The sequence below is a fragment of the Stomoxys calcitrans genome, chromosome 4 (assembly GCF_963082655.1).
Source record: "Stomoxys calcitrans chromosome 4, idStoCalc2.1, whole genome shotgun sequence".
Taxonomy (NCBI): domain Eukaryota; kingdom Metazoa; phylum Arthropoda; class Insecta; order Diptera; family Muscidae; genus Stomoxys; species Stomoxys calcitrans.
The window spans coordinates 52,796,554-52,940,732 of record NC_081555.1 but is presented as its reverse complement, the minus strand read 5'-3'; the positions used below and the strand labels follow the sequence as shown (position 1 = coordinate 52,940,732).

Here is a 144,179-nt window from a genome sequence, read left to right as displayed (position 1 = left end):
ACTCAGAATAGATTTTCAAGCACCTCGGTCTTCTATGGCCCTTGTTAAATTTCTGACACCTAGATTCGATATGTCTTTATCCACACGATGAAGAATTATAGAGCCAACAATTTTGCCAGACCAGGAACAACCACACATATAGTAACTATTTCGGTACATCGCATTTATTTGAAATTTCATGGGAAATAAAAACTGTTCTAGTAATTTGCCCAATGTATCTACATTCATGTTTAGTATGTTTGCAAGTGAATTACAAAAATTGCTATCCATTTTCCAACTACAGAATATCCCAACAAATCCTCCATTCAAGCATGCTATATCTAAATTAATTAACGCAAACCAACAAAATATTTAATAATAATTCTACCAAGTTCATGGGCAGATTAGTGTTGGGCTGCTTCCAATTTTATTCGTGCGATGTTCCCCTTGAATTGGCTTTGTCAATTTGCATAAATTTCTTCTGGAAGAAAACAATTTATGTATATCCGCGTTTAATATCCAGCCATAAAATGGACATTGTCCATCTGCTTAGCCAGAAGTAAGGGAATCTTTTGCCATTGGCTGACCCACTCCATTCACGAGTCATGGTGTATGGTGTTGGCTGACTTCACATACTTAGCAGAGCACAAATAACTCCCAATTTTGGTAATTCCCATTTGTACTACTCGACGATGACAACGGAATTAATTTATGGTATTTAGTATTAACTACGTGAGTGTATGTAACTGCCGTATTTATGTATGACCATTGGAGCGTGACCTCGACTTCAAATCCAGTTGTTAATTTTGACATCCTGGATTATGACTGTGGAAACGTGCAAAATCTTCAGGAACATGCGAAGCAATGCACACACGTCTGTTGACACTTTTTCAGAGCTTAACTTTATGCTGCTTGTATTTTTACTTCACAATTCGGGCTGCGTATTTTGTTTTATTGTTTAATAAGTATTAATTAACCACGACAACTAACAACGCACAGTGGGATGGGGAAAATATTAGTGAAAATAAGTCGGCCACTTTCGAAACGAAAAATATACACGCCTTCGTGAAATTGGAAATATAAAGAGCGGGGGTGTTTTTTTGGAAGATATGAAAAAATTTCAGGGCTCTAGAGAGCCTGGTGCCTAATCGTGGGTCCTCTGATGAAGTCATCCTCTACCAATTTTTGATTGCACTGCGAAATGTTCAATGAGCTTCTCCAGCCCTATAAAAACTGGCTTTTCCGTACGAAATATCTTTTATTATTTATATACCACTAACAAAATTAGTGGTTTGATTCTTTACCAAAGCTACCCTCGTATTTGGTGATTAAAAATTGTGAAAATTAAGTGGTGCTATGGCCATTGCCATTGTTGTGTGTTCAATGATTTGCACTTTCTTTGGACAACGAAAGCTAACAGATCTTTATAATTTCTTGATTAAAATTGAAAATTCGTTAAAATATGCGGCCAGCCTCTGCGAAATTTCCAAAAAAAAAATGTTAGCCTAATTTCTTGCACACTATAAATGAAATTTTAAATCTCACCAATGGGACACCGAGCCTTTTAGTACCCTAAAATGTCGCAAAAAATCTGGCTAGGTTAGGTTAGGTTGAAAAGAGGGTGCAGATATTAATCCGCCCCACGCCACTATGGACATACACCTAAGCCAGTAATTGGCTTGTTGTGCGATCCAAAAACTATAAAGTAACCTCTAACAAGTAAAAAGACGTTAAGTTCGGCCGGGCCGAACTTTGGATACCCACCACCTCGGCAATATACGTAAACCACCTTTCATCAAAATCCAGTGAAAATTTTATACCTTTTGTCCCATAGCAGTTATAATAAAATATGTTCCGATTTGGACCAAATACGTATAAGTACAAGTCATTGTTCAATTGTGTATAACAAAATATTGGTCTTTAAAGTAGCTTTATCTAAAAATAAACCGATCTGAGCTACATACGACACGGATTATAAATGCACTTTTTATGGGACCAAAACTTTAAATCGAGATATCGGTCTATATAGCAGCTGTATCCAATTCTGAACCGATTTGGGCCACGTTTCAGAAAAATGTCGAAGGGCCTAACTCAACTCACTGTCCCAAATTTCGGCGACATCGAACAATAAATGCACTTTTTATATAGCTGCCATATAGATCGGTCTATATGACAGCTATATCCAAATCTTAGCCGATCAGTGTCATATTGCAGAATTATGTCGATGCGCTCTAAAAACTATAGAGTAACCTCTAAAAAGCAAATTTTAAGTTAGGAATTCCGTGCTACTTACAAAATCCTTAATTGTTTTCAATGCCACTCCCCTAAGTTGGTTTATGTCTGATATTGTGTCTCCACCTATAGCGCGATGGTATGAGCTACTCCCATCCTCAATCCATTCTCCCATCGCCTTAAGTCTCATAGCCGCAGTGGGTGCCTTACACTTAATCTGTATGTCAATGGGTCGGTTATCTAGAATAGTCTCCAGTGCCCTAGCGGGCATGGTCCTCATCGCTCCGCCTATGCCAAGACAACATGTTCTTTGAACCCATTGTATGGTCCTTATATGTTGCACTTTTTCTCCCTAGTAGTCCCCCAAACTACTAAGGCGTAAGTAAGTATTGGTCTAATCACGCTCCTGTAGAGCCAGTGGACTATCCTTAGATTCAGGCCCCATTTCGAGGTCTACTTAGTGCCCAACATCTGTGAGCCTTCTCAATACGCTCCTGAATATGACACTTCCAATTCCTGTCCAAGATCACTCCTAAGTATTTGACCTTGTCAGATATCGAAATCGTGTTATTGAGGAAACGTGGTGCATTAAATTGAGCCACCTTCGTCTTCCTCGTGAAAATGCATATTTCAGTCTTCTCTGGGTTTACATTGAGATCTCTAGGTCTAGCCCAGTTATATTCCATATACAAGACTCTTTCGGCCCTTCTGCATAACTGATTCGGATCCTTACCTTACTGCATAGCTTGTTCGGATCCTTATCCACCTGTTCCTTAGCATATGGTTTATCCAGTCTGTAAGGACCGTGTCCACCCCGTACTGGTCTAAGGATTGCATCAGTGTGTCGGTCCGCACATTGTTAAAAGCCCCCTCGATGTCAATGCTTACCGCCAGTGTATACTTTTTGGCATCGAAGGATTCTTCTATTTTATGCACAAGCTCGTGCAGGGCATCCTCCACCGACCTTCCCTTGACATAGGCATACTGTTTGTATTTGAGCAGTTCGCTGGATGTCCTACTCTTTATTATGGTATCCACAATGCGTTCCATTGTTTTTAGTAGAAAAGACGTAAGGCTTATGGGTCTGTAGGCCTTGCTAATTTCGTCAAAATATCGTTATCCGTTCGAATATGAGAGACTTATTTCCAACAAAGTTTTTTCCCAACCCAATGTGCAACGGTTAAGCAGAAGCTCGTTCGATAATTCACTTTGTTTAAAACTTTCTTAAATGGGAATGTAAGACACCTCATGCTAAATATTATTGTTGTTGTCATTATTACAGCACTAAAAGTTCGCTCGATGTATGTGTGACATTTAACAAAAGTCAGACTGTGCTACAACACAATTATATTGTGTGTGTGTGTTAAAGAAAATTAAACAAGTAAAAGCCTGCTATGTTCAGCCGGGCCGAATCTTATATGCCCTCCACCAGAGATCGCATTTGTCAAGTTCTCTGCCCGATATCTCTTTATAGGCAAACAAAGGACAAAGATAACAAGTAAAAGCGTGCTAAGCTCGGCCAGGCCGATTCTTATATACCCTCCACCATGAATCGCATTTGTCGAGTTCTTTTCCCGGCATCTCTTCTTAGGCAAAAAAAGAATATAAGAAAGGATTTGTTCTGCTTTTAGAGCGATAACAAGATATGGTCCTGTTTGGACCACAATTACATTATATGTTGGAGACCTGTGTTAAATTTCAGCCAATTCGAATAAGAATTGCACCCTTTGGGGGCTCAAGAAGTAAAATAGAGAGATCGATTTATGTGGGAGCTGTATCGGGCTATTCAAACCATAATAAACACGTATGTTGATGGTCATGAGAGAATCCGTCGTACAAAATTTCAGGCAAATCGGATAATAATTGCGACCTCTAGAGACTCAAGAAGTCAAGATCCCAGATCGGTTTATATGACAGCTATATCAGGTTATGAACCGATTTGAACCTTATTTGACGCAGTTGTTGATAGTAAGAATAAAATACGTCTTGCAAAATTTCAGCCAAATCGAATAGAAATTGCGCCCTCTAGAAGCTCAAGAAGTCAAGACCCCAGATCTGTTTATATGACAGCTATATCAGGTTATGGACCGATTTGAACCATACTTGGCACAGTTGTTGGATATCATAACAAAACAAGTCGTGCAAAATTTCATCCCAATCGGATAAGAATTGCGCACTCTAAAGGCTCAAGAAGTCAAGACCCAAGATCGGATTTTATGACAGGTATATCAGGTTATGGACCGATTTGAACCCTACTTGGCACAGTTGTTGGATATCATAACAAAACAAGTCGTGCAAAATTTCATCCCAATCGGATAAGAATTGCGCACTCTAAAGGCTCAAGAAGTCAAGACCCAAGATCGGATTTTATGACAGGTATATCAGGTTATGGACCGATTTGAACCATGCTTGGCACAGTTATTGAATATCATATCAAAACACGTCGTGCAAAATTTCATTCCAATCGGATACGAATTGTGCACTCTAGAGACTCAAGAAGTCAAGACCCAAGATAGGTTTCTATGGCAGCTATATTAGGTTATGGACCGATTTGAACCGTACTTGGCACAGTTGTTGAATATCATAACAAAACACGTCATGCAAAATTGCATCTCAATCGGATAAGAATTGCGCACTCTAGAGGCTCTAGAAATCAAGACCCACGATCGGTTTATATGGTAGCTATATCAAAACATGGACCGATATGGCCCATTTACAATACCAACCGACCTACACTAATAAGAAGTATTTGTGAAAAATTTCAAACGGGTAGCGTTACTCCTTCGGAAGTAGACAGACGGACGGACATGGCTAGATACAAACAGAATGACGAAATTAGTATACCCCCATCCTATGGTGGAGGGTATAAAAATTGCTTAGCTATTGGAGCTACACCAGGGTAGAAGCCGATTCGAATCATACTTGGTCTAGGTGTGGTGGAGACCATTGTAAAAATTATTGTGCAAAATTTCAACCGAATCGGATAAGACTTGTGCCCTATAGGGCCTCAAGAAGTAAAATCGGGAGATCGGTTTATACGAGAGCAATTGTATATCAGGTTATGGACGTATGTTTAAGGCCATAGAAAAAGTTGTGCCAAATTTCAGCCATATTGGATAAGAATTGCGCCCTCTATGGATTTTTTGAGGTATGGGCGGCTCCCTAGGTACTTCGACACAACTTTTTATCCCATACTCGTGTTTTACTTCCTAATACCTTTCAATTGATACCCATATTGTGCCGATCGGTCCTTTTTTGAATTGTGTTTTTGGGAAAGGGTGATTTTCCGCTTACCTTCAGATATCAAACAATGAAGTACCCTATTTTCACCAAGAAAATCGATTTGGCCTCTTTTAAGTCTATACGGAAAATACAAGCAAACACAAAATGATTTTATACCCTCCACCATATGATGGGAGTATACTAATTTCGTCATTCCGATTGTAATACCTAGAAATATTCGTCTAAGGTCCATATATATTATTAATCGTCATGACATTTTAAGTCGATTTAGCCATGTCCGTCCGCCTGTCTATCGGAAGCACTCTAACATTCAAAGGCGTGCAGCTTATAGCTTCAATTTTTGCACAAATACTTATTGGTATTTTAAACAGTTCAAATCGGTCCAGAACCCATATAACTTCCATATAAACCGATCACTTCTTTATATGTGAGCCTCTAAAGGGCGCAATTTTTATCGAACTCGACTGAATTGTGTTCATTTATCTTTGCATATATGAATGGAAATCGATTTCGTTCATATGGCACGTTTGCATTTGCTTATACCTTGTACCTAGTGTTCGATTACTAGGCCGCACATTTCGGCAGAAACACATTTCGGCACATTTCGGCAGAAAGTTCCCGCTCAATGTTGGATCTGAGCTCTTCCAACGTTGCACAGTGGGAGAAATCGAAAAAACTAGCACAAAATATACCGTATGAAAGCGGGTAGAGTTATGTCTTTGAAATTTAAAATGTTTAGAACTGAGGAGTTGGCAAGATCGTGTGCAAAATTTCAAGGCACGAGGTTGTCCGGAAGACTTTTGGCATAGTACCTCACAAATGTTGCCAGCATTAGGAGGGGAAAACCACCGCTGAAAATTTTTTCCGATGGTCTCGCCAGAATTCGAACCCAGGCGTTCAGCGTCATAGGCGGACATGCTAACCTCTATGCTATTGTGGCCTGCGTTCGTGTACTTTACCATGATGAAAATATTGAGTTTACTGAATAAATTGGCAGCCAAAGTTCGATGATTAGTGTAAGATTGCGTTCAGAAATTAAATTCAAATACGTTCAGAGATAAAAATATAACATCTGCTGTGTGTGACCCGCACTGGCAGTCACAATGAGCTCAACTTTAGGTTTTCATTTCTTTGAGAACTTGTCTGATTTTGTGAATGTTAACATTCGTAAGTTGTTGGGCTTTTTAAAGCGATCTAGATGGGTCAACGGTAGGAACTAGAAGGAATCTTCCTGTGGTATCACAATAGACGATAACGTCTAGTGAGTCTAATGGCAGACTGCCACTAATTTAAAAAACAAAAAATGTTATCGAAAAAACCAAGGACCAAATTTGCTCATTTTCCTGCAACAATTTATTATACCCTCCACCATAGGATGGGGGTATACTAATTTCGTCATTCTGTTTGTAACTACTCGAAATATTCGTCTGAGACCCCATGATATATATATATTCTTGATCATCGTGACATTTTATGTCGACCGCCCGTCTGTCTGTCGAAAGCACGCTAACTTCCCAAGAAGTAAAGCTACCCGCTTGAAATTTTGCACAAATACTTCTTATTAGTGTAGGTCGGTTGGTATTGTAAATGGACCATATCGGTCCATAACCTGATTTAGCTGCCATATAAACCGATCTTGGGTCTTGACTTCTTGAGCCTCTAGAGTGCGCAATTCTTATCCGATTGGAATGAAATTTTGCACGACGTGTTTTGTTATGATATCCAACAACTGTGCCAAGTATTGTTTAAATCGGTCCATAACCTGATATAGCCGTCATATAAACCGATATTGGGTCTTGATTTCTTGAGCCTCTAGAGGGCGTAATTCTCATCCGATTTGACTGAAATTTTTCACATTGTGTTTTGATATTACTTCCACCGATGGTTCATATCGGTCCATAACCTGGAAGAGCTGGCATATAAGCCGATCTTGGGTCTTGACTTCTTGAACTTTTAGAAGGCGGAATTCTTATCCGATTTGACTGATGTTTTACGCAATGTGTTTTAATCTAACTAAAAGCAACTATGCGAAGTATGGTTCAAATCGGTCCATAACCTGATGTAGCTGCCATATAAACCGATCTTGGGTCTTGACATCTTAAGCCTCTAGAGGGCGCAATTCTCATCCAATTTGACTGATATTTTGCACATAGTGTTTTGATATCACTTCCAACAACTATGCGAAGTATGGTTCAAATCGGTCCATAACCTGATATAGCTGCTATATAAACCGATCTTGTCACAGATTTTATACAACGGCTTCTCCCATGGCCTTCAACATGTGCAATATGGTATGAATCGATCTATAGCTTGACACAGCTCCCATATAAACCGATCTCCCGATTTTGCTTTTTGAGCCCCGAATTGGACTATAATTTGGTAAAGCTCCACCTCCTCCTTCGCCCATATTCATTATTCTTTGTTTGCCTAAAATGAGATACTGCACAAAGTACTCGACAGATGCGATCCACGGTGGAGGGTATATAAGATTCGGCCCGGCCGAACTTAGCACGCTCTTACTTGTTTTGAATCTCATCGACCCAAAGTAAAATTGCTTGCTCTCGATTTTTTCTCTGCCACTCTCTGTACTATCGATTACCTTAAAAATCATTTTATTAAGTTTGTCATGTTTGGTAGTTTTCCGCGCATCCTCTAGCCTACCGACATCATTTTCTTTGTAATGAAATATGGCAATAAGTATTACGGCGTAGTAATAAGTTTCTCAATTATATTAAATTAAAACCAGTAAGGAAATGCAAAAATTGGGCGGAGCCGACTATAAAATACCCTACAATTATAAATTCGGGCAATACATGAAGCTAAATCTAAAACCGACTTTCAAACAGATTGTTTGGAAATTGTTGTTACTACGGCCATATAAGTGCAAATCAGGTCATACATATATATGGGAGCTATATCCAAATCTAAACCGATTTTTTGAAATCTTGCAGATATGTTAAGATCAGTAACAAAACTGTCCGTGCCCAATTTTGAGCAGATCGGTTGAAAATTTTAGCTACTACGGCAATTTAAGTAAAAATCGGGCGATACATATATATGGGAGCTATATGTAAATTTTAACCGATTTTTAACAAAATCAACGGCGTTCGTCCTTGAGTGATATGTGCAAAATTTCGTGATGATTGGACAACAAATACGACCTGCACTTTGATTACAAGAATACATGGACTCACAGACGGACATCGCTAAATCGAATCAGAAGGGGATTCTGAGTCGATCGGCATACATATCAATGGGTCTAGCTCTTCTCCTTCTTAGTGTTGCGACCAAATGCACAACCTTATAATACCATGTAACTCAGTGGTGGTGTAGGGTATAAAAAATGGGAAATAACTTTAAAAAAATGTTTTTTATTCAAAAGGCATATTTTTATACCCTCCACCATAGGATTGGGGTATACTAATTTCGTCATTTTATTTGTAAAACCTCGAAGTATTCGTCTAAGACCTCATAAAGAATATATATTCTCGATCGTCATGTCATTTGAAGACGAACTAGCCACGTCCGTCCGTCTGTCCGTCCGTCTGTCAATCGAAAGCAAGCTAACTTTCGAAGGATTAAAGCTAGGCTTTAAATTTTGCACAAAAACTTTTTATTAGTGTAGGTCGGTTGGGATTGTAAATGATCCGATCTTGGGTCTTGACTTCTTAAGCTTCTAGAGGGCGCAATTCTAGCCCGATATGACTGAAAATTTTCACCTGGTGTTTCGGTATCACTTCCAACAACTGTTTTAAGTATGGTTCATATCAGTTCATAACCTGATATAACTGCCATATAAACTGATATTGGGTCTTGACTTCTTTAGCTTTTAGAGGGCGCAATTCTTATCCCATTTGGATGTAATTTTGCACGTAGTGTTTTGGTATCACTTTCAACAACAGTGCTAGGTTAGGTTAGGTTGAAAAGAGGGTGCAGATATTAATCCGCCCCATGCCACTATGGGCATTCACCTAAGCCAGTAATCGGCTTGTTGTGCGCTCTAAAAACTATAAAGTAAGCTCTAAAAAAAAATTTTAAGTTGGGAATTCCGTGCTACTTACAAAATCCTTAATTGTTTTCAATGCCACTCCCCTAAGTCGGTTCATGTCTGATATTGGGTCTCCACCTAAGTACTGGTATCTGTTGGACGCGAAAGCCGTCCAGCAGTTATTGTCCAATTTGGCTGAAATTTTGTACAAAGGCTTCTCTCACGACCTTCAACATACATGTGAAATGTGGATTTGAATCGATCCATTGCTTGATACAGCTCCCTGATCTCCCAATTTTGCTATTTGAGCCCCTACAAGGCGCAATTCCTATCCGAATGAACTGAAATATTACACAATAACTTCTACAATGTTCAGCATGCAATTCATTTATGGTCCGATTCAAACTGTAACTGGATATAGCTCCAATAGCATAAAATTTGTATTAATTATTCTTCGTTTGCCAAAAAAGAGATATCGCGCAAAGAACTCGGAAAATGCGATCCATGGTGGAGGGTATATAAGATTTGGCCCGGCCGAACTTAGCACGCTCTTACTTGTTTTTAAATCGAATTTTTAAAAATAAGTTTAAATTCGAACCTGGGATTGCACATCATGAATGCGATGGGAGTTTGGTGTTTTACATGGTAGTACCCGTATTTAACGAAAAACACCATAAAAGTGTTTGTTGAAAATCCACAAAATTTCAATAATTTTGTCTCCAACAATTAATGTCTCCAATTAAATGCTGAAATTCAATCGTTTTCTGTGTACGTATGTGTGAAATTAAAGATTTTTACCCGGTGTCTGATCTGTATTCAAACATGTATTCCCTTTTTTGTAGAATATACAAAGAATTTTCCCGTAAAAAAGGCTTACTGTATAAACCATTAAATTATTCCCTTTAAGGGTATACAAATCCAATTAGAAATATTGCAAATATTATGTTTCGTGTTTATTGATTGATTGTTTTGAAAACATAGCAAAGCAGCTCTCAAACTTTGTGATCCATTTTCGCATACATATTCAGCTAACTACACAGAATCACTAACACTTTTATTTCTGTACAATTTCTAAATCCTATAATCCGATATCCTTAATTCTGTTCACTGCCGTTAAGGTGCAATGTGGGAATACACTCAACAAAAAACTATATCAAAAATATAACCATTTTATTCTTCCACAAAAAAGCCAAATGGCAGACTGGATTTTTTATAGTTAAAGAAAGCATATTTCTTTGGAGTTCTCATTAGGTGCTATTGGGTTTGATTTCCGCTATAGACTTTGGTCTGTCGCTATTGTGGTATCACAATAACTAAAAATTTCCTGAGAAGGTGTGCTAAAAGATTGCCACTCTTACTCAAGCCACCTATGCATATAGCTGCCATATAAACCGATCTTGGGTCTTGACTTCTTGAGCCTCTAGAGGGCGCAATTCTCATCCGATTGGAATGAAATTTTGCATGACGTGTTTCGCTATGACTTCCAACAACTGTGCTAGGTATGGTTCAAATTGGTCCATAACCTGATATAGCTTGGGGACTTGACTTCTTAAGCTTCTGGAATGCGCAATTCCTATCCGATTTGGATAAAATTTCCCATGACGTATTTTATTATGACTTTCAACAACTGTGCCAAATAAGGTTGAAATCGGTTTATAACCTGATATTGCTGCCATATAAACCGATCTGGGATCTTGCTTTCTTGAGCCCCTAGGGGTCGCAATTATTATACTATTTGTCTGAAATTTTTTACGACAGATCCTCACATGACCATCAACATACGTGTTTATTATGGTCTGAATCGGTCTATAGCCTGATGCAGCTTCCATATAAATCGATTTCTCTATTTTACTTCTTGAGCCCCCAAGGGGTGCAATTTTTATTCGAATTGGCTGACATTTTACCCAGCTCTCCAACATATAATTTAATTGTTGTCCGAACCGAACCATATCTTAATATCGCTAGAATAGCAAAGCAAATCTTTTCTTATATCCTTTTTTGCCTAAGAAGAGATTCCGGGAAAAGAACTCGACAAATGTGATCAATGGTGGGGGGTATATAAGATTCGACCCGGCCGAAATTAGCATGCTTTTACTTGTTTGTAATCATGCTACAGTTATCAAAATTAAATTATCGAAGTAAAACTTGGTGCCAATACTTTTTTGTCAATAAGCACATTAAGTTCGAAGACTTATCATGTATAGCACCAATTTTACTATTTCAAAGCGCAGAAATCATACTTTTATCCGATTCTTGTTGAATTTTGAATGGTGACTTATGATAGCTCCTTCTCAATCCTTAGAGACAGCCCTTCCGATTTTTCTTAGTAAGGGAACATATAATATATGTTTCATTAAAAGTTTTGATGAAATTTCGCATGGTGAGCTCTATTAACAATAGACCTTTGCCGATTTCCCTATGTTCCTTCTTTAGGATTGCCCGCACCGAGGGCACAGAGGTTCTACACTTTATCCGATATAAGTAAGAATTCGGAAAATAGTTCGACATATCTACCGAACCTCCGTTTGAGCTTTTTGAATAGCAAGAAACTTCCATTTTTGCCGATTTCACTGTTATTTGTTATCTCAAGTATACTTTGACCTCCAACAACCATACTGAATACGGTCCTGCAAATCCATAAACCAACCCTTAGAAGTTTAATTTTTTTGTCCGATTTTGCATAAAAATACTTCTGCATAAAAATACTTTTGACCTTCAACAACTACTCCAAGTACGGTCAAATTGACCCTTAAATTGATTGATGATATAGAGATACGAGATGTTGCTCTCATTTAACTCCTTGAGCTTACAAGTGCATCAATTGTTGTACCTCTGAAATAATTCATTTATAACCTAAGTTAAGTTATGTAAAAAAGAATTCACCATAGCGCCCATGTTGAAAAGTGGGAAACTTGTCTTCCCATCTATTTGAACAGAGTCACAAATTTTGTTCGAGTGTAAAGTCAATCATGCTGAAAAAAGGACAGCTCCATTGACGCACAATAGACACATTATACTCGTAATGGTATTATGTAAACAAAATTTAAAATAAATAGGATTTGCATAAATAAATGATAAGATAAGGCTTACAAACATATGTATGTTTCTGCCTACGAGTATTTGTTTGTACATATGTATGTATGTATGCGATTGTAAGTTGAAATCTCTGTCTGTGTGTGAGTATGTGTGTGTGTTTGCCTGAGAAGTGAATTTTTCTATTAATGAAATTCCAATTTGTTATCCACACATCAATTTTGGTCATTTTATATTTAAATTGCATTTTAGTATCACTTCCATTTGATCTCGGGCTGTCTAAAATTAAATAATGCCCTCGCAGCATTACAATGGGAAATTCGATTAAATTGGATGTACATACTCGCATGTGCATGTGTATTTATGTATATTTATGCGAGTATTAGAATTTGAATGTTTATGTTTTTATTGGCTTTTGTGTGTCTGTGATAAACGCACAGCATCGTTTATGTGATAAGCATTCGAAAGGACACAAAGTAATACGAAAACAAATAGGACAAATGTATTTGTACTTTTTTATACCCTCCACCATAGGATATAAGGGTATACTGATTTTGTCATTGTGTTTGTAAATGCAAATTTTACCCATGAACATTCCACTAAGGCACAGGGGCAAACTTCTCACATATCAATGAGTGCAGTCCGATTCACGTTTAAGCTCAATGATAAGGGGCCTCCGATTTGGCTATGATTTTGTATGAACTGTTTTGTTATGATTTCCTACAACTGTGCTGAGTATAGTTAAAATCGGCTCATAACTTGATATAGCTGTGATATTAAGTGGCTCAAGAAGTTAAGATCCCAGATCGGTTTATATGATAGCTATATCAGGTTATGTACCGATTTGCACCATACTAAGCACAGTTATTGCAAGTCATAACAAAACACCTCATGCAAAATTTCAACCGAATCGGATGAGAATTGCACGCTGTGTTGGCTCAAGAAGTAAAGATCCAAGATCGGTTTATATGACAGCTATACCAGATTATGAACCGATTTGAATCATACCTAAAACAGTTGTTGGAAGTGATACCAAAACACTACGTACAAAATTTCAGTCCAAAATTTGCGCCCTCTAGAGGCTCAAGAAGTCAAGACCCAAGATCGGTTTATATGGTAGCTATATCAAAACATGGACCGATTTGGCCCATTTACAATCCCAACCGACCGACACTAATAAAAAGTATTTGTGCAAGATTTCAAACGGCTAGATTGACTCCTTCGAAAGTTAGCGTGCTTTCGACAAACAGACGGACGGGCATGGCTAGATGGACTTAAAATGACATGACGATCAAGAATATATATACTTTATGGGGTCTCAGACGCATATTTCGAGGTGTTTCAAACAGAATGACGAAATTAGAATACCCCCATCCTATTGTGGAGGGTATAAAAATGCACGAAATCTTTATTTGATCGATAGAACGGTCCATATAATTTAATGTTTGAAGATTATTTCATGCAAATGATGACCGTGACTGCGCCTCAAATGGTTCATCTGCTTAGTCCAATTTTGGCACACTCTTTCTAACATTTCGGCCGGTGTCTCACGAATAAATGCTTCAATGTTGTCTTCCAATGTGAGAAGTTTACCCCTGTTCCTTAGTGGAATGTTCATGGGCAAAATTTGCATATTTTTTGTCTTCCAATGCGTCAATTGATGCGGGTATGTCTGTATGGACATGAGCTTTAACAAAACCCCACAAAAAATAGTCTAAAGGCATTAAATCTCACTATCTAGGAGGCCATTTGACCGGTTCCGAATGTGAAATAAAATGTTCACGGAACTCGCCTCTCAAAAAGTCCATTGTTACGCGTGCTGAGTGGCATGTGTCATCGTCTTGTTGAAACCACATGTCATTCAAGTCGAGCTCTTGCATTTTGGAAAAAAAAGTTTGATATCATCTCACGATAGCGCTCACCGTTCATAGTTACGTTACGATTCGCATCATCTTTGAAGAAGTACGTCCCAATGATGCCACCAGCCCATAAACCGCACCAAGCTGTGCTTTTTTCTGGATGCATTTGTAGCTCTGGCAATGCTTCTGGCTGATCTTCATTCTAAAATAGACAATTCTGTTTATTTACGTACCCATTGAGCCAAAAATTAGCTTCGACGCTGAGCACAATGAAGTGCGCGATGAACTTTCTTAACAGATCACGCATTTTGATAATAAAATTCAATAATTCGCAAGCCTTGTTCTTTCATAAGACGATTCATGGTTAAGTTATAGACCAACCTGAGGATGTTTGACAGTGAAACAAAACACGAAACGTGCGTGAGCTGTTTAAACCAGTGTTGCCAAATACATAATAGCAAAAAAATCACCCTTTATAAAGTCGATCTAGCCATGTCCGTTCATCCTTATACTTTTTATTAGCGTAGGTCATATGGGATTGTAAATGGGTCAAATATATATCAATGTTTTTAAATAGCTGCCATATAAACCGATCTTGGTTCTTGACTTCTTGAGCCTCTAGATGGCGCAATTCTTATCCGATTTGGCTAAATTTTTCATAGGGTGTTTTAGTATCACTTTCAACAACCGGTTCAAATCGATACATGACCTGATATAGCTGTCATAGAAACCGATCATCCGCTAAGACTTCTTGAGCTTCTTATCCGATTTGGATGACATTTTGCACTTATCGTTGAGGAATGGCTTCCAACAACTGAGCCTAGTATGGTCTTAATCGGTTGATAACCTGATATAGCTGCATATAAGCTGATCTCCCAATTAAACTCTCTGAGCTACTGGAGGGAGCAATTTTTACTCGATTTGCCTTACTTTTTGGAGGTGGTATTTTTATTCTTTGACTTCTAACAGCCAAGACAACAGACAAGTACGGTCCATATTGGTCAATAACTTGATGCAACTCATATATTTATATATTAAAAAGTCATTAAAAAAACTTGACAAATCCGATCAATGGTGGAGGGTATGTAGGATTCGGCCCGGCCGAACTTAGCAGGCCTTTACTTGTTAAACCCTTGATATTAGCCCCAATCGCACTTAAGTGGATAGTTGTATTCACTCGAAGTGGATAGTTGTGTTTACTGTCAAATGTCTAATGTACATATCGACCCATAATATATATCTCTCAACGAGATGGCTGAACAGTTCAAAATTCACTGTCTAATCGGAAAACATGCTGACAGACTGAATGTTGCCAGTAACGACTTTTGCTAAAGCTGTAAGGGTATCGAAGAAGAAAAGACTTTATAGAGACTGTGTGTGTCCCACATTAGCAGTCGGAGGAGTTCTACTTTAGGTTCTCATTTCTTGGAGAACATGTCGGATTTAGCGAATGTGAACGTTTGCAAGTTGTTGGAGTTTTTAACGCGATCTGGATGATTCAAAGGTAGGAACTAAAAGGCATTTTCCTTCTTCTGTTCCTGTGGTATCACAATGGACGAAAACTTCTAAATGAGTCTGATGGCAGACTGCCACTCAAGCCTAACCGTACCATATTAAAACTATCGACCCATTTTTACCATCCATTCACCATTCTCACAAGTAAATGTATTGCTTGTATATCTTGCTGAATGCTGTTTAGAATGAAGATCCTTTTTTAGGAAATCCAAATGTGGATTTCAATCCAAGAGAATCCAAATTTAAACAACTGTGTTTTAAGTGAACTCAATTATGGGCCTTAACCAAAATTCTACTTTCGTTTCAATCCATTGGGCAACAGATTCCTGTTAACCATACTTGGCCATCCTCTGCTGATTGACGACATTATCCTGAAAAAGTTTGTTGAATCAAAAAATTAAACCAGTTTTCACCCGCATGCATGACCTTGAGTGTTATACAAAAAAAAAAAAAAAAAAAAACATGTCATTAGCACCATGAGCAGGCACTTTCTGGTGCTGAATTTAATATCATCTTCCATGGCCGTATTGCATGAAATGGCCTTGTCGTTTTCTCCAGTATTGCATATCCGCTTGATTGCTTTTTCGAAGCTATAACCAAAATTGCATTATTCGCCAGTCTTTTCCACAGCCCAGAGACAAAACAGTGCTATGCAGCTCACAGCAAAACGAACATGTGACTAATCCTCCACTTCAAACAAATATCTCCTTAGTGCCTTGTTTTTGTTTTTGTCGTTTCGTTTGCCCTTGTTTCGTTCGTTAAGAAAAATCTGAAAAGAGGAGAAAAAAAAACAAACCCATCAATGCCAACAATTTGAACGGGATCCGACAACGAAAGTGTCCCAGATATTGAATGCAGTCACTTTAGCATTTCACTCACCCCCAATCTAGACGTTTGGGGATATGGGAATTAAGATTAGGTTGAAAATTTTACAGGTATCTGTATTGTCTGTTCTCCTCCATACAGATGGCGAAAAATTGGCGTAGCAAATAAGGAAACAAAATTAACATGTGTGTGGGAACACCCATACCCAGATACTCGTGTCAAATGAACACTAGTAGATGTGGCCTTACTTTAAGCAGCACTGAAACGAAAGAGGAAACAAATAACATAACTGAATAAATGACAGTTTAATAATGTTGAATGTCAGCAAATTGTCACAGTATTTGTGATATCCGTAAAGTTGATTTTATTGTTATCTTCTCATATTTTCGCATAATGGCATTCGCAGTTTTTTTTCTATTAACATTATTCGATGTCAAGCAGATTGAAAATATAAGATAAAGGGGCATTATTTAAATATCCTTGAAAACCATTTACTCCAATGGGTGGGATTGAAGGAGAAGTAGAATATTTATTTGACTTTTTTGAATCCAACTTCCTAAAAATATTTTTCAACTTCGTTGTGGGAAAGTACGATTATGGCTCATTTACAATTCCAGCCGATCTACATTAATAGGAAGTATTTGTTAAAAAATTTCAAGCGCCTAGCTTCATTCCTTCAAAATTTAGCGTGTATTCTAACTAAATCGACTTGGAATGTTAAGACGATTAAGAATATAAATACTTTGTAGGGTCTCAGACCAATATTTCGATGTGTTACAAACAAAATGATGAAATTAGTATACCCCCTTCTTATGGTGGAAGGTATAAAAATTACTTATGGAAGTTGTTTGAAATACCAACTTTGGAATATATATTTATTTATCGCGTAAATACTACCAAACAATGTAAGTGCCTTAGAAATTTTTGTTGTGTTATCTTGTAGATGGCAACCATTTGTCTGCTGCTCTAAGGATTTTTGTCATTGTATATACCAACCTTTTTATACCCTCCACCAAAGGATGGGGGTATATTAATTTCGTCATTCCATTTGTAGCACCTCGAAATATGCGTCTAAGATCCTACAAAAAATATATATTTTTGATCGTCATGACATTTTAAGTCGATCTAGCCATGTCCGTCTGTCGAAAGTATGCTAACTTTCGAAGGAGTAAACCTACACGCTTGAAATTTTGTATGAAGTTGTTTGTTATGACTTCCAATAACTGTGCTGCGCATGGTTCAAATCGGTTTATAACCTGCTATAGCTGCCATGTTAACCCATCTTAGGTCTTGGCTTCTTGAGCCTCTAGAGGGCGCAATTCTCTTCCAATTTGGCTGCAATTTTGCATGAAGTGTTTTATTACGACTTCCAACAAATGCGATAAATATGGTTCAAATCGGTACATAACCTGATATAGCTTCCATTTAACCGATCTGGGATCTTGACTTCTTAAGCCTCTAGAGGCCGCAATTCTTATCCGATTTTGCTGAAATTTTGTACAACGGCTTCTCCCATGGCCTTCAACATACTTGTCTAAAATGGTCTTAATCGATCTTTAGCCTGATACAGCTCCCATATTAACCGATTTCCCGATTATGCTTCTTGAGCCCCTACAAGACCCAACTCTTTTCCGAATGGATTGAAATAAACCAATAGCTGGTCAGAATCGGGCTATAACTTGATATAGCTCCAAAAGGATAACAATTGACATCCATTATTCTTTGTTTGTCTAAAAAGAGATACCGCGCAAAGAACTCGACAAATGCGACCCATGGTGGAGGGTATATAAGATTCGGCCCGGCCGAACATAGCACGCTTTTACTTGTTGTACCTAAGGCGAAACTTTAAAAATTATCATTTTCCGAGCATTCGCACTCGACCGAGCTGCTCTACATACCGGCTGATATTTGCTCCGACAAAAAAGGGAAAAAAGTTGTGTCTCTATACCAGTGACGAGCTTGGGCTTGCTTGGGGACTACTTTCTTGTATACGTACGCAGTAATGTGCAATTGTATGAGTATTTTTGCCTATCACTGGTCTCTACGCCCTTTCACGCTGTAAGGAGAGACACAAGAGGATAATTATTGATCCGGTAACGAATAATCATTTGCGGCTATCGAATACCATTAAAGAGTTTTTGGTTTTATAACAAAAGAAAGGTCATTTTACTGTAGGCAAAGCTGCTAAATGGTTTACAATAAACAAAGTTAATAAGTTCAATAATGCTACGTTTATGGTTAACGTTTGATATGTTGAAGCGAAATTTTACACAGTTACAAAAAAACAAGTAACAAGTAAAAGCGTGCTAAGTTCGGCCGGACCGAATCTTATATACCCTCCACCATGGATCGCATTTGTCGAGTTGTTTTCCCGGCATCTCTTCTTAGGCTAAAAAGGATATAAGAAAAGAGTTGCTCTGCTATTAAAACGATATCAAGATATGGTCCGGTTTGGACCACAATTAAATTATATGTTGGAGACCTGTGTGAAATTTCAGCCAATTCGAATAAGAATTGCGCCCATTGGGGCTCACGAAGTAAAATAGAGAGAACGATTTATATGGGATCTGTATCGGGCTATAGACTGATTCAGAACATAATAAACACGTTTGTTGATGGTCATGAGAGGATCCGTCGTACAAAATTTCAGGCATATCGGATAACAATTGCGACCTCTAGGGGTCAAGAAGTCAAGATCCCAGATCGGTTTATATGGCAGCTATATCAGGTTATGAACCGATTTGAACCTTATTTGACACAGTTGTTGAAAGTAAAAATAAAATACGTCATGCAAAATTTCAGCCAAATCGGATAGGAATTGCGCCCTCTAGAAGCTCAAGAAGTCAAATCCCCAGATCTGTTTATATGACAGCTATATCAGGTTATGGACCGATTTCAACCATATTTGGCACAGTTGTTGGATATCATGACGAAATACTTCGTGCAAAAACTCATTCAAATCGGATAAGAATTGTGCCCTCTAGAGGCTCAAGAAGTCAAGACCCAAGATCGGTTTATATGGCAGCTATATCAGGTTATGAACCGATTTGAACCATACTTGGCACAGTTGTTGGGTATCGGGTATCGAAACAAAACACGCCGTACGAAATTCCTCTACAATCGGATAAGAATTGCGCACTCTAGAGGCTCAATAAGTCAAGACCCAAGATCGGTTTATATGGCAGCTATATCAGGTTATGGACCGATTTGAACCATACTTGGCACAGTTGTTGGATATAATAACAAAACACGTCGTGCTAAATTTCATTTCAATCGGATAAGAATTGCGCACTCTAGAGGCTCAAGAAGTCAAGACCCAAGATCGGTTTATATGGCAGCTATATCAAAACATGGACCGATATGGCCCATTTACAATACCAACCGACCTACACTAATAAGAAGTATTTGTGCAAAATTTCAAGCGGCTAGCTTTACTCCTTCGGAAGTTAGCGTGCTTTCGACAGACAGACGGACGGACGGACGGACATGGCTAGATCGACATAAAATGTCGCGACGACCAAGAATATATATACTTTATGGGGTCTCAGACGAATATTTCGAGTAGTTACAAACAGAATGACGAAATTAGTATACCCCCCATCTTATGGTGGAGGGTATAAAATGTTCAAGTTCAAGTTCAGGCGGTCCGAACTTTGGATATCCACCACCAACTATTGTATTAGAGTGTGGAAAAATATGCACTCTTTGTTTATGGATATACCCCCACCGAAGGATGGGGGTATATTCATTTTGTCATTCCGTTTGCAACACACCGAAATATCCATTTCCGACCCTATAAACTATATATATTCTTGATCAGCATAAAAATCGAAGACGATCTAGCCATATCCGTCCATCTGTCTGTTGAAATCACGCTACAGACTTTAAAAATGGAGATATTGAGCTGAAACCTTGCACAGATTCTTTTTTTGTTCATAATCAGGTTAAGTTCGAAGATGGGCTATATCGGACTATATCTTCATTTAGCCCCCATATAGACCGGTCCACCGATTTAGGGTCTTAGGCCTATAAAAGCCACATTTATTACCCAATTTTGCTGAAATTTGGGACTTTCAGTTGTGTTAGGCCTTCGACACCCTTCTTCAATTTGGCCCAGATCGGTTCAGATTTGGATAAAGCTGCCATATAGACCAATCTCTCGATTTAAGGTTTTGGGGCCATAAAAGGCGATTTTGCTAAAATTTGGGACAGTGAGTTGTGTTAGGCTCTTCGACATCCTTCTTCAATTTGGCACAGATCGGTCCTGATTTGGATATTACTGTCATATTGACCGATCTCTCGATTTAAGGTTTTGGGCCCATAAAAGGCGCATTTATTGTCCGATGTCGCCGAAAATTGGGAAAGTGAGTTAAGTTAAGCCCCTCGACATACTTCTGCAATATGGCACAGATCGGTCCAGATTTGGATATAGCTGTCATATAATGGGCCCATAAAAGGTGGATTTATTGTCGGATGTCGCCGACATTTTGGACAGTGAGTTAAGTTAGGCCCTTCGACATTCATCTGAAATTTGGCCGAAATCAGTTTTTCTTGGGCTGATTTCCTTTCCCGTAGAGGACAACTATCTTCGAAAGACCCTTGCCCAAGCCTTCTTCTGAGTAGTCTTATTCCGAAAGCCTATCGGATTCAGCGCTGGCCGTGCTATTCTAAACCTAATGTAGCGATGGTCTGAGAAGCAATGCTCCATGGAGACCTTCCAATCCTTGACCTCATCGATTAGATTTTCCAAACAAATTGTCACATCTAAAACCTCCTCCCTAATCTTATTAACAAGAGTAGAGGTGTTATCAATATTAAGTGTTATTAGGTCCTTAGTATTCAAGAACTCTACCAGGGCTTTGCCCCGCTTAATAGCGTTGGTACTATCCCACGAAATGTGGTGGGAGTTCGCCTGGCACCCGACGTAGGTGCCGGGGAGTCGAATGCAATATAAAGTGATGACAGGTAAGCTCCACCGTCTCCCTGTCTCATCACTGTTACATCCGACGTTCACTCTCTGGGGAAAATACATAATTTGAATTTTTATGTTTTATGGCAAATAACGCAGGTCCTCCGCTGAGTACCAGTGTTACCATAGAATAATTGGTAGTTGATATGGTTCAGCTCCGAAACTTTGTTCCGGGTCGTCCATGGCTCCTGAATTAAGGCAATATGATTCTTGCCCTTGCTGATTTTCTCCATCAGAGCGAGAGTAGCTGTCTCGCTCCGGTGGAGGTTTATCTGGATTACCTCAATCATTGGTACTCCATTAGATGGGCTTCTTGGGAGTGGGTGATGATCTCATCGTCTGCTCCCTGTTCTTTAGACTGGATTGACTTTCCTGTCACTGCACTGCCTGATGTCATAATTTTAGGTTCTTTGCCTAGTCTAGCCTTCCAACTTTTATAAAGTCGGTAATGGTTCCATCGTCGGGTCCCTGTTCGTTAAGCTTTATTGGGTTTCCATTCCCTGTACTGCCTGATGTTCCAATATTAGGATCTTTGCCTATACCAGTCTTTCAAATCTTGAGTAAATGGGCTTCTTGGTAGCAGGTTGTGGTCTCATCATCGTCGGCGTAGTTTGGAAGTCACAGTCCCCCATGAAGACCCAGGGGTCTCACTTCAGCCGTCTCTCGCTGACCACATCTCTCGATTCGGCTGCGATGACTGTTTAATTGAAACTGTCGCTATCTGAATCCGTGACGGAAACGCCACCTTTACTTAAAGGCTAGTTTTATCCGTCTCTTCCTCATTAATTAGTCTGACGACTAGTTGGGGGCTTGAAGCATTACTCTCGATTACAGGTTCCAAGGCACCCAGACCTATGGGAGGGGAGGACAACATCCTGCTGTCTAACGCCACCACCGCAGCTGTTAGGTCTATGGAGTTAATTTTGAGCCTACTCCAAAAAGGCTTTAACATTTTTTCGTAATAAGTAGTAGAGCGAAATGAAAACACGTCCGCTCCACTCAATGGCTACTTTTCCATCATAATGGAATAACTCCCCAAAATTTGGAATGAAATAATTCCCCAGTAAATGAAATAAGTCTCAAATAATTTTTAGGGTCTAATTTCATTTTTTAAAGATTGTAACAGATTTAGGGAATTTGCTCAAACTATTAATTTTATATTTCAGTGTATGTAAAAATTCACAATTAAATACAGACCTGAGTTGAGTCTTCAGCTTTTGATCGGGCAACAGGGAGAATTATATGTTTGAAATCCTTGAGAAATGGCACCTGCTTGCAAAGTAAACTGACATATGTTGCAAATTTGCAGGTGTTGGCACGGTAAAAGGACACCATTAGGCATTTTGTCTTTGCATACAACATACTCAAATCCAGCGTATTGTGTGGAATTCTTTTCCTGGTTGGTAACTTCGACCTCAGACAAATAAGTCTCTGAATGTTCTATAAAGATATTAGGAATCATATTAGCACATATGTGATTTTTTTTATTAGCTATTCTGGAGAAAGAAGTGCAACAGTTATTTTGGCATTATCCTAGAAAAGAGTATTTTCTTCAATACAGCTTGGTAAAAATGGATATATGGATAATACAGTTGAAGTTCGATTATCCGGGCCTCTATATACTGGTTACCCCTGTTAACCGGTATGCTGTGCTTTTGGTTTTGTACATCTAATAACCGAGGTTAACCTCTATTATCAGTGGGATTCCCCTTTTTATTATACCCTCCAACAAAATAAGGTTCAAATCGGTTCATAACCTGATATAGTTGCCATATAAACCGATCTGGGATCTTGACTTCTTGACCCCTAGAGGTCGCAATTATTATCCGATATGCCTGAAATTTTGTACGACGGATCCTCTCATGACCACCAACAAACGTGTTTATTATGTTCTGAATCGGTCTATAGCCCGATACAGATCCCATATAAATCGTTCTCTCTATTTTACTTCGTGAGCCCCAATGGGCGCAATTCTTATACGAGTTGGCTGACATTTTACACAGGTCTCCAACATATAATTTAATTGTGGTCCGAACTGGACCATATCTTGATATCGTTTTAATAGCAGAGCAAATCTTTTCTTATATCCTTTTTAGCCCAAGAAGAGATGCCGGGAAAAGAACTCGACAAATGCTATCCATGGTGGAGGGTATATAAGATTCGGCCCGGCCGAACTTAGCACGCTTTTACTTGTTTTCAGTCAATGTTGTACTCAAATGAAAGGATGTGTCAGAAGGCAATCCCCCTCCCCTTATCCTACCGAAAAAAGGAATTAAAAATAATATATGAATGCTGATCAGAATAGAATAGAACAGCAATAAAAGGTCTTTGGTAGTACACTACACTTTTTACCCTCAAATTTTGATAGACACATCCCAAGTGGCATTTCTTCTTAGGCAAAAAATGATATAAGAAAAGATTTGCTCTGCTATTAGAGCGATATCAAGATATGATCCGGTTTAGACCACAATTAAATTATATGTTGGAGACCTGTGTAAAAGGTCAGCCAATTCGAATAAGAATTGCGTCCTTTGGGGGCTCAAGAAATAAAATAGATAGATCGATTTATATGGTAGCTGTATCGGGCTATAGACCGATTCAGACCATAATAAACACGTATGTTGATGGTCATGAGAGAATTCGTCGTACAAAATTTCAGGCAAATCGGATGATAATTGCGACCTCTAGAGGCTCAAGAAGTCAAGATCCCAGATCGGTTTATATGCAGCTATATCAGGTTATGAACCGATTTGAATCATACTTGGCACAGTTGTTGGATATCATAACAAAACACGTCGTGCAAAATTTCATTCCAATCGGATAAGAATTGCGCCCTCTAGAGGCTCAAGAAGTCAAGACCCAAGATCGGTTTATATGGCAGCTATATCAAAACATGGACCGATATGGCCCATTTACAATACCCACCGACATACACTAATGGAAAGTATTTGTGCAAAATTTCAAGCGGCTAGCTTTACTCCTTCGGAAGTTAGCGTGCTTTCGACAGACAGACGGACGGACGGACATGACTAGATCGACATAAAATTTCGCGACGATCAAGAATATATACACTTTATGGGGTCTCAGACGAATATTTCGAGTAGTTACAAACAGAATGACGAAATTAGTATACCCCCCATCCTATGGTGGAGGTTATCACAAGTAAAAACTCTAATAAGTACAAGTTATTGTTCAATTTTGAGAAACAAAATATTGGCCTTTTTGCCAGCCCAGGGACTTAGCCAGGTCGTAAGCCGCAGCCGGGCTGACAAACTGATCAACGTCCAGCAAAAGCTAGAATCGTGAAATTTAACACGAATATGGCGATAAGACGAGGTTTTGTGATATTCGCACGTTTAGGTACTAAAAAGTACGTCACGGTGACTTTCTACCCAGCGCGAATGGATGGGGCTAGAATTATGACTTTGGTCTCAAATTAAAGAGTGTCTCAAAAAATAAAATTTGCTTACAAAAATTTCCCAAACTAGTACCGAAAGTGGGAAAAATGGTACGTTTAGTACCGCAATTGGTACTTTTGGGTGCCTTATTTATTAATTGAGCTAGAGCTTTGAATTTTGGAATTTAGGTACACTATGGCAACTAAAATTGGTATGCCAAAAGAGTTTTTGGACATTTAGAAACAAAAAAGTACCAAAAATGGTACGAAGTATGTGAACTTTGCATAGGGCGAACGAGTAGAGTTAGAACTTCGAAATTTCGCTTAAATGACTGTTGTTGCGGGATAAAGGGGATTGATAGAAAGAGTATGAAAAATGGTAATGAAAACGGAAGAAGTACCGTACCGTATTTGGTACCATTTCATACTTTTACGTTTTAGTACCAAAAAGTACGAAATAGGTTATTTTCTTTTATAGTGAAAGGAAATGAGTGAAATTAAAAAATTTGGAAAAAATTATCGATGTCGTGACAAATATACGACAAGTTTTACCATAGATGAAATGTTGATAACGTACAAGGAGTGGAATAAAAAGTACTTAAGTGCTGTAATTGGTACTATTTATTAATTATTTATAGATGGAGCTACAGCTCTAAAATTTGGAATACAGTTTCGTCTAGGCACTACGTACCGAGCGACTAGAAGATTTTTTAGATATTCGTTGATTTTGATACTATAACGTACAGAGTGGAACTTTATTTAAAGGGCTACATCTGTGATATTAGAGATACAGGTACACCTTGACTAGAAAATTGTTTTGAAATTTTGAAAAATGTTTTCGTTTGATTTTTGGGATATAAAAAATTGCTGACTTTTGACAACCAATTTTATAACTAGATTGAGTCGTCTACTTTACGCCAATCTAAATTTCTTTTCAATACCTCTTTCCTAACTCGAGCTAGAATTTTTCTTAGGCAGCTCTATTCTTGGGTATTTTTCGTCGTTAATGCGAACATGGGCACACGGAGCAGCAGCAAGAGATATTTGCACTGCATCGGCAAATGTCACATCCGATGTGTTAGTTCCTGCACTCAATAGCTACCACAATTTTCAAAAAAAAAAGATGTATCTTTACCAATTTCACAGTAACAAGAATTTTGATTTTAAAAAAAAGTAGGGTGCACGCCCCCATTTGAACGAACGCAATTTACAGTCTCAAATTTCGGCAAAATCGGACAATAAAGGCGCCTTTTATGGGCTCAAAATCTTAAATCGAGAGATCGGTCTATATGGCAGCTATAATCAAATCTGGGACGTTCTAGGCCAAATTGAATTTAAACTACTTAAGGGAACGGGGAATGGGAGACACAGAGCCTGTATTCTTGCAAAGAGTAGTCTAAATGTTTTTCTTCTTCCGTCCCTAAGCACTGAAGATTTAGTAGTAAATAAGTTTCATTAATGGCTGGCTTCCATATACATGACACACGATTCAGAGATGCCGCCTTCAAACCTTAAGTCGTTGTTTGAAGCCGCTTTTGTCGGGAAGAAGAGCTTAATTGTAGGAAGTGATGCTAATGCACATTACCAGATATGGGGAAGTTCTAATGTCAACGAAATGGGTGAGCTGCTTATCGAATATATAACCGACCTTTATTACCAGGAACAGGCATAAGTTACAAGATATTACCTTTGTATCGAAAGATATAAGTGAAAGAATATGCGACTGGGAAGTGTTGATGACCACAGCTTCTCTGATTAGTTTCAGCCTTGAAGGAAATACTGCAGAAGTGGTCCCTCGACTAAACAGAAGAAAGGCGGATTGGGATAAATTTCGGCACAAATTCTGCACGTCTATCCTTTCCAGACCAGAAAAGGAAGTGGAAACTACTCACGAAAGCCCTGAATGACTCGCTTGTGTCAGCACGCCCTAGTGCCAAGCCAAGGCACAAACAGCGACCGCCATGGTGGCCCCAGAGATGGTTGGTCTAAGGAAGGACTGCAGATAACTCTTCAAAAGAGCAAAAGCCACAAGAGCACCACACGATTTGGACATCTATAAGGCTGAGCTAAGACAATATAAGGGCGAGCTTAGAAAGGCTCTTTATATGCGAGCTATATTCAAATCTGAACGAATATGGCCCATTTCCAATCCCCAATGACCTATATAAGAAGTATCTGTTCAAAATTGCAAGTGGATATCTATTCAGATTCGTTCGACCGCTATTGTGATTTAGACAGACGGACGGACGGAAATCATCTAAGTGGACGATACACAAAATTTTAGCTGATTTGGGATGACTCAATTTTGGAGTAATAGTTCCTGCTGTGAGGAATATTAGATCTAACGCTGCATTGCAAACAAATGTAGACTTGAGTTTAATCGTCTAAAACTGAACTTTCACTGATGCAAAGATAACCACCTTAAGGTCTATAAAAGTGTATGTGTATTATCCCACATATTACGGATGCGAGTTCAAATGTTTTACTTTACTCTTCGTCCTAACCTGACTTTATCTTTCCGTTTACCAGTAAAATTCCTTAAGCACCAAAGATTAAAATCATTCTTGAACAATTTCCCATGTCTTGTCTGAATATGAAGTACAAATCCTTTCGATAAAACGAAACAGGCCACAAGGCAGAATAGGAAGACTATTAATTAATGATGCCTGTCTCTCATACACATGCAGACGCAATGAATCATTACCGTTAATACCGCCTATGCTCTTAAGCGGGACCACTTGAGTAAGCGTGTGTATGAAGCAGGATCAGCAGAGTGTAACAAGTGGTAAACAAGAGGAGCTTAGCCAGTATTCATTTTATACCAATTCAATCAATATACCGAGAATAGATTATTAATATAAAGCTGTTAAGAATTTCACTAAAGATGATTGATGAGTATCGAAGCCTTGGGTCTCTTCAGAGGTGATTAATCGAGGCTCCCTTTGAGTATGTGTAAATGATGGCTGCTGCTGCTGCTACTTACTACTGCTGCTTGGTTGCAAGGACCTGAGATGAGAGGACACACAACAAATATGGAACAAAAAACATGTTTTGCCTTTGGTGGCATTAGTGAAATTAATGTTCTCACAATCACTTAAATATCAATGTTTTATTGCAATTCTAAGCGAAAATGTTTGTTACAATCAAATAATCATTTATCTAAATGTCCTAAAGTGCCTTTGAATGATGGGAGAAAAATAGCTTTTGCAAAACAATGTTGATACATTCAAGGAGTAGAGGAAGGGTGATTACTTTCATTTCATTCGAAAGAGGAATCAATTTGTATATGAAAGAAAACATGTTTACAGACATTAAGTATGAGCAAATCAAAATTCATATATTCCCCATAATAAGGTAGTTCGCTTTTCAATAAGTATCGCTCTATACGACAGAAAGGTCGCATTAAATATGAAACTTCTCTGTGTGAAAACGTAAACCCGAAAAACTAAGGCTATGTTCAGATTAGTCAAATATTTGACCCAACTTCTTTTATGACTTTTGCCGAAAATAAGTCAAGTTCGTACATTCTTGAATTTGAATTCATGTTAGACATATTTTGTTTGCCTAAAAACAAGTCAATCAGCGTTAACCATTAGATCACAAAATCCTTTTTTATACCCACCACCGAAGAATGGGTGTATATTCATTTTGTCATTCCATTTTCAACATATCGAAATATCCATTTCCGACCCTGTAAAGAGTATATATTGTATATATATTGATCAGCGTAAAAATTTAAGACGCAAAATGCAAATTTTTTTGCAAATTTTGCCCATGAACATTCCACTAAGGAACAGGGGCAAACTTCTCACATATCAATGAGTGCAGTCCGATTCAAGTTTAAGCTCAATGATAAGGGGCCTACTTTTAAAAGCTGAGTCCGAACGGCGTGCCGCAGTGCGACACGTCATTGGAGAAAAGTTTTACATGGCATAGTACCTCACAAATGTTGCCAGCATTAGGAGGGGAAAACCACCGTTGAATGTTTTTTCTGATGGAGTCGCCAGGATTCGAATCCAGGCGTTCAGCGTCATAGGCGGACATGCTAACCTCTGCGATACGGTGGCCTCCAAAAAATCTAAGACGATCTAGCAATATCTTTCCGTCTGTCTGACGTCTGTCCGCCTATCGGTCTGTCTGTTGTAATCACTCTACAGTCTTTAAAAATAGAGATATTGAGCTGAAACTTTGTACAGATTCCTGATTCCTCACTGTCCCAAATTTCAGCATAATCGGATAATAAAAGTGGCTTTTATGGGCCTAAGACCCTAAAGGTAAACGATGCAAATGGTTGCAGTTAAAAAAGTTACTACTACTAACAAGTTAAGGCGTGCTAAGTTCCGCCGGGCCGAATCTTATATACCCTCCACCATGGATCGCATTTGATTATTTCTTTTCCCGGTGTCTCTTTTTAGGCAAACAAAGGAAAGAAAAGGATAAAAAAGAATTGCTTTGTTATTGGAGCTATATCAAGTCATAGTCCGATTCGGACCATAATGGAATGAATGTTGGAGACCACAGTAGAAGTCATTGTGTAAAATTTCAGCCAAATCGAATAGGGATTTTGCCCTTTAGGGTTTCAAAATGTAAAATAGGGAGATCGTTTTATAGGGAAGCTGTATTAGATTATAGACCGATTCAGACCATATTTGACACGTATGTGGAAGGGAGAAGCCGTTGTACAAAATTTCACCCAAATCAGATAATAATTGCGCCCTCTAGAGGCTAAAGAAGTCAAGACCCCAGATAGGTTTATACGACAGCTATATCAGGTTATATAATAATAATAATTGATAATCAAAAAAAAAAACAACAATTCATTCAAAATTTCAGCCAAATCGGATGAGAATTGCTCCCTGTAGTGGCTCAAGAAGTCAAGATCGTAAAGAAACTTTTCGCGTCTAAGTACCTTGGCACAAGAAGTTCTTGAGTAGCAGTTCAATGTTGGCGTTCTTGTTCAGACGTCAGTTCCTGAGTGCCTCTTAGATGTCAATCTGACAGCATTCCTGCATGTCTGGTTAATTCCTTGGTTTAACGGATAAAGTCCTAGTGGAAATAAATGACTTCATTCCAATTAGGATTATGCTTTCCAATTAAAATGCTCGAAAAAAATCAAAAAAACAAAAATTATAAAAATTTTAAGGGAGTAATTCACACAGACAGTCTCATTTTTATTTGTGCACCACCGGTTCACACAAATGCAAAGTCAATTCAAATACAAACAAAATAAATCCTATTAAAAGTATGACTATATCACTAGAATTTCTCCCTGCAGCATGATTTATCATACACAAAAAAAAATAAAAACGTTTAGAATATATTCGCGACAAACAATTCTGTTTTTTAGAGAAGTACTAATAATATAGTAACTGTATAACAATTCCCTGACCTGCCTTAAATTTGTCACTTTTTAATGTAAAAGTCATTTCGGTCATAGTAAAACCTTTAGAAACTCGGTTTATGGTAAATGATGCCTCTTTTGCGAAAATGTATAAGTTCTTTAAAGTAAAAAAAAATCGTTTATAGCAAAAGATACTTTGCTACACGATAAGATAAGTCTTATGTTTTGTTATTTTCCATTTGCCAGAGAGTATGTGCGCTTCAGTATAGCGAGGCGAAGGCTCTAAAGTCTTATTTTTGGCTCCATTGAGTAATGATCCGTAAGACATCATCGGAAAGTGAAAGTTTTTCAATTTTCACTATAGGCCGAAATAATGCTTCTGTGTACAATACTCAAACAGCAGTAGTTCTGCTGTTATAACAAAAAGTTTGCAATTTCAGAACAGCAGGCTGATTGCTGAAAACTCTCAATTTTGCTAAAAAGTCTTATGCTTAATTATATTGAAGAAACGATTTAGTTCATCTCAAAAACAAGTAAAAAGGCGTTAAGTAACTTTGGATACCCACCACCTCAGGTATATATGTAAACCACCTTTCGTCAAAATCCGGTGAAAAATGCATACCTTATGCCCCATAGCAGTAATATCGAAATATGTTTCGATTTGTCATTGTTCAATTGTGTATAACAAAATATTGGTTTTCTAAGTAGTTATGTCTAAAAGTAAACCGATCTGAACCATATACCACATGGATATCGAAAAGCCTAACATAAGTCACTGTGTCAAATTTCTGTGAAATCGGATTATAAATGCGCTTTTTATGGGGCTAGTTACCGAACTATTGATGTTGAGTATTAAATTCGTACTGATCATTTATTGAAAATTTATAAACTACAATAATTCTTATCCTAATTAAAAAAAAGACAACTATATAACTTAAACTAGCTCTTTCTCTTTCAATCTTAAACCTAAACTGACCAATCGAAATACGCCACGAAACATAACCAAATATTCTACAACCGCAGACCAACCAGCCTAAGCCACGATCCTAAACAAACATTAGATAGCATTATCATGGTCTTCAAATGAGTGGAAAATTCCATTCACACAGTTTTTACTTCCTTATCACAACTCAATTTTAATTACCCTGACAATCTGTATCTGCTCGATGCATCAATGTTTGCTATCCCAAATCATAAAATACCATTGACGCTCATAGATTTATTTTAGGTTACATTTTTAGAGAATCAACAAAAGCCTGTTCCATGAACATTTTCCCGGGGCCTAAAAACTAAATATTATACCATTTCTGTTGGCTGATGAGGAGTGAAATCTATCTTAACGATATTTTGCTTGCGCTTACATTTACATTTCAAATATAAGTAAATAGTACTACATATAATCAAAATAGTCAATATTATACATAGTGATAAATGACCGCTGACATGATGAAAGTTTAGTCCTCTTATAAGCAACTTCTCCTTTTTTAGTTCCTTGATCTGGTTCTTCAAAAGCTCAATCTCTTTTCCGTGGTCAATGGTCATTGGCCCCAATGCGCTAATATTCCATCTGGTCATACTCTCCACATCGGTATACAAGCTCAACTTCATCTCCATATTATTTTCTGATGTGAATTGAATTGGAGCATGTATCACTCCACCCTTCATTCGAAGAACACATCCGGGCTCCACCTTCATGATACCCTGCAATGGCATCTTCAGCAGCCTCTGAGCGTCTGGTTTACACTGCACGTGAGCGGTTGTCTCGTTGAACATCTTGAACAACCAATGGTTTCGTTGATGTAATTGCACCCAGAAAATTTCAATACTCGTAGGCGCAAATTGGCACTGATGACGCGCAAGAGGTTTCACTGATGAAATTTCGCAAGAATTATCATTCGCATCTATCCAGGGCCATCCACCATCACAAACGTATTCTTCCTCAGACATTTTCTGACAACTGCTTAACTCCAACTCGGACATCAAATGATAGGCATCTATATTAAAATTATATAAAATGAACTGCTCTCTTGCAACGACTATCTGTTTCATGCCATTATATACAACAGGCACAGGTATTACCCTGTGTATTTGGGAGACATGATCGTTGAATAATGGTATTTCTGCAGATATCACCAATTGATTGTCTATTATAAACGCTTTCGCCTTCATTAGCTTATATATGGTGCTTAGCTGATTATGCTTCTTTCCCGGCAGTTTAAGGCTTTCAGGTATATTCTCCAGCATCTGGTGTATTTCATTCTGGAGCTGAATTGGCGTGAGCAATGAGGGATTTAATTTACCATGATTTATATCTATCAGCAATTCGATTATCTTCGCTTGGACCCTCTGGTTCTCACTTATGATTATGTGCAATTCTTTCGTCACCATGAAAAATTTGATGGACTCGCGGTACACCAAATATACCTCCTTCATCGCTTCCGTCATGTTGTTCACCCGTTCTGTTATACTTTTGAAGTTGCTGTTTACTTCTTCCGTCGTTTTGCGAATGACATTCACTGACGATTCCAGAATAGACGTCTGTTTTTGCACAAGGTATTTCAGGTCATGCTGATTTCCCAATAGTTTCCTCATGTTTTCTTCTACAACTTTCCTGTCATCAGCATCCATCGTGCCAAAGAGGATGTGCTGTAGCGAGCCAATAAACTCTAAGGGTGCTCTCTTGGATCTAGCCACATCATCATGAAACAAATATCGATTAGTGTATATCATCTCCTTCACTATCTGCTCCATCTCGTCCAGTACATGACCACAGTGGTCTTCAAAGGTCATCAATTTTCCACATGTATTTCTCATATCCACCAGCAATCGTTCGGATTTGCTAATTACCTCAAAGAACGGATCAAGCTTGAAATAGATTAGCAGATTCCATGAAGACGCTACTACATCCACAGTTCCCAAGTGATCCAGGTAAATTGCAGTAGAATTGCTTATCTCAGAGATTGAACCTCCAGTTGTAGCCACTGCTCCAATCTGACTTGTGGCAGCAAGTAGCAGCATTACTAATACACTAAAAACATGCTTGTTTGCCGACTGCGTATTCCTCAATCCTGCTTTTGTTGTTTGTGGCGACACTTCTTCCACCTCTTCATCCGAAGCTCTTATTAATGGACAGAGTTTCTGGACAGGGCGTTTTAATATGCAATCTTGCAACTTCAATGACACAACTCGAACTCTCCCATCCTTGCCCGGATGAGTCTCAATGATTCGTCCCAGATGATGCTTCACAGATTTCACGCCAGACTCCCAAATCCCTCCTTGATGAGGGGCTGCCGGGGGAATAAAATGCCACTCCACACCTTCCTCCGCCAGCACTGGCATCACGTCTCGATTTCTTTGAATAACAGCTTTGTAGTCCGCATCAAGTCTATTTTTCGCTCCAACAAAATTTGTCCCATTGTCGCTGTACATTTTAGCACTCTTTCCTCTTCTAGAAAAGAACCGTTTCAAGGCTGCCAAAAATGCTGATGTGGACAAATCGCTCACAGCTTCCAGATGAATTGCTTTTGTTGACATGCAGACAAATATAGCAATGTATCCTTTAAAACACTTTTGTCCTCTGTTTCTGGAGCACTTCATCCATATAGGTCCAGCGTAGTCCACTCCTGTATATAAGAAAGGTTGCATCGCTGTAACCCTCGAATCTGGCAAGTTACCCATTATCTGCTTCGCTGTCTCTTGTTTGTACCGTATACATCTTGGACACGATCGTATACACTTTTTTATCGCTGCTTTCAAGCCAATAATCCAATATTTGCGTTTTGTGGATGTTTCAGTCAATCTGTTTCCTCCATGTAAAGTTGCCAGATGAAACGATCGCACTATTGCGGCTGTCAGATTCGATTTATTCAATACAATTGGATGTTTTTGATTGAAGGACATATTTGCATTTTGCAGTCGACCACCAACTCGAAGTATGCCTCTTCTGTCTAAGAAAGGATGTAGTCCCACTATACGGCTGCCTCGATCAATTAAAGATCCTCTTTTTAAAGATATAATTTCTTTAGAAAACATAACTTGCTGATAACGTGATAGTATATGTTCTTCAGCTTCTATAAGTTCATGGACAGCTAAACCACCAGAAATTTTGATTTTATTCCTTGTCCTCTCAATAAATCGAATGACGTATGCCACTACACGCCGCATTTTAGAAAACCTGGAGTATCTCGTCATTATATCATCCAAAAAATTTACTTCTGTTGTTACCATCGTCGATGCTATCACTGCAGTCCTCTGTGGTAGTTCAGGCCAATGACTTGAAGGCTCCCGCAACCATTCAGGACCATTCCACCATAGCTTATAGTCCATTAGCCGATGTGGTTGAATACCTCTTGATGCAATATCTGCTGGATTTTCCTTTGTGCCAACATATCTCCATGTTGCTGTTGGTACAAGCACATTTATATCCTGCACCTTATTCTTAATGAATTTGTCCTTGCTACGATTATTTTGGATCCACCCCAGTGTGATTGTTGAATCAGTCCATGCAAACACGTTCGTCTCTCTTCCTATGATTTTCTCTGCCCTATTCAACAATCTCGCCAACAGATGTGCACCACACAGCTCCAATTTTGGCAGCGTCTTTTTATTTTTGATTGGGTTGACCTTACTTTTGGCAGTTAGTAAAGTCACCCTCATTTCACATTTAATGAATATTACTGCGGAATATGCTTTCTCGGACGCGTCTGAAAAGCCATGAAGCTCGAACTTTGTAGTTGTCGATGTACCCAGCCATCTAGGGATTTTTATTTTATGAAGAGAATCCAAATGATTTGCGAATTCTAGCCATTGCGTCAAAATTTCCTCGGGTATCGTCTCATCCCAATCTATATTTAACAGCCACAGCTTCTGAACGATCAATTTTGCTACCACCGTTATTGGTGATAACCATCCCAATGGGTCGAAAATTCTAGCTACCAATGACAGTACTTTTCTCTTTGTCATTTGTGAAGGATGACTAAAGCTGACGTTGAATCGAAAGTGGTCCATATTGGGATCCCACCCAACACCCAAGGTTTTTATGGACTCGTCGTCTTTAATCGATATAACTTCATTGCGTCCTCGATTTTCTACAATTTCCGTAATTTTAGGGTCATTTGAAATCCATTTTCTCAAATGAAAATTAAACTTCTGCAGCTGCTGTGCCACTGATTGCAGAATATGTTGACTTCCCTTTACAGTATCAGCTCCAGTCATGAGGTCATCCATATAAAAATCTTCTTTTATAATATTTTTCACCATCTCCTCTTTGCAGTAATCACCTATCATGAATAGTGACCTTACTGCCAGAAACGGCGCCGCTGATGTGCCATATGTTACTGTTGTTAAACGATATTGCTTTATTGGTTCCGCTCTGTTCTCTCTCCAAAGTATGTATTGATATTCTTGATCTTCTGGCCTCACTACAATCTGCCGATACATCTTTTCCACGTCTCCTGTCAATACATACTTCCATAAACGCCATTTCAACATTATATCAAATATATCGCGTTGAAGTTTAGGTCCAGTGTGCATTATGTCATTCAAACTTCTTTGATTCGATGTTTTCGCTGATGCATCAAACACCACTCGCACTTTCGTTGTTCGGCTATCTTCTCTGATCACTGCTTGATGCGGTAAGTAATATTTTCCTTTCATCTCCATCGGTACTTGCACCATATGACCCAGTTCCCGATACTCTCGCATGAAGGTTATATATTCAGCTTTTAGTGATGGATATTTCTCCAACTTCTTTTCACCATTCAAAAACCTGGCCATTGCTTGCGGCTTGGATTCGCCTAGTTCCATATCAGCCTTAAAAGGTAATGACACCATCAATCGACCATCATCTCGAATAACGGTCGATTTTTCAAAATTCTGCATGCACCACTGGTCATCATTTGTACACTGATCTTCTGCTTCCACTTCCTCTACTTCCCAAAAACGTTCAAGGTTCGTCGCAGCCACCTGCACTTTTTCCACTTTGCTTATTCCATTGGATAGAGCTCCAGATACTATCCAACCAAGTTTCGTTTGTTGTGAGAAGGGACCGCTTACTCTCTTCTGCCCTTTTTCCATTATGTCGGCGTAAATGTCTCCACCGATTATTAGATCAATGCGATCGGATTTATTGAAGAATGGATCAGCCAACATACAGTTTCGCCATTGCTTCATATCTATGTCGAAGGATTTACCTGGCTGCTGGCTCATTATCGTAGGTAGTACCATCGCCTGTGAATTGAATACATGTTTGCTAAGAAATCTTGGCTTTATAACTAAGTCCACTTTGTACTTCGACACACCAACCAAAGTACCACCCAAGCCGTGTATTTCCGTTTTTTCTTTTATCCTTGGCAATCCCAAAATCTGCGAAGCTTCTTCCGAAATTGATGTTATCTGTGACCCTTGATCTATCATTGCCCGTAGCAACTCAAATTCTCCCGTCGCTGCCCGTACTTTTACCAATGCTGTTGCCAATAAAACTTGTTGTTGTTTTCTCTCAATTACCATAGATGATGTGGGATTAACTTGCTGATTAACGCTTCTTTGGTCACCATTGTGAAGATAATGATGGTGATTACCTCCACATTTGTTGCAGCGCACAACACTATTGCATTTTCTGTCTGTCCTGTGTAAAAGACAAACGAAACAAATTTTTTTCGCAGCTACCGCAGGCTTTCTCTCTGCCGGTGTCATTGCCAACATCTTCCTGCATTCTATCACCCCGTGCCCACTTTTCTCACAAAAGTAGCAAAATTTGGTTGACATATTATTTTTGTTTCCATAAATTCTCTTCACGTTCACTTCCTGCTCTCCCGCCGCTTCCAACGCAAGGTATTGTTGTTGCAAAAATTCTAAGACATCATCCAAAGTTTGAATTTCTCTCGGCTTCCTTACTTGTTGCTCATATAGCCGCAACCCATCCTTATCAAACTTTCTCACAATTATTCTGGCAATAAATGGTTCAGCATCCTTTGTAGACACATTCATGCCCCTCAACGCCATTACACAGTTTTTGGTAGTGTCAAGCATGCGTCTTATACTTGCCGCTGAATCGCTATTCATTACTGGTTGGTCCAGAATCTTATCACACAAATTCGTGAACATCAATCTCCTATTCTCGTACCTTTTCTTCTATAATTCAAAGGCAGCTTCATAATTGGAGTCGGTTATTTTTAAATGCTGAATTAGTTGAGCTGCGTCTCCTTTAATGGCTGCCTTCAGCCTGTATAATTTCTCTACTTCGGAAAAATGAGGCGAATTATACACCAAATTTTTAAATAAGTCATGGAATGACTCCCAGTCCTCAATTTTGCCGCTGAACTCGGGTATCCTCACTTCGCTTAACCTGATGTTGCTGGGGATTTCTTTTCCCTCTGCTTTCTCCATTTTTTTGCTCTCCAACGACTTTCCGTCGAATACTAAGTCTTTCCGTCATCTCCTCGTATTGTTCAAAGACTTCCTCGTCTATTTCATTCGTTGCCAGCAACTTGTCATAAAATCCATTCAACTGCCGCAAACTATCTTCGATATCTCTCTCATCGACTTCACCACTTTCCAATCTCTTCTCTATTCTTTCGATTTTTTGGAAAAAATATTTCCTTATTGACGACTTCTCCTGTAGCATTGCCGCTTTTCCAACTGCTGCTTCCTCCCTGCTCCCAAACTCTTCTTTCCTCTCCAACTGCAGTCCCAGATTACTTCCTTCTGCGCCACTGCCATTGTTGCTTTTCTTCTGAACCGTTACCTCCCGACTCCTTATCATCTCCTCAACCTCCTTCACCAGCCCATTCATCATTAATCCGTAAAAATCCTTTACGAAGTAATCATCGCTCTTGGGCTCTATTGTCATCATCACTTCATGATTACTCTTCAATTTCTTGACTGAATCATGATAATTTCTCTCCAATTGATCGAACCCTGCTCTGGTCAGCCGTTCTTCACTCAACTTATTTTTTATTTTCACCATACTTTCGGCTAAATTCTTCTGCGCTTCCACGAATTTCTCCATATTAGCCATTGTGTTTTTTTTTATCAACACGTACACAACACTAAACTTTTTCTTTTCAAACTCTCCCGAATTCTCCCGACTTTAATCCGTTACTGATTCTTTTATTATCGAAGGACCAATAATAGTTACCGAACTATTGATGTTGAGTATTAAATTCGTACTGATCATTTATTGAAAATTTATAAACTACAATAATTCTTATCCTAATTAAAAAAAAGACAACTATATAACTTAAACTAGCTCTTTCTCTTTCAATCTTAAACCTAAACTGACCAATCGAAATACGCCACGAAACATAACCAAATATTCTACAACCGCAGACCAACCAGCCTAAGCCACGATCCTAAACAAACATTAGATAGCATTATCATGGTCTTCAAATGAGTGGAAAATTCCATTCACACAGTTTTTACTTCCTTATCACAACTCAATTTTAATTACCCTGACAATCTGTATCTGCTCGATGCATCAATGTTTGCTATCCCAAATCATAAAATACCATTGACGCTCATAGATTTATTTTAGGTTACATTTTTAGAGAATCAACAAAAGCCTGTTCCATGAACAGGGGCCAAGACTTTAAATCGAGATATCGGTCTATATGGCAACTATATACAAATCTGGACCGATTTGAGCGAAGTTTCAGATAAACGTCTAAGAACCTAACACAACTAACTGTCCCAAATTTCAGCAAAATCGGGTAATAAATGTGGCTTTTATGGGCCTAAGACCCTAAACCGGCCGATCAGTCTATATGAGGGCTATATCAAGATATAGTCCGATATAGCCCATCTTCAAACTTAACCTGCTAATGGACAAGAAAAGAATCTGTTCAAAATTTTAGCTCAATGTCTCTATTTTGAAAGACTGTAGCGCGATTTCAATAGACAGACGGACGGACATGGCTAGATCGTCTTAGATTTTTACGCTGATCAAGAATATATATACTTTATAGGGTCGGAGATGGATATTTCGATGTGTTGGAAACGGAATGACAAAATGAGTATATCCCCATCCTTTGGTGGTGGGTATAAACATCTATGACAATTGTGTGACACAAAATACCTACCTATTGAAAGTAAACACACACTTGCATGGCGATTGAAGGACCACAAACACGAATGCATCGTTCAACCTAAGGCTGATGTGCGGTCATGTACACGTGGAACAAAGCCGCCCTTTCGTAAGCACACACATGTGTGGCGAAAGAAGAATTATAAATATTTGAGAACAACACGAATGCACCAATCTACTTATGGCTGCTGTCGGTCAGTTCTACATGGAACAAAGCCTTCCTTTCAGACTAGGTTTCTTCTCACAATTAGAAGGAACTTTTTAAAATAGTTGAAGTAACAACATTGTCCAAGAAAGTGTTTAATAAATATTTGAGTTATACTTAAGCCTCCCGCCAAATGCTTACCACTGATTCGGTGGCATACCTCCCTCTGAGTGATGGATAATATTTTCTATAATTGTTTTGTTTTTGAGCTTCTTTTGTTTGGTCACAAAATAAGTACGGAAATTTTCCCACAAACAACCCCTAGTTTTTTTTCAATGGTAGGGATATCCTTTTTACAGCCCAGTCTTTAAGCAAAAACAACAGCCAAATTTATTACATATATGTTAGCTGAAACTACTAACATTGAATGCTCTCATAGCAGACCAATTTGTTAGCTATCGTAAAAACTATTGTTTGTCAGTTCAGCAGTTATGCGTATCCAGTATTTTAGCAGATTTTGCAGTTTAAATAGCGGGCCGAAATGTATGCTTAATACAACAGGGTATTATAACGTAGTACATTTATTTGTAACACCCTAAAAGAGGAGAGAAGACGAAGCCTATTGACATTGAAAAAAAGTAAAACCGTGCTTAGTTCGGCCGGGCCGAATCTTGGGAACTCACCACCATGGACTCTGTTAAAAATACATAATAAATTAAGTTGTAGGACATAATTTTGTTCTACATGATAAACTTCTGTCAAACCAGCAAAAATTAATGCTCCTAGGAACCGAACAAGGATGATTGAGAGACTGGTTTGCATGGGAGCTGTATCAGGATATAGACCGATTTGGACCGCACTTGGCACAGTTGTTGGAAGTCATAACGAAACACTACATGGAAAATTTCAGCCACATCGGACAAACATTGTGGCTTATAAAGGCTCTGGAAGTCAAATCGGGCAATCGGTTTATATGGGAGCTATATCAGGTTATGGGCCGATCCAGACCGCACTTGGCACAGTTGTTGGAAGTCATAAAAACTTCAGCTGAGCAGAATTTCGGCCAAATGCGGCTTCCAGGGACTCAAAAAGTCAAATCGGGCAATCAATTAATATGGGAGCTATATCAGGTTATAGACCGATTTGGACCGTACTTGACGCAGTTGTTGGAAGTCATAACAAAACACTACATGCAAAATTTTATACAAATCGGACAAAAATTGCGGCTTCCAAAGTCAAATCGGCACGTTTGCAATCCCCAACGACCTACATCGATATCAAGTTTCGATGTAGGTCGACCTTTCGACCTCAATCGTGATATCGTCAGACGGAAGAACGGACTGACGGACATGGCTAGATCGATTCAAATCGACGAGACGATCAAGAATATATACATCATGAGGACTTAAACGAATATTTCGAGGTGTTATAAACGGAATGACTAGTATACGTCCATCTTATGGTGGTGGGTATAACAAATTCGGTTCAGATTAGGATATAGCTACCATATATATGTTCGCCCGATTTGGACTAATATTGCAGTTATGTGGTTATTTGTTAACCAATTCTAACGAAATTTGGCAGAAATGATTTTTTCTTGATACTCGATATAACTGGTTAAAGAAATCGGTTCAGATTTAGATATAGCTCTCATATGTATATATCGCCCGATTTTCACTCCTAGAGCCACTGCAACGCATTTATTGACCAAACTTGACCAACATCTTGTACGACGCTTTCCTCAACTACTACCACAATATCTAAGAAGATTGCTCGAAATCAGTTTAGATTTAGATATAGCTCCCATGTATATATTCTTCAGATTTTGCGTAATTTGAAATAATGTTGTCATTTGTGAACCGTAGTTATTACAGTTTGCTCAAAATTTGATAAGGTTTGTTTAATAACTCATTTGAAAACATCCACCGAGGTCCATCAATATTGCTTCAGAAATATATATAGCTCCCACTTTGTACTTAAAGAATAGGTGTAGGGTATTATTCAGTCGGCACCGCCCGACTTTTGCTTAGTCCTTACCTTCCTCTTTAAAATTGCCCAAGTAGAAATGTCCATCGGATTGACATCTGTCGTATTGGTTAGCCACTGTGTGGACGAAATGAAGTGTGAAACTTGATTTTTTAGCCATTCTTGGCTTACGTGTGCCTTATGTGCCGAGTTTTGTTGATACCACCATGTTATACGACCGAATTGTTTGCATGCCGACAGCTCCAAAGCAGCTTTCAAAATGATTTCGCTATTATAAGTCGCATTTCATTTACTAAAGAGTGCGGCCATCGGCGGTCACAGCCTATACCATCACTTGAAATAGAAAATTACCTCGGGAGCCAGTTCGTTGGCTTAAATTCTAGTACATGCGCTTGGTTAGGTAAACACTATCATTTTGCTAATCATTTTACATGATCTTCGTGCAAGCGCTACAATTCCTTAACACTTTCCAGTCTAGATTTTTATATCACCACCGTAGGATAGGAGGTATAGTCATTTAGTCATTCCATTTGAAACACATCGAAATATCAATTTCCGACCCTACAAAGTATATATATTTCGGATCGTAAAATTCTAAGACGATTTAACGATGTCCGTGTGTCTGTCCGTCCGTCTGTTGTAATCACTCAACAGCCTTCAAAAATTGAGATATTGAGCTGAAATTTGGCAGAGATACGTCTTTTTGATGCACGCTGGTTCTTGAACGGGCGAAATCGGATCATATTTGGATAAAATGATCCGATTTCGCCCGATAAAAGGTCTAATGCCCATAAAAACTTTATTTTATATAGCTGCCATATAAACCGATCTCCCGATAAAGGGTCTGAAGGCCATAAAAGCTTTACTTTTTATCCGATTTCGCTGAAATTTGGAAAAGTGCGCAGTTTTAAGCCTCCTAACATCCGAACCAAATATGGCACAGATCCGACTATAATTATATATAGCTGTCATATAGACAGATCTGCCGATAAAGGATCTAAATACCATAAAGACTTTAGTTTTTAACCGATTTCGCTAAAGTTTTTAACAGTGAGTTACGTTTAGCCTCTTGACACCCGACCTAAATATGGTTCAGATCGAACTATATTTAGATATAGCCGTCATATAGACCGATCTGCCGATAAGGGGTCTGAAGCCAATAAAAGCTTTATTTATTACCCGATTTAGCTGAAATTTGAAACAGTGAGTAGGTTAGGACCTTCCAATATCCGACCTGAATATGATTCAGGTCGGACTATATTTAGATATAGCTGCCATATAGACCGATCTGCCTGTAGGGGGACTGAAGCCCATTAAAGCTTTATTTATTACCCGATTTCGCTGAAATTTGAAACAGACAGTTTTTCCGATCCTCCTCATATCCGACCTTAATATGGTTCAGATCTGCTTATATTTGGATAAAGCTGCCAATAAGACCAATATTTTATTCTAAAAAATTGAATAGTGTCATATATATTAGACCACTCAATGTCCGTGGCGAATTTGGGTGCTTAAGTTATCCAATTTTCACCGGATTGTGACGAAATGGGGTTTACATATATACCCGAGGTGGTGGGTATTCAAAGATCGGCCCGGCCGAACTTAATGCCTTACTTGTTTTTTGTCAATTTATTTTTCATCCTTTCACTGGACATTGTCAGATCTTAAGCCATTTGATTGTCGCTATGGCGTGAAATTCCAGTTGCAATTGTTGCAATTTTTTACCATCGCCTTTAAAACTTCGCTTCAGCTACCCTGTATAATTAAACGTTTTATTAATAAATTAATCAGATTATTATACCCTCCACCATAGGATGGGGGGTATACTAATTTCGTTATTCTGTTTGTAACTACTCGAAATATTCGTATATATATTCTTGATCGTCGCGACATTTTATGTCGATCTAGCCATGTCTGTTCGTCTGTCCGTCCGTCTGTCGGTCTAAAGCACGCTAACTTCCGAAGGAGTAAAGCTAGCCGCTTGAAATTTTGCAAATTGTAAATGGGCCATATCGGTCCATGTTTTGATATAGCTGCCATATGATGAAATTTTGCACGACGTTTTTTGCTATGATATCCAACAACTGTGCCGAGTATGATTCTAATCGGTCCATAACCTGATATAGCTGTAATATAAACAGATCTGGGGTCTTGACTTCTTGAGCCTCTAGAGGGCGCAATTCTTATCCGATTGGAATGAATTTTTGCACGTAGTATTATGTTATGATATCCATCAACTGTGCCTAGTATGGTTTAAATCGGTTCATAACCTGATATATCTGCCATATAAACCGATCTGGGATCTTCACTTCTTGAGCCTCTAGAGGTCGCAATTATTATCCGATTTGCCGGAAATTTTGTACGACGGATTCTATCATGACCATCAACATACGTGTTTATTATGGTCCGAATCGGTCTATAGCCCGATACAGCTCCCATATAAATCGATCTCTCTATTTTACTTCTTGAGCCCCCAAAGGGCGCAATTCTTATTCGAATTGGCTGACATTTTACACAGGTCTTCAACATATAATTTAATTGTGGTCCAAACCGAACCATATCTTGATATCGCTCTAATAGCAGAGCAAATCTTTTCTTATATCCTTGTTTGCCTAAGAAGATAAGCCGGGAAAAGAACTCGACAAATGCGATCCATGGTGGAGGGTATATAAGATTCGGCCCGGCCGAACTTGTTTCATTTTAAGACTGATAGAAGATACTTCTGAAGGAATATAGACGAAATTACAAATTGTTGTAGCTGAGGTGATATCTAGATCATGTGCAAAATTTCAGAACACATCTGTGGTAAAATTTTTGAACTGTTTCCTTGCAAAATCCTACTAAGGAATGCCCTCATGTATGAGGATATCTCTTAAAGTGAACAAGTTGTGAATGCGATATGCAAATTTGCTGATGAACATTCCATTAAGGAACTGGGGCAAACTTCTCTCGCAATTTTAAGCTCTATGATAGGGGACTTAGCAAAGTACCTCACAAATGTCGCCAGCATTAGGAGGGGATAACCACAGCTGAAAAATTTTCTAGTGTTTCTGCCAGGGCGCGAACCAAGGCGTTTAGCGTCATAGGCGGACATGCTAGCCTCTGCGTTACGGTGGCCTCAATGTGATATGCATAGGAAAAATATTGGCTTAAAAGAGGCGTTGATTTATGACATGAATTAGCGCAATTAATTGATTTAATTTGTTAATCAATTAATTACTTTAATTTACGTTATAAATCGAAACCTTCTTTTTAGCCATTATTTTTTATATGCATAGCCACTACTACTCACGGGAGAAGGGGAAAAGGGAAATTGACAATTGTAATATCATCTCATTCCAGTTTAAACCACAAACCACAGTTCGCAGACCATTTGACTAATTGGAAAATGATTTTTCTATTCGATTTAAATGAATGCTGAATACGAGGTCCTTAACATGAATGTCAATGTGTAAATACATGCAAACATCCATGTAAAAACATCATGCTTTGCCAAACAAGTGTGTGTGTGTGTGAAGAGGGGTGTTGTATTTAAAAAAGGATTTCTCCCCTCCCATCGACTGATGACAGACCTATTTACGTTGTGTATATGTCCTTATTATCTTTTGAGTCCAATGATGCTATACAATATTCTTTCCTTTTTGTTTGCAATTTTCAATTATTTTTTAATTAAAAGAATAGATTGCAATCACATCGTTCCTTTATTACGACACAAAAGAGAAAGGGTTAATGTTATTTCAGGCCAATATTAATTGTGCTTTGATAGCTGAGAATTCATTCATTAATCGTAAAGTTGTACAAAGGTTACGGACAAGGCAATCGTATCAAACTTAATTTGAACGAAAGTAAGGTATGCTTTAAGGTTATTTGCATTGAAAAAGTCCTTTTTTTTTTTGCAAATGACAAGAAGTCGCCAATTTACACCTGATGAAGAGTTCAAGGGGGATGTATTGCTTAGCACTTCATTCAAATTGATTAAGGTAAAATATTGGGTTGCCCAAAAAGTAATTGCGGATTTTTCATATAGTCGGCGTTGACAAATGTTTTCACAGCTTGTGACTCTGTAATTGCATTCTTTCTTCTGTTAGTTATCAGCTGTTACTTTTAGCTTGCTTTAGAAAAAAGTGTAAAAAAAGTATATTTAATTAAAGTTCATTCTAAGTTTTATTAAAAATGCATTTACTTTCTTTTAAAAAATCCGCAATTACTTTTTGGGCAACCCAATAATTAAATTTTTAATCGAAATATTCAATTCAACATGTCAAAGGAATCGTACAACAAAATGATATCGAAAAATCTATTTTTTATTGAAATTCCTACACATTGGCGGTCTGCATTGACATGAAAGGGGCGTTTAATAATAGACCAGTACCGGGTGGATCCGGTCCTCCGGTCCGAGTCTGGATAAACCATATGCTAAGGGACAGATGGATAAATTACGGATAGAAAATTTACATAAATATGAGGCAGAAAGTGGCACAGGGCACGCCACAGAGGGCATTTTATCGCCACTCCTTTGGGTGACCACCATATATAACCTATTGCTGACTGAGGAGGGATTTGAATACTTCTTCGGGGTAAGGATCCGAACCAGCTGGTCCACAGGTCTCATTGTTAACCTAGAGAAGACTGAAATATGCCTGTTCACGAAGAATACGAAGGTGGGCCAATTTGACGCACCACGTTTCATCAATAAAACGATTTCGATATCTGACAAGATCAAATACTTTGGAGTGATCTTGGATAGGAAACTTAAATGGAAGTGCCACATTCAGGAGCGCACTGAGAAGGCTCACAGATGTTGGTCACGAAATGGAGCCTGAATCCGAGGATAGTTCACTGGTTCTACAGAAGTGTGATTTGACCAATACTTACTTACGCCTCAGTAGTTTGGTGGCCTGCTATGGAGAAAAAGTGCAACATAAGGACCATACCACAAGTTCAGGGAACATGTTGTCTTGGCATAGGCGGAGCGATGAGGACCACGCCCATTAGGGCACTGGAGACTATTCTAGATATCCGACCCATTGACATACAGATTAAATGTGAGACAACCACTGCGGCTATGAGACTTAAGGTGATGGGAGCAGCTCATACCATCGCGGTATAATCGAGGCGACGATAGGAAACTTGGAAGGAAGACAAGAGGTTTCCGATCGGATACCAGAGATGAACCTTGAAGTCGAGTGCGGCACAGTCTTGGACCGACGGAACCCTAGTATTGCCGTCTGGAAGATCATGTTAGACGGATGGATCAAAGCTAGTGTACAGAGTGGGCCTTAGGGCCTACATTGAGAACCCAAGGACTGGGATATGTTTTAGACTACCTGGCCATAATACGGTACTGCAGGCCGTATCGCGGAATGCGTGCGGTGGTTCGGTACTAACGCGAGGACGTCGAGTGTGAACAACTTTACGGACAGTAAAATGGTCATGAGGGCAAAAACAACCAGGAAGGTGAGGTCACGAACAGTCTTGGAGTGTAAGAAGGAGGATGGCACCGCTCGAATCAATAGGTTGCCGGGCCATAACGGTGTAAAGGGGAATAAAAGGGCAGACGATTTGGAAGTGAAGACCAGAGAACTGCCGTCGATAAAATTAGTTAATACGAAGCCTTTCGGGTCGACGCAAACCGATTTAAAGGCATGGGCGAGAAACACTGAGGAACAGCGAAACAGTCGGTAGGGGGCAATCCGGATTGTGAGAGGACGAGGCATTTACTGAAAGAAAGTAAGAAGGAGGTCAGCATAGCTTTTGGTGTCATGACGGGACATATATGCAAAATCAATGCGGCAAGTGATGACATGTGGGAAAGATGATGAGACGTTGGAGCATTTTCTATTGCCAGGTTTTCGCGTCTAACAAACACCGGTACTTAGGTAGGGACACGATACCAGACATGAAGCAACTAAGGGGAGTGGTACGAAAAACAATTAAGGATTTTGTAAGTAGCACCCAATTCCTAAATTAAAATTTTCTTTTTTGAGGTTACTTTTTGTTTGTTTTTAGAGCGTACAACAAGCCAATTACGGACATAGGTGTGTTCCCATAGTGTCATGGGTCGGATTAATATCTGCACCCTCTTTTCAAATGAATGATGAATATATATATATATATATATTTTTTTCATTGGTAATCCTATATGTTATGATTACAGGGAAATATGGGAAAAGTGGCTGAGTTTCTCAAAGGAAAGATAGGAAATATTCCGTTTAATTTTTGCCAGGATGCTATAATTAGGGATGCTATTGTTCTTTATGTATAAAGAAAAATCCTGCAACTTAAATTGGTTTTTCGGGTTGTTCATATGATTCTTAAGGCTCAGTTACCCAAATATTTAGTTGGGTGTGCCTTTCGTGCTCTTCCAGTTTCACTAAAATGTGTAAGGCAGTTCCTAGTCTCGCAAGCTCGTCCGCTCTACAATTCTCTGGGATATCTCTGTGGGAGATCAGGATTTTTTCTGAACCTTTCTCAACCCGCCCTTGTATTTTGTTAGCTCAGCCTTAAAGATGTCCCAATCGTGTGATGCCCTTGTGGTTTTCGCCCTGTTGAAGAGTTTTCTGCAGCTCTTCCTTACACAAACTACTTCTGGGGTCCACCATGGCAGTCGCTGTTTGCCTCAAGTGAGTCATTCAGGGCCTTCGTGATCCGTGAACCATTATATCTATGTCCTCCGCAGTTTCACTTTCATTTCTGGACTAGAAGGGATAGTCGTGAAGAATGTGTGCCGGAATCTATCCCAATCCGAATTTCTTCTGTTTAGCCGAAGGACCACTTCTGCAGTATTTTCGCCAAGGCTGAAACTAATACAATTATGATCGCATATCATCTGCTCATATCCTCCGACACAAAGATAACATCTAGTACCTCCTCCCTGTTGTTGCCATATATAGGGAATCGTGTGCCATATATAGGGAAGCCAGGCAATAATGAGACCTATTAATTTCAAGGCAGCTACTACTGAACCTTCAGTGCTTGCGACGGAAAAAGAAAAACACCCAGACTACTTTTTGCAAGAATTCAGGGTCTGTGTCTCCTATTCCCCGTACCCTTGAGTAATTTAAATCCATTCTTAGCCCGTGAACTATTTCTCCACACAGCCATGGCTCTTGAAACCACGTCAACTCCCCTGCCATCAGGAGGACCTTTAGTGCCACCGAAGCGGCCTTAAAATAGTAGAAATTTATCTCCAGAAACCGAACCAAGTCCAGGATTCAAAATTCCCACCATTGTTGAGTTAGCCTCGTCTTCTGAGTCCGCCAGAAGTTCATCCTCACAAAATTCGTTCGATCTTGTCATGATGAGTTTCCTTACGCATCCAGGGGCAGTTGAGAAAGCAATGGAACCACTCTTCCTCAGGACACTAGCTATTGGCGCACACTTTGAACCCAATCCAACTGGATAACCCACACACACTTGTCGGGTCCCGTTTCGACGCCTTCCTTTCCTCTTCCAGTCTCCTACAAACCTCCAGACTTTTGAAATGTGGTCGATAGTTCCTCAGACAAATGTCCATCAACATCTGCTGAGTCATCTCTTGATTCCCCAACCTCACCACTTCTTTAGACCTTCAACTTCAACTTGTTGAATCCGTAAGACACAACTCCATCAGACTTGATGAGGCCTGCGACACAGCTGCATGTATTCAGTCGCCACCAGCTCATCCAATCTACCAAACTTTCAGTCGGTGGTTGAAAGATTGGGATTACAGTTCCTTAGACTCCCAAGTATGGATTCAGGATCTGGGAAAATCCTTATTAATCAAGCATGCGCCATTGGTCGGGAAGAAATATCGTCCTATTTGACTAAGTCCAGTGCTGCACCTGGCCAAATCTCTCCAATCGTTTTTAGGGCGCAACGATACATCTCAATTGAGCGATGATCCCCGAAACCAATTATTTTGTATCGGCCCTGGTACCAACCTGCATCCGTGAGAGTCTTAGGATCATACGCAGAGTCTGAGCATCATATAAACCTCTCAATAAACCTGAGAGCGATGAGCCTCTTATTATTTTAACCTCTTAAAGAGCGTATTGGTTTGCCAGAAAAGCCGGTGGCCTAGGCAAATTATTGGCATGCGAAGATAAACAAGTAAAAAGGCGTTAAGTTCGGCCGGGCCAAACTTTGGATGCCCACCACCTCGGGTATATATGTAAACCACCTTTCGGCAAAATCCGGTGAAAAATGCATACCTTATGCCCCATAGCAGCTATCTCGAAATATGTTCCGATTTGGGCCAAATACTAATAAGTACAAGTCATTGTTCAGTTGTGTATAACAAAATATCGGGCTTTTTAGTAGCTATATCTATAAATAAACCGATCTGATCCATCCATATAAGTCACTGTGTCAAATTTGAGCGAATTCGGATTATAAATGCGCTTTTTACGGGGCCAAGACTTTAAATCGAGATATCGGTCTATATGGCAGCTATATGTAAATCTTGATCGATCTAGGCCAAATTGTAGAAATATGTCGAGTGGCTTAACTTAACTCACCGTCCCAAATTTCAGAGAAATCGGACAATAAATGCGCCTTTAATGGGCTCAAAACCTTAAATCGAGAGATCAGTCTATATGGCAGCTAAATCCAAATCTGGACCGATCTGTGCCATATTGGAGAATTATGTCAAGGGGCTTAACTTAACTAACTGCTCCAATTTTCGGCGACATCGGACAGTAAATGCGCCTTTTATAGGCCCAAGACCTTAAATCGAGAGATCGGTCTGTATGGCAGCTATATTCAAATCTGGACCGATCTTGGCCAAATTAAAGACGAATACCGAAGGGCCTAACACAACTCACCATCCCAAATTTCGGCGACATCGGACAATAAATGCGTCGTTTATGGGCCCAAAACCTTAAATCGAGATATCGGTCTGTTTGGCAGCTATATTCAAATCTGGACCGATCTTGGCCAAATTAAAGACGAATACCGAATGGTCTAACACAACTCACCATCCCAAATTTCGGCGACATCGGACAATAAATGCGTCGTTTATGGGCCCAAAACCTTAAATCGAGATATCGGTCTGTATGGCAGCTATATCCAAATCTGAACCTATCTGCGCCATATTGGAGAATTATGTCAAGGGCCTTAACCTAACTAACTGCTCCAATTTTCGGCGACATCGGACAGTAAATGCGCCTTTTATAGGCCCAAAACCTTAAATCGAGAGATCGGTCTGTATGGCAGCTATATCCAAATCTGAACCGATCTGTGCCATATTAAAGAAGTATATCAAGGGGCTTAACTTAACACACTGCTCCAAATTTCGGCGACATCGGACAGTAAATGCGCCTTTTATGGACCCAAAACCTTAAATCGAGAGATCGGTCTATATGGCAGCTATATCCAAATCTGAACCGATCTGAACCAAATTGAAGAAGGATGTTGAAGGGCCTTACACCACTCACTGTCCCAAATTTCAGCAAAATCGGATAATCAATGTGGCTTTTATGGGCCTGATACCCTAAATCGGCAGATCGGTCTATATGGGGGCTATATCAAGATATAGTCCGATATTGCCCATCTTCAAACTTAACCTGCTTATAGATAAAAAAAAGAATCTGTGTAAAGTTTCAGCTCAATATCTCTAGTTTTGAAGACTGTAGCGTGATTTCAACATACAGACGGACGTCTTAGATTTTTACGCTGATCAAGAATATATATACTTTATAGGGTCGGAAATGGATATTTCGATGTGTTGCAAATGGAATGACAAAACGAATATACTCCCATCCTTCGGTGGTGGGTATAAAAAGGTTCGGAACCTGGCTCAACTGCTCCACAATTCGAGGTCTTAGTAGCTGATAACATGCTACGGCCTGATACCACCACTGCAGCTGTTGAGTCTTTGGAGTTCATTCTAACCCTACTCCGGGGCTCTAGATCTGCCGATCCACTGGAAACAGACGCAGATCATCAACCGCCTAACAACAAACACCTAAAAATGGGACAGCAGTAAATTTTTGCTAAAACAGCAAACATTTTATGCTGTTTTCAGACGGAAATACGTTTTAACAAACTTGCAACAATTTAATACACTTTCAATGATTTTAAGTAACAGGAGACAAAATAACTAATAAAATCATATATATGCTTATAAACAAAAAGTTAACGCTTAGGTTAAAGTTAAAAACATTTTAATATTAAATCAGCAGACAATTTGTGCTGACAATAGCATATTTTTGTTTCGTTGGTTGTAATGTACAATTCTGCTTATACAACACAACACGTTTCATATCAAATAGCGCTTAAGTTTTGCTCATTGATGTGGGTCCTCCTTTTTTATACCCTCCACCATAAGATGGGGGGTATACTAATTTCGTCATTCTGATTGTAACTACTCGAAATATTCGTCTGAGACCCCATAAAGTATATATATTCTTGATCGTCGTGAAATTTTATGTCGATCTAGCCATGTCCGTCTGTCTGTCTGTCGAAAGCACGCTCACTTCCGAAGGAGTAAAGCTAGCCGCTTGAAATTTTGCACAAATACTTCTTATTAGTGTAGGTCGGTTGGTATTGTAAATGGGCCATATCGGTCCATGTTTTGATATAGCTGCCATATAAACCGATCTTGGGTCTTGATTACTTGAGCCTCTAGAGTGCGCAATTCTTATCCGATTGGAATGAAATTTCGCACCACGTATTTTATTACGATATCCAACAACTGTGCCAACTATGGTTCAAATCGGTTCATAACATGATATAGCTGCCATATAAACCGAACTTGGGTCTTGACTTCTTGAGCCTCTAGAGTGCGCAATTCTTATCCGATTGGGATGAAATTTTGCACGACGTGTTTTGTTATGCTATCCAACAACTGTGCCAAGTATGGTTCAAATCGGTTCATAACCTGATATAGCTGCCATATAAACCGATCTTGGGTCTTGACTTCTTGAGCCTCTAGAGTGCGCAATTCTTATCCGATTGGAATGAAATTTTGCACGACGTGTTTTGTTACGATATCCAACAACTGTGCCAAGTATGGTTCAAATCGGTCCATAACCTTATATAGCTGTCATATAAACCGATCTTGGGTCTTGACTTCTTGAGCCTCTAGAGGGCGCAATTCTTATCCAATTTGAATGAATTTTGGCACGTAGTATTTTGTTATGATATCCAACAAATATGGTTCAAATCGGTTCATAACCTGATATAGCTGTCATATAAACAGATCTGGGGACTTGACTTCTTGAGCTTCTAGAGGGCTCAATTTCTATCCGATTTGGCTGAAATTTCGCAAGACGTTTTTATACCCTCCACCATAAGATAGGGGGTATACTAATTTCGTCATTCTGATTGTAACTACTCGAAATATTAGTCTGAGACCCCATAAAGTGTATATATTCTTGATCGTCGTGAAATTTTATGTCGATCTAGCCATGTCCGTCCGTCCGTCCGTCCGTCTGTCTGTCGAAAGCACGCTAACTTCCGAAGGAGTAAAGCTTGCCGCTTGAAATTTTTCACAAATAATTCTTATTAGTGTAGGTCGATTGGTATTGTAAATGGGCCATATCTGTCCATGTTTTGATATAGCTGCCATATAAACCGATCTTGGGTCTTGACTTCTTGAGCCTCTAGAGTGCGCAATTCTTATCCGATTGGGATGAAATTTTGCACGACGTGTTTTGTTATGACGTCCAACAACTGTGTCAAGTATGGTTCAAATCGGTCCATAACCTGATATAGCTGCCATATAAACCGATCTTGGGTCTTGACTTCTTGAGCCTCTAGAGTGCGCAATTCTTATCCGATTGGGATGAAATTTTGCACGACGTGTTTTGTTATTATATCCAACAACTGTGCCAGGTATGGTTCAAATCGGTCCATAACCTGATATAGCTGCCATATACACCGATCTGGGATCTTGACTTCTTGAGCCTCCAGAGTGCGCAATTCTTATCCGATTGGGATGAAATTTTGCACGACAAGTTTTGTTATTATATCCAACAACTGTGCCAACTATGGTTCAAATCGGTTCATAACCTGATATAGTTGCCATATAAACCGATCTGGGATCTTGACTTTTTGAGCCTCTAGAGGTCGCAATTATTATCCGATTTGCCTGAAATTTTGTACGACGGATTCTCTCATGACCATTATTATACGTGTTTATTATGGTCTGAATGGGTCTATAGGCCGATACAACTCCCATATAAATCGATCTCTCTATTTTACTTCTTGAGCCCACAAATGGCGCAATTCTTATTCGAATTGGCTGACATTTTACACAGGTCTCCAACATATAACTTAATTGTGGTCCAAACCGGACCATATCTTGATATCGCTCTAATAGCAGAGCAAATCTTTTCTTATATCCTTTTTTTGCCTAAGAAGAGATGCCGGGAAAAGAACTCGACAAATGCGATCCATGGTGGAGGGTATATAAGATTCGGCCCGGCCGAACTTAGCACGCTTTTACTTGTTTTAGTTAAATCGGAGGACAACAGTCAAAATAAGCTAAGCTTTCTGAAACTTGTTAGCATTTTACAATTCAAGACCCTTTAATTTTTCAAATCAAGTCCTTTTGGCTAGGTCTTTGAAATTACTGCTGGTTTACTTTCTACATTGTTGTGAACAGCGATTTATTTGACTAAAGTTTTGCATGATGTAAATCTTCATACGTACTTGGTGGAATGTCACTATGCACTTTACACTCAAGTACCATTTAATTCATTTGCGATGACGGGGGTACATGGCGCCGTTTACGTGATATGAATAGAATAACACTACACTCATTCGACATGTCGCCATCGACATTTATGGCTGATGTTTTTGCTGGTTTACCCTTCAATGTTATCTGCTCTGCTACCCTAACCATCACTGGTGGATTCCATTAAATAATGAAAACTGCACATGGCTTAAGAGACGCAGAGAGGACGAGAGAAGTGGTGACGTATACACTTCAATGATTGCATATACAAAGTTCCGCTTCCTCCTTTGCCATGCGGAAAGGTCATTCATGCAGAATTAATCCCAATATAAAAGAGCAAACCATCACAAATATTTCAAATATCATCACATATCGAGTAGAAGCAATGTTGAGATGAATCATTCCAAGCAACGCAGAATATAAGGAATAAAATTTCAAAAAGCTCAATTAACTGAATTTCTTTTATTGCCACAAGATGTGACATCACCGTCAAAAAAAAACACGGAAAACTCACCATACTGAAGCTTTCATTGAGAATATTCCGGATTTGTATTCCAATTACAATTATTTAATATTAAACGCTCCTCCATAAATGGGAAGGAACACAATACTTGTCATTCAGTTTGTCAATCTTCATTGTTTTGGGTGTATAAATTCCTATAAGATTTAAACCTGCCAAAAGGGAATAAGAATAACGAAATATCAAATGACTTTTTTACAAAATAAAACCGCACTAAGTTCGTCTGGCCCGAACTTTGGATACCCACCACCTCGGATATATATATTAACCTCATTACCTCAAGTCCGGTGAAAAATACTTATCGAACCAAGCGCGCCTGGGACGACCAGGGATGCAATACAATCCTGACCATAAAACGGGAGATTGATCTTTATGGCAGCTATATACAAATATATTTCAATCTCCATCATATTTAGTATACGTAGGGGTCCAGTACAACTCATTGTTCCAAAATTCAAAGAAATCGTGTATGCGGTATGTATGACATTTATATCCAAATATACACCGATCTGAACCATTTTTGACTGGGATATTGAAGAGCCCAATACAGCTCACGACCCCCAATTTCAACAAAATCGATTAATAGATGCACGTTTTACGGGCTTAAAACCTCATATCGGCATAACGGTATATATGGCAACTAAAGGGTGATTTTTTTGAGGTTAGGATTTTCATGCATTAGTATTTGACAGATCACGTGGGATTTCAGACATGGTGTCAAAGAGAAAGATGCTCAGTATGCTTTGACATTTCATCATGAATAGACTTACTAACGAGCAACGCTTGCAAATCATTGAATTTTATTACCAAAATCAGTGTTCGGTTCGAAATGTGTTCATTCACCGTAACGTTGCGTCCAACAGCATCTTTGAAAAAATACGGTCCAATGATTCCACCAGCGTACAAACCACACCAAACAGTGCATTTTTCGGGATGCATGGGCAGTTCTTGAACGGCTTCTGGTTGCTCTTCACTCCAAATGCGGCAATTTTGCTTATTTACGTAGCCATTCAACCAGAAATGAGCCTCATCGCTGAACAAAATTTGTCAAAATTTGAACACATTTCGAACCGAACACTGATTTTGGTAATAAAATTCAATGATTTGCAAGCGTTGCTCGTTAGTAAGTCTATTCATGAAGAAATTTCAAAGCATACTGAGCATCTTTCTCTTTGACACCATGTCTGAAATCCCACGGGATCTGTCAAATACTAATGCATGAAAATCCTAACCTCAAAAAAATCACCCTTTATATCCAAATATAGCCCAATCTAGACTATACTCTATACGAACGTCGAGGTACCTAACACAACTCATGGTGCCAAATTTCAGTGAAATCGGGCCTTTTATGGGCCCAAGACCTTAAATCGGGAGATCGGTTTGTATGGCAAATATATCCAAATATAAGCCGATCTGAACCATATACGACAGAGATGTTGAAGAGCCTAATACTTCTCGAAGTTTCAGCGAAATCGGTTAGCAAGTGCCCTTTTTATGGGCCCAAGACATTAAGTGGGTATATATATATGGCAACTATATCCAAACATAAGCCGATCTGAACCGTTTATGACAGGGATGTTGAAGAGCCTTATACAGCTCACTGCACCAAATTTCAGCGAAATCGTAAAAAAATGCGCCTATTCTGGGCCTAATACCTTAAATCAGGAGATCGGTATATATGCCAGCTATATCTAAATATAGGCCTATCTGAACCATATATGACAAGGATGTCGAAGAGCCTAATGCTTCTCACTGTGCCACAGTTCACCGAAATCGGTTAACAAAGACCTTAAATCCGCAGATCGGTCTATATGGGATCCATATCAAGATTTAGTCCGATATAGCCCATCTGTGAGGATGAACTCCTGGCGGAATCAGAGGACGAGGCTAACACAACAGTGATGGAAGTTCTGAATGCTGGCTATGGTCCGGTTTCTACAGATAAATCTCTACTATTATAAGGCCGCTTCGACGGCACTAAAGGTCCTCCTGATGGCAGGGGGATTTGACGTGGTTCTTATTTAAGTGCCATGGGTGTTTGGAAGAATGATTCGGGGATCAAGAATTTGGGGATTTAAACTACTCAAGGGTGCGGGGAATGGGAGACACAGAGACTGTATTCTTGCAAAGAGTAGTCTAAATGTTTATCTTCTTCCCTCGCTAAGCACTGAAGATTTAGTAGTAGCCAGCTTTGAAATAAATAAGTTTCATTACTGGCTGGCTTCCCTATATATGGCACACGATTCAGAGATGCCGCCTTCAGACCTTAAGTTGCTGGCTGAAGCCACTTCTGTAGCCTCATTGTAGGAAGTGATTCTAATGCATATTAGCAGATATGGGGAAGTTCGGATGTCAACGAAAGGGGTGAGCTGCTTATCGAATATATTATAAGTTGCAATCTGGCGATTTGTAATAAAGGGGATAAACCGACCTTTATTACCAGAAACAGGCAAAAGGTACTACATATTATCTTTGTTTCGAAAGATATAAGTGCCAGAATATACAACTGGGAAGTGTTGGATGACCACAGATCCTCAGATCATCGTTATATTAGTTTCAGCATTGGAGAAAATACCGCAGAGTGGTCCCTCGGCTAAACAGAAGAAAGCCTGGTTGGGATAAATTCCGGCACAAAAAGCCACAAGAGCACTACACGATTGGGACGTCTATAAGGCTGAGCTAAGAAAATATAAGGACGAGCTGAGAAAGGCTCAGAACAAATCCTGGGTTGAATTCTGTAGCTCCATGGAGGAAAAATCTGAGGCCTCTAGGCTAAGGAAGATGCTGTCCTCGAGAGCTATTACGGTGGAATGTATTAAGAGAATGTATGGACAATGTCTAGTGAACAAACACTAAAACTATTCGTTGATAATCATTTCCCGGGAAATTCTTCAACGGACAACGTGGCGCCGGAAGGAAATTGTGTCGAAGCCAAAAATCCTTTAGGCGATAAGAAGTTTGGACTCCTTTTAGTCTCCAGGTCCTGATGATGTATTACCGGTTAAATTACAAGCTGTCTGATAGACAGTTCCCTGGCTTAGGGAAATATACACTGCTTGTATGAGGATGTCATATATACCTGTGGGATGGAGGAACACGAAGGTCATTTTCATTCCGAAAACAGGAAAACCCTATCATCCTTTATGCTGAAGACTCTTGAGAGGTTGATAGAAACATATCTTAGGCCAAAGATCCCTGAAGATCGCCTGTCGCGGCAGTAGCCACTGAAACGGCCTTTCACGACCTAGTCGGGATCTTTCGCTATCAAGGAATCATGCATTGGGTATATACTCCAGTTGTCAGACCTATAGTGCTATATGGTGTTGTGGTCTGGTGGACGATGCTTCAAAAGTCCACCAATACTTAACCGGATCCAAAGGATGGCTTGTTTGTACAGCCGCACTGAGGAAGGCACAATCTGATGCACTGAATTTAATGCTACATCTTATGCCTCTGGACATTGTAGCTAGACAAATTGCAGCAACCACTGCCGTGAAGTTAAGGGAGCTTTCTCATGCGTCATGTGGCGGCTACGGACACTGTGTTATCCTTGATACAATGTCCGATGTTCCAGGCAGTGTGGACTACACCCTACCTGAGCCGCTTTTTTATAAAACAGTACGGTACCACTATTCCTGGTAGAACCGATTGGAACTACGATATCCCTGGTAATAGAAGTTACATAGACTTCCATACGGATTGTACCAAACTAGACGACCAGGTGGGCTTTGGGGTGTACTCTAAAGATCTAGAACTGGTCATATTGAAAAGTTTACCCGACCACTGCAGTGTATATCAGGCGGCGATCCTTGCTATTAGAAAAGTGGTGGAATGGCTAAGATATTGGGTTGCCTAAAAAGTAATTGCGGATTTTTTAAAAGAAAGTAAATGCATTTTTAATAAAACTTACAATGAACTTTAATCAAATATACTTTTTTTACACTTTTTTTCTAAAGCAAGCTAAAAGTAACAGCTGATAACTGACAGAAGAAAGAATGCAATTACAGAGTCACAAGCTGTGAAAATATTTGTCAACGCCGACTATATGAAAAATCCGCAATTACTTTTTGGGCAACCCAATGTGTTGTCATTACGACGATTGGCATAAATATCTTCTGAGACAGCCAGGCAGCCATTAAATCCCTGCAGAACGTAGTTCTGAACATAAAAACCATCCTCGACTGTCGCAGATCTCTCAACGAGATGGCTGAACAGTTCAAAATTCACCTGTTCTGGGTGCCGGGCCACAGAGATATCCCAGGGAATTGTAAAGCGGACGAGCTTGCGAGACTAGGAACTACCCTACACATTCCAGGGATACTGGAATCTGTGGGTATGCCTCTAGCGACATGTAAGCTAAGTTTTCAAGATCAAGCCCGAAGGAAAACGAATGATAGATGGTCACAAAGAGGGGGTTGTGAGCATTAAAAAACTATGCGGCCTAATCTAAACTTGAAGAGGTCTACAGCTTTGCTGTCATTATGTCCGCCATGACAGGTCACTGTCTAATCGGAAAACATGCTGATAGACTGAAGGTTGCCAGCAACGGCTTTTGCAAAAGCTGTGATGACATCGAAGAAGAAGAGACTATAGAACACCTTCCGTGTGTGTGTCCCACACTAGCAGTCAGAAAGAGTTCCACTTTAGGTTCTCATTTCTTTGAGAAAATGTCTAATTTGGCGGATGTGAACATTCGCAATTTGTTGGGCTTTTTTAAGCGTTCTGGATGGTTCAACGGTAGGAACTAGAAGGCATCTTCCTTCTTCTGTTCCTGTGGTATCACACTGGACGAAAACGTCTAAGTGAGTCTGATGCCATACTGCCACTTAAACCTAACCTAGCCCAACTTAACCAGCCTATAAGTCAAAACAGAAGCTGTGCAAAGTTTCAGCTCACTATCTCAATACGAAAAGACTGTAGTGTGTTTTCAACAAACAGAGGGAGAGACGGCAAGACGGACGGACGGACATCGCTAGATGTTTACGACGATCATGAATATATATACTTTACAAAATCGGAAATGGATAAATCTATGTGTTGCAAACAGAATGACAAAATTTAGGTTCCCCAATCCCGTGGTGGTGAGTTTAAAAACATCGATATTTGGTACCTTTGCTAAACAGAAGGAAAGCGAATTGAGATAAGTTTTGAAACACTTTTGACTGTGCTATCACTTGTGGATTTGAAAAGGTGGAGAAATCTGTAGCGGACATTGGAATGATGTTCAAGCGGATCTCGAACGTGTTGGAAGACTCGCTTAAGTATGCCACTGATCAGGTTGGTCTGGGGAAGGATTGCTGGAAACTCTCCAATGAGATTAAAACCATAAGTGCAACACAGTGTACGAATAACAATAAGGCTGAATTAGGATAATAAAAGGCGAGCCGGAAAATGCTCAAAATAAATCCTGGAAGGAGTTATGCAGCTTCTAAGATCGCGCTGTTTATGTATAACCAATTGAATTATCAGCTGTGTCCGACAGACTGGCTCCCTGAAAAAAGTAGTATAAATTGGTCGCGTGTGCTGATGACTTGGCTATTGTGGTAAGAGGACAATTTCCCTACACTTTTAGCAACATCCTTCAAGAAGATGTACATAGAAAGTGGTCTGCAAGAAGCCATTGGCAAAAGTTGGGTTCTCTTCTCATACACCGGGTGTACACTGCAGTTGTCAGACCTATAATACTATATGGCGTTGTGGTCTGGTGAACGGCACTTTAAAAATCCAAATCAATATTTAGCCGGACATAAAGGATGGCTTGATCTGTTCAGAATAGCGTATTTTCAGAATTTGGATATTGTGGCTATACAAATTACCACTGTCGCTTTTGAGACAGATACCTATAATCTATATAATATTGGAATATCTATAAATCGGCAGAGTTATAGAAAGCACAAGATCACAAGAAAACACAAGATCACCTGTATGGACTGGAAAAGAAGTCACAAGCTATTTTCAATCATATGCAGAGTTGTTGGAAGTCGTAACAGAACATTGCATGCAAAATGTAAGCCAAATCGGACAAAATTTACGGCTTGTAAGGACTCAAAAAGTCAAATCGGGGGATCGGTTTATATGGGAACTATATCTAAAACTGAAACGATATGGGCCATTTGCAATCGCCAACGACTTACATCAATATTAAGTATCTGTGTAAATTTTCAAGCAGCTAGCTTTAGCTATGGCGAATTCGACAGACGGACGGCCATGGCTAGATCGACTCAGAGCGTCGAGACGATCAAGAATATATATTTTATGGGGTCTTAGACGAATAGATGATGTGTTATAAACGGAATGACTAGATTAGTATACCCCCATCCTATGGTGATGGCATTTATGGGGTATACTGCCATCTTAAAACTGTTCAACCCAGTGGTGTCGGCACACCATTTGGACTGGATATAAAAAAGGAGGCCCCTTATCTTTGAACTTCAAATTTCATCGGACTGCACTCATTTATATAAGAGATTTGCCACTTTTTCCTTAATGGAATATTCATGGGAAATTTAGAAAATTGTATACCTACATATGGACTTTATTTACAAGACGAATATAAAACTGACAGGTTTGCTCATCCGTTGCGATCTTGTTGCGATCAGTTAATAAGGGTACACCCATGGGTACTACCATGGGTGTACCCTTATTAACTGAGTTTGTTTTGAATTATTTTGGTCTCAAGAAGTCATATCGGGCCTTCATATATCATCATATTGACCGATTTGAAAAAAGCTTGGCATTGATGTTGTAAGTCATAAGATAGGTTTTTGTGCCTTGTTTGAGACAAATCAGGTGAAAATTAAGGCTTCTAGGGATGGAAGAAGTCGCATTCGGAGATCGGTTTATATGGGCCGGATGGGATTCGGATCATACTTGACATGGACGCTGGAAGTCATAAGTCAAGTCTTTATTCCAAATTTTAGGCAAATCGGAAGAAATTTGAGGCTTCGAAGGGCTCAAGAAGTCAAATCCGGGGATCGGTTTATATGGAGGCTGTATCTAAATCTCAACCGATATGTCCCATTTGCAATCATTTCAAATTTCATCAAAATCGGATGAAAAATGCTCGTTTTATGGGCTCAATACTCTATTTCGGGAGATCGGTCTATATAGCAGCTATATCCAAATATGGTCCGATCTGGACGATATTCAACAAAAAGGTTTTGTTGGGTACCGGAACTCGCTGTGCCAAATTTTATCGAAATAGGATGACAAATGCTATTTTTATGAGATCAATACTCCATATCGGGAGATCGATATATATGGCAGCTATATCCAAATATCGCCCGATCTGTATCACATTTGACAGGAATGGGTAGGGGTCTACCAGAACAGACTGTATCAAATTTCATCGAATTCAGGTAATAAATGGATCTTTTATGGTCTCAATACCCTATATCGGGAGATCGGGTTGCAGGTCTATAGGGCAACTATATCCAAATATAGTCTGATCTGAACCGCACTGCACAGAAATGATACGGGGTCTACCAGAACTCACTGAGCCAATTTCATCGAAATCGGATGAAAAATTACCAATTTATTGCCTCAAGACTTTAGGTCTGCAAATCAATCTATATAGCGACTATATATAACTAAAATCCTACTTTATGAGATCAGAAGGTCATGTTTATATACAAAGAATACGAAATCATCAAAAATAGCTTCGAAAATTTTTTTATAACCAAGATATGTGAAAAATTATAAATAACCAGCTTTTACGTATAAATAACCAGCTTTTGGGCAATATGTCTAAATTTCTAAAAAATCGGACGATCATATATATGGGAGCTATATCAAAATCTGAACCGATTTCGAGAAAACTTTATAGATATTATTAAAGACGTCAAGCAAAGCGTTGTACAAAAATTTGGGAAGATTGGTCAATAAATGCATGAGTGAAAATCGGGCTATATATATATAGTTTGTTGAGACAATTTTCTTATGATTCATGATGTTCCTGGTGATATTCATAGAAATCGGGTCAGATTTAGATATAGCTCTCAAATATATATATATATATATATATATATATATATATATATATATATATTTGAGAGCTATATCTAAATCTGACCCGATTTCTATGAATATCACCAGGAACATCATGAGTCATAAGAAAATCCTTACTGCCTTACGAGAAAATTGGTTAACAAATGACCATGTTATTACATTATTACTGCAAATCGGACGAACATATATATGGGAGCTATATCTAAATCTGAACCGATTTTTTCAATACGCTTCGTCTCTAGGCCGAAAAACATGCCTATACCAAATTTGAAGGTGATCAGATGAAAACTGCGACCTGTAGTTTGTACGCAAGTTAACATGGACAGACATACAGACTGACGGACATGGCTACATCGGTATACTTATCAATGGGTCTACCTCTCTTCCTTCTGAATGTTACAAATATATTTACTTAAGTTATAATGCCCTGTACCACAGTAGTGGTGTAGGGCATAAATATTTCCACACAAAAAATCTGGCCAAAGTGGTAACAAAGCTACCCAGTATACATGTGTAATACATAAACAAATAAGAGTTTGCTAAGTTCGGCCGGGCCAAATCTCATATACCATTCACCCTGGATCGCATTTGTCGAGTTCTTTGCGCGGTATCTCTTTTTTTAATGAAACAAAAAATAATGGATAAGAATTGCTTTGCTATTGGAGCTATATCAAGTAATAGTCCGATTTGGACCATTAAAGAATTAAATGTTGAAAACCATAGTAGAAGTCATTGGGTAATATTTCAGTCCAATGAACGGATAAGAATTGCGCCTTGTAGGGGCTCAAGAAGCATAATCGGAAGATGGGTTTATATGGGAGCTGTATCAGCTATATATCGATTTAGACCATATGGGACGCATATGTTGAAGGTCATGGGAGAAGCCTTTGCACAAAATTTCAGCCAAATCGGATAAGAATTGCACCCTCTAGAGGCTTAAGAAGTCAAGATCCCAGATCGGTTTATATGGCTGCTATATCAGGTTTGATATGAACCATACTTAGCACAGTTGTTGGAAGTCATAACAAAACACTTCATGCAAAATTTCACAATTGCGCCCTCTAGTGGCTCGAGAAGTCAAGATCCAAGATCGGTTTATATGTCAGCTATATCAGGTTATGTACCGATTTAGGCCATACATGGCACAGTTGTTTTGGAAGTCATACAAAACACCTTATGCCAAATTTCAGCGAAGTCGGATAAGAATTGCGCCCTCTAATGACTCAAGAAATCAAGATCCAAGATCGGTTTATATGACAGCTATATCAAAACATGGACTGATTTGGCCCATTTACAATCTCAACTGACACTAATAAGAAGTATTTGTGAAAAATTTCAAACACCTAGCTTTACTCCTTTCAATGTTGGCGTGCTTTCGACAGACGGACGGACAAATTTTGGTATCGCTAAAAATTTGTAAGCGTCCAAAAATTTGCCTAAGTGAATTGCATCTAAGACGGTCACTTTAACCTTACGTAAACAATAATATATAGGAAGATATTTTGAATATTTATCTTCTTCTTATTTCATTACCATCTCTGAAATGATTTCTTTTCTACATTTTTCTTTGCGTTGCAGCGTGAAAACCGATATGCTGCCAGGACGTGCTTTCAGTCGCCTCTACATCGCCAATGCAAATCGCCATGATACTGGAAACTATTCATGTATACTTGGTAATGATATCACTGGAACTGTGATGGTACACGTTCTAAATGGTAAGTGAACCAAAAAAAATAACAAAACCTTCTCCCCTCTCCCAAAACCATATTGCCTTTCTATCTTCAACATACAATAACATCTATTGCAAAAAAAGGCAAAAACACAAACAACAAGTTTTATATTATACACAACATTTATAATGCTTCATACATCCCTCATTTTGATTTGTGTCCTGTTTTCTTTCTGCAAGGAGTAAAAGCGTATTCTCATAGCGCAATCAAAAAAAAAAAAAGAAAAAACAAATCAACAAACACTTCCACATGTACATACATAAAGCTCGAGTACACCATCTGCCATCTGGTACCACCCATTTAGATTTGTCGATGTTGCAACATCTGCACGTATTTACGATATTTTCATGCACAAATGCAACTTTGAAATATTGACGTTATAAAACTGAATGCAAGAGTAGCAAATTCTAAAAAAAAAGAAAATCTTCGAACATAAGTTCATAATTGGATAACATTCTTATTGGATTCCTGGAACTCACTCGATGCAGCAATTGGAAGACGTTCGATAACAAGTTCTGGATAAATAAACTTTACAAATTAATTGCAGTTTACGAACGATCACTTTCATTTAATCCTTAAAATGTTAGCTTAGTATTTGGTAGATTTTATTTATGAGAGCTACATAGAGGATACAAGTATACCCAAATACATAGACACTACCCATGGCACAATATGTATAGTAGAGTGTCCCAAAAAACAAAAGTGTTTATTTTTTAAACGTATAACCTCCATTTATTTTCCTATTGATCCCAATAATAAAATACGAAATATTATGACATTCGGTTAACGACAACACGTGCCGCCACGGCGTTCAAAATTGGGGGATTCTTACGTCTTAGAATTTTATTTGAGCACAACGAAAATATTTACATGGCATTCATTGTTTATTGAACAAAATTTACCCCAGTTCAGATGCATACATATCTCCCATATATATGTATGGCCCTATTTTAACTTATAAAGCCATAACTACAACAATCGACCGATATTTTGTTAAATAAGTAAAAGCGTACTAAGTTCCGCAGGGCCGAATCTTGGGAACCCACCACCATGGATTCTGCTAAAATTTTACACAAAAGAAGTTTAGTTGGAGGGCATATTTTTTTGGTTTATTGAACCATACTTGGCACATTTGTTGTTGCTTTCAGGGGCTATATCAGGTTATAGACTGATTTGGACCGTATTTGGCACAGTTTTTATACCCACCACCGAAGGATGGGGGTATATTCATTTTGTCATTCCGTTTGCAACACATCGAAATATCCATTTCCGACCCTATAAAGTATATACATTCTTGATCAGCGTAAAATTCTAAGACGATCTAGACATGACCGTCCGTCTGTCCATCTGTCTGTTGAAATCACGCTACAGTCTTTAAAAATAGAGATATTGAGCTGAAATTTTGCACAGATTATTTTTTTGTCCATAAGCAGATTAAGTTCGAAGATGGGTTATCCGCCGTTTAAGGGTCTTAGGCCAATAAAAGCCACATTTATTATCCGATTTTGCTGAAATTTGAGACAGTGAGTTGTGTAAGGCCCCCCAACATCCCCGTCAATTTGGCTCAGATCGGTTCAGATTTGGATATAGCTGCCATATGGACCGATCCTCCGATTTAGGGTCTTGGGCCCATAAAAGCCACATTTATTATCCGACTTTGCTGAAATTTGAGACAGTGAGTTACGTTGAGCCCTTCGACATCCTCCGTCAATTTGGCCAAGATCGGTCCAGATTTGGATATAGCTGACATATAGACCGATCTTCCGATTTAGGGTCTTAGGCCCATAAAAGCCACATTTATTATCCGATTTTGCTGACATTTTGGACAGTGAGTTGCGTTCGGCCCTTCGACATCTTTCTTCTATTTGGCTCTGGTCGGTTTAGATTTGCATATAGCTGCCATATATACCGATCCTCTGATTTAGGGTCTTGAGCACATAAAAGCCACATTTATTATCCGATTTTGCTGAAATTTGGGACAGTGAGTGGCCTTAGGCCCTTTGACATCCTTCGTCTATTTGGCCAAGATCGGTCCAGATTTGGATATAGCTGCCATATAGACCGATCCTCCGATTTATGGTCTTAGGCCCATAAAAGCCACATTTATTATCCGATTTTGCTGAAATTTTAGATAATGAGTTGCGTTGAGCCCTTCGACATCCTTCGTCAATTTGGTTCAGATCGGTTCAGATTTGGATATAGCTGCCATATATACCGATCCTCCGATTTAGGGTCTTGGGCCCATAAAAGCCACATTTATTATCCGATTTTGCTGAAATTTGGGACAGTGAGTGGCCTTAGGACCTTTGACATCTTTCTTCTATTTGGCTCTGATCGGTTCAGATTTGGATATTGCTGCCATATAGACCGATCTCTCGATTTAAAGTTTTGGACCCATAAAAAGCGCATTTATTGTCCGATGTCGCCGAAATTTGGGACAGTGAGTTGTGTTGGGCCCTTCGATATTTGTCTTCAGTTTGGCTCAGATCGGTCCAGATTTGGATATAGCTGCCATATAGACCGATCTCTCGATTGAACAATGACTTGTACTTATAAGCATTTGGTCTAAATCGGATGATATGTCTATATAGCTGCTATGGGGCATAAGGTATGCATTTTTCACTGGATTTTGACGAAAGGTGGTTCACATATATACCCGAGGTGGTGGGTATCCAAAGTTCGGCCCGGCCAAACTTAACGCCTTTTTACTTGTTGAAAGTTGTAATAGAACACCGCATGGACAATTTCAGCCAAATCGAACACAAATTGCGGCTAGTAAGGACTCAAGAAGTCAAATCGGGAGATTGGTTTATATGGGAGCTATATCAAGTTATAGACGGATTTAGACGGTGCTTGGAATAGATGTTGGAAGTAGTAACAAAACTCTACATGCTAAATTTCAGCAAATCGGATAAAACTTGCGGCTGGTAAGGGCAGATCGCTTTATATGGGAGATATATCAGGTTATAGACCGATTTAAACCGTACTTGACATAGCTGTTGAAAGTTATAACTGAACACTATGTACAAAATGTCAGCCAAATTGGACAAAAATTGCGGCATCCAGGGGCTCAAGAAATCAAATCGGGAGACTGGTTTATATGGAAACTATATCAGATATAGATCAATTTGGACCGTGCTTGGCACAGTTGTTAGAAGTCATAACAGAACGCCACGTGCAAAATTTCAGCCAAATCAGACACAAATTGCGGCTTCCAGGGGCACAACAAGTCAAATCGTGAAATCGGTTTATATGTGAGAGATATCAGGTTTGAACCGATTAAAACCAAACTTGACACAGCTGTTGAAAGTTATAACTGATTACTAAATATGTGCAAAATTTCTGCCAAATTGGGAAAAAATTGCAGCTTCCAGGGGATCAAGAAATCAAATCGGGAGATCGGTTTATATGGGAGCTATATCTAAATCTCAACCGATATGGCCCATTTACAATCCCCAACGGCGTATATCAATATTAAGTATCTTTATTTGCCACTCCTTTGGGTGACCACCATAAATGACCTATTATGGATGCTGACTGAGGAGGGATTTCAACCCGTCTGCCACGCAGACGATGTTATAATACTTCTAAGAGGTAATTATCCGAACGAGCTATGCAGAAGGGCCGAAAAGGTCTTGCATATGGCTGGGCTAGACCCAGAGGTCTCAATGTTAACCTAGGGAAGACTGAAATATGCTTGTTCACGGGAAAGACTAAGGTGGGCGAATTTAACGCACCACGTTTCCTCAATAAGACGATTTCGATATCTGACATTGTCAAATATTTGGGTGTGATCTTGGACAGGAAACTGAATTGGAAGTGTCACATTCAGGAGCGTACTGAAAAGGCTCACAGATGTTGGGCACTATGTAGACGGGCCGTAGGCTCGAAATGGGGCCTGAATCCTAGTCTCTCTCTGCAGATGTCTCTAGTCTAAGGAAGATTCTGTCCTCGAGACTTATTACGGTGGGGTATATCCAAAAGTCAGAGAATGTATGAAGCATGTCTAGTGAAGAAACACAAGAAATAATCGTTGATAATCATTTCCCGGGAAATTCTCCAACGGACAACGTAGCGCCAGAAGAGGTTGTCACTGGTATGCATTCATCGAAGGCTATTAGGGAAATTGTGTAGGAGCCGAAAATCCTTTGGTCTCTGCTACATAGAGGGTTCTCTCGCTGTCAAGGAATATACAATGGTAGCATTTCTTGACATCAAATGTGCTTTCAATAATGTAAAACCGACATCAATCATGAAGGAGCTGGAGTTTTTAGGCATACTGCAGTTGTCAGACCTATAATGCTATATGGAGTTGTGATCTGGTGGTCGGTCAAAAGTCCACCTACTGCTCAATACTTAACCGGATCCAAAGGATGGCTTGTTTGTGCATCACTGCCGCACTGAGGACGACACCATCTGATGCACTGAATTTAATGCTACAACTTATGCCTATGGGCATTGTGGCTGGACAAATTGCAACGGCCACTGTCGTGAGGCAAAGGGAGCTTTCTCATTGGCCATGTGGCGGCTACGTTCACTGTGTTATCCTTGATACAGCATCCGATGTTCCACGCAATGTGGATAACACCCTACCTGAGCCGCTTTTTGATAAACTACTGTACCACTATTCCTGATCGATTGGTTTGGAACTACGATATCCCTAGTAACAGAAGTTACATAGACTTCTATACGGCTGGTTCCAAACTAGACGACTTTGGGGTGTACTCTAAAGATCTAGAACTGGTCATATCGAAAAGGTTACCCGACCACTGCAGTGTGTATCAAGCGGAGATCCTTGCAATTAGGGATATAATGTCATAACGACGGTTGGCATAAATATCTTCTCAGACAGCCAGGCAGATATTAAATCCCTGGAGAACGTATTTCTGAACACAAAAATCGCCCGGGCCACAGAGATATCCCAGAGAATTGTAAAGCGGACGAGCTTGCGAGACTAGGAACTACCCTACACATTCCATGGATACTGGAATCTGTGGGTATGCCTCCAACGACATGTAAGCTAAATTTTCAGGACCAGGCTCGGAGGACAACGAATGATAAAAGGTCACAAAGAGGAGGTTGTGAGCATTAAAAAACTATGTGGCCTAATCTACACTTGAAGAGGTCTACTGTTTTGCTGTCATTGGCTAGAACAGACGTCTCTGTCATTATGTCCGCCATGACAGGTCACTGTCTAATCGGAAAACATGCTGATAGACTGAATGTTGCCAGCAACGACTTTTGCAGAAGCTGTGAGGACATCGAAGAAGTGAGACCATAGAACACCTTCTGTAGCAGTTAGAAGGAGTTCCACTTCTCATTTCTTCTCATTTCTTTGAGAACCTGTCTGGTTTAGCGTATGTGAACATTCGCAAGTTATTGGGCTTTTTAAAGCGATCTGGATGATTCAACGGTAGGAACTAGAAGGCATCTTCATTCTTCTGTTCCTGTGGTATCACAATGGATGAAAACGTTTAAGTGAGCCTGATGGTAAACTACCACTTAAACCTAACCTAACCTACAAAATCCTTAATTGTTTTCCATGCCACTTCTCTAAGTTGATTCATGTATAGTGTCCCCACCTAAGTGCCGGTATCTGTTAGACGCGAAAGCCAGATAATGACAAAGGAAATGCTCCAACGTCTCATCATCTTCTCCACATGCCCCACACATGCTATCACTTGCTGCACCGATTTCAAATAAGTGAGCTCGTAGTCCTATGTGTCCCGTCAACATAATTATTCCATGATTTCGGTGTCTCCGTGAGTCACGTCATATCCTGTGAAAAATTGGTTTTCATCAAAAGCCTCAACATGTCCTCCGTTGTCTCTGCTCTCACTTTCATGTCGTCTACTAAAGTTTCAGTTTGAACATGGGTTTTTGAGAGAATCTCTCTTATCTTGGCGGCGTCATTTCATTAAATTAACTGGATTTTACTTATCCTATTTTTGGAACAGCAAATTCATTAACAATGCATATAAGCTTCTTAAGAATGTTTACGATGATGGACCACTCGAAATTCATTGAATTCATGCCTAACACCAAATCAATTATCTTATGGTATTTTTGATAATGGAACGTCACGCCTAAAAAGTTTCGCTTAACATAATTTTCCATTCAAATGTCGCTGGTGGCTAATGCACTTCCTGGACCGTCAGATTTAATAATGTGTGCCAAAATGCTCCACACAAACCTCCTACCTTTGTTTTGGCCAAGACAGTGTGTAATTTCCACTTTCAACATTTTCAGCCATTTCAAACAAAGAAAACAGAACAACTAACAAGTATTTGTTGTTATTTTAAGTACGTGCTCCGAGTTGGATTAATGTAGGAAGAACAATCAAATGTCCCGAAAAACTGGAATGGAAACAAAAAGTTAATTCAAGTTCATTCAATTCAAGATAGTTTGTTCGTTCATCCCTCGTTACTGAATGAAACGAACGATTATGAACATTCATGTTTGATTACCGATGAAATGGGCCAAATTGGTCCATGTTTTGATATAGCTGCCATGTAAACCGATCTTGGGTCCCGACTTCTTGAGCCACTAGAGAACGCAATTCTCGTTCGATTTGACTGAAATTTTGCATGTGGTGTTTTGATATCACTTCCAACAACTGCGCTAAGTATGGTTCAAATCGGTTCATGTTTTGATATAGCTGCCATATAAACCGTTCTTGGATCTTGACTTCTTGAGCCAATAGAGGGCGCAATTCTCATCCGATTTGGCTGAAATTTTGCATGAGATGTTTTGTAATGACTTCCAATAACTGTGCTAAGTATGGCGTATAAATCGATCTGGGATCTTGACTTCTTGAGCCTCTAGAGGGCGCAATTCTCATCCGATTTGGCTGACATTTTGTACAACGGCTTCTCTCATGACCTTCAACATACGTGTCTAGTATGGTCTGACTTCTACAATGTTCAGCATTCATTTATGTTCCGAATCAGACTATAACTTGATATAACCCCAATAGCAAAACAGTTCTTATTCAATATTCTTTGTTGGCCTAAAAAGAGATACGGCGCATAGAACTCGACAATTGCGATCAGTGGTGGAGGGTATATAAGATTCATGCGGGCTGAACTTAGCACGCTCTTACTTGTTCTTGTTTACTCATACATTTGATCATTAAATTATTCCTAGAATACATGGATGTACATGTTTAATAGGTCATTTGTAATTGTACATCCTTCCGCAAATGCGATTAAAAGATTTAGAAATCTATACACGTTTTAGATTTATTACACACACCAAGCCACACCTCGCCATGCTATACCACACCATGTCACATATGTTAAATAATTTCAAGGAAATAATTGCACATTTCATTCGTTCGCACACTAGCACGTTTCAAGCACACTGAACTTAAATACACTGTCAAGCGCACACATGATTGTAATAAAGAACATAGTTTTTGTCTATCCACCATGTATTTATTTGCCATATTCATTAAAACGTTCTCTCTTTCCGTCTCCGTTTCCGTTTCCTGTGTGTTTTAGGTGAAGAACCAGCTGCCATGCAGCATGCATCAGGGTCAACAATGACCCCCATACTCTCGGTTGTGTTATTTGCAGTAATTGCAGTATTCGCAGAAATGGTTTGCCAGCGATGACGATACTAAAAAATATACTACTCGCCGATGTTGATGACGACGCCACCATCATTACCGCCATCGCCGCCGTCTTCATCATAGTCCACATCGCCGTTATTGTAATCATCCTACCATATCCTATCATCACTACAACTAACCACCACATAACAAAGGATATATGGCGGATATAGGTGCCCACGTTGTGCACTGTGAACCATCACCATAGACAAACATGCATACATACTCGTTCGTATATATGTATTTATATATATACATAGGTAATACTACTACTACTACTACCATGCATACAGAGATAAATAACCGATGTGTCTATTAGATAATTAACATTAGTTTTTATATTAAGTCCGGATGTTGTATGAAGAAGAAGACCAGTCAGCCAGCCAGCCAGCTTGGCGACCAGCTGGAAAGCCTCAGTGAAAGAGGCGGGAGAGCAAACGATTAAATACTAGGTATTAAGCATGTATGTGTAATTAACTATTAACGTACACGATGCCATACATTTTTATTAACAAATATATACCGCAAAAAAATCTATGCATATGTACATACATGTATACCTACTTCTATTACTGATACCAAATCCAATTAAGAAACAGTGATGAGTAAAATTGGTCAATGCATAGAAAGGTTATGAACACACTATTTGGTTTTAAATTGGACCCCTTTTTATTTTAGTTCTTTTTTTCACCAAGAATAAAATTTAAATATTTCTATACAAGTTCGTAAACGCTTAAAAATGTCAGTTCCATATAGAACTCTGCAATGTTGCCCATGAAATTTTGATAAAATTTCGATCTGCGTTCTTTGTTAATCATTTATAGTGCATTGGTTCTAATTTATAAAGAAATTATTTGGAAAATTTATTACCAATATTGCAAATTTTGCCTTACATGAAAAAATTAACAAATAATATATTCGGCCGGACAAAGCTAAAAAGGTGCTTAACACGACAACAACTAGCCCAATGAAATATGGTGCTTAGTATTACTGAAATTAATTCCTAACATTTTGAAAATGAAGTGGAAAGGGCGAATATAAAAGGCAAGAGATTTTGTTCAAATTCCAGGCAAGTCCAAACATTTTTAGAACTTTTTTATACCTTCCACCGTAGAATGGGGGTATTTTCGTCATTTAATTTTTAACACATCAATATATTGATGTGAGCCACCACAAAGTATACATATATATATTCTTCGTCGTCTTGGCATTCTAAGTGGATTCAGCCAAGTCCCCCCATCTGCCTGTCTCTCGAATGTAGGCTAACTTTCAAAGGCAAGCTGTTTGAAATTTTGCACAAAAGTCAAAAGTGTAAGTCAATTGGGATAACAAATAGGTCATATCGGTCCATGTTTTGACATAGCGGCATATAAACCGATCTCGCATTCTTCTTGAGCTTTTAAAGGGCCCAATTCTTAACTGACTTTTTTCAAATCGAAAAATTCTCAAAATCTTTGTGCAACTGTGAAACGGATAACGAACTTTACATTTTTTATGCTGTACCTATCGACGGGGACATTTGGTCATAAAGTGGGGCCAACCCGCCTAGGAATGGACATCAAATTTGTATATAAGTTTCGACTCAGAACGTCGAGACGATATATATAGTTTATTGGATCTTAGACGAATATTTTGAGGTGTTACAAACGGAATCAATAGATTAGTATACACCCATCCTATGGTGGTGGGTATAAAAATGTCGCTTAAATCGATGTACCCATCTTCAAGATCTGGCATTTTTAAAAATGGTTGTAAGGAGGTGGGTCCGACTCCCTCGCGAATATTATAAAATGGGGTAACCTATATCCATTGGGGGGCCATCGTCTACCGTCTGTGAAAATTTCATGAAAATCGGTCCAGCCATTTTTGAGTCTATAGGTAACATACAAACAAACTAACGCAGCGCAACACTTTCATTATACCCTACTCCACCATTGTTGTACAGGGTATTATAAGTTTGTGCATTTGTTTGCAACGTTAAGATGGAGAATGGCTAGACCCATTGATAAGTATACCGACCAGTTCAGAATCACTTTCTGATTCGATTTAGCCATGTCCGTCTGTGAGTCCATGTATTCTAGTTTTCAAGGTACAGGTTGTATTTGTTGTCCCATCGTCAGGAAAAATAGCACAAGTCACTTTTTTGGCTCAAGGACGAACGCTATTGATTTTGGTAAAACTCGGTTCAGATTTGGAAATAGCTCCCATATATAAGCATCGCCTGATTTGCACTTTAATGGCCGTAGTAACTACAATATTCAACCGTTCTGCACAAAATTTGGCACGGATTGTTTTGTTACTGATCTTAACATATCGGCAAGATTTCATCGATATCGGTTCAGATTTGGATATAGCTCCCATATATATTTATCGTCGGAATTCGCACTTATATGGCCGTAGTAACAACAATTTTTAAACGGGTAGGTGCCTTTCTTCACTGGTTTTTATATAATAGATGTGGGTTATTCAATTATTTTGTTAAACATTTCGGCGAACTAGCTTAGGGCTGGTTTCTCGTGGAAAAAATTGAGTTCGTGATAACTAACCGGTACATTAATTTATCGTGCGGTACATTAATTTAGGCCCCTCGACATCCATTATCAATTTGGTCCAGATCGGTCCAGATTTGGATACAGCTGCCATATAGACCGATCCTACGATTTGGGGTATTAGGGCCATAAAATCCACATTTATTATCAGATTTTGCTGAAATTTGGGACAGTGAGTTGTGTTAGGCCCTCCGACATCCTTCTTCAATTTGGATCAGATCGGATACAGCTGGCAGATCGGTTTATTTTTAGATATATCTGCTAAAAAGACCAATATTTTGTTATACACAATTGAACAATGAATTGTATTTATAAGTATTTGATTTTGACGAAATTTCGTTTACATATATACCCGATGTGGTGTGTATACAAAGTTCGGCCCGGGCAACTTACTTGTTTTCATACATTTTTAAGGTAATTGGAAAAGAGTACAACATCAAACGACCATTTTAGAGGATATGGCAATATTACGCAGAAATAGCAGCTTTCGCGTGCTCAAAAAAGTAAAAATTACATTATAGAAAATAACCTGTTCACTTAGAGCAGCAAAAGCAAGAGCCGAGCTGGATCTTACATACCCTCCACCATGGATCGCATGTGACAAGTTCTTCAATGACTTTTTCAAACCGATAGACCGATATGGACCATACTTTTCATGGCTTATAGATGTCATAGAAAAATACCACCTCCAAAATATCAGGCAAATCGAGCAAATTGGCAGTTAGACCATACGTACTTTGCACTGTTGTTGGAAGTCATACTAAAACAACACGAGCAAGGCTCTAAAAAAGACGAAATATGGCCAATAATTCTCTCAAATATTTTAAACAAGTAAAAGCGTGCTTAATTGGGCCGGGCCGAATCTTATATAACGTCCACCATGGGTCGCATTTGTCGAATTCTTTTCCCGGCATCTCTTCTTAGGCAAAAAGGATATAAGAAAAGATTTGCTCTGCTATTAGAGCGATTTCAAGACATGGTCCGGTTTGGACCACAATTATATTATATGTTGGAGACCTGTGTAAAATGTCAGCCAATTCGAATAACAATTGCGCCCTTTGGGGGCTCAAGAAGTAAAATAGAGAGATCGATTTATATGGGATCTGTATCGGGCTATAGACCGATTCAAACCATAATAAACACTATGTTGATGGTCATGAGAGGATCCGTCGTACAAAATTTCAGGCAAATCGGATAATAATTGCGACCTCTAGAGGCTCAAGAATTCAAGATCCCATATCGATTTATATGGCAGCTATATCAGGTTATGAACCGATTTGAACCTTATTTGACACAGTTGTTGAAAGTAAGAATAAAATATGTCATGCAAAATTTCGGCCAAATCGGATAGGAATTGGGCCCTCTAGAAACTCAAGAAGTCAAGTCCCCAGATCTGTTTATATGACAGCTATATCAGGTTATGAACCGATTTGAACCATATTTGGCACAGGTGTTGAATCATAACAAAACACGTCGTGCAAAATTTCGTTTCAATCGGTTAAGAATTGCGCACTCTAGAGGCTCAAGAAGTCAAGACCCAAGATCGGTTTATATGGCAGCTACATCAGGTCATGGACCGATTTGTTCCATACTTAGCACAGTTGTTGGATATCATAACAAAACGCATCGTGCAAAATTTCATTCCAATCGGATAAGAATTGCGCACTCTAGAGGCTCAAGAAGTCAAGACCCAAGATCGGTTTATATGGCAGCTATATCAAAACATTGACCGATATGGCCCATTTACAATCCCAACCGACCTACACTTATAAGAAGTATTTGTGCAAAATTTCAAGCGGCTAGCTTTACTCCTTCGGAAGTTAGCGTGCTTTCGACAGACGGACGGACGGACATGGCTAGATGGACATAAAATGTCACGACGATCAAGAATATTTATACTTTATGGGGTCTCCGACGAATATTTCGAGTAGTTACAAACAGAATGACGAAATTAGTATACCCCCCCTCCTATGGTGGAGGTTATAAAAACAGAAACGTCATCTGAAATTTTCTGTATCCAATAAATTTCAGAAAGTTAGGATGCTTGAGATACTAAACAGTGGGTTAGTATGGTTAGAGAGTTAACGGGAGTGTGTGCAAAATTTTAAGGCACGTAATTCGCCCGGGCGCCTCTCAGCAGTCCACTAAAATTGGTTACCTCGGCATTTGGAAAATTTTTTCAGGCTGCAAAATCGTAATTTCTGGTCCCATTTCCAAAATCTTTGTTGGTCTTTGCTCAAAAGCCCTACAAAAAAAGTTTAACTTTTTGAATTTTTGCCGAGACAGGCTTCCTAAAAAACTTTTTTCACCAAACAATATTTTAAGCCTCCCCCACAACCAATTTACTATAAAAAGACGATTTTGAAACCATCTTTGCCCGAGATCAGTATTTAGGTAATTAAGTGGAAAAATTCAGGTATCTAATTTTAAAGGATGGTTTTATAATTTCGTGTTTTATCTGCAATTTTCAGAGAGGTTAAAATAGGCGGAAATGACTGAAGTCATAACAAATAGAGAACAGTCATAACAAATAGAGAACAATTCGTTATAGGGAAGTTCGTTGTAGAAAAGTTCGACTGTATTATATTTTACAACTTTAAACTATCCGATCTCACAAGTTTTCGAAACGCCTCCTAACACTCTCCAAGATTTGGCCCTTATATGCTTGTATTTCAACGGGGTTTCCAAGTTTCAGTTTTTGATTGCCTGCTTTCAACAAATTTATTTCGTCAATTGACATGAAATGACTTTATATTGTACTGTAATTATGTAACTCCTCCTTCTTGCAGTTTAAAGATTTTTTGTATTCTTTTATATATTGGAACATGGGTTAATTTTGCTTGCCACTGTTTTTTATTCTTCTGTTGTAACAAAATATATGCATACCTTTATTTTTTCTTGAACTGTGACAAACCTACATATGCCTCCCCATAGTGCGATATATTACGTACAAGAATATACACAGACTTTCTCACACCTTTTATGACTCCATGGTCTAACGACTCATGGTTGGAAGTTGCTTTATAAAGGGTGATTTTTTTGAGGTTAGGATTTTCATGCATTAGTATTTGACAGATCACGTGGGATTTCAGACATGGTGTCAAAGAGAAAGATGCTCAGTATGCTTTGACATTTCATCATGAATAGACTTACTAACGAGCAACGCTTGCAAATCATTGAATTTTATTACCAAATCAGTGTTCGGTTCGAAATGTGTTCAAATTTTGACAAATTTTGTTCAGCGATGAGGCTCATTTCTGGTTGAATGGCTACGTAAATAAGCAAAATTGCCGCATTTGGAGTGAAGAGCAACCAGAAGCCGTTCAAGAACTGCCCATGCATCCCGAAAAATGCACTGTTTGGTGTGGTTTGTACGCTGGTGGAATCATTGGACCGTATTTTTTCAAAGATGCTGTTGGACGCAACGTTACGGTGAATGAACACATTTCGAACCGAACACTGATTTTGGTAATAAAATTCAATGATTTGCAAGCGTTGCTCGTTAGTAAGTCCAGTCACGATGAAATGTCAAAGCATACTGAGCATCTTTCTCTTTGACACCATGTCTGAAATCCCACGTGATCTGTCAAATACTAATGCATGAAAATCCTAACCTCAAAAAAATCACCCTTTATTTTCCAGTCCGTAAGCCATGAACAAACACTGTCATAAGCTAGTGCTGTAAGAGAATAAACAAAATATGGAAGCAAAATCTCAGCATTTCTTTTTTCCAAAAGAAAAAAATAAAATTGCAAGGAAATCTGTTCAACGTACAAACCGTTTGTGGATGGCCTTCAAAATACATTAAATTGTTTTTGTTTCCATTAGCGTGATCTTTACATTCATTTTTTAATATTCTTTAACATCAGGTGGCGCTTTGACGTTATTTCCATACCGTTGACCAAGTTAATGGAAAATAACCTGTGACAGGTTCAGTGAAAATTACATTTTTCACTTTACCTTTTGAATCGGCCTCAATTAGATTTTTAGTACGCCCGCACGGATTTCGCAGAATTTTTTCAATATGACTTTTCATCTACAAATATGTCTGAAGCCGAAACTGTTTCAACTTATTCTAAATGTTGACAAAGTGCTTTTGCATATGCTTAAGTTACCTTGGAGTTGTCAAAAATGCTTTATCGTTAATTATTATTTATTTATTAGCTTATAATATGGGAGGATTTAATTATATAAAACAAGTAAAAGGCCGGGCCGAATCTTATATACCCTCCACCATGGATCGCGTTTGTCGTGTTCTTTTCTCGATATCTCTTTTTGGGCAAACAAAGGATAAAATAAAAGAATTGCTATGCTATTGGAGATATATCAAGTTAAGGGCCGATTCGAACCATAATTAAATTGATAGAAGAAGTCGTTGGGTTAAATTTCAGCCAATTTGTATAAGAATTGCGCCCTTTAGGGGCTTAAGAAGTAAAATGGGGAAATCGTTTTATATGGGAGGTGTATCAGGCTATAGACCACTTCAGACCATATTTGATACGTATGTTGAAAGTCATGGGAGAAGCCGTTGTACAAAATTTTAAAATTTATGGTGTCTAAGATGAATATTTCGAGGAGTTACAAACACAATGACGAAATTAGTACACCCCCATTCCATGGTGGAGGGTATAAAAATACTATGGTATATCTGGAAACGCTAATTTGCTTATGAACATTCCATTAAGGAACTGCATATATACTTCTCCCAATATAGTCCGATTCATGTTTAAGCTCAATGATGAAATATCTAAATAGTAAAATTCCTTCCCGCTGTTCCAAAAAAATTGATTTCAAAATTTATAACTCGTAAACGAAAATTAAAGCCTTAAATACACATTAATATACATTTTTGGGAATTCAATAAGAAAATTATGTGCGTCCAGCATATCTGTATTTCAAACTGGAAAAAAATTATCACAGAAAATGTATAGCAAGTAAAAGCGTGCTAAGTTCGCCCAGGCCGAATCTTGGGAACCCACAACCATGGATTCTGATAAAAAAAATTTACAAAATAAATCTAGTCAGCAAAAATTAAGGCTTTTAGGAACCGAACAAGGGTGATCCGGAGACCAGTTTATATGGGAGCTATATCAGATTATATAGCTGTTTGAAGTCGTAACAGAACACCGCATGCCAATTCAGTCAAATCGGAAGATCGGTTTATATGGGAGCTATATCAGGTTATAGACCGATTTGGACCGTGCTTAGTACAGTCGCACAGAACACCACATGCAAGATTTCAGCCAAATAGGATGAAAATTGCGGTTTCCAGGGGCTCAAGAAATCAAATCGAATGATCGAATGGGATATTGCCCATTTGCTATCCTCAACGACCTACATCGATATAAAGTATCTGTGCAAAATTTCAAGCGGCTTTACTCGTACGGCCTCTATCGTAATTTCGACAGACGGACGGATGGACATGGCTAGATCGACATCAAGAGAATCAAGAATATATATACTTTATGGGGTCTTAGACGAAAATTGGTGTTGCAAACGGAATGACTAGATTAGTATACCCCCATCCTATGGTGGTGGGTAAAAAACTACATCATTTAGCCGTTCACTTGAAAGATAGGATCTATTATATAAATGTGTGTTTGTTTGTTTGTTCCGTAAGACTCGAAAACCGCAGAACTGATTCTCACAGATTGTGTCGTATGGTCTGACTGAAGTGATAGGCTATATAATCGGGAGGTGTTGGTGCCCCTCAACACTAGTGAACATTTTAGCAACATTGAACTTCATAGAGCGCTAATAATTATATACTCGTTATAAGTGCAACAATTTCTTAACAGCTATGAAATTTTTTTTACATAGTACTAGTTCTCTAAACTTCCCACAAGTAAAATATAAACTTTTAAGCATTGAAACTGATATGTCAAACTATTGAAAAAATAATTCCTTATTTCCAAACTCTTTGGGTGTACAATTGTTGATAGGGGAACACATCTTAATTAAACAACACATATACAATAGCTCCGATTGTCTGTCTCCCACCCCCACGCTCTCAATCGCTCCGCTATTATGAAGACGACAAATTAAATGTGAATCATTGCAGTTATAAACTTGAATAAAACTTCACTATTGTTTGCATCTGACGCAATTTTCCCCTTTAAATATTTGCTAACAACTCAAAGCAAAACATTTTCCAACTCCTTTTCATCAAAGATGACCATGCTTATTTTGTTCAGTTTTTTATGTTCTATTTATAGACTCAATGTCTCACCATTAGAAGTGATTTTATTAAATTGTTCTTAATTTCGAGCATGTATTTCTGAACTCAAGAAATGAAAATGGAAATGAACGTTTCATTTATATTTAACTAAAAAACCAAATTTCTTTTCTTTAGTAGTTCATTTTGTAATACATTTCAGAAAAGGTATCGTCAATGATGGTACGCTTTTAACCATGTTCGCGCTTATTTCAAAAATAATCCTTTAATGAGTATGTAGTTTTATTCATACAAAGTTAATTTTCTAACTCTTTAAGAATTTTTAACTAATTGTAGATAAACATCATGAACTAAGATGTATTATGTAATTAACTCATATTTACTATAAGCATTCTGTGAATAGATATACATATATTCATGAAATTTAAATTAATATGAAAATAAGTTTTCTTGGAAATTGTTTTCTCATCGCACGATTTCTTTTAAATATTCCATTCACTAAACCTTTAACTTTTTTGTCACCCCTCGCAATGCTAAGATTAACATTTACATTGTCCCACAGATTCACAGAACTTAGAAACGGACACCCCTATGGCCAGAGAGATTTCTAGCATGAGTGTCAGCGTGTGTTTGTGTACATAGTGTGCATTGTAGCATGACACGAGAAGATGTGACATGTGACAGGAAGTATCCAAAACATTATTTCCGGTGTGGTCCGTTAACTAACAAAAGGAAACATCTTGATTAGACATTTTCAAAATTATATCACATCTTCGGACGTAATTTAATATTATTATGTTAATGCTTTCATACAATGATATACTATTGCAAATACATACATATGTGTATTCACACGTATATGTTTTTATATTGTACAATACAAATGTATATTACATTAGGATTAGCGAATGAATGGAATTTAAGTGTCGCAGTTACCGGCCATCGCCATACGGGTGATATGGAAATTTTTCTATCGTGTATCTTATTTGTCTAATTCTATAGTTTGCCCATTCAACAACAGATACGTCTTTTAATTTCATCTCGGACAAAGAATTTTTTTCCTTATTCCGAATGTGATAATAAAATAAGAGACATTTTAATAAAAAAAAATTGTGTGATGGCTACTTCGATATTCCTTTTTCGAAAGTTCTTTCCTGCCTGATATTCAAAATCATCCGACTGTACCATAGTCTACACCTACTCTACAAGTATAAATTTTGCGTTATCGTTAACTGAGCTCTATACAGTCGAAAACGAATAACAGTAACACTCATTAGGGAATAATTCCGCCTAAGTGAAACTTGACGAACGTAATTATTAATTTTTGAGATTATTCAATGCAATTGAAATCGCCTTAAATTAAAATAAAATTAACAAAAACATTTATTTTCATTTGCAAGGGCGATAATAATATTTTCACTTCGCTAATAGTTATCTCTGAGCTTTAAAGAGTGCTACTAAGGATTGCACTTTTTCAACCCCAATTATTTTAAACATAATAAGTTTGGTGACGTGAAAACTAGCTTTCTTTTATGCTTTATTGTTTAACTAGAATCGAATTGCATTTATCCGAACCACGCTTTACTGCAAATAAAGGTTAAGTGGAACAAAATAATTATTACCAAGAACAAGCAGACGGTACTAAATGTTTCCTTTGTATCGGAGAATATCAGCGGAATGATATGCGACTTATGTAAGCTTCAGCCTTGGAGAGGATGCTGCAGAAGTGGCCCCTCGGCTAAACAGCAGAAAGACGGATTGAGATAAATTTCGGCACACATTATGCACGACTATACCCTCTAGACCCGAAAAGGAAGTTGAAACTGAGGAGGATATTGACATAATGGTCAAGCGCATCATGAAGTCCCAGTATAACTCGCTTGTGTCAGCATGTTCCAGAGGCAAACACTGACCGCCATAAAACTGGTTGTTCTAAGAAAGGGCTGCAGACAACTCTCCAACAGGGCGAAAATCAAAAGGGCACTTCATGATTGGAACGTCGAAAAGGCTGACACCCCAGAACTTGCTAGTCTAAGGAAGAACTGCAGACAACTCTTAAACAGGGCGAAAACCACAAAAGTACCTCACAATTGGGACGACTAAAAGGCTAAGCTTAGAAAAAACAGGGTAAGCCAAAAAGGCTCAGAACAAATCCTGAGTGGAATTCTACAACTCCATAAAGGATACATCTGAGGTCTCTAGGGAAAGGAAGATCCTATCTCATAATAGAAGACAGAGAACGTTAGGACAATGTCTACAGATGAAACACTGGAACTACTCGTGAACACACATTTCCCGGGAAACTTTTCAACGAACAACGTGGTGGCAAAAGAAGTTATCACTGATATGCATTCGTCGGAAGTTGTTAGGGAAATTGCGTCTGAGGCGAAAATCCTTTAAGCGATAAAAGGCATGCATATAGTAAGGGCAAGTCCACGGAACCAACCCTTCACGACCCACTCGCCTGCATAGAAGGTTCTTTTGCTGTCAAAGAATACACAATGGTAGGATTTCTTGACATTGAATGTGATTTCAATAATGTAAAAGCAAAGTCTGACATAAAGGAGCTGCAATTTTTAGACATCAACACTACCGCAGGGAAATTTATTAACAATTTACTTACTAAAAGATGCATTACGGCAGGCTCGGAATCTATAGATTCTATAGACAAGGATGGGTTAGCAAAGGCACACCTGAAGTAGGTAGACTGTATCCTTTATTTTGTTCTTGATAAAATTTCAATGCGATGTTGTCCAAAATAGTTATTGATAACGTGCTATAACAGTTAAAAATAACCGATTAGTCGCGATTTGCCCTTTATAGTACTGAAATTATTGTCGCTCGAAGAAAAAGATGTAAAAGAGGTCGCATATGCAGATGAAGTGGCTGTAACGGTTAAGGGAAGTTTTCCGTCACTCTTTTAAATGTACTTCAGAAAGCCCTACATACGATAGCGAAATGGGATAACGAAAACAGTCTAGGCGTCAATCCATCTAATACAGAAGTTTTTGTTTTCAGCAGGAGATACAAATTGGCACCTGTCTCCTTGGAAGAAGAGAATGTTCGTTTTACTGGACAGGAAACTGAACTTAAATCAAATATTTTGCAAAGGGCAAGAAAGACAACTCTTATATAGTTATCAGACCTATAATGCTATATTATGTTGTGGTCTGGTGGAAGCGTGAAGCGGCACAACTACTGTTCAATACTTAGGCGGATACAGAGGATGGCTTGTTTGTGCATTACAGCCGCACTGAGCACGACACCATCTGATGCACTGAACTCAATGCTACACCCAATGCCTTTGAATGTTGTGGCTAGACAAATTCTTGCTACCACTGCTGTGAGGTTAAGGGATCTTTCCCTTTGGCAATGAGGCGTCTACGGACACTGTGTTGTCCTTGATACAATACGTAAGCCTCTTTTTGATAAAAAGTACTACATCACTATACCTGATAGAACTGATTTAAACTACAATGTCCCTGGTAATAGAAGTAACATATACTTCTATATGGATAGTTTCAAAACAGGCGCCTAGATGGCTTTTGGGGTGTGCTCTGAAGAACAAGGACTGGCTACATCGAGAATGTTACCAGACCATATCTTTTCAGACAGCCAGGAAACCATTAACATACATTTTTCTGAATTCAAGAACCACCCTTGACTGCACAGTTCTCTTATCGAAATGGCTGAAATTCACATCTTCCGGTTACCTAACCACAGAGATATTCCAGGGTTTTGTAGAGCAGATGAGCTTACGAGACTGGGTATGTGGGTATGCTTCAAGCGATATGTTAACTTAGTCTTCAGAATCAGGTCCGAAGGGAAACAAATTGCGAATGGTCACAAAATGAGGGTTGTAAACACTTCAAAATTATGCGGCCTAATCTAGACTTAATGTCGCTAACTTGAACAGACGCCTCAGTCATTGTGTCTGTCATGACAGGTTATGTTAGGTTGAATGGGTTGCCCACCAAAGGTGAGTTCACTAGGAGGCCAGTTTAGCCCATTGTGGTACCCTAGGGAGAAAAAGGAAAGAAAAAGAAAATGTGAGACCTCATACTAGAGGTTATAGGCGAATAAAAGAAAAAGACAGGAGGAGTGGAGAAACCCGAGCGGGAATGAAGAACCGCCCGTCCCTACGGAAGCACGGATCTACCTACGCCGGAGTTTGTGGCACCTCTACGTCGGAACCATCCTGTACCCTCAACAAACCTCAGGAGAGATACCAGAGGTACAAGTTGACCCAGATCATAGAAGCGGCTCGACCGAAAGGAGAGCCTACGTCTTCCCTGCGGCATCCCACCATACCAGTGCTCCATAGACCAGTACTGGTCTCACGATAGCCGTATACATCAAATAAATCATCCTGGGAGTCACCCCCCACTTTCTACCGAACATCCTCCTGCTGGAGTAAAAAGCGCACAGTGCCTTACGGCTTCTTTCCTCGGCGTTCCTCTTCTAGAACAGTTTCGAATCGAGGACAATGCCTAGGTACTTCGCCTCCTTCGACAACCGCAGGGTGACACCGTCCAAGGACGGGAGTCTGAACTCAGATATCTTATACTTACGCGTAAAGAGTACTAGCTACCTACGCATAAAGAGCACCAGCTCCGTCTTCCCTGGGTTGGTCCTCAACCCATTACTGCTAGCCCATTGCGACAACCTCCTCAGTGACCCTTCCATGATCTTGCTAATCGTAGACAGAAACCTGCCCAGCAGCACGACGTCGACCGCATAAGCGATAATCCTCGTATTGTTCCCACCGAGATCCAACAGGATTTAATTAATCACGAGGTTCCACAGAATCGGTGAGAACACCCCTCCTTGGGGCGTTGCTCTGGCCAACCGCCTTCTGAACAAACAATCTCCCAGGTTCGCATTAATAATCCTGCCATAGCATATTATTTTTCCATTGGGAGATTAAGGGGTGAATCCCCGTGCGGTCCAGTAGGGCGACTATCGCCGCAATCTCCACATTATTAAAAGACCTTCCTTCGTCGTCCTGTGGTTTATTCTTCCTGCCTTGGGAATAAAGACCACTTGATCCGAAATCATTCTGACAGACTCAAGGTTGCAAGTAAGGAAATCTGCAGAAGTTGCGAGGACTTCGAGAAAGAAGATATTAGGTTTTTTTTATTAACCCATTATGCGGGTTTGCTCGCTTATTTCCTATGGAGATATTATCGCCGATTATTAATGACGTTGTTGGCGCCATACGGTGTCATCAATCAATCTGCATTGCAATTACAAAAAAGAGGACTATATTATTTAAGGATGATGAAAAATAGTTACAAATTTTAATAAAATTACAATTGTGTGTCATTTCTTTTTTATACCCACCTCCGAACGATGGGGGTATGGTCAAAATCGGGCCATATTTTGATATAGCTGCCATATAGACAAGTCTCTTGATTTAGAGTCTTGGGGCCATAAAAGGAGCATTTATTACCCAATTTAGGCTTTCCGGCATCCGTTTCCTATATGATTTGGATCGGTCAATATTTGAGTATATCGGCCATCATAAGCGTAAAAAGGCCTCTGGGGGATGGAATTTTAAAAATTTCATTGTTTTCGAAAAAATTTCCTAATTCTGATCGGTCTATAGTTGGTTAAAGCTGCCAACGGATCTCCTGATTTTAGTCCTTGGACTCATAAAATCAGCGTTTATTACCCGATTTCGCTGAAACGTGACATAGAGAGCTGTGTTAGACCCTACGATATCCGCATTCAATATGCCCCTCATCGTCCTATATTCGGATATAGCTGCCCATTAAAAACGCTCTTTTTATCCGATTTCGCTGAAATTTTACATAGTGACCTTTGTTAGGCTTTTCGACATCCGTGCCTTATATGGTTCAGATCGGTTTATATTTTGATACAGCTGCCATATTGACCACTACCGTAGCAACACCGTAGCCCAGAGGTTAGAATGTCCACTTTTGACGTTGAACCCCTGGGTTCGAATCCTGGCGAGACCATCAGTGACATTTGTTGGATATTATGCCATGTAAAACTTCTCTTCAAAGAGGTGTCGCTCTGCGGCACGCCATTCGGACTCGGCTATAAAGAGGAGGCCCCTTATCATTGAGCTTAAACTTGAATCGGACTGCATTCATTGATATGTGAGAAGTTTGCCCCTGTTTCTTAGTGGAATGTTCATGGGCAAAATTTGCAAAGTTGCATTGCCATATTGACGAATATTCTGTTTTAAAAACTTGAACCATGAATTGTATTTATTAGACCACTCAACGTCCGTGCCGAGTTGGGTCCATCGGACCATATTTAAATATACCTGCAATGGGCTCACAAATTATGCATTTTTCTCTGGATTATGACGAAAGATGGTTAACATATATACCCGAGGTGGTGGGTATCCAAACTTAATGCCTTTTCCTCTTTTTTGGTTTGTGTGTATTTGATATTTTCAGATGATTGTTGTTGTTATTGTAGTCGTAGTCACATGCTTTCGAATGAGTGTTAGTGTTGGTCAACATTGAAATGCTAAGAATTTAAGGGAAAGAACGTTTTATTTGCCCATAAACTAACGAATCCGCCCGATTGGTTAATAAAAAGAACCAACTATAGAACACCTACTGTATGTGTGTCAAGAACTAGCAATCAGAAGGAGTTCCACTTTAGATGAATATTCGCAAGTGAATATTCGCATTTTAAAACTATCTGGATGGTTCAACAGTAGGAACTAGAACGAAAACGACTAAGTGAGTCTAACACAAGACCGCCAATTAAATCTAACATAATATATTGCAGCTATATCGAAGCCACAACTATATGAAGAAATTGCTCGGAAACTATAAAGGTAGACCTAAAATTGTACCTACTACGACCTTTTAAGTGTAAGTGTAGCGCAATATTTATATGTATGTATATGCAAATGGGAGCTACATCTAATTCTGAAGCCCATATGCGGGCATCTTAAGTTCGGTTATGAAATGAACAGTTTATTGCAACAATGGTCCAAATCGGACGAACATACATATTAGGTAGTTGGTACCATTAGGTAGTTGGTGATACCTATAAACTTCGACTTACCTTCCAAAAATTTGCCCTTCAGGCCAATTTAACATCGATTTTGCTGAAACTTAGTATGCAAAGTATTTTATGCGGTATAAACTTTTCTTAATTTTTTGAACAGTTGACATGGCAAAGAACAATGATCTACCTTTATCAGAACTTTATGATGAAGTATTATTCTTGGTTATTCGTCCCAATGTTAGTTATATAGCTTTAAGTTTTAATTTTGAAGTTTTCCATCAAAAATAAATGTGAAATCTAGGCATGTGCATGAATGTGACTACTACGAGAAATCTAAGGAACAAATTTATTATACTCATGTGTACAAGATGAAATAATATTAGTCATATTATTAATTGAAAAAAATTCCAATATAAATTAATTGATATATTTTGTAATTAAATGAAATCGTAAAATTTAAATCAAATCAAATCAAATAAGACACATACACACACAAAAACCAAAAGTCTAACCAAAGCAAAAAATAAACAAATGTACCAAATGTTCGTAGAACATACATTGGAACCAAAACAAAAATAAATAAAACAACAACAAAGAAAATGGCAAACATAAACATTTCACTTATTTGTATGCGCTATTTAATAAAGTTCCATTTTTAATTAGTGTTTTTTTTTTGTACATTTAAATCCACTGCCATTTGAAAAACAATTTCCGCAATTTACATTTTTTTGTTTTGATTTGTTTCAAGCTATTATCATAATTTTCAAAGGAAGTCTAAATTTGTTTATTGCAGTAACCACCCAGCCAACCAACCATTAAAAAGTGGTTTCATTCATTATTTGATATTTTTTTTAAATAAATGCGAATATAACCAAGCCTTCAATTAATATGCTTTTTGCGGCCAACATCGGAAATGTTTTTATGCCCACATTTGATGGCGGTTAACTTTCGAGTTTTTGTCGTAAATAGTGGAAAAAGCCAATTTGAAATATTATTGAACCATGTTGCATTTTATTCAAATATATCGCAAACGATGGCATTCAACCACAAAATATTTGTCCTTATTTTTTTCTATGAAAATGCATTCATTCGTGTTCAACGGGTGGTATGGGTAACATTAATAATCGTTGATGATGCGCTCCATGGGCCAATTAATCGCAATAAAAAAACAAGTAAAAGTTCGGCCGGGCCGCATCTTGGGAACCCATCACCATGAATTCTGCTAAAAATTAACAAAAAACCAGTAAAAGCGTGCTAAGTTCGGCCGGACCGAATCTTATATACCCTCCACCATGGATCGCATTTGTCGAGTTCTTTCCCGGTGTCTCTTTTTAGGCAAACTAAGGAAAGGAAAGGATAAAAGAAAAGAATTGCTATGCTTTTGGAGCTATATCAAGTTATGGTCCTATTCGGACCATAATGGAGACCACAGTAAGTCATTGTATAAAATATCAGCCAAATCGATTAGGATTTCGACCTCTAGGGGCTCAAAAAGTAAAATAGGGACATCTTTTTATAGGGGACCTGTATTAGCTTATAGACCGATTCAGACCATATTTGACACGTATGTTCAAGGTCATGGGAGAAGCCGTTGTAAAAACTTTCACCCAAATCAGATAATAATTGCGACCTATAGTAGAGGCTCAAGAAATCAAGATTCCAGATCGGTTTATATGGCAGCTATATCAGGTTATGAACCGATTTGATCCATACTTTGCACATTTGTTTAGAGTCATAACGAAACACGTCGTACAAAATTTTAGCGAAATCGGATAGGATTTGCACCCTCTATAGGCTCCTGAAGTCAATACCCCAGATCGGTTTATATGACACCTATATCAGTTAATGCATCGATTTCAACCGTACTTCGCACAGTTGTTGGATATCATTATAAAACATCTCATGCAACATTTCAGTCAAATCGAATAAGAATTGCGTCCTCTAGTGGCTCAAGAACTCAAGATTCAAGATCGGCTATATCAGGTAATGGCCCGATTTGAACCATGGCACAGATGTTGGAAGTCATAAAGAAACACTTCCTGCAAAATTTCAGCCAAATCGGATAGGAATTGCGCCCCCTAGGGCTTAAGAAGTCAAGACCCAGGATCCGTTTATATCACAGCTATATCAGGTTATGGACCGATATCTACCATACTTAGCACAATTGTTGAAAATCATAAAAAAAAACACCTCACTCAAAATTTCAGCCAAATCGGCCAAAAATTTCGCCCTGCAGTGGCTCAAGAAGTCAAGATCGGTTTATACGGCAGCTATATCAAAACATGGACCGATATGGTCCATTTACAATCCCAACCGATCTACACCTATAAGAAATAGTTGTGCAAAATTTCAAGCGGCTAGCTTTACTCCTTCGAACGTTAGCGTGCTTTCGACATAAAATGTCATGACGATCAAGAATATATATACATTATGGGGTCTGAGACGAATATTTCGAGGAGTTACAAACAAAATGGCGAAATTAGTATACCCCCATCCTATGGTAATTTTACTCTACGTACCAAATTTCTGGCAAAAATTAAACTTTCTAGGAGCCGAAAAATTATAATCGAGAGATGAGTTTATATAGGAGCTATATCAGCCATATTGATCGATTTGGAGCGTACTTGACAGAGTTGTTGGAAGTCGCAAAAGAAACTACGTGCAAAAACGTGAAATCGGGAGTTCTGTTTATATGGAAGCAATATCAAGTTGTAAACCCATTTGAACGGTTGTTGGAATTCGTAACAAAACACCGCATATAAAATCGAACAAAAATTGCGGCTTACAGGGGCTCCAGATGTGCAATCGGAAAAGCTATATGGGAGCTACATAAGGTTATTGAACGATTTGGACCGTACTTGACACAGTTGTTGCAAGGGGTAACACAATGTCCAAATTTTAGTTAAATCGAAAAAACATGCGGCTTCAAGCGGCTCCGGAAGTGATATCGAGGGATCGGTTTATTAGGAGCTATATCGTAACACTACTATACTACGTGATAAATTTCAGCCCAATCGGATTGTAGGGGTTCAAGAAGCCCAGCAGAAGTACCACTTCATATGGAAGCTATATTCAAATCTGAACAGATATGGCCCATTTCAAGCGGCTAGCTTTACGCATTCGACCGCTGTCGTGATTTCGACAGGCAGACGGACGGATGCACGAACATTGTCAAATCGACTCAGAATGTCAAGAATATATATACATTATGGGGTAGCAGATCAACATTTCGAGGTGTTACAAACGAAATGATTAGATTGGTATACCCCATCCTATGGCCGTTGATATAAAAATACTTTATATACGGACCAACTGTAAAATGCCAAAGTTTCCACAGATATCCAACAAAGGCATTATCAGACGACATGTATTTGTCAAATGAAACCCCAAATTTTGCAAGTATTACACATCGTCTGATACATATGATACATTTTAAAAGACAGCAAATGTTGGAATATTTATATTTCATTTATGTTTTTTTTTTTTGTGTTAAAGTGAGCTCTAATTTTATCAAATACACATGTGAAAAGGAAACACTAAACTTGTTATGTGGGTTTCCAATGCCAAGGTGGGCTATAACTATTAACAATAACGGGAACGCAATGACTTGGCGACACCAAGAATGACAATGGCGATGGATTGGTTGATTTCTGCGGCTCTTTATTGGAGGCACAAAATTTCCCCAAAAAAATATACACAAAAATACTTACTGAGCTTAAATTGGCAAAACGGTATATATGACAGCTGTATTCAAATACAATCCGTATTTGAATCGGGGAGACTAATAAAACTCTTTGTTCCAAATTTCAGTCAAATCGAGTAATAAACACGGCTGAGCTTAACGTCTTAAATCGGCAGATCGATGTACATGGTAGCGGTATCCATGTATCGGACCGTGGGAAAGCCTAGTGCAACTCGGACATGGCCAGATCTTCTTAGACTTTTACTATGATCATGAATATATACATTGTAGGATCGGAAAGGTTCATTTCGATGTGTTACAAACGGAAATACAAATTGAGTATACCTCCATCCATCACGAAATCAATTGATCCAATTAACATTTTTATTGAAGCTGCTTCTATCACGAAAATGATATATAAATTTTCAATTTTCAAAATTTTTTAAATAGCCAATTAATTTTTTTATTGATCCAATTAAAACAATGACTGAAATTTTTATTACATTTTTAATTGGATCAATTACAAAAATTAATCGAAAATTTCAATTAAAATTTTAACTGCATCAGTAAAGTAAGGTCAGGTTATGTTAGGTTGAATAGAGGGTGCAGATATTAATCCGCCCCATGCCACTATGGACATATACCTAAGCCAGTAATCGGCTTGTTGTGCGCTCTAAAAACTATAAAGTAACCTCTAAAAAGAAAATTTTAAGTTAGGAATTCCGTGCTACTTACAAAATTCTTAATTGTTTTCAATACCACTCCTCTAAGTTGGTTCATGTCTGGTATTGTGTCTCCATCTAAGTGCCGGTATCTGTTAGACGCGAAAGCCGGGCAATGACAACGGAAATGCTCCAACGTCTCATCATCTTCCCCGCATGCCCTACACATGCTATCACTTGCCGCACCGATATATCTTCCATATAAACCAATCTCCCGATATTACTTCTTGAGCCCCTATAGAGCGCCATTCTTATCCGATTTGGATGAAATTTTGCACAATGACTTTTACTACGATCTTCAGCATAAAAACCAAGTATGGTCAGAATCTGATATAACTCTAATAGCATGTCAAGTTGAGGATATATTTATAAGATTCGACACGGCCGAACTTAACACGTCTTTACTAGTTTTAATTAAAAATGGCAAAAATTTCAATCAAGATCATATTTGAAAAAATACTTCAGATACAATTGATTGATTGAATTATTTTTATACCCTCCACCATAGGATGAGGGTATACTAATTTCGTCATTCTGTTTGTAACACCTCGAAATATGCGTCTAAGACCTCATAAAGTATCAAGTCTGAGACTTGATCGTCCTGAAATTTTAAGTCGAACTAGCCATGTTCTTCCGTCTGTCCGTCCGTCTGTCTGTCGAAAGCACGCTAACTTTTGAAGGAGTATAGCTAGCTGCCAATTTGGCTGTAATTGTACATGTGGCGTTTTGGTATCACTTCCAATATTTGTGCGATGTATGGTTCGAATCGGTTCGTATCCTGATATAGCTGCCATATAAACAGATCTTGGATCTTAACTTATTGAACCGTTAGAACGCGCAATTTTCATCCGATTTGGCTAAAATTTTGTATGAGGTGTTTTGATATGACTTCCAAAAACTGTGATGAGTATGGCGACAATAGGTACATAACCTGATATAGCTGCCATATAAACTGATCTGGGATCTTGACTTCTTGAGTCTCTAGAGAGCGCAATTCTCATCCGATTTGTCACAAATTTTGTACAACGGCTTCTCCCATAACATTCAACATACGTGTGCCATATGGTCTGAATCGATCTATAGCTTGATACATCTCCCATATAAACCCATCTCCCGATTTTGCTGCTTGAGCCCCGAATCGGACTATAACTTGATGTAGCTCCTCCTCCATCTCCTCCGTCCTTATTCATTATTCTTTGTTTGCCTAAAAAGAGATACTACGCAAAGAACTCGACAGATGCGATCCATTGTGGAAGATATATGAGATTCAGCCCGGCAGCACTTAGCACGCTTTTACTTGTTTTAATTGAAAACGTCTATATTTTCAATGACATCTTTTATTAAAAAAATGTCGTGATATTTTTTCCGTGTGAAATCATTGTTATATGGACGCTATTTTTAAATCTGAGCCAACTTTGATGGAGAGCCCGGATGAGGTATGCAAAAGGTTAATGAAACAATCCGCATCTAAATTCGTGCAAAATTTAGTTACTACGATCATACAAGTCCGAACAAATCGGCTTTATAAATTATTTATTATCGGGCTAAAAATATATAAGACTACGAGTATTTTGACTAAATTTAGTAGACATAATTGTAATTAAAGCATGATCAGTTGATATTGCGCTTGCTATAGCGGTATAATTAAAAATCAGGGGGTACATAAACATACTACAATGCAAATTTGCCCATGACCATCTCATTAAGGAACCGGGGCAAACTTCTCATATCATATCAATGAGTGCGGTCCGTTTCAATTGCAAGCTCAAAAATAAGGTGCTTCTTTTTTATAACCGAGTCCGAACGGAATGCCGCAGTGCGATACCTCTTTGGAGAGAAGTTTCATACACAAACAGTTGCATGGAAAAGTTTGCATATCCTTCTCAAAAAACACGTTTTAAAAGACAACATTTTTATACGAAAAAGTTTTTTGCCAAATATCGAATGTTGCTTAAATTGTTCACTATAGCTACCAGAATTATAATAAGCTAAAAAAATTCTAATTTTGAATTCTTCAGATTACGTAGATGCCATTTACGTAATGGTAGGTAGACATATCTGTGCCACCGTATATGGAAGCAATATCTTAATTTGAACCGATTTCCATGTCAATTCAAGGAAAAAATCTTTAATCGAATCCCTTATGTTCAAGTTGAAATACAACATCATTCGTTAGAGATGCATGAGAGCTTGACAAGATATAACTACGTATAATACCAATTTGTGTAAAATTTAGGAAAATTATCATCAAGTTGTGCATTGACACCCATTTTCTAAAACGATTTGCACGATTGATTTGAATTTACCAAAGAAAATCATCATAGGCTTGGTTGTATTCTTAGCAAAAGCAATCATTAATTAATGATTAATTATAACTAATAACCAATAATTTATATGTGGTTCGTGAGTGGGTCGTCATATGCACAAAAACCCAATACATACACATCGCTGAGAGACCCCATTCTATAATTTATAACCCACGAACATTTTCCATTCGCCAAGTACGTATGTATCGAGTCCAAATAGATAAATATATTAAGAAAATTTAAAATTCAAAAATAATGACATTAAAAAAAAATTATAATAATATTAATAAATAACGGAATACAAACTGAAATACATCAAGTCCGCATTTAAATACAAAATATTTTTTAAGTTTTTTGACAAAATGTTTGAGTGAGATAACAAAACAATACTTATAGTGAAACAAGCAAATAGCATACAAGCAAACAAACAACATTACAAAAACAACAACAAATAGGCATAAACTGCAAAATATTATAACATAACATAAATCTAGCCGTTAAGCCCCTTCCACAATTCAAATTAAAAATGCAAAAACCAAATCCCTACAAAATAAAAAAAAGAACAAACTCCATAGAAATGTAAACAGCCATGTGTGTAGAGAGCAACTAACTAAAGTTGAATAATGTGTATATTTACATAAATACCTATGTATTTTTTTTTTTTAAAAAAACAAAACAAAAAAAATCACCAACAACATATTGTATGAATAACAACATTTTTCAAAAACCAAAAAACTAAAAACAAAACTTTGAATAATGAATAGAAAACAAAAATAACTAAATCAAATATTCCATTACACATACTTACATTTGCAACTACTGTACATCAGCATAGTTTCTCCCATGAACTCTTCTCAACACAGTCATACATATTTACCCATACAAATATTTATATCCATTATTCGCATTTTTTTTAGCTGGCAAGGAATTTAAATAAACTTTAAATATCATATTGAAAAATATTTTCAAAATTTTTTGAACAAGTTTTGAAATTTGAAATACCTAAAGCAACTTCAGTCCTGATAAGAAGAATTTGGTATCTATAACGAGATTTATATCTATAACGAGATTAAAGGTTACAGCATAATATTGTTCCTAAACGAGTACTTCTTTATACTTAATTTCATACTACCATATATCTAAATAGAAAGTAAGGAAAAGGAAAATTAGGGCGGTGTCGACTATATGATACCCTACAACTACCTTTTAAGTGACAATCGAAAGCTGTCTCTAATTCTGAAACTTTTATGGGTTACAGACCCTTAAACGGCAAATCGGTCTAGCTATGGCAGCTATATCTACATATAGAATTGATCTGAACCATATTTGAAGCGGATGTCGGGATGCTTAAAATAACTCACTGTTTCAAACATCAGCGAAATCGCATAAAAAAAAGCTTTTATGAGCTATATCTACAATAAATAAAGTCCGATCTGAACCATATTTTGGTCGGATGTTGTGAGGCCTAAAACTACTCACTGTTTAAAATTTCAGAGAAATCAGATAAAAAATAACGCTTTTATGAGCTTCAAACCCTTTATCGGCAGATCGGTCTATATGGCAGCTATATATAAATATAGTCCGCTTTGGACCATTCAAGAACTTAACCAGCTTGCATCAAAAAGACGTATCTGCGCCAAATATCAGCTCAATATCTCAATTTTTGAAGGCTGTAGTGTATCAATCAGACGGACGGACAGACACTCAGACATCGTTAAATCATCTTAGAATTTTACGACGATTCGAAATATATATGCCTTGTTGGATCGGTAATTGATATTTTCATGTATTGCAAACGGAATGACTAAATGAATATACCCCCATCCTATGGTGGTGGGTATAAAAATAAGCAAAAGGAAGTTATTAAAGTTGTAAAAAAACGATTCAAACATGTTTAGTGTTGTTTTCGTAATGTTTGTTCTACATTTTGTTTTATGACGGCGCACAATTACGGCCCACAACTCGTCGCGCTAATTCTGTGCTGTGTAACAACATTCTGTGTTCAGGCAGAAGACCTCTCGCATATTAATTAGTGCTGGCCGATTTGACTTTAGGCTCATTAATAAAGGACTTCCTTTTAGTGTTCAAGTCGTTTCACCATGGCGCTCATAGTTTGATATATTCATATATCAATTCTAGCTTATACAAACTTTGATGGGTACATGAAGTTTGGGCTGGGTAAACTTCAAACAGGTAAAAGCGTGCTAAGTTCGGCCGGGCCGAATCTTATATACCCTCCACCATGGGTCGCATTTGTCGAGTTCTTTTCCCGGCATCTCTTCTTAGGCAAAACAGGGTATAAGAAAAGATTTGCTCTGCTATTAGAGCGATATCAAGATATGGTCCGGTTTAGACCACAATTAAATTATATGTTGGAGACCTGTGTAAAATGTCAGCCAATTCGAATAAGAATTACGTCCTTTGGGGGCTCAAGAAGTAAAATAGAGAGATCGATTTATATGGGAGCTGCATCGCGCTATAGATCGATTCAGACCATAATAAACACGTATGTTGATGGTCATAAGAGAAACCATCGTACAAAATTTCAGGCAAATCGGATAATAATTGCGACCTCTACAGGCTCAAGAAGTCAAGATCCCAGATCGGTTTATATGACAGCTATATCAGGTTATGAACCGATTTGAACCATACTTGCCACAGTTGTTGTATATCATATCAAAACACGTCGTGCCAAAATTCATTCAAATCGGATATAATTGCGCCCTCCAGAGGCTCAAAAAGTCAAGACCCCAGATACGTTTATATGGCAGCTATATCAGGTTATGAACCGATTTGAACCATACTTAGCACAGTTGTTGGATATCATAACAAAACACGTCGTGCCAAAATTCACTCAAATCAGATAAGAATTGCGCCCTCTAGAGGCTCAAAAATCAAGACCCAAGATCGGTTTATATGACAGCTATATCAGGTTATGGACCGATTTGATCCATACATGGCACAGTTGTTGGATATCATAACAAAACACGTCGTGCAAAATTTCATTTACAATACCAACCGACCTACACTAATAAGAAGTATTTGTGCAAAATTTCAAGCGGCTAACTTTACTCCTTCGGAAGTTAGCGTGCTTTCGACAGACAGACAGACGGACAGACGGACAGACGGACAGACGGACGCACAGACGGACGGACATGGCTAGATGACATAAAATGTCACGACGATCAAGAATATATATACTTTATGGGGCTCAGATGAATATTTCGAGTAGTTACAAACAGAATGACGAAATTAGTATACCCCCCATCCTATGGTGGAGGGTATAAAAATTTTAAATAATTTTAGATGAGAATGTAAAAAATATTTTTTTCATTTTTTATACCCACCACCAAAGGATGGGGGTATACTAATCTAGTCATTCCGTTTGTAACACCTAGAAATATTCCTCTAAGACCCCAGAAAGAGTATATATTCTAGATCGTCTCGTCATTCTGAATCGATCTAGCCATGTCCGTCCGTCCGTCCGTCTATCGAAATCACTATAGAGGTCTAACACGTAAAGCTAGGCGCTTGAAATTTTGCACAAATACTTTGTATCGATGTAGGTCGTTGGGGATTGCAAATAGGCCATATGGTCAGATTTAGATCTAGCACCCATCAGGGACGTAGCCATTATTGTATTTTGGGGGGCCCACCTCACATTTTTTCAAAATTGAAAATTGCAAAAATTCTAATATTACTCTGGAATTGGCAAAGATGCCTCAAGATTGGTAAAGATGAAGATTGTGGTCGCTATTGGTTGCTGGAACTGAGCCATCAGCGGTGACATTGGGTCATAAAGTCAGAGATAAATTTTGCACTGATTGCCAACTCACTATTAATAGGCCGATCTTAAGCTTTCAAAGATTTTCTTTCGAAGCAACTTTTATAAAACAAATTTGGCAAGAAAATTCCATGAAGATTTTGCTTTAAAATTGCATTCATAAACGACGAGGAATACCTAAGAATATAGCTGCCTTAGAAAAATTCTAGCTCGAAACAGGAAAGAGGTATCGTAATAAAATTCGGATTGGCGTAAAGTAGACGACTGAAACCAGTCACAACAAATTGTCAATTCATGTTTTGGTGGAAAATTGCCATGTCGAAAGTCGGCAATTTTTTTTATCCCAAAAATCGAACAAAAAAATTCTCAAAATTCTTAGCAGTTAGATTTCTGGAATCTGTTTTAATGTCTTTCTATATTAAAAAAATAAATTTATGGCAACTTTGACAATAATCCTACTTCATTTGACAACAAGTGCTGTTTTATGCCAAAATCATTAAATCCAGCTTTCTTCGCTAAATGGTCATAAAATATTAAGAGAATGATTTGTTTGTTTCAAGGGCTTAGGAAATAAAAGAAAAATAAAGATCATCACATGTAACTTGCCCAATGATCTGATTTCTAAATATTTATTTTCTCGATGGGAAAGAAAGCCTCAGATTATTATCCCTCCCATTGACACTCCTATATTCTTATAATGTGTCTACAGCTAGATTATGGAATAATCTTCCCATTGCTTTACGATAGATATTTTATTCGATTTGAAAAGAAATTTAGAAAACATTTCTTGTTTCCCATAAAGGGCATCGTTAAATATTTTAGGACAATGGTATTTATGTTTTCAGCCATTTTAGGTTTGAGATATTTTGTAAAAAAACCACAATCGAGATTGAAAATTTTTTAATTGGATCAATTAAAAATCCATGCCACTATTGACATACACCTAAGCCAGTAATAGGCTTGTTGTGCGCGATAAAGTAACCTCTTAAAAGTAAATTTTAAGTTAGGAATTCCGTGCTACTTACAAAATCCTTAATTGTTTTCAATGCCACTCCCCCAAGTTGGTTTATGTCTGATATTGTGTCTCCATCTATAGCGCGATGGTATGAGCTGCTCCCATCCTCAATCCATTCTCCCATCGCCTTAAGTCTCATAGCTGCAGTGGCTGCCTTACACTTAATCTGTATGTCAATGGATCGGATATCTAGAATAGTCTCCAGTGCCCTAGTGGGCATGATCCTCATCGCTCCGCTTATGCCAAGACAACATGTTCTCTGAACCTGCTGTATGGTCCTTATGTTGCACTTTTTCTCCATAGCAGTCCACCAAACTACTGAGGCGTAAGTAAGTATTGGTCTAATCACGCACCTGTAGAGCCAGTGAACTATCCTAGGATTCAGGCACCATTTCGAGCCTACGGCCCGTCTACATAGTGCCCAACATCTGTGAGCCTTCTCAGTACGCTCCTAAATGTGACACTTCTACTTGACTGTCCAAGATCACACCTATGTACTGTACGAAATCGTCTTATTGAGGAAACGTGGTGCGTTAAATTGGCCCACCTTCGTCTTCCTCGTGAACAGGCATATTTCAGTCTTCTCCGGGTTAACATTGAGACCTCTGGGTCTAGCCCAGTCATATGCCATATGCAAGACCCTTTCGGCCCTTCTGCATAGCTCGTTCGGTCATCTCCATAGCAGACGGGTTCAAATCCCTCCTCAGTCAGCCTAAGTAATAGCTCATTTATGGTGGTCACCCATAGGAGTGGCGATAAAGTGCCCCCTGTGGCGTGCCCTGTGCCACTTTATTCCTTATATTTATGCCATTGGACACACATTTACCGGGCTTAGGTATAAACACCACCCTTGCCTCCTGCCAGGCTTCCGGAATATATAAAAGTCCTAGGCACGCTATGAAAATTTTGGCCAGACGAGGCGCCAGATAGTCTAGCCTCTTTCTGTAGTAACGCCGGAAATATTCCATCAGGTCCAAGTGACTTAAATGGTTTGAAGTTCCTTAAGGATAAGGATTAATAAGGACTATAAACCTGCTATCTTTCTGTAGTAACGCCAGAAATATTCCATCAGGTCCGAGTGACTTAAATGGTTTGAAGTTCCTTAAGGATAAGGATTAATAAGGACTATAAACCTGCTATCAACGTCATTATTCCAAGATTCCGGTGTCTCCGTGAGTCCCGTCGTATCCTGTGGAAAATGGGTTTTCAACAAAAGCCTCAACATGTCCTCCGTTGTCTCTGCTCTCACTCCCATTCGTCTACTAAAGTTTCAGTTTGGACATGGGTTTTTGAGAGAAACTTTTTTATCTTGGCGACGTCATTAACGCTATCGACTGTTAATTAAGTACTTTCGTGATTGAATCAATTTCAATTAAAAAATTAATTGGTTCAATTAATTTTGTGATTGTAACCGATTTTTATTTATTATACCCACCACCGAGGGATGAGGGTATATTCATCTTGTCATTCCGCTTGCAACACATCGAAATATCCATTTCCGACCCTATAAAGTATATACAATATATTCTTGATCAGCGTAAAAATCTAAGACGATCTAGACATGTCCGTCCGTCTGTCCGTCTGTTTAATGAAATCACGCTACAGTCTTTAAAAATAGAGATATTGAGTTGAAACTTTGCACAGATTCTTTTTTTGTCCATAAGCAGGTTAAATTCGAAGATGGGCTATATCGGACTATGTCTTGTAATAGCCCCCATATAGACCGATCCACCGATATAGGGTCTTAGGCCCATAAGAGCCACATTTATTGTCCGATTTTGCTGAAATTTGGGACAGTGAGTTGTCTTAGGTCCTTCGACATCCTTCGTCAATTTGGCTCAGATCGATCCAGATTTGGATATAGCTGCCATATAGACCGATCTTCCGATTTAGGGTCTTAGACCCATAAAAGCCACATTTATTATCCGATCCTTAGACGTTTTTCTTCAATTTGACCCTGATCGGTTCAGATTTGGATATAGCTGCCATATAGACCGATCGGCCGATTTAGGGTCGTAGGCCCATAAAAGCCACATTTATTATCCAATTTTGTTGAAATTTAAGACAGTGAGTTGCATTAGGCTTTTCGACGTCCTTCGTCAATTTGGCCCAGATCGGTCCAGATGTGGATAGCGCTTATATATATAGCAATCCTCCGATTTAGGGTCTTAGTCCCATAAAAGCCACATTTATTATTCGATTTTGCTGAAATTTGGGACAGTGAGTTGATCGGTTCAGATTTGGATATAGCTGCCATATAGACCGAACTCTCGATTTAATGTTTTGGGCCCATGAAAGGCGCATTTATTGCCCGATGTCGCCGAAATTTGGGACAGTGAGTTAAGTTATGCCCCTTGACATACTTCTGCAATATGGTACAGATCGGTCCAGATTTGGATAAGGCTGCCATGTAGACCGATCTCTCGATTTAAAGTCTTGGCCCCATAAAATGCGCATTTATAATCCGATTTCACTGAAATTTGACACAGGGGCTTATGTTAGGTTTTTCGACATCTGTGTCGTATATGGTTCAGATAGGTTTATTTTTAGATATAGCTACTAAAAAGACCAATATTTTGTTATACCCAATTGAACAATGACTTGTACTAATTAGTATTTGGTCTAAATCGGAACATATTTCGATATAACTGCTATGGGACATAAGGTATGCAATTTTCACCGGATTTTGATGAAAGGTGGTTTACATATATACCCGAGGTGGTGGGTATCCAAAGTTCGGCCCGGTAAAACTTAACGCCTTTTTACTTGTTTTGTTTTTTTTTTTTTTTGTACACAGCTTCTTTATTAGTATGCAGTAAATAGTTAATAATTGCCGTGTTTTATTTTAGTGTTTGTCCGACTTTATTTGTGTCACTCCGATGGGTGACACGAGTCACTTAAACATCTGTTTTTCCCCTATGAAATCAGGTGGTTTTGACATAAGAGCGTTTAATGTTGTACTGGATAGTTATCGATGTCAAGCAATAGTAGACAATAATAGCCGATTAATCGTGATTTGCACTCTATATATTGTACTGAAATAAAACACAGCAAGTGTTGCTGCGTTTATAAAAATGTAAAACAATTTAATTTATTGCAGTTTAACTAAACTGTCTTTATCTTCGAAGTTTTCAAATTTAAAATTTTTCTTCCTTACCAGTTAATTACAGTAAACTCAAACAACTTGTAATTAAGTAAATCATTTTATCTATTTCATATACATATTCACATTCATCCCTTCACTGTTTATACATGCTAGGTAAATATCCATATTTGATGTTGTCCAGTTTTTTTTTATAAAATAAGAAAATAAAATAGAAAGGAACGATTTTGAATAGAGCAAAACCAAAAGAAGCCAAAGTCCTACTCTTCTAGTCTTAAATCCCCCCTACTAAGCAACTACAGTTTATCTTTGATTCTGATCCGAAAACATTGTATGAACAAAAAAAACTAATTGCATTATTTAAAATAAACCTAAGAAACATAAGAAAATTTTTATTTAATAGAATAGCCTTATACAAATGTGTATGTATTAACAAAAAAGAAAATCGATTTATAAATATTTTTTTTGTTTTGTAATAAACGTATATTTAAGAAAGGAAACAACAATTATTGTTATTTAGTTCAACTAAATTGTTTTTTGTATATTCAAAGCAATTGTTTACCCCTCCAAAACAATGAAAGAAGATAACATTATAAGCTCAGTATTTATTATTTATAAATATGTACAACACTTGTGTGAACCCTGTCCTTTTATTAAAAACAATTTTTGTGATAAAAAAATGCTTTTTATATCCAAAAAGAAACAAAAAACAACAAAAAAAATTGCTCATATCATCGAATATTAAAAAAGAAAATAGAAAAAAAACAAAAACAAAAGAAGACGAAGAACAGTAAAACCCAACTCTATAAATTAAAAAATAAAGTGTCCAATTCAAATAAATATAAAAAAGTCTTTTATTTCGGTTATGACTTTTTTCCTTTTCTTGGTGTAGTTTTTTTTTATTATTTACACAGTATTCATCGACTTGTTATATCAAAACAAATATTATCCTAATTAATTTATACTCATTTCAGCGGTATGCAACTTCATTCTTGTTCATATTCTACATCGTGATCCGTGTACATTTCCATGGGCTCCGCCTCCACTCGGTCATCATTATCCATCATTTCTACGTCACGACAAGTGGCTGCTTGTAATTCTCTACGAATCTCAGGCGTCAATTTCGGATGGTTCTGTTTCCTACAAAATAAATGACAACGTTAATATAAATGGAATAATTTTCCGAGTAAAGAAATTTATATATTCAGATCCAATTATATCTGCAATTTTTGATATTTGATTTTTGTGTATTTTTTATTCACATACAACAAGCTAAGAAAGATCTTATAATTAAAGTAGGCGAAATATTGGGTTGCCCAAAAAGTAATTGCGGATTTTTTAAAAGAAAGTAAATGCATTTTTAATAAAACTTAGAATGAACTTCAATCAAATATACTTTTTTTACACTTTTTTCCTAAAGCAAGCTAAAAGTAACAGCTGATAACTGACAGAAGAAAGAATGCAATTACAGAGTCACAAGCTTTTGCTTTTTGGCAACCCAATATTAACGAAATCTATATTTACATGTTAAAAGTTTATGTATTTAACATTAAACAAGTAAGAACGTGCTAAGTTCGGCCGGGCCGAATCTTATATACCCTCCACCATGGATCGCATTTGTGACGTAGTTCTAGTTTAGGCAAACAAAGAATATTGAATAAGAACTGTTATGCTATTGGCGCTATATCAAGTTATAGTCCGATTTGGACCATAAATGAATGCTGAACATTGTAGAAGTCATTGCGTAATATTTCAGTCCATTCGGATAAGAATTGCGCCTTGACTTCTACAATGTTCAGAATTCACTTCATTTATGGTCCGAATCGGACTATAGCTTGATATAGCTCCAATAGCATAACAGTTCTTATTCATTATTATTTGCTTAAAAAGAGATACCGCACAAAGAAGTTGACAAATGCGATCCATGGTGGAGGGTATATAAGATTTGTCCCGGCCGAAAGAAAGAAAGATTTAGAAAGATTATTCCACATATACTTTCCTAATGCGGAAAGTGTTACAGCGATTAAGACAATGTACATATCTTAGAACGGCATTGTGTGCGTTTCCAGTCTTCTCCTGTTTTTAGAACACACTTGCTTAAGAGTTTACTCCTTCAATTATGTTGTATTTGAAATATCTTTTGTAATACGCTTGTCAAGGCTATGGAATATTCTTCCTACTAGTCTTAAAAACATCTCCGTATATCAGCAAACTTTTAAGTCTAAGCTAATCCAACATTTCTTATAGGCAACTCAATTGAATTCGTTTTCATCACTGATGATATCTCACATTTACTGCTTTTTCTTGGTGTTTGAACGGATAATTGTGCTTTAGACTATGTTACTAATTTTTTTGCCTTCAATAAATTTGTTAGTTATTTATTTTAGTGATAGTATTATATTAGTTTTAAATATTGATTTTTGTATTATGAAAACTAGAAAATTTTCAAATCTATCAATGTAAAGCCCGGGTGGGCGATGTTTGATTAACAAAAATGAATAAATGAATAGGCAGATTGAATTATTAGTGTTTATATGAAGGCTGTTTTCAACAGCTATGTAAGAAATAATGTCCAAATCTTCATTAATATTTGAATATACTCTTATGTCACATTTAGGAAAACTCAGATAGAGTTTCACATCATCAACATAAATTTGGATAGAGCACGATGTGAGCCAGAGTGGAAGGTCATTTATATACATCGAACCAGTAAGGAAAGGCAAAAGTCGGGCGGAACCGACTATATAATACCCTACACCTACCCTACAATTATAATTTCGGGCAATATATAAATATATTTGTATATGAGAGCTATATCTAAATTTGAACCGAATTTCAAACAGATCGTTTGAAAATTGTTGTTACCACGGCCATAAAGTGCAAATGCGGCGATAAATATGTATGGGAGCTACATCCAAATTTGAACCGATTTTGATGAAATCTCGCAGATTTGTTAAGACCAGTAGCAAAACAATCCGTGCCAAATTTTGTGCAGATCGGCTGAAGATTGTAATTACTACGGTCATTTAAGTGCAGATCGGGCGATACATATATATAGGAACTATATCCAAATCTGAACCGATTTCGGTGAAATCTTGCAGATATGTTAGGATCAGTAGCAAAACAATCCGTGTCAAATTTTGTGCAGATCGGTTGAAAATTGTTGTTACTACGGTCATTTAAGTACAAATCGGGCGATACATATATATGGGAGCTATATCTAAATCTGAAGCGATTTTTACCAAAATCAATAGCGTTCGTCCTTGGGCCAAAAAAAATATATGTGCAAAATTTCGCGATAATTGGACAACAAATACCACCTGCACTTTGATTACAAGAATACATGGACTCACAGACGGACATGGCTAAATCGAATCAGAAAGTGATTCTGAGTCGATGCTTATGAAGGGGGCTAGCTCTTCTCCTTCTTAGCGTCGCAAACAAACGCACAAACTTATAATACCCTGCAACTGTGGTGCAGGTGGTGTAGGGTATAAAAAAGCAGTGGTCCCGAAATCGAACCTGCGGTACGCCTTTATTCAAGTGTAATTTGGACATTAGATCTGAAATTCAGGGATTCGGAGAGGAGCAGACCTATTTTTGCATATTTTGCGGGATCGAAATTTTTGAAACCGAAGGGGAGCTGTTTGCAATCTCAAAATCCGCTCCGCCGCGACAAAATAAAAATCAATTAAATTCGCATTATTAAATCCAACAACTTAGGATAGGGTGTATATTTATTTAATCATTCCGTTTGCAACGCATCAAAATATTAATTTTCGACCCTACAAAGTATATAAAGGGTGACTTTTTAAGAACTATAGGAAAGATTTTCAAAAAAAAACACATAAAATTCTGAAAAATGTATGAGATTTTTATTTGAATCGATAGAACGGTCCATATAATTTTAAGTTTGAAGATTATTTCATGCAAATGTTGACCGTGACCGTGCGCCTGAAATTGTCCATCCGCTTAGTTCAATTTTGGACAGTTATGGTTATCAACCGATATAGACCATACATGGCGCAGTTGTTGAAAGTCATACCAAAGCCACATATGCAAAATTTCAACCAAATTATATACGAATTGCGTTCACTAGAAGCTCAAGAAGTCTAATCGGAAGGTCATATGGCAGCTATATCAGGTTATAAACCGATTTGAACCACACTTGGAAGTGGTACCAAAACGATATGTGCAAAATTTCATCCAAATCGGACGAGATTTGCGCTCTCTAGAGGCTCAAGAAGTCAAGACCCAAGGTCGGTTTATATAGGAGCTATATCAAAGCAGGTACTGATTTGGTCCATTTACAATCCCAACCGACCTACACTAATAAAAAGTATTTGTGCAAAATTTCAACCGCCTAGCCTTATTCCTTCGAAAGTTAACGTGCTTTCGACAGACAGACAGACGGACGGACGGACATAGCTAGATCGACTTAAAATGTCATGATTCAAGAATATATATACTTAACGGGGTCTTAGACGCATATTTCGAAGTGTTACAAACAAAATGACGAAATTAGTATAGCCCATCCTATGGTGGAGAGTATAAAAATTGGCTTTCCATTTTACGCAGAAGCAAAAAGCAATGCACATTTTATTTTTAAATTTTTTTTTTAATTATTGGTGCTAGCAAGGCGTATTGATTAGGTGGCCGTATCAAATCAGATGATGGAACTTATTACGGCAATTCATTTTTGAATTCGCCTTACAAAAACATTATCTTTCAAATAAATATTTTATAAATCGATTTTTGTGCTTATTGCTGTTATGGTTCTTAAACATAGGTTATATAATGGCACGTGTCTAACAACTTCAATCGCTTTCAGCTTCACTCAGGATATTTAGGTTCATTATGTCGTTCCCGAAAAGATTCAAAAAGCGCGAAAGAACACAGATAAAACTTACGTCAGTGCAATATCAGATATTAGAATGAAGAAGGAGCCAACATGCACGACAAAACAGCAACCAATCGGGCTGAAAAGTTCCCTCCAATCTGCCATTTAAAGCTATAGTAGTCAATAATGGCGAAAGGACTTTGTACCTGAAGATAATTTAGACACGAAAAAGGTGTTCGTTTAGCCATAATCGTGCACCAACCCTCAAATTTCAGGGCAGTGCCATAATAGGTGCTCAACCGTCTATAACTCCTCCTCGTCCCCACAAATCAAATCCGCCATGTGTCCAGCCAGACGACAAAGTCGTGACATTGTGAGAAAGGCTACTCCATCCCATCTAGAAGAGATCCCCTGAACACACCAAGTTACCACATATTGGTAAATAGCAACACATTGGCCTATCTTGGCTGCATACTATATGCACTCCGAAAGGCCACACACCACGATGAAGTCATCCTCGTAGTCAACAAATTTTAACCGTCCTTTTCAAATGACCTGAAAATCCCGCAGATATCCTAGGGCTTCGAAAAGTGGTACAAAAGTGATTGAGCTCTAGTCGCAATCATCTTATTTGAGCCCTTTGCTATGTAGTGGTGGTGGCACCAATCTACTGCTACAATAACCTAGTGAAAACTATTTAAACCTGCCATCTTGGCGGTTTTGTGGGCTTAGCCTTCAGGGCTAATGGAATTTTGTAAATATTTTGATTTGTTTTTCTTGCTGGACACACAAAAATGAAAAACTTGCTGTGATTGGTCGAAGCAAATTTGCTGAAAATTTGAAAATGTTGGGGCAAATGTAATTTTCTTCGCCTTGTTTACAAATTTTGACATATCAAGTTCCCAAAAAGATGCATTGTTATAGCTATTCGCCGATGAGGCCGCCTTAGTTTAAAGATTTTTGTGAAAGTGTGCGGATTTTAACCCGTCTTATGCCACTATGCCCTTATGTAGTTCTTAGCCAGTAATCGGTCTGCTGTACGCTTCAAATCATGAAAAGCCAATCTGTACAAGGAATTCCCTAAATGTATTCCTATGTGGGTTCCACAATACGTCACCCACGCCCCTTAATTTGGAATGCCTTGAAAGGTATCACATTCAGTTTATTGATAGGAGTACCCTGATTCTTACGGTCAATACGTCTACCCTTTCATTCCCCTTTAAACCGCTATGACCGGATTGCGTTATGGTCAGGGAAGGCGAGAACTCTAAGACTGTGATTGACTTCACCTTCTTGGTTGATATTTCTCTATTGGACAACTTACTGTCCATAAAAATTATCACCCTCGACGTTTTTGCGTTGACACTGCACTATCCCAAGTTATATTTATTGGCGTTGGTCTGTACGATAATGTCATGTACAGAGAATAGTGGAATGTTCCCTACGGAGTAGATGTATTTGCAGCCGCAGACACTCAGCGGTATCGTGTGGAGAGTCTCAGTGAGAGGTCGGGTGACAACGGCTCTTGCACAAATATCTATGATGCTCGATATGATAAGGCGAGTTATTCGCGCCTTTAAATAACCATGGGCACCATGGGCCAATCGGTCCTTCGGACCGGAACGAGCTTGCTCACCTACAGCAGCTTGATGAGGATCGCCACCTCCACATGAAAATGTAGTAACAACAACAACTCTAATACAGTTTTTGACCTTACCGACGTCGTTATTATCAACCTAAAAGCCGTTTACTATCTGGGAAGATGTTCACACTCGCCAATCTCGTATTAAAACCTGGCGCATTCCTGCTATGGTCAGCAGAAGGTAACATAACTCGTTCTCTCTATTGTCAATATAGGCGCCTAGACCAGTTCTCCTTTCTAGCTTAGATCCGTCCGCGTAGCATGATCTATATTCGATTCCCATCAATAGAAGAATGTGACTCTAGAATTGTGGTTGTCCTCCAGCCCATAGGTGAAAGAGGCACATCATTGTTTTAACCATCACGATCCAAAGTGAGATTGATTTTGTCAATTAATTTAATTGATGGTCCGGACTCGAAAACTGGTTTAATTTTTGTAAAATCTGAGTGAATAAACAGGACTGAAAATTGTGCATATAAATGCTCATGCCTTTAGAACGAATTGATGAGTTTCGCTATATATTTGAGAAATCCGGTGCTGACGTTATTGCGGTCTCTGAGACATGGTTTCAACCACATTATGAGAATAGACTGGTATCCGTAGATGGTTACAGGTTTTTAAGATCCGATCGGATGGCAGAGGTGGTGGAGCTGCTATCTATATAAGACATGACATAGATTTCAGACCCATTGCTTCGTCTAGTTCAACAGACAAAGTTGAATATATTTTTGCCGAACTTCACTGTTTGCGTAGAAAAGTTCTGGTTGGGGTTGTATACCGTCCGAACAAAAGAGTGCAATATGATGACATGGTGAAAAGACTTGAGGATATAAAGTGTCATTATAATGATATTATAGTCACTGGTGACTTTAATAGTAATGTGCTTGAAGAGACACATTTGACGGGGAGCATGCAATCAATAGGGTTGCATGTTGTTAATTCCAATACTGCCACACACTATACAACGACAACAGAGACTCTTATTGACTTGTTCTTCGTAAGTTCCAAGATTGATGTGAAGTTATATGATCAATTATCGCCACCCCTATTTTCAAAACATGATTTATGTTTTTTGACTTATGGCGTTCCAATGGAATATACAAGTATAACATATACGTACAGAGACTATAGAAACATTGATTATAACTCACTACTTTGTGAAATTGGCACCGTTGAGTGGCAGGAACTTTATGGCATATCTTGCGTAGATGAACAGATTCATTTCTTCAACGTAATGTGAGTCAGATTTTCGAAAATGTGTTCCGATGAAGACCCGAACTGTTTTTTCGAATGGGAATCAGTGGTTTGATAATGATATTAAAGTATTGATACGTAAAAGAGATTGTGCGTACTCTCGATGGAAGCGTTTTAGAACACCTGAACTCTTTAATGATTACAAGCGTGCGAGAAATCAGACCACTTCTTGTATAAAGACGAAGAAAATAGCTTATTTTAGTCGTAAATTTCAAGAGGCATTGAGCACGAAAGATACTTGGAGACATATTAAGTCAATAGGAATAGGAAGTGATAATGCATCAATTGATAGACATGTTGGTTAAGATGAGATTAATAGGAGTTTCTTGAACATATCTTTTCCTGAGCCAAACGTACATTTCTACGACAGTGAATTTAGTAATGTAAACCATAGTAGTAACAACGCCTCACCAGACCTACGTTTTGATTGAGCGTTTTGAACAAAGCGATATCGTTAGCGCTGTAGAATCGATTAAATCTAATGCCATTGGTTCTGATGGTATTGACCCAAGATTTTTTAGGATAATTCTACCCTTTATTCTTCCGTATATGTGCCATCTTTTTAACAATATTATTTTAAGGAGTTGCTATCCACAGTCTTGGAAACGGGCAAGGATAGTCCCAATACCAAAGAATAACCAGGAACATACGTGTCTAAGATATTTAAGACTCTAGTCAACCGGAAAATGTCAGAATATATTGCGAATAATTCGCTGCTAACAGATTTTCAATCTGGTTTCCGGCCAAAGCACAGTTGCACTACTGCACTTTTGAAAGTAGTTGAAGATGTAAGGAGTGATATTGACAGCGATAAGGTTACCTTTCTTGTTCTTTTAGATCATTCGAAAGCATTTGATTCCGTTGATCCCAATATACTTTGCCGTAAACTGAAACATTTATTTAAATTTTCTGAAAGAACAACGGATCTTATATATTCCTATCTATCGAATAGAAGCCAATCGGTATGTGTTGATAGCCGCTGTTCTAGTTATCTTCCAGTCGCAAGGGGTGTTCCACAGGGGTCTGTATTGTGCCGGCCCACTCCTTTTCTCCTTACATAGCAATGACCTTCCTGGACAGTTACGCAACTGTGGTATTCATATGTATGCCGACGACGTACAGCTGTATATGAGCTCCTCGCCGGAGAGGCTGATCGATGGCGTAATTCGATTAAATAATGACTTGGATAGGATAAACACATGGGCAAACGCCAACGGACTACTTTTAAATCCAACATAGTCAAAGTGCCTTGTAATTGGTAGGAATCGGGTGACAATGCCGCCCAATCATGATGTGGCAATTGCTGGAGCCCCAATTGAGATTGTTTCATCTGTAAGAAACCTTGGTTTGGAGTTTGATGATAGAAGAATCCTGTCAGTATGACAGTGGGCAGGACCTACGGCGTTTTACGAAACTTATATATGAGTCGACAGTATACCCCTTTGTCAATAAGAATGCTTTTGGCTAGGACATTTATTCTGCCGAAACTATTATACTCTCGCGAGGTTTTTTACGGTTGTGATGTAACTCATAGGAATAAATTGCACGTGGCCTTTAGCGATGTCGTTAGATACATTTTTGGTTTGCGTAGAAGAGACCGGGTATCTGACTTTGCAACACAAGTATATGGTGTCTCTTTTAACTCGTTCCTTAAGATACGCTCGTTGCAATGATCCACAAGATAATTTATACCAATGAACCGTCATATATGGCTTCTATATTGCGTTTTGCCAACTCTACAAGAGGTAAACAAGTAATACAAATACGTCATCAATATCGTGTATCTGAACAACAGTTCTTTGTTAATCCTATACGTCTCTGGAATAATCTTCCCAATAGTATTCAAATTATAAGTAATGAACGACAGTTCAAATCTTTGATTTATAATCATTTTAATTAATTGTTTGTTTTTTTTATAACTATTTATTAATTTATTTTATTAGTAACTTAGATTAAATTGTTAAATTTTCTTTAAAGTTTCTTTTTCTTCTTTTTTTTATTTTGTTTTAATCTTTTTTTACTTAAATATTGTAAAGGGTGATTTTTTTGAGGTTAGGATTTTCATGCATTAGTATTTGACAGATCACGTGGGATTTCAGACATGGTGTCAAAGAGAAAGATGCTCAGTATGCTTTGACATTTCATCATGAATAGACTTACTAACGAGCAACGCTTGCAAATCATTGAATTTTATTACCAAAATCAGTGTTCGGTTCGAAATGTGTTCATTCACCGTAACGTTGCGTCCAACAGCATCTTTGAAAAAATACGGTCCAATGATTCCACCAGCGTACAAACCACACCAAACAGTGCATTTTTCGGGATGCATGGGCAGTTCTTGAACGGCTTCTGGTTGCTCTTCACTCCAAATGCGGCAATTTTGCTTATTTACGTAGCCATTCAACCAGAAATGAGCCTCATCGCTGAACAAAATTTGTCAAAATTTGAACACATTTCGAACCGAACACTGATTTTGGTAATAAAATTCAATGATTTGCAAGCGTTGCTCGTTAGTAAGTCTATTCATGATGTAATGTCAAAGCATACTGAGCATCTTTCTCTTTGACACCATGTCTGAAATCCCACGTGATCTGTCAAATACTAATGCATGAAAATCCTAACCTCAAAAAAATCACCCTTTATCAGTAACTTTGCTTAAATTGTTAAATATTTTGTACCAATTATTGTTCTATTTAAATGAAAACTTGTTGAGCTCATTGTATTTATCAATTTACTAACCCATGCTTTATATAAGACACTGTTGTTGTTGTTGTAGCAGTGTGTTAAACACTGAGACGACAGCCCTTGCCGATGAAGAACTCCATCGGGTCAATCCGGTGCGTACAACCGGCTGCCATGGGATTGCTACCAAGGTTAATGTTGTAACATGTCGGAGACATGTGTACTATGAAATAAGACACTGTCTTTTGTATGGGTTTTATCATAATAAAATACAAAAATGCAAAATACAAACAGCTTGAAAATTAGCGATTGAGCGGAAATAACTACATCAAGCACCGTACAGATATAGTTCAAATGGCTCCTAATTAGGTCTATAAATATTAAATAGTCGCCCTATAAACACATTTTTGTCGGGTTTGGCGGAAATTTGGTACGTACAGGTAGAACCATTCACGTTTAGGTAGAACCATTAGTAGAGAAGTCGTGGTGGCGAATTACCAAGATTTGGCTTGGCCGAATCTAGCATGATTTAACATGTTTCGCATGCATTCATATAGGTTTGTGTTCGTAGACACCTGCGATAGGTCAAACGTCTACCTCAATGAACTTGCACCTTATTTCGCTGCCAGAGATTTGAAGATCTCTGTCAGCAAATCTTAAGGTGCTGACAATGAAGTCTTGTTATTGCAAGGTAGCAGATGCGGTGAATGGCTATCGGGTGAATGTGGTCCTTGGAGATCGACCGCCGCCCATTGCACCTGAAGAAATTAAAATCGCCCAGCAAACCAAACTAGTTCTGTCTCAATTACGATCAGGCAGACGTGTTGATGCCAACGTGCAGGATGGAAGTACCGATTGTGACCTCGGACCACACGTGTGCCAAATCCTGGAAAAGATCCGAGAAGGACAAATCAACACCTACCATCTCTTTGTTGACTATAAAGCCGCCTTTGCTAGTCCTTTACGTTCAAAGGCATTTCAAGCCAAGTTTGGTATCCTTGCAAAATTTATAAGTCTCTGCAGAATGACACTTGCTTAACACCAAACGAGGTTTCAGACAAGGAGACAGCCTATCGTGTGATCTCTTTAATATCCTGTTGGAGAAGATTATACGAGATACAGATGTGAATAGATATGGCACACTAATCACAAGAGAACACATGCTACTCGCCTATGCCGACGACAACGATATCGTAGATCGGTCACCGGAAGTAGTAACTGCAGCCTTTGAAAGAATCGAAAGAGAGTCAGTGAAAATGGGTCTGGCAGTAAATGGAGATAAGACGAAATGGATGGTTTCAACTTCCAAAAAACCTTGCACAACCGAGCAGATAAAGAAAATGGAGAAAGTTGGGAACCACAACTTTGAGACAGTCAGTAACATTATCAACCTCGGCACCGCCGTAACCGAAACGAATGACACCAGTTTTGAGATTAAGCGAAGCGAAGCAGTTTAGAAACAAGGCCACCTCTCGACAGACGAACTTTACACTATACAAGACACTGATACTACCCGTGCTGTTATATGGTTCTGATGCATGGGTACTTGTGAAAGCAGACGAGACAGTGCTTGGAGTGTTTGAGAGAAAGATTCTTCGTAAAATATATGGTCCAGTTTGCGTTAATGGAGAATATAGGCGACGTATGAACCACGAGCTGTATGACGACGATAGCATAGTTTTACGCATCAAAATACAACGGCTGCGTTGGCTAGGTCATGTTGTCAGAATGGATGAAGAAGTTCCAGCAAAGAAGTCTTTTGATGGAAAGATAAAGTGGTAGGAGACACCTCCAAACTTGGTGTCAGAGATTTTAGAATGAGCGCAGAAGATCGAGGCGCTTGGCTATTCTACGTTTGGCTAGTGAAACAAATATTCTGTCATAGCCAATTAAGGTAAGTAAGTAAGAGCTGTTTCAATTTTTTATGAATAAGGCTGTTAATTGACAACATTATTACGCAGCCTAGACATGCTAGATGATTACCCATTCTTTGAAAAATTAATTAGCTGATGGCCTAAAAAGCCAATGCTAATGTTATGCTTATATTGCATTTACAATAAAACTATTATTTAAATAAATAAATAATAAATTCCATTTAGTCTGTTATGCATATTTGTGATACATACCTTAAGAGCCCTAGCAAAGCTTCTTTCTGTTCCGAAGAGATATCATTCTTATAACGTTGAACAAAAGTCAACAGACTTTGGTGCCACAAAACTGGCATATCACGTTTATCGTTTTCAAATCTAAAATAAAATCTAACACGTTTATATGCTCTCCATCTACTGAACATTTGAAATTCTTACCTTAAGAAATGAAAAACAGCCGCATCTACCACACGATAAGGCAATGCATAACGTTTGTCTAAGAAATAGCGTATAAATATCGAATTGGCACCTGTATATCCCATTTCGCATATTTTTAACAAGCATGCCGATGAGTGCAATACAGGTATTGAGTTTCGTGCTATGATACTACCGAAAATAATAGCCTCACGAAGAGTACAGTCTCCAGATTCAAGAAGTGGTAAAATTATACCCTTCATAAAAGCTGCCGGCTTAAACAAGGCTCTTTTCAAGGCATTGTACAAGTGCATATTTAATTTTTTGTATTCAGCCAAATCATCACGTACTCTAGGCAATAGAACCAAATTATAAAATCTCTGGGCCATAGCTTGAGATAGTACAGACGAGAAAATTCTGAAAAAACACGTTATAACGTCCCATAAAAAGTTTGAAATTTTATCAACTAAACACACCTTGCTCCCTGAAACATTGCGGCAGCACTCCAATTGTGGGGCTCTGTTACGAACAGTATTTGTTCCCAATTTCTTAGCTTGGGTATAATTTTGAACGCTTTTGGCACTTTGCCACTGCGATATCGTTTCATAACATCCCGAACTCCTTCATACATTTCCTTAACGCGTGGGTCAAGATCTTCGATTTTTAGTGAACCTTCGTCAGTCAATTTTGTTTGGATATCGGCTTGTTTCTCCTGAATTTTCCCCAAAATAATTTCTGCTAATTTCAAAGTCCGTTTTCCGCCCTCCGGATTTTGGAAACGTTCAAAGGCTTTGGCATCCGCATCATCTATTTCAAGATCATCCATAAAGTCATTCTCATTAACATCTACATGTTCATCTTCCTCGTTAATATCTCCTGGAATATCAAGAGCAATACACAGTTCAAAACAAATTAGCAATGCGTTTCATGGTCAATAGAAATGACATACCCAAATTAAAATCCACAGACTTCTTGGGTGTGAGACTTGGGAAGTTTTCTTCGTTGAATTCCAGTTGTTGCTGCTTAGCAGCTGCCAAAATTTTCTTACTTGTTTTGCTATCCAATACCTAAGGACATGAGGCCATCTTTATAACATAGAAATAATCTCATTCCTATTGACTTACCGACGATTCTTCAGCTCTTAGGCTCACTTTCTTCCTATCCTTCTTTTTAACCACTTTTCCTTCCAGCAACTGTTGCTCCAGAGGAGCATTTTTCATTTTAGTCATGTTGGATTTCTTTGCCTTGCCCATACTTTCCTTTTATCCTTATTTTAAGAATTTTAAGCAAGATGTTTTCCACGTGTTGTTGTTTTCGTCTAAAAGTCTATTTCGATAAATCGATTTCTCACTGCAAAATAAAAAGATAATCGATTATGATATCGATTACGGTTATGTAGGGTTGGTACTCTGTTCGTCGTATCACATCACAAATCTGGTTGTGTGCCAATTGATAGCATAGTTGTAGATTTTGTAAGAATATGACGTTTAGCCTGATGAATAGTATTTGAGTAGCCCAGGGGCTAGTACGATTTTTAACAGAAGCTAAGCTAATTTTGTCGTTTATAAAGCAGAGTTCCATGTTGCTAGTTGTGAGCAGATACGCAGGTCTAGTTCAATTTACAAGCGGCGATTACTAGCAGCTTACACGCACATATTTATTTGTTTATGATTTATTTATGCAACCTCTCTGTAAAAAATGTTTGGGACGGCGTCTGCATCAGCAATCATTGGGCTTTTACATGTTAATAAAATCTTGGCAAAATAAAATCATTAATCCAAAGAGACTTTTATCTGTGAACAATGCCCAAGTATTTAATTGTTCTTATTGCAAGTTTACTAAACAATTGTTTTTAAGCAAGTAATGGGTAATTTTCAATAAATTTTGATTATCTAAAATAGCTTGTCTTGTTTTTGCTCACTCAGAAATGTCAAAAATTTATATAAAATGAAAGTTACCGTTTGGCACAGCAAAATGTAAAACCCCCTACGTCATTTTTACATCTCGCCATAGGAGATTGCTACCGATTGTATCGTTTGGTAATAGTCTTATTACCGAACTGGTATTGTTTTTATACCCTCCACCATAGGATGGGGGGTATACTAATTTCGTCATTCTGTTTGTAACTACTCGAATATTCGTCTGAGACCCCATAAAGTATATATATTCTTGATCGTCGTGACATTTTATGTCGATCTAGCCATGTCCATCCGTCTGTCCGCCGTTCGTCCGTCTGTCTGTCGAAAGCACGCTAACTTCTGAAGGAGTAAAGCTAGCCGCTTGAAATTTTGCACAAATACTTCTTATTAGTGTAGGTCCGTTGGTATTGTAAATGGGCCATTTCGGTCCATGTTTTGATATAGCTGCCGTATAAACCAATCTTGGGTCTTGATTCTTGAGCCTCTAGAGTGCGCAATTCTTATCCGATTGGAATAAAATTTTGCACGACATATTTTGTTATGTTATCCAACAACTGTGCCAAGTGTGATTTCAATCGGTCCATAACCTGATATAGCTGTCATATAAACCGATTTTGGGTCTTGACTTCTTGAGCCTCTAAAGTGCGCAATTCTTAACCGATTGGAATGAAATTTTGCACGACGTGTTTTGTTATGATATCCAACAACTGTGCCAAGTATGGTTCAAATCGGTCCATAACTTGATATAGCTGTCATATAAACCGATCTTGGGTCTTGACTTCTTGAGCCTCTAGAGGGCGCAATTCTTATCCAATTTGACTGAAATTTTGCAAGACGTGTTTTGTCTCCAACATATAATTTAATTGTGGTCCAAACCGGACCATATCTTGACATCGCTCTAATAGCAGAGCAAATCTTTTCTTATATCCTTTTTTGTCTAAGAAGAGATGCCGGGAAAAGAACTCGACAAATGCGATCCATGGTGGAGGGTATATAAGATTCGGCCCGGCCGAACTTGGCACGCTTTTGCTTGTTAATACCAATCTGTTGTTTGTTTTCGTACCAAACCGTTATTGATTATTCCACCCCCTAATGAACTGAAAAAATAATTGTAATCTAAATTTATTTCGGATATTTATGTTAATAATTACAAAAAGTAATGTTACACCGTAGCAAACTTCAATTCTTTATATTCAGCAATCGATTCCATATCCATTGATTCCCAGAAGTGGTTTTCATATGATTATACCAACACAGCATTGTTTTCCACACAAGAGACTATAATGTTTTTGATGTATAATGTCTCATAGCGAAACAATTAAAAGTGGTCCATTTTGTACAACAACCGCAAATCATATGGTGCAATCCACCATCAAGCTTATCGAAATTTTGCCAAGAAAGAAATTTGTATGCGTGTGTGTGTGTACCATGACATAATTACCAAGTAGTGTACCGTAAACAGCTGAGTGCAAGTTTTTTTGCGAAGTGCACTATCTGTCAACGAGTTTTGGTTGTGTGTGTGTGTTATAGTTAAGAAACATAACACACACAAACAACGAAAAATAGCGAGAACTAGTAACATACTCAAATTCAGAGTTGCACTAATCACTGATTTTGACAGATAGTGCACTCAACATTTTGCTGTTGGGCAACTGCCACTAACCTTTAAATGAATATATCTTGGTGTATACGTGTGCGTATATATGAGTAGAGAATATTTGAGAAAGAAGATGACAACAAAGAGAATACAAACAAAAATCGGACATCTTAATACCGTCAAACCGCTAACAGCTGTTCGCGCCCCGTTTTTAAATCCGCCTTGGAATGTTCTTAGAATTTGTACTGTTTCCATTTTCACTGCTTACGAGCATTTGAACGGGTTTTTACGAACAGCTGAGTAATTTTTTTTGTGTGGACTTTGCAGTTTATCTAAATATCAAAGGCTTGATATCACAGCCGTGCTATAAAAAAAGATCTTCTATTTGATCCGATATTCCACACATAAGGGTTGGTATTCGATTCTGCTTTCGGAATAGTCGCGAGCGGAATTTGACAGCAATTGAATATTTTTGTTTCCATACCAAAACACGTTGTTTTGTCTGCACTTATTGTTTTCTCTACTTAATTTATTTTTGCGCAAATAAAAAAAGAAACACGAACCATTGAAACCAGTAAAACATACAAAAATGATGCCGGCAATGGTTTCAAGTGTTGCCACTCTCATTTTTTTCAATTTTTCTCACTATAAACCGACTACTACTTTTCCGCCTATTTTTAGCTAATGTTTCGCTGGCGTTTTTTTACAATGAGACAGCATTCCTCTTGAAAAGCTGAACAGAATACCCAGCTTAAGCAACAAAACAGTGTTATAATGATGAAAACACAAATATAAAACACTTTTCTTAAAGATAAGTTGTAAAACAAAGTTTATTTTTAAAACCACTTTGACATTTGAATTAACGGCATTTACCACTCAAGGTACTTTCATTGGTGGTAGATTTTTGTTATTGTGCTAATGACGCTACCTCTTAGTTGTACCATGAAACAATCTTTACTGCCTGGCTCACTAACTTTGTATCACTGAAAGTAAGCGATTTTCATTCGCCCTTCTGTCAAAACCAGCTGATTTCATAATGGAAAAACAGATGTTGGAGTGAGTGACTCGACTCACTTGAATAAAAAAAGTTAGTGAACCAGTCAGTTAATCTCTCTTGCTATTTATTTGAACAAAACATTGTAACAGAAAAAGGAGAAGTCTAAATGAATAATACTTGCGGCCGTTTTCTAATTCTGCGTTTACAATGTATCGCATCGAACAAAATAAAAATGAATGTATGTGTGATTTATGCTCTTTAATTTTTTTATCTACGTTAGCGTAAATAAATTTTTAAGGTCTGGCTATGCTCTCGTAAATGTACAGTAAATAAAAAATAAGTGTATCATAAATGTAAAGAAGCAATTATGCTTATAACAAAACGAAGCAATTGACATTTCAAACAATAGAATATTTTTAAAAATTAAGACATTAATTTGAGGGAGGGACTGGCGCCGGAGCACGACGTGCATCCCTCAAGGGCTGGACGGAGGAGACGGCCTCCACAAGGTAGTGGTACGAGATGTCGAGACGTATCTCAAACGGAAGGAATAGGCGATAGCGACCTTCTTAAATACTGAAAGGATATTTAACAACGTGGGAATAGAGTCGATAGTCATTGCCACGTTGAACGGCATGCTTCGTGGCAGGAATATCAACGCGAACTTCGGGGATAGTGTGTTAAGAACTGTGAAAAGAGGAACTCTTCAGGGAGTTGGTTTATCGCCGATATCCTGGAAACTAGTGATACACCAAATCCTGTTGCATTTCTCAATAGGGATGCCGTGAAAATGATCGCATAAGGCAAATATAAGTTGCAGTTTTCTAAACTTCCGTATTCGGACGATCTTCGCAGGTGGCTCTAAGTTGGAGTCGGGGATGCCGTGAAAATGATCGCATAAGGCAAATATAAGTTGCAGTTTTCTAAACTCCCGTATTCGGACGATCTTCGCAGGTGGCTCTAAGTTGGAGTCGGGGAATGAAGTGGGGGTTTACTAAGAGTCACACAACATTGGTTTGTCGGTGCGACTGCCGGGCGGTTTTATATTTATTCTGGGCTCCGACCTAAACCTAAACCATTAAGAATAAATTGTAAAAAATTATATATAGAAATCATAGAATAGGACAATTAGTTTTCTAAATGCAGATTTTGGTTTTGAAATTTGTTCAAACTTCAAATTTTGTTAGCTGGCACGAAAACGGAACGTAAAATTTTGTTTTTACTGAATTCTACTTTCCAGTTACGGTCGGCAGACGTTCGGTAATCGTTTGAATGAGTATTCATAAGGCAAAACAAAACAACTGACACGATTTTACGGTATGTTTACGAGAGCATAACCAAGCCTTTAGAATCGTGCAATTTTTGTGAAATTTAGCTTTCGCATATTTAATTCCCTGCGATCGAACCAAACAAACAATAAAATTTGAGTGCCACATGTATATACAATTTTCCAATTTAAGGATTTGAAAAATACATTTCAAAAGAATTATCGAGCTTTTAAATTAACGTTCGACATTGTGTGAAGACAACTCTGATGTAACTTCGGCCTTTATCACAAAATCTTGCCATAATGTAAAATCGGCCCAGCGACATCTGTCATCTGTCTTTTTTGACATCTTGCCTACTCCTTTCAGTTTGGTGTTCCTCCAAATCAGACATTAAAAAATGAAGGTGTGTACATTTTTCGATAAATTTAGTGAAAATCCATGCTAAATTTGTAAAATACACATCCATCATGCTTAATTATGCACTCGGCAATAATTTTTTCAATAAATTGTGTGTATTAACCGTGCGATTGAGAAAATAAACATTGATTAATATTTTGCTAACCTTACTTGGATGATGTGTATATATGGGGCTTGCTATTTTTGTGTACTTCTGATCTTGTTTTTTTTTCTCTTCGTTGTTTTAGCTCAACGTTTCTTTTCCCGCTACGGGATGCCAAAAACTGTTCGAAGTCGTCGATGAACACAAATTGCGTGTGTTCTATGAGAAACGTATGGGTCAAGTTGTTGATGCCGATATCCTCGGCGATGAATGGAAAGGTTACATGCTCCGCATTGCCGGTGGTAACGACAAACAAGGTTTCCCCATGAAACAGGGCGTCTTGAGTCATGGTAAGATTTTTGTAATACTTCATAAGGTGTTTATTTACTAACTTGTTTCAATGTAATCTATTTCTTCTAGGCCGTGTTCGTTTGTTGCTGAAGAAGGGACACTCTTGCTACCGCCCTCGCCGCACTGGTGAACGTAAACGTAAATCAGTCCGTGGCTGCATCGTTGATGCCAACATGTCTGTCTTGGCTTTGGTCATCGTCAAGAAGGGTGAAAAGGATATTGCCGGTCTTACCGACACTACCATTCCCCGTCGCTTGGGTCCCAAGAGAGCCAGCAAAATCCGCAAATTGTACCAACTGTCCAAGGAAGACGATGTTCGTCGTTTTGTTGTTCGTCGTCCTTTGCCTGCCAAGGACAACAAGAAAGAAACTTCCAAGGCCCCTAAAATCCAACGCCTTATCACTCCCGTTGTTTTGCAAAGGAAGCGCAGACGTGTTGCCTTGAAGAAGAAGCGTCAAACTTCCTCCAAGGAAGCCGCCGCCGATTACGCCAAATTGTTGGCCCAAAGAAAGAAGGAAAGCAAAGCCAAACGTGAAGAAGCCAGAAGACGTCGATCTGCCTCCATGCGCGAATCAAAGAGTTCCATCTCCAGCGACAAAAAGTAAACAAAACATTGTTTTTTAACATAAGGATAACTATTATTCATTTCGTGGAGTTTGCGAAAAGGGAAAAACCGTGAAAAAAATAAAATATGTAAAAACTTGGTTTTTTAAGAAAACGCAATGTATGTTTTAATTAAAGCAAAAATGGAAGGAAGTCGAGTTGAAATCAAGTTTAAACCAAAATAAACACTACGAAAATCTTAATGATGGATGAATCGCTGAATGAAAATCATAAAAAATTATGAGATCAAAAAGGTCGCTAAAACTAAGAAGAATTATACAAAAAAGTAATCCTAAAATACCAAAGTGGTATGGGGCGGATTAATTTCCGCACACTCTTTTCAATATAAACTAATTTAATCCATAAAAAAATATTTTCACTGTGGAGCATGAACTGCAGTCAGGATTACATACAGGGATTTATCCTGGATAATATCTGACCAAGGATTGCAACTGCTTCGTCTAATACTGCAGCAACAATTTCTTAGTACCGGGCTTAAGAGAGAAGGGAACTTCTGTGATGTTGAAAACACCATATTAAGAAATGTAGCATTTCTAAAAGAATATTCTGGTCCGTCTAGGACTCACATTCCCGATCAACCATTGTAACAACTTGTTATTATCACGCGAACGAAGTGTCGAAATTTCATGTCTTCATTATAAGATTTCTTAGCAAAACTGTATTTTACGGGGTAGCTGGCAAAAAACCCAAATTTTTTTTCTTACACCCTAATTATGACCCTAGGAAGCCGAATATGAAGTCCGTTTTTGGGGCTCGGGCCCGTGGACCCCCATAGGGGCCAAAAGCCGCACTTGGATGGAAGTAGTCCAACCTAGGCAATAGGGGTATCAAATGAAAGGTATTGATTAGTACATTAAGAATATTCAAACAAATGTAACGGGAAAGACCTATGGGTTCTTGAGAATTTGGAACTCTCTTAGACCTAGGCAATATGGGTATCAAATTAAAGGTATGAACGAGTAGAAAATTGAAATAGAAAAAATAAGATTTTTTACGAACTTTCCCGTGAAATGCCGTTCAGCCAATTTCTTTTACAAAACCAAAGAAGTCTTTAACCAATCACAAGGAAGTTTTTAAAAATTTGTTAAAATAATGAATACAATCTGTTTTAAGGGGAAAAGTGTTATCAGTAATAGAATTTGAACGGGGAGTAATCCTTGACTTGACTTGAATGATCTTGAGTCGATATGGTTGGCAACGTTAAATTACGTTGTCAGTTCACAAAATAATTTCAGCTGAAGTTGCCCGTTTCAGTTGCTAAAAAGTGGATTTTGCTGCTGATGTTTGCTTCATTTGTTTTAAAGATTCCATAGCGACGATATACGAATAATTGTATTGTTTCTTTTCTACACATAAAAATCGTTCAAAATTTTTCGTTTTTGAATTATATTTTTTTTCAATGCTGAAAAAACTGAAACTTCTGTTGAATATCCAGATCCAGGAACTTGATCCTCTGGGGGGTAAATTTTTTAAGATGCAATAGGACAGGGCCGTTCTCCAAGAATCATATTAACCCGGTAGCTATTCATCACATCTGCTACCGTGTCTGCATGAATGTTGTCTAAACCCGCTTGATCTAGAGGTTCTCTCTTGAGCGCTGATCCTCACGCTCTAGATCATGTAGATTCAACATAAGGCTTCTGGGCGGTGGATACCTATGCACAAGATTATGATTTAGATAGTCCCTGCGATAACAGTCCAGAAGTCATTGCTTGGACAGTATATAGTATCTTCCCACATGTAGGATCTTTGTCTCCTGATGGAGGTGGTCCACGTGAGAACTGTGGAGACAGACCGCCGCAGTTCGTAGAGCGGCATTATGATAGATCTGAATATTATTCAACAGGGTGCCACAGAGAAACCATATTGACGTTGCATAACTTACCGCAGACTGACCAATTGCTTTGTACGTGGTCAACAAGGTTTCTTTGTCAGCAGCCCAATTCCTGCCGGCAAGTGACTTGAGGACCTCATTATTCACCTCATTTGTATTTATAGTGAAAACCCTGGCTGAAGATTTGGTGACACATATTTTCAAATAATCGGCAATATTTCGCTGCAAGAAATTTGAGGTTTAACCTACGCAGATGTCATCAATGTTTGGGGGTCTGATGCCATGATCGTAGAATCGTCCGCCTATGGTACGTTCTCCAAGTCGTCTGGAGGGGGTGGAATGGAGTATAGGTGAAAGTTAAACAGTGCCGGAGATATCACCCCACCTTGGGGAACTCCCTCTTTTACTTTACGGTGATTCGACTTCTTATCCCTAAATTCAATAAATGGCTGGCGACCACCAAGATAATTCGCAACCCAGCTCGGGAAGTGCAGTCCCTCAAGCGTTTGTCTACTGGTAAGAGAAGAGAGTTCGGTGTGACGACTCCCCCTTACTCGGGTCCTTTCCAGGCTTCAGACGCGGGATCACTCTACCCATTTTCCAGACATCGGGTAGTACTATAAGAGTGTTCCAAGACAGGTTGAGCACAGTTGTAAGAAACACAATTCCAGGTAGATCCTGATAAATTGACGGTTGAATAAGCTGGCACATCTCTTTGGATCATCCACAGTTACGTCGCCAAAAGTGACTGAAGTCCTGAAATGACAGGACCTTTACTGGTTGTTGTTGTTGTTGTAGCATTGTGTTGCACACTGAGGCGGCAGCCTTTGCACATGAAGGATTTAATGGAGTCAATCCAGTACGTACAACCGGCTGCCATGGAATTTAGGACCTTACTGGTGTTCCAGAGTGACTTAACAGTAGACCACAGCTTGGCTAAACCGGTGCCGTAGTTTCGAAAACGTAGTCGATCACGTTTACGGTAAATTGGCCCCAGCTCAAGTCGTACGCGTTGTTGGTTAAACACATAACCCTATAGCAGTGATGCACACTCTAACACAGTTGAAAATAATAAATTGAGTTTTCATGAGTGGCAGTAAACACCGATCGGTCAACCAAGTGAAGTAGCTATTAAAATAACAACAATTTGTTAATTAATGCGATTTAAGCGAAATTTTGTGTGCTCTCCTATAGTACCCTAAAAATAAAAATTTGGTATCCAAATTTCGGATGGGGTACCTAGGGGAGTGGGAGGGCCCCACCCTAAAACCTATCAAACATATATTTAAACCAATCCGGACAATATGGGACTCAAATGAAGATATTTAGGATAAGAAACCAAGTGCTAGGGGGACCACCCAAGCCCCAAAACACCCCTAACTCGGACATATTTACCGACCATGGCAATATGGGACTCAAATGAAAGGTATTTACGGGTAGAATACGAATCTGATATCCAAATGTGGGACCACGTTTCTGGTGGTCTACCGCTTCCCCAAAACACCCCCAAACTGGACTTATTTACTGACCATGGGAATATGGGGCTTAAATAAAAGGTACTTGAGTGTAGAATACGAATCTGATATCCATATATGGGACCAAGTGTTAGGGAGGCCGCCTCTAACCAAAAACATCCCCAAAGGGGACAAATTTACGACCATAGCAATATGGGGCTCAAATGAAAGTTCTTTGGGAGTAAAGCACGAATTTGATATCAATATTCAGGAAAGTGTCTACGGGGCCACGCCACCCCCACAAAACCACCCAAATAGTAAGTATTTTCTGACTATTGCGCGTTAGAGTAGAACACGAATCCACTAAATCGGGCATATTTACCGACCATGTCAATGTGGAGCTTAAATGAAAGGTATTGGGGGGTAGAGCAAGAATTGATACCAATTTCCGGGACCAATTTTCTGGGGGTCTACCCCTTTCCTAAAATACCCCGCAAACATCATTTTTTTAGTGAACATCGCAATATGGGGCTCAAATAAAGGTATTTGGGAGTAGAATACGAATTTGATATCCAAATGTAGGACCATGTATTTAAACAAAAACACCCCCAAAGGGAAAAAATTTTTCGACCATGCCAATATGTGGTTCAAATGAATGGTATTTGAAATTAGAAAACGAATTTGATAACCTACCTATTTTGGGGGCCATGTGTTTGGGGGACGCCTCATCCTGTAAACTCCTCTTAAGCCAATGGCAATATGTTTAAATAAATGATATTTGAGAGAAGAGCTCGATGCTGATATTTTTTCAGGGCCAAGAATCTGGGGAACCACCTCTCCCCCGAAAACACCACTAAACCAGACATCATGAGAATATTGGGCTGAAATGAAGTATTTTAAGAATGGAGTACACCTTACATCTAAACTTAAATTCGTAGACCAACAAAGATCATATGGGATTCAGATAAAGGCACTTATATTGTTAAACTGTTAGTCAAGTTAGCATGGTATTTCACTAAAAGACCTTAAATTGTCGAAAATAAATATTGAAAGGATAATTTTGTTCCATATAAAGTAAAAGCAGGCGCAGCGGAGCGGGCCCGGGTCAGCTAGTTTATTATAAATTTTTGAGTATATTTTTTTTAATCAGTTACTGCTTATAATTTTTAAAAATTTGTTTTTTATTTGTTATTTAGTTTTATCTAGATTCAGTAAGTGTGAAATGGGTTAAAAATTTTTTCCATTTTCTAAGTTTTTAAGTTTTTTATTTTTAATTGAGTAGTTTTTTAACTTGTTTGAAAAAGTACGTCTTATGCATAGTGTGATTGATTATTTATAGGCCTGATGGCTTCGCATTGCATGAAATGAAATAAATAAATAAAAATAAATAAAATACGCCTTAGCCCCGACATTTAAAATTGTCGGCAAATTTGCTTCGACCAATCAGAACAAGAAAAAAGAAGTTTATAAATTTTTGAGTGTCAAGCAAAAAAAAAACAAATTCAAAATGATCAAAATTCAAACTATGTAGCTCCAGGGGCTTTACCCACAAAACCACCAAGACAGCCACCAAGTGAATGCTGATGTTGACGGGCGGGATAATTAACGTATACTTACAAATGGTACAAATAGGAAGATTGTGATTAGAGCACAATCACTATCACTAAAGTTTGTGACTGCAAGGATGACGTTGTCATCATGGTGTGTCGCCGTTCAGAGTGCGTACAGTATGCTTCCAAAATTGGCCAACGGGCTTGACGTTAACCACCGAAAGATCAGGTTGGTACTATTCACCAATACTAGGTAACTTGGTATGTTCAGGGGACCTCTCCAGATGTGATGGGGCTGACGTTCTCACTACTGTAAGTCCATAAAAGCCATTGCGATGTCAGGACTCCGAACTGGCGCTGGACTCATGGCGGACTTAAGCTTGATTTGTGTAGATGAGGAGTCATAGACGATTGAGCACCTATTGTGGGACCGCCCTGAAACTGCGAGAGTAGGTACAGGATTAAAGCTGCACAAACACCTATTCTCCTGTCTAAATTATCTTCACGCAATAGACCTTTCGCCATTCTTGACTACTATAGTTTTAAATGGCATATTGGAGGGAAATTCTCCAAACTGCCTGGCCATTTTGTCATGCATGTTCGCTCCTAATCTTCTTCATTTTAATGTCTGGAATTGTACGACGTAAATTTTATCAGTGTTCTTCTGCGCTTTTTTAATCTTTTTCGGGGGCGACACAAAGGACCTAAGTTCTCTGAATGAAGCTGATAGTGAATGAGGTTGTCCACGCGTCCCATTGTATATCACATACTGTATTTATAGATCATGTACATATGTGAAAACAAACAAATAAATCTAAATCTAAACCCTCTTTGTCTCCTAATGGCTTACATGTTTTGCGACCCTTGACCGGTGTTTAGCTTTTCTTTTGTAAATTATATATGAAACTAAAGCTCCAGGGAGGGACTTTAGTATCATACAGGCAATTTCATTGTAAAGGGTTATTAATAGTTACAGAAGTATAGGAATGTGTCTTCTGATCAAAAATATTTAAAAGCTTCACTCTATATGATTTTCGTGCAATTGTATTCCCTTTAACGAGCCATCAGTAAAGAAAGTGTAATGGCCATCAAAACTGGCGTAACGGGCGTTATCGTTACATTAACCAAAATTTGTAGGCCTTTCACCAACGTCTTCTTCCCCCTTCCATTCCTTTCAAAAAATTAAAGCTTTAGTTGTAATGTGCTTTACAATTAAATGTAACAGGCATTTCGGAGTGTCTATGCCTTTATCACAAAAGATATACATATATATATATATATATTTTTTTTTTTTTTTTTTTATTTTTTTTTTTTTGGTTTAACGTTATTGTTCGTAAACACAATGTAAATAAGCCCGGTGGCTCCCAACTGAGCTTCTTGTGATGACGATGAACACCACACAAATCGAAGCTCAAAGTTCCAGCCGGACTACATAGTCTACTCTTGTTTCTCTTTATTCACTTCTGATAACTAAAATTAATGACTTAATTTTAGTTATCAGTAGTCTTATTGAAAAGAGCATATGGTCTTTTTTATTGTGCAGCATAGCCATCGCAGTAATGAAAAAGCCTTGAACTTGCTTAACAGAAAAAATATAACCCATTCTACATTGGAATATTTTTCCATTTTATTGTTTTTCATATATTTTTATTATTACGACAAGAACATTTAACATTGCTTAACTATTTTGTTATTTCTTCTTGGTTTCGGATGCATTACTTAAACGACGTAGGAAGTGGGAACTCTACTATATCGCTTCCTGAAATATATCTAAATTTTTTCTATCATAAACTTTCCTTAAAGGCATGGTTTTCGCATTGTTCATATATTTTTTGTTACATGTTGCGGACTTGTGTCAGTCAAAGAATTCGCATTTGAACTGGAATGATTGGAATTAATATTCTCATCACTGTTGCTATCTTCCAAATCGACATCGTCTTCAACGGGCAGACCTGCTGACCGCATTTGCTCCGCATAACGCTGTATTTTATTTTCCTGGTCCGTTAGTAGCTCCAGCAAGTCCTCTTGGTCTTTTTGCAATTTTTGATAGTTTTCATTGGCCATGTTCGCCATATCTGTTGCATCCTGTAAACGTTTTCGCAAATTATCGAGCTCCTGTTGTAGGCGCAAGTTTTCCGTATAATAAAGGTTTGTTTGAAATTGGGCTGCATTTAAGGCTTCGAGTGTAACATTATTTGGAGGGGAATTATTGTCATTATGAGGAGTTGATGAATTGGTTGATAAAGAGTCGTTATTTTTTCGAGCCGACAACTGAGCCTTTAGCAGTGTATTCTGATCAGTGAGTTGATGATTCAGGTTTTGAACCTCATTTAGTTTTTGTTCTTGTGCAGATTTCTTCGCTTCGAGTTGTTTTACGGTCTCTTGGAGAGTTGTGATCTGATTATCCAAACCTCGTATAATACCCTTATACTGGGCAACCAATGCCGATGCTTCCGAACTAAGTGTGAGTTCCGTTAATTCAATCCCATTAACGTCAAATCCGGTTACCATTTTTACCACCAAAGCTTCAAGTCCCTTAAAAAGTTTGCAGTATTCGTAATCTAAGAGTAATTCCATGGCGGACTTGGCTCTAATTTGAGGTTGTTTGCAGGCTCTGCTGTAAGCCTCATGCCTTGACACTTCATTGAGTTTATTGCAAAAATGTTCTTGACCTATGCGTTTGATGATCAACTGACAAATGTCATCGCGTTTCTGTCCAGTTAAAGAGTTATCATTGAATTGTATGCAGAGACCCATCAGAAAGGCACACAATCCCTGGACTAGATATTCGTTTTCATCATGCTCATTGCCGCTGATTTGCGCAGTCAAATAAGCCATAGTGCCTTGAGTTTGGAGGAGAGTTTTTACTGCAGTGGGACAATGGGCTACCCACATGCTCAATAACATTAAAAGTCCAACTTTGCTTTGAAGTTTATATGATTCTTGTTGCAACAGATTGGTACATTGTTCTAGCAATGTTACGGGTTTATGGGCGCCGGCAGATGTTGCCAACAATACCCTCAAAAGCTCCTCTTTTTGTGCTGTGTTATCGACTAAAGTGTGCATAAGAGCCACAGCCGAAAACCAATTTGCCATTGAATCTGTCGAGAAAAGACCATTACACAATAGTTGTCCAGTGGAAAGACTTGAGACATCGGTTGCCGATGATGGCAATAACGTCGAAACTACAGCTTGTTGACACGCTGGATTGCGGAATAAATAGCATTGAAACGAATACAAAACGGAGCAACGCAATGCCAACAATTGTTTCTCATTGATCATCGACATTAAAAGTACTACAATAACTGGTCGTGGTGGTGTACTGGGAGCCATAACTTTGCTTAATTGCTCCTGATTATCTGGATCGCCTCTCGCCACTTCAGCTACAGCATTTATAGTTTCAGTAAGAATGTCAGCTGGAACTCCGCTACCCATAAGTATCTCACATAATGCTTCCAAAAGCTTAGATTGTCTCATGGCTTTTTGGCATGAAGATACAACCTGCTGCTGATTGCTAGGTGTTACTAGCGACCTTATCACTTGCAACATACAATGAACATTTGACATTTTCTGTGGGGCCCAACCCATCTCTCCACTCTCTTTGTTGGATAATTCAAACATTGGGGCCAAGCGCTGGATGTAGGAACCCTCTTTGAAAAATTGTTGGTTGCTGGAATTGTTTTTCAGCAAATTTAACAACAATATTAAGCAATCTTCAACGACAATACCTCCGTCGGCACAACCTTCATCTCTTATTACATCGAAAATTTTATCGAATGCATTTTCGAAGGCAACAATTTTTTGGATGTTCGAGTTACCCTTAGTCATTTGAATCAGAAGTAGCAATGCGTCGTTTCGTATTACCTCACGACTATCGGAAAGAAGGTCCATGAGTTTGGATACGCCCATTGGACTCACCAACACCAGTTCTTGTAGATCCCGCGTTTTATTTTGTATCAAAGTTGTGAGCAATTGTATCGCCGCCCTGCGTACCCGAAAGTCATACTCTTCCAAGTATCCCATCACACAAGACACATTATCTGGGCTCTTTATAAACATTTCAGTAAATTGCTCTCCAACATTTACAGACACCGTGGGATTGTCGGCTTCTTCTTCGAACTCTTCGCTAGCTACTATATTGCACAAAGTGTCCAGAGCATATGATATTATTTCACAGTCTTGGCAATCATTCTGCAGAACTTGAATCAATGCTGGCATACCCTGGGCACCTACTTCAATGCGATATTTTCTGGATAGAGCCTTCAAAGCACGGCATGCATCTCGACGATCCTCCAATAAGGTTGATGATGCTGCTCTGTCCACTAATTTCTCAACTGTTTCCGCAGCGCTAGGCGGTTGACCCGGTTCGGTAGCGCCGAGAACAGTTTTGAATCCACTTTTCAAGAAATCCATTAGATCCTCGGGAACTTATTCACTATCTAAATTTTCGTTTACATGAAATACTTTTTTCCTATATTGCCTCTACCAACCCAATTCCTAATCCAAATTCTGACACGCATCGATTACACTAGGGATCCCAAAGTCGACTTTCGACTAATCGATTAATCGACTTTTTAGCAGGGTATTCTATTCAACTCGGAATGAACGCCTGGTTATCAGGGTTCGTTAAAGGTTAGCTCACTTGCCCAGCTGATGGAATTGTCCAATTCCAGAGTTGTATCGATAGCTGATGTTCGCGCCATTCTCTGTTGTTTGTGTGTGTTATTGTTCTTAACTATAACGCACACATACAACCAAAACTCGTTGACAGATAGTGCACTTCGCGAAAACAACAGAAAAAAAAATAGAAGCAAATTTGCATTTAAAATAACATTACTTGTTTTACTCGCTTCAAAATGACCTAAAAGCAAAGCAAGGCCTAAAATATCTCCATATTGCAACGTTGGCATTTTCAATATAACTTCTAGCAGTAATGGAAAATATTTTTGAAAAATATTCATCGCGCAAATATTTTTTTTCTGCCTTTTTCCTGCATTATTATGTGGCGCGCACATCTTGTTTACTTTTGATTTTTGACAAACGTCAAAATTTGTCAGTTTTAGAAAAATGGTCGATTGGCACAGCAAAATGGATTTTTCTTTTCTCACCAGTGAAAAGAACAACCCCCTACGTCATTTTTACATCTCACCATATGAGACACGCTCAATTGACACACGCTCAAACTCCAAATAAAAAAACGTCTGCGAAAGAGTAGTACTCTGTTTATAGTGAGGAAAATGGCAAAAAAAATTTTAGTGCCAACATTGTCCCCATCATTTTTGTTTGTTTTGTTGGTTTCAGTCAGTGTTGTCAGATTAGGGGAAATTTCCAGCTCTAGGAGGGAATAACACCGCTATAATTTTTATTATATGTTTTCGCCGGGATATTGACATAGCTTCCATATAAAATGATCTTTCGACTTGACTTCTGAGCCCCTGAAAGACGCAATTACTATACGATTAGGCTAAAAGTTTGCTTGTATTATTTTTTTACAACTCCCAATAAATGTGACAAATACTACTGTCCCCTATAGTATAGTATATTTCACATTTTGAACCCCTAATGCCAGATTTGGCTGAAGTTTTGCACGCAGAGTTTTTTTTACAACATACAATGAAAAAATTGAAATGCAGCAATCCTTTGGTTGTGGGCATAAAAGATAATTTTTTATAAAAAACTTGAATCAGTAAATCTTTTCTAAAAGGGGATTTTACTTGGGGAAAAATATTTTAACAGGCGATTTTTTGGGGAAATGTGTTTACAAATTTGGAGATCTCTCTCAAAAAAAAATCTGGTAACCGTGGTTTCAATGGTTCGTTTTTTCTTTTTTATTTTAGAACGTATTTTAGTATGAAAATAGAAACAAGTGATTATTGTCAAATTTCGCTGGCAAATAATTAATAACGGTTTGGTTTATAAAGCCAATAACGGTCTGGTTCTAAAACCATGGACAGATGCAAGAAAGAAAATAACAACAAAGGGAATGCAAAAAAAATCTGACATCTTTACTGTCAAACCAGGTCGGCTGTTAACAGCTGCTCGCTTGAGAACAACTTATTAAATTCGACTTGGTTGAGTTGCAAAAATGATGGTCTGCACACAAATCCCACAAAAGCAAAGCGGAAAAAGAAAAAAAAAACTTCAACATTGACACTTGAAGGCGATCGTAATTTTCTGCTGCCATACGTAATTAGTATTTTTGTCGACAAAGTTAAAAATTTTAAACTTTTGCTAGTTAATTTTTTGACATTTGTTAGCAGAGTTGCATTTTTCTTCACGATTTGCGTGTATCTAGTGATAAAATATAGTGATAAAATAAAACTAGTCTTGAGTCTGCCATTGATTGGGCAGCACCACAATGTGGCAGCTCCATTTGAGACTTATTTTTTTTTTTGTTTGGTATGTTTTCTTTCTTGGATACCTGGATGTGTGAATAAAACAAAAAAAGTTTAAATAATGGAAAGGGAGCAGGATAATATTATTTGTAATCGTGAAGATTTTCAAGGCTCCAGGACTGCAGGTCCTACTATAGGAGGAAACGTCTCAATTACACCTGAAGTTTCAGAAGATGATAACGTGGATGCAACAATAACATGCAACTGGCCAACCTCCCAAATTCCAAGTGACGATGATGAGAAAGCTAAAAGGTCTAGTGACTGGTCGACCTTGACTCAATGGATTCAATTTATGTGCGTTGTTACGTTCGATCTAAATTTGGGACAGGCGTTAGAGTTTATATATCCCAAAGCAGAAATACCAACAGAACAGGAATTAACCAATATTTGTTATATGGCATTTCCCGACTCGAATTCAGGATGCATGGGTGATACGAAATTTCATATGCGTCTAAGGATGTCACCGGATACGTCACGGATAATTAAAGCTCAACAGTTTCGATGTTACAATAGCGACTGTCCTCCGGCCCTGAAAGCTGATCAATCCCATTATTGGGGGTTTGTTTACTTTCGGCAGCGAAGAGACGCTAATCTGCCTCGAGGCTACTTCCAAAAAAGTTTTATTATCGTAACCAGATTACCTTATTTTAATTTGTTCTACGAAATGCTGACGCACCTGGCTCAGAAATATTTTGACGAAGGGGAAGATGTCTTGATAAGGGCTTGCCATCAAATCAATAACGAATGGCCCAAACTTCAAGTGGGTGGCTCGTTTAACCTGCCTCTTTTTGAACAATGTTATCAAATACTCGTGCCAAGGGCAAGCAGTAGAAAATGCGGTCAACAAAATGATGGGTCAGAAAATAAAACCTTGGGAAAGGAGGTTCGACCCGTTTCAGTGAAGGTGATTGCATCTGTAAATGAAGTGGAATTGTTCCATAGTCTAAGTTTTATTGTTGACCATATGTACACGTTGTGGGAACTTGTGTTGACAGCAGAACCACTTGTAGTTGTGGGCACATCCCCAGCAGACTGCTCACATATGGTTCAGACGTTAGTGCAGCTCATTGCACCACTAGCTTATTGTGCTGAAGCCAGGCCATACTTCACCATACACGACAGTGAATTCAAGGAGTTCACGCGAGAATGTGGAAAAATTCCACCACCGCTTATACTGGGCGTCACAAATCCGTTTTTTATAAAACTTTTAAAAGATTGGCCTCATATGCTGCGTTTGGTAGATAATCAGGTAAGAAAAATATTTTGCATTTTTTAATTACTTAGCGTCAAATAACGTGTAAATAAAAAAAGAAAGTTTTTCGTTGGAAGAGAATAATTAAACACTAATTTAGCTGGGGACAATCCTTATTTGCACTTAACTAATTTAAAGCATGCAATACAAAGACATTAGGCCAATTTAAACAAATACACTATTCAAACATTATCATCTAACGATGTCTTAAAATAATACCAGGATCCGCCAATCAGCCAAAACTCCCTTAATTCCGTATATAAGATTATGTAAAAAACTAAAAATAAAACGTTCGCAAAGTTTTTTACTATTCTGTTTTTGCCTTTCAAATGTCTACATTAACAAGATTTTTTTTTATTTATAATATTTTTTTATTACGTTAGTGGACCATTTAACGTGGTTCTTACCATGGGTGTGTGGGGAATGGTTCGAGGACCAAGAATTCCGGGATTTAAACTTCTCAAGGGATTTAGGTTTATACTCTCGCAAAGAGTAGTCTAAATGTTTTTCTTCTTCCATCGCTAAGCGTTGAAGATTTAGTAGCCAACCTTTATATAAATAAGTCTCATCACTGACTGGCATCCCTATATATGGCACACGATTCAGAGATGCCGCCTTCAAACCTTAAATCGCTTGTAGGAAGTGTTGCTAATGCACATCACCAATCCCATGGCAGCCGGTTGTACGTACCGGATTGACCCGATGGAATCTTCATCGGCAAGGGCTGCCGCCTCAGTGCACGTGTTCGTCTTTTTTCGTCATGGGAGAGGCACATCCCGGAGTGCCTTCTCCGTATGCTTTTGCTCCGTGCCGGGATTGAAAAGAACCCCGGACCCTGGTTCTGTTCCGTTTGCCAGAACCGCCTTCATCATCGGTCAGTGTCGGTGAGGTGTAACAGGTGCTTGGAGTGGGTACATTTCCGTTCTTGCTCTGGCCTAACTTCGCTACGGGAGTATAGTCATACTGGCTATGTCGCTAGGTGCTGTGCGAACATAGCCAGCAGTGGGTCACAAGCGTCGCCGTCGTCGCCTTCGGCGTCCTCGTCGTCGGACTATGTGACCCCCCCGACCTCTCCCGTACGGCAATTTATGCAAATACAGCACCCTAGTCCTACTATTGCTAGGCCAGTGTCGGGAAATGTATCGTTCCTGCAGTTAAACTGCAATGGACTGCGAGGCAAGATTGATGAGATTGTAGATTTTATGAGTCGGAAGAACATATCGGTCGCAGCGATCCAGGAGACAAAGCTGACTAACACCTGCAGCTTGCACAGTTGTCACGGCTACAATGTGCTACGTAAGGATCGCTCAAGGAATGGAGGTGGGGGATTGGCCTTCGTTATACACCATTCCGTGCAGTATAGACCTATCTCGCCTGCGCTTGACGCTAGTGACCCATACATGGAATGTATGGGGGTAGCAGTCAGGTCTGGTACTGCCGAGATAGAGATATACAACGTGTATATACCGCCGGTTGGCAGCTGTGTCCCGATTAATGGCCAGGCCTACAGCCCCGACATAAGTGGGTTGCTATCTGGCCATAGTCGTCTGGTTCTGGGGGATTTCAATGCACATCACTCGTCATGGCATTCTCCCCTAGGCAACGACCAGCGTGGCATAGCTTTGGCAGAGCAGATATATAGCTCCACGTTTTGCACGGTGAATGAGGATGCCCCCACTAGGATTACGAGGAGGTGCAGCAGCTCGCCAGACATCTCAATCGCATCCCCTGATCTCCTGAGTGACGTATCCTGGCAAGCCGTCATCTCTTTGGGGTCAGACCACCTCCCCATAATCCTCACCATCGACCGACCACCCGACTTCATAACCTCTGAGCGCCGAACGTTCATCAACTACAAGAAGGCCAATTGGACTGGCTTCAGAGAGTATACCAATCGCCGCTTCAATGAACTGCCACCCCCCTCTGATGTGCTTGTGGCCGAGAGAAAATTCCGAGACATCATCAACGCAGCAGCCGCTCGCTTTATACCAGCCGGTCGAATACCGCAAGTGCGACCCAATTTCCCGGCGCAAGCAGTGGTACTCGCAGACGAGCGTGATGGGATTCGTGCTATGGACCCCGCTAACCCCAGAATCAGCGAGCTGAATCTGGAAATAAACAGGGTAGTCAACGAACATAAGCGGAATTTGTGGCTGGAACACTTGGAGCAATGTAACTTAGGCACCGGTGCAGGCAAATTGTGGGCCACTGTTAAGTCTCTCTCGAACCCCGGTAGACGGGACGACAGGACCTCAGTCACTTTTGGCGAGTTAACCGTGACTGATCCGAAGAGATGCGCCAGGTTGTTCAACCGTCAATTTATCGTGCATCCCGAGTGAGACAGGGCAAGGAGGAGAGCCATTCGCCGTATTCGTGGTCTCCGAGCCGATGAACAGCCATCACAATTTACCGTGGGCGAAGTTACGAATGTCATCCGTGGCGCCAAATCTTCCAAGGCGTTGGGCCCCGACGGAATCTCTACACCGATGCTGAAGAATCTGGATTTACCTGGAGTTGAGTACCTTACCACTGTCCTTACTGAAGCCTGGTAAAGACCCGAGTTTGGGGGAGTCGTACAGACCGATCTCCCTTCTCTCACCAGTGGCTAAGACGCTTGAGGCATTACTCCTCCCGAGCCTCGGAGGAGAATTTCCATTCGCCGAGCATCAACACGGATTTCGGAGACTGCACAGCACAACAACAGCTTTGCATGCCATCACCACACACATTTGCCGTGGCTTCAATCAACCCAGGCCATGTGATAGGACGGTCCTCGTGGCATTGGACCTATCGAAGGCATTCGACACGGTCAGCCATGCCAAATTATTTGAGGACATCGCCAACACGTCCCTCCAGCCAGGCCTTAAACGTTGGGTCGCGAATTATCTGTGTGGCCGCCAGTCATTTGTGGAATTTAGGGATAAGAAGTCAAAACACCGTAGAGTGAAACAGGGAGTTCCCCAAGGCGGGGTGATATCTCCGGCTCTGTTTAACCTCTACCTATCCTCCATCCCACCTCCTCCAGACGGCATAGAGATCGTATCATATGCGGACGACTGTACGATCTTGGCATCAGGCCCCCCACCCATTGATGACATCTGCGATAGGTTGAACGTCTACCTCAACGAGCTTGCCTCATATTTCGCTGCAAGAAATCTGAAGATATCCGCCACCAAATCTTCAGCCACACTGTTCACTACAAATACGCGTGAGGTGAATTCTGAGCTGACTGTGATGGTCGATGGAGAATTGATTCCGACCATCAAGTGTCCCAAAATACTTGGCGTCACATTTGACAGCTCCTACACTTTCTCCCCACATGCCACAGCAATCTGCAATAAAGTCAAAAGTAGAAACAAGGTCCTCAAGTCACTCGCTGGCAGCACTTGGGGTGCAGACAAAGAAACCTTGTTGACCACGTATAAAGCAATTGGCCGGTCTGTGGTAAGTTATGCAGCGCCAGTGTGGTCACGTCAGCTTTGTGACACGCAGTGGAATAATATTCAGATCTGTCAGAATGCCGCCCTCCGAACTGCGACGGGCTGCCTCCTTAGTTCTCATGTGGACCACCTCCACCAGGAGACAAAGATCCTACCATTGCGAAGACATAACTACATGCTGTCTAAGCAATACCTTCTGGGCTGTTATAGCAGAAATCATCCAAATCATCATCTTGTGGATAGATACCCACCGCCCAGAAGCCTTAAGGTAGATCTACATGATCTAGAGCGTGAGGTCCAGCGCTACAAGAGAGAACCTCTAGATCAAGCGGCATATCAAGCGGGTCTAAACAACATTCATGCAGACACGGTAGCAGACGCGTTAACTGGCTACCGGGTGAATGTAGTCCTTGGAGAACGACCGCCACCCATTGCACCCGAAGAAATCGACCTCCCCCGGCAAACCAGAGTGATTCTGGCTCAATTACGTTCCGGCAGATGCAGCCGCCTCAATTCCCACAGAGCTAGGATTGATGCCGACGTGCAAGATGTATGTCCCGACTGTAACCAGGGACCGCACGATACACGTCACCTGTTTAACTGCCCAGCCAGACCCACTCGACTCAGACCCAGATCCCTGTGGACGCACCCCATCTTAGTTGCGGAGTTCCTGGGTCTTGACACTCAACAGAATCAAGCAGACGAAAGATAGTACACAATAAACTGCTACAACAACAACAACAACAACCAGATATGGGGAAGTTCGGATGCCAACGAAAGGTGTGAGCTGCTTATCGAATATATTATAAGTTGCAATCTGGCGATTTGTAATAAAGGGGAATAAAACGACCTTTGTTACCAGGAACAGGCAGGTGGTACTAGATATTACCTTTGTATAGGAATATATCATTGGAAAAATATGCGACTGGGAGGTGTTGGATGACCACAGCTTCTCTGTTCATCGTTTTATTAGTTCTTCTTTTGGTGCCTCGGCTAAACAGAAGAAAGGCGGGTTGGGATAAATTTCGGCACAAATTCTGCACCTCTATCCCTTGTAGACCAGAAAAGGAACTGGAAACTACGGAGGATATAGACATAGTGGTCAAGCGGATCACAAATGCCCTGAATGACTCGCTTGTGTCAATATGCCCTAGTGCCAACCCAAAGGGCAAACAACGACCGCCATGGTGGACCCCAGAGCTGATGTATGCTGATATTGTTGTTGTTGTTACCACATTTGCATGTGGAGGTGGCGATCCTCGTCATGCTCTTGTAAATGAGCAAGCTCGTTCCGGTCCAAAGGACCGATTGCCGCGTGAACAGGGTAGCCATTGGTTATTTAAAGGTGCAAATAACTCGCCTTGTCATATCGAGCATCATAGGCACACAGCATTTGTGCAAGAGCCGGTACCGTCTGGCCTCTCACTGAGACTCTCCGCTCGATACTGCTGACTGTCCGCGACTGCCGTTGCAGCTACTCCGTATGGAGCATTCCACTATCAGCAACCTGTGGACGCGTCCGCTAGCTCTGGGAAAGGCCGTTGGCCTAGGCAAATTATAGGCATGCCATAAAATAGGTTCGACCTTGTCCTTAGGACTCGAACTAGGTGTCATCGTCAAAAGCCCCTGCTGATATCAAGTCGTCCGCTCCAATCTACGGTTCAAATGAACGCATACGACTGGGCTAGAACTAGGGGTCTCAATGTTACGCTAGAGAAGACTGAAATCTGCCTGTTCACGAGGAAGACGAAGGTGAGCCAATTTGACGCACCCCGTTTTTTTGTTAAGTACTTAGTGATCTTGGATACGAACCAAGTGTTACATGTCGCCGAAAAGACTCGCAGATGTTGGACACTATGTAGACGAGCTACTTATACTTTGATGGACTGCGATGGAGAAAAAGTGTAACGTAAAGAGTATACAACAGAACAGGCTGTCTTGGCATTGGTGGAGCAATGATCGTCTGTCAACGATAGGAAACCGGGAAGAAACCCGAGACGACACTTAGGAATTTGACGGAACTTTGGTATTGTCATCTGGAAAATCACGCCTGGGGGACTGAGATATGTTTTTGACTGCCTGACCATAGTACTGAGTGACGTACCCTGGCAAACCGTCATTTCTTTGGGATCAGACCACCTACCCATAATTCTCACCATCGACCGCCAACCCAACTTCATTAACTCAGAGCGCCGGACGTTTACCAAACAGAAGAAGGCCGATTGGGTCGGCTTCAGAGAGTACACCAATCGCCACTTCAGTGAATTCACAACTCTCTCAAATGTGCTAGTTGCCCAGAGGAAATTCCGAGAGACAATTAACGCAACACCCGCTCGATTTATACCAGCCGGTCGAATACCCCAAGTGCGGCTCAATTTCCAGGCGCAGGTAATGGTACTCGGCGATCTGAATCTGGAAGTAAACCGGGTAGTCAACGAACATAAGCGACTGGAACACTTGGTGCAATGTAACTTAGGTACCGATCTGGGTAAACTATGGTCTACTGTTAAGTCTCTCTCGAACACCGGTAGACGGGATAACAGGACCTCAGTCACTTTTGGCGACGTAACTGTGACTGATCCGAAGAGATGCGCCAGCTTGTTCAACCGTCAATTAATTGTGCATCCCGAGAGTGACAAGGACAGGGGTAGAGCTATTCGTCGTATCCGTGGTCTCCAAGCCGTTGACGATATGGGTACCTTACAACTGTCCTCAACCTGTCCTTGAACATTCTTATAGTACACGATATCTGGAAGATGGGCAGAGTGATCCCGTTACTGAAGCCTGGAAAGTACCCGAGCAAGGCGGAGTCGTACAGACCAATCTCCATTCTACTAGTAGCCGAGAAGACGCTTGAGGTACTACTCCTCCTCAGACTCGTTGAAGAATTTCCATTCGCTTTGCATGTCATTACCGCACACATTTGCCGTGGCTTCAATTTGCCCAGACCATGCGATAGAACGGTTCTCGCGGCACTAGACCTATCGAAGGCATTCAACGCCAACCGTTAGCCATGCCAAACTATTGAGGACATCATCAATACGTACCTCCAGCCAGGGATGATATGTCATTTGTGGAATTTAGGGATAAGAAGTCGAAGCACCGTAGAGTGAAACAAGGAGTTCCCTAAGGCTGTTAACCTCAATCTATCCTCCAGACGACATAGAGATCATATCATGTGTGGACGATTGTACGATCATGGCATCCGGCCCAACCCCCTTCCCCTGGCAAACCAGAGTAGTTCTAGCTCGATTACGATTCGGTAGATGCAGCCGCCTCAACGTGCAGGATGACCAGGGACCACCTGTTTTACCGTCCAGCCAAACCCACTCGAATTAGACCCAGATCCCTCTGGACGCACCCCGTATTAGTCGCAGAGTTCCTGAATCTGGATACTCACCAAAATCAAGCAGACAAAAGATAGAACACAACACTCTACTACAACAACGGTCCTGCAGGCATAGATCCAGACATTCTTTTTCGAGGTTACTTTTTAGTATTTAGAGCACACAATAGGCCGATTTCTGGCTTAGGCCTATGCCCATAGTGGCATGAGCGTATTTCTATCCGCACCCTTATTTCAACCCAACCTAAACTAATTGATCAAGCTTTTTATTGCCCATGAGTAATATTCTCATGTAAGGGGATATTTTTTCCACATAGGAGCTTGGAAGAAAAGAAATTGCCAGTTTTTTTTAGGCAAATGAGACTATAGACCTATCTGAAAAAAACTTACAATTTCTCCTCTGCAAAACTCATATAATCAGTGTCTCATTTTATAGTAACATTCTCTTGATCACAACCTTTAATAATTAACGCAATGAATAAGTATATTGACTTAATTATTTATTAATGAAATTAAACTTATAGTAAATATAAGAATATTGGAAGAAAAGCGTTGGCAACAAGGGCCACCAGCTATACATTGTAAAAGCTAGATTAAAGTTAAGTTGTATTTAAAATTATGATGTTGTTTTCTTTAATATACTGAAAGATGAAATCGATATTTTGGATAAATGTAGTTTTATGTATATTGAGACTTTGGTTTTGTAAAACAGAACGTTATGGCTGAGATAAAAGTCTACATGTCTGAAGTGTATATTGACTATGTCACCGCATTTATTTAATTTTAGAAATCATATTCAAAGAAATATCAATTCTATTAATTCTGTATAACATTCATCATTAAATTTGTTTGAATATTTCTCACATAATTGCTTGAATTTATGTAAATATTTCTTCCTTTTTCGATTGAACTTCTATTGTTTTGGTCCATCTATCAACATTACAGAAAAATTTCGTATTATTATTTATTTGACGAAAAATAGATTTGTGTTTTATTTGCACTTCATAAAAACAATTTATATTGATTATAAATTTTATCTTTTTCTTCCCGCAAGCTCAACATGCAACGCCAACAACATCTATCAATAAAAAATATTCGCAATGCGAGTTCAGTTACATCATTAAATAGTAGCAATGTGTTAAAGTCGAATAATGGAAATACGTCATTGAATGGTAACAACAGCGAAGGCTCGGCCCCCGGTCTGTATACAAAATACAAACCGTTTTTAAAGAAGGACAAATCGCTAATCAAAAAAGTCTTACTCGGTCTAAAAACCAAAAGACCGGAGCATGTACAAACAGCTTTGCTTCGAAGGCATCTTTTAGAGTTGACACAAAGCTTTATGATACCCCTTGAACGTTACATGGCATCGTTGATGCCGTTACAAAAAGACATAAGCCCATTTAAGTCGGCGCCAAATGCCAATGCATTTAAACTCGACGATTTTCTTGCAACATTAGAATTGTCAGGACCCCATTTAACATCACCCTTGAAGGGCGACTGGAAAGGTCTTTATCGACGTTTTTATAATTCACCCAATTTTCGTGGTTGGTATGAATCGCGTCATCGCGAATTGCAGCTAACTCTTCAAGATCTCCAATTACAAGCGCTTTCTGAGGCTAATCTAGAGCAATGGGCTCAAGATAAACAAGAAGTTGAAATTATTGACATGATATTAAAACTAAAACAGAAACTGAATCTCTACAATGACAAACTGACGAATGAACCTAGTTCCTGGAGCGGTAATAATGGCAACACAGCAATCGCCACGCGTGACCAAATCCGTGCTCAGATAAACTGCATGAAGGATTTACTTCCAAACGACCTTAAGAACGTTGTCAATATATGATAAATATACAAAGAGATCGAATTATTAGTTTAGATTGTATAGTTCCATTGAAATTATTTAACATTTATGCATTATCTGCATTAGTGTATTTTGATTTTTTTTTTTTTTTTTTTGTAATTTATATAAATATATGTTATAGCATGCCTTTTATTTGATTTTTTATTACATTTAATTCATAAGATCGTCATTGCAAAAATAGATAAATGTGAAAATATTAAATGTAAGTTGTAATCTAGGTAATATTTGGAAAATTTACTAATACTAAACGGTAATATTTTAAGAAATATGAAATAAACAATTATCAAATTTATGTGTAAAAACATTGAGAAGCGAGTTATTTTCTCTTAGATCCAGTAGGAATGATATTATTTATTTTAATGCAGTAATTTCGCAGATCAAATATTTTGATTGTAATATATGGAATGCCATTATAACCCAGTAAGGAAAGACAAAAGTCGGACGGTGCCGACAATATACCATAACCATACCCTATAAGTACCAATTCGGAGCTATTTTTCAATCAAATCAATCTGATTTCAAGGATACACACACACACACACACACACACACACACACACACACACACACACACACACACACACACACATATATATATATATATATATATATATATATATATATATATAT

The 144,179-nt window shown here is 38.7% G+C and overlaps 4 protein-coding genes across 4 annotated transcripts; 2 read left to right on the top strand and 2 right to left on the bottom strand.

Moving 5' to 3' along the window:
• Positions 1 to 103,292: 103,292 nt before the first annotated feature.
• On the bottom strand, positions 103,293 to 116,484 carry LOC106086307 (bystin). Its single transcript, XM_013250930.2, has 6 exons — positions 116,281 to 116,484; positions 116,106 to 116,223; positions 115,633 to 116,032; positions 115,181 to 115,573; positions 115,001 to 115,120; positions 103,293 to 103,596 (listed from the first exon to the last, which is right to left on the bottom strand). The coding sequence occupies exons 1-6, from the start codon at positions 116,407 to 116,409 to the stop codon at positions 103,443 to 103,445; spliced, it is 1,314 nt and encodes a 437-aa protein (XP_013106384.1). The 5' UTR covers positions 116,410 to 116,484; the 3' UTR covers positions 103,293 to 103,442.
• A 4,775-nt stretch (positions 116,485 to 121,259) lies between these two features.
• LOC106086297 (small ribosomal subunit protein eS6) lies at positions 121,260 to 122,505 on the top strand. The gene is made up of 3 exons (XM_013250917.2): positions 121,260 to 121,340; positions 121,582 to 121,786; positions 121,857 to 122,505. The coding sequence occupies exons 1-3, from the start codon at positions 121,335 to 121,337 to the stop codon at positions 122,390 to 122,392; spliced, it is 747 nt and encodes a 248-aa protein (XP_013106371.1). The 5' UTR covers positions 121,260 to 121,334; the 3' UTR covers positions 122,393 to 122,505.
• Positions 122,506 to 128,851: 6,346 nt separating this feature from the next.
• Positions 128,852 to 131,790, bottom strand: LOC106086306 (general vesicular transport factor p115). Its single transcript, XM_013250929.2, has one exon. The coding sequence runs from the start codon at positions 131,660 to 131,662 to the stop codon at positions 129,071 to 129,073; it is 2,592 nt and encodes an 863-aa protein (XP_013106383.1). The 5' UTR covers positions 131,663 to 131,790; the 3' UTR covers positions 128,852 to 129,070.
• A 1,805-nt stretch (positions 131,791 to 133,595) lies between these two features.
• Positions 133,596 to 143,829, top strand: LOC106086308 (protein DENND6B). The gene is made up of 2 exons (XM_013250931.2): positions 133,596 to 134,893; positions 142,737 to 143,829. The coding sequence occupies exons 1-2, from the start codon at positions 133,706 to 133,708 to the stop codon at positions 143,529 to 143,531; spliced, it is 1,983 nt and encodes a 660-aa protein (XP_013106385.2). The 5' UTR covers positions 133,596 to 133,705; the 3' UTR covers positions 143,532 to 143,829.
• The last annotated feature ends 350 nt before the right edge of the window (positions 143,830 to 144,179 follow it).

What these genes read in the sequence shown, in the direction of transcription:
- LOC106086297 (XM_013250917.2), top strand. An exon ending in ACAGGGCGTCTTGAGTCATG is followed by an intron (nt 121,787 to 121,856) that starts GTAAGATTTTTG and finishes TATTTCTTCTAG; the next exon opens with GCCGTGTTCGTTTGTTGCTG.
- LOC106086306 (XM_013250929.2), bottom strand. Translation starts at nt 131,662, where the DNA reads ATGGATTTCTTGAAAAGTGGATTCAAAACTGTTCTCGGCGCTACCGAA.
- LOC106086307 (XM_013250930.2), bottom strand. Translation starts at nt 116,409, where the DNA reads ATGGGCAAGGCAAAGAAATCCAACATGACTAAAATGAAAAATGCTCCT. An exon ending in TAAGAGCTGAAGAATCGTCG is followed by an intron (nt 116,224 to 116,280) that starts GTAAGTCAATAG and finishes TCATGTCCTTAG; the next exon opens with GTATTGGATAGCAAAACAAG. An exon ending in GCAATGTTTCAGGGAGCAAG is followed by an intron (nt 115,574 to 115,632) that starts GTGTGTTTAGTT and finishes GTGTTTTTTCAG; the next exon opens with AATTTTCTCGTCTGTACTAT.
- LOC106086308 (XM_013250931.2), top strand. Translation starts at nt 133,706, where the DNA reads ATGGAAAGGGAGCAGGATAATATTATTTGTAATCGTGAAGATTTTCAA. An exon ending in TGCGTTTGGTAGATAATCAG is followed by an intron (nt 134,894 to 142,736) that starts GTAAGAAAAATA and finishes TCTTCCCGCAAG; the next exon opens with CTCAACATGCAACGCCAACA.